This window comes from Notolepis coatsorum, assembly GCF_963971535.1.
Source record: "Notolepis coatsorum genome assembly, chromosome: 7".
NCBI lineage: Eukaryota > Metazoa > Chordata > Actinopteri > Aulopiformes > Paralepididae > Notolepis > Notolepis coatsorum.
This window is the reverse complement of record NC_140171.1, coordinates 148,119,301-148,263,479: the sequence shown is the minus strand read 5'-3', so window position 1 is coordinate 148,263,479 and position 144,179 is coordinate 148,119,301. Positions and strand designations below refer to the sequence as shown.

The 144,179-nt window shown below is 43.2% G+C and overlaps 1 protein-coding gene across 1 annotated transcript; it reads left to right on the top strand.

The window, feature by feature from the left end:
• The first annotated feature begins 43,566 nt into the window (after positions 1-43,566).
• Positions 43,567-104,648, top strand: LOC311232037 (beta-galactoside-binding lectin-like). Its single transcript, XM_084318705.1, has 4 exons — positions 43,567-43,803; positions 96,687-96,760; positions 99,467-99,638; positions 104,302-104,648. The coding sequence occupies exons 2-4, from the start codon at positions 96,711-96,713 to the stop codon at positions 104,449-104,451; spliced, it is 372 nt and encodes a 123-aa protein (XP_084174831.1). The 5' UTR covers positions 43,567-43,803; positions 96,687-96,710; the 3' UTR covers positions 104,452-104,648.
• Positions 104,649-144,179: the final 39,531 nt, after the last annotated feature.

Below are 144,179 nucleotides of genomic sequence, written 5' to 3'. Positions count from 1 at the left end.
GACACTTGATATTTTTTTTTCTTTTTTTTGCACAGTTCTGAAAACATTAAATGTTTAATATAGGCATGTAAAGTAAAAAAGGCTACTGGGACACTTTTCTTTACACAGTTCAGTGACATGTCTTGTTTATGTTGGCTATAAGATGATGTGATGTCTTTAGAAAGCTAAGAAAATCCTTGTTTCAATAGTATATGAAACTCGAAATAATAACTTTATTTGTATAGCACTTTTTCATACATGCCCTTTGTTATTAATGTTTCACATTTTGTTTATCATTTTGGAAATAAATTCTATTTGAATAAATGATATTTTTGAAAGCTAACCTCACCTTTTAATTGCCAAATAATAACATACACTCTTACCAGGGGTCAAAACAATGCCATTACTGCTTTTTATATAGAAATAAAATGTATATTATGCATAATTGAGTTTGGAATTTTGGCCCGGCCCTCCAACATATTTTCAGTTGCTCATTCGGCCCCCCGGGAAAAATAATTGCCCACCCCTGGTCAAGGGCAATGGCAGGAGTATACTGTTTACCTAGCATGTATGTCTGTATGGTGTGGGAGGAAACCGGAGTACCTGGAGGAAACCCACACAAACACGGGGAGAACATGCAAACTCCACACAGAAAGGCCCCTGCTGGGGTTTGAACCCAGGACCTTCTTGCTGTGAGGCAACAGTGCTAACCACTGAGCCACCGTGCCATGCTGATATAAATATTATTATTTCAATAATAATATTGCAGTTACTCTATTCTATCCAAAGTGTGCTCAAGGCTTAGGTGCACATTGTAAGAAAATCTAAAGTGGGGACTTTCTCTAAAAGGATGAAACAGTGCTGATGCGTCTTCTATATACAGCCTTATGTAATACAGATTCCAAAACTTTGGCCAATATCTCCTCAAGCGGAATCAGATCCATTCTGGGGGGAAAGCTGGGAACATTTCCCTTCTCAACCATGCACTGCTCTGATGTTATTGGAGGATGATGCTTTATGACAACTTGGTAATGGATCAGACCACCTGTAGTCGATGCCGATCCATCAAATAGTGATGGAGATAATGGGCATCCCCATCTGTGCATCCCTATATATTGGTTCAACGTAGGGCTGTCTTAAATGCTTCGAAGCTTCGTTCGATGGGCATGGGATTCGAATATGAAAATAACATTCGATTATTAAAAGAATAATAATAATAAATAATATGATTTTTTTTGCTAAATCAACTCTGCCTCTCTTTGTTAACGACAACAAGCAATGCTGTTTGTTATTTAAGACAAGGTCGGACTCGTTACTGACATTTGTGTTCATTGTGCTGCTTTTATAAAGCCTCAAATGACGGCTTACAATATTTCATGAAAGCAAAGTGTTTAGTTTGTCTAAGATTTAAAAAAAAAGATTTACAGCACTGACAAAGTTGAACAAAGTGCTGTACAAGTCCCACAACATAAAAAAAAATATTCTAAAAAATATATATAATAATACTTTTTATTTTAATCTCAAAGCTTCGAATTAAAATCGAATCTCGGCCCCGAAGTTTAGAATTCCAAAAAAAAAATTGAAGGTCAGCCCTAGTTCAACATGTTACATAACTGTTAAGGCCTAAAACAAATGGTTTGGTTCCGGTTGCCGAGCGACCCTGCCGATTTAGGTGCGACCCAATTTATTTTATGAGTTCATTTTTCTTTTTTTCTTTTTTCTTTTAATTTTTTTTTTACAATAAAGTTTCATAAAAATCTTAGTCAAACCTTTAATATTATGGATATTAAACATGCTGGCAGAGTACATGCATCCATGTTGTTGTGAACATTTTAATTAAATAAAGAAATTCCCTATCCATAGTCGCCGTGGGATTTTTTTTTAATAAATTCCCTACCTACCCATAGCCTTAACTGACAACCAACAGGAACCAAACAATATATTTTTTTATGCCTACAAGTGTAGTGCGAAATAGGGACCTGTCCCTTTTTGTTATTTTCAAAAGCAATGGTTTTGAATTATTTATTTTAATAAAATTATTTTATGCCCTTCTTTCTAGACTCCCTTGCATTACAGCAGTTTATCTGTGAAGAGAGGGTTCCCCCTGAGCAGCAGGAGAGGAGTCACAGTGTCGGCCAGGAGGAGCCAGAGCTCCTACAGATTAAAGAGGAACAGGAGGAACTCTGGACCAGTCAGGAGGGAGAGCAGCTTCAAGGTCTGGAGGAGGCTGATGTCATAAAGTTGACTCGTGTCTCTGTAAAGAATGAACATGATGAAGATAAACCTCAGTCCTCATGGTTTAACCAAACCCAGGACCCAGAGTCCCTACAGATTAAAGAGGAACAGGAGGAACTATTTCAAGATCTAGAGGGGGCTGATGGTTCCAAGATGACCTTACATCCTGTGAAATATGAAAATAATGGGAATACTCTGTCCTTACAGCTCAGCCAAACCCAGGACCCAGAAGTCCTACAGATTAAAGGTGAACTACACCAAGGGCTGGAAGAAGCTGATCACTCTGAGATCACAGAACACCCAGTTAAATGTGAAGATGGTCAAGATAACACTCAGCCCTTCCAGCTTCTTCAAACCCAGAGGGAGAAAAACAGAGAAGCTCATTCTTTACCCAGCACCTCAACTAAACGTATGAAAACAGAACCTGATAGAGAGGGCTGTGGAGTATCAGAACCAGCCAGTTACCTAAATCCAGCTGGTGATTTGGAACCAACTATAAATAATGAGCTTCTCTCTTCACACTGTTCTGGAACTGAGACTGATGACAGTGATGATTGGAAGGAGAGTGAAGGACCTCAGTCAGGTTTATTGACTCTGAAACCAAAGAAGATACAGAAAATAAAAGGTTTATCGAACGTCAGGCCTGGGTTCAGTAAGAAGAGAGATATGAAGAGATGCACAAATAATCATACTGGAGAGAAACCATTCATTTGTTCAATTTGTGGGAAAGGGTTCACTTGGAAATCAAATCTTAAGAAACACACTACAACTCATACTGGAGAAAAGCCATTTACTTGTTCAGTTTGTGAGAAAGTGTTCAGTTGGAAGGGAGCTCTGAACACGCACATGAGAATTCATACTGGAGAGAACCCATTTACTTGTTCAGTTTGTGGGAATGGGTTCAGGAGGAAGGATTATCTGAACATACACATGAGAACTCATACTGGAGAGAAAGCATTTACTTGTTCAGTTTGTGGGAATGGGTTCAGTAGGAAGCATTATCTGAAGAGACACACTGCAACTCATACTGGAGAGAAACCACTTAATTGTTCAATTTGTGGGAAAGGGTTCAGTTGGAAGGGAGATCTGAAGACACACATGAGAATTCATCCCGGAGAGAAACCATTTAGTTGTGCAGTTTGTGGGAAAGGGTTCAATTGGAAATCAAATCTTAAGAAACACACTACAACTCATACTGGAGAAAGGCCATTTAGTTGTTCAGTTTGTGAGAAAGTGTTCAGTTGGAAGAGAGATCTGAACACTCACATCATAACTCATACTGGAGAAAAACCATTTACTTGTTCAGTTTGTGGGAAAGGGTTCAGTAGGAAGGATTGTCTGAAGAGACACACTGCAACTCATACTGGAGAGAAACCACTTAGTTGTTCAGTTTGTGGGAATGGGTTTAGTCAGAAGGGAAGTCTGAAGGCACACATGATAACTCATACAGGAGAGAAACCATTTAGTTGTGCAGTTTGTGGGAATGGGTTCAGTAGGAAGGATTATCTGAAGAGACACACTGCAACTCATACTGGAGAGAGACCACTTAGTTGTTCAATTTGTGGGAAAGGGTTCAGTTGGAAGGATAATCTGAACATACACATGAGAACTCATACTGGAGAGAAACCATTTACTTGTTCAGTTTGTGGGAAAGGGTTCAGTAGGAAGGATTGTCTGAAGAGACACACTGCAACTCATACTGGAGAGAAACCACAACTCAGTTTGTGAGAAAGTATTCAGTTGGAAGAGAGATCTGAAGACACACATGAGAACTCATACTGGAGAGAAAACATTTGTGGGAAAGGGTTCAGTAGGAAGGATTGTCTGAAGAGACACACTGCAACTCATACTGGAGAGAAACCACAACTCAGTTTGTGAGAAAGTATTCAGTTGGAAGAGAGATCTGAAGACACACATGAGAACTCATACTGGAGAGAAACCATTTAGTTTTTCAGTTTGTGGGAATGGGTTTAGTCAGAAGGGAAGTCTGAAGGCACACATGATAACTCATACAGGAGAGAAACGATTTAGTTGTGCAGTTTGTGGGAATGGGTTCAGTAGGAAGGATTATTTAAGCATTACATAACGCGCAGGAGTAATAATAATAATAATAATACTTCGTTTTATATAGCGCCTTTCAGAGGACCCAAGGTCGCTTTACATAAGGGGGGGGGGGGGGGGGAGATAACAAGTCAACAAACATAGTGGACAGACACAACACATACATATAAAGTGAGAAAGTTAGGGGTTGAAGGCCAGGTTGAAGAGGTGGGTTTTGAGCAGTTTTTTAAATGAGTCCAGAGTTGGGGTGGTGCGGAGTTCTGCGGGTGAAAATTAGACCATGCCTAGGGGTGGTCGTTAGGCCCGAGGCGCAGCCGATGGTCGTTAGACCCCCCTAGGCATGGTCTAATTTTCACAACCCACGACTACAAGTGGTGTAATGCTTTTATACAACTGGCACATTCATCCAACCTTATTGCTATACAATAAACACACATTAATTGAAGATTTATTGAAAAAGCCATCCGCCAGAACAAGTAGTTCCCAAAAAAAAAAGAGAAGTTGCCTCCATGTGGAAGCAGCTCGGAAGTGCATCCAACTGTTCTCAGTAGGACATCCAACAAACTAACACATCCAACTGTCTCTCAACTAAGACATCCAACAAACTAACACATCCAAATGTCTCTCAACTAAGACATCCAACAAACTAACACATCCAACTGTCTCTCAACTAGGCATCCAACAAACTAACACATCCAACTTTTCTTTAGTCTTTAACCTACTTTCTATAGAACTTCATTCTTAGATGCTTCTATAGAAAGTAGGTAAAACAAATTAAAAAAAGTTTTCTTTGCCCTATAGGAAAAAAATTTTTGTAAACCTACTTTCTATAGAAGCAGCTGCAGGGAGGTGCGCTGTTTTAAGTGAGCGTGGGTTATTGAATTGATTGATTGATTGCTAATTTTATTACTGTCCGCCTTGTTTCCAACTGGTTAAGTTTAGGCCTTCTTTCGTATTTGGTTAAGGTTAGAGTTTGGAATCAGGGCTGGTGGTCTATCGCCCTGCTAAAGACAAACTCTAACCTTAACCAACTTCGAAAGAGGGCCTAAACTTAACCAGTTGGAAACAAGGCGGACAGTAATAAAATTAGCAATCAATCAATCAATTCAATAGTCCACGCTCACTTAAAACAGCGCACCTCCCAGCTGCTTCTATAGAAAGAAATCATTTTTTTTATTGCAATTAATCAATCAATCAATTCACACACTTTTAATTTTGTTCCACAATGACTCATGACCCATCAATTACATCATCCAACATTGTTTAAGCAACTAAGACATTCGCTGTGACAATCGTTTTCCATTTAGTCATTATGATGCTATCAACATATCCATTCGTAAAGATTATTGTCCGCCATCTTGTTTTTTTCTAAAGAGTCGCACGGCGGAGTGATAGTAATTCGGTTGTGGGCGGATCCTGGGACCAAGAGCGTGGGATTATGAAAAATAACTACGTGTAAATTGACTGTTTCACACAAATTGACGGCACACATAAGAACTCATACTGTAGAGAAACCATTTAGTTGTTCAGTTTGTGAGAAAAGTAAACCCTATGTTCTACTAAGCAGTATACTCCAGAGGAACTCTCATGTGCTATGCTTTATGTCGCTCTATGCCACTGTGGGTCACAGAATGATTAAGAGAGCCAGATAATTTTTGCTAGTATCTGGACTATCAAAACAAGAGAATCTGGAAGTTGGTTTTGTGTATTAAGTAGAGCTGGGCATAGATAATTTTTTTTAATCTAGATTAATCTATATGCAATCCTGGAATTAATCTAGATTAAAATATCAAAATAATGTTCAATAAGATGTACTTGTGTTTAATAAATCGTTTTATTCACACAAATAAATAATATTATCAGTACAGAACAGTACCGCATTTCAAACTTTCAAAGAGAGAGAGAGAGAGAGAGAGAGAATAGCATAGCCTCTGAGTTTGTGCAGTTCTCCCTTCATCTCTCAGACAGCAGCAACAGAGACACCAAGTGGTGACAGAAGGGAACAGCAGCAGACTGAACAGTACAACTGAGGTTAACTGAATGAAAAAAAAATATGCCGCTGAAGTGCTCTTGAGCTAGGCACTTAACCCCCAACTGCTCCAGTGGAGTTACTCAGTGTCGTTTTATTCACACAAATAAATAATATTATCAGTACAGAACAGTACCGCATTTCAAACTTTCAAAGAGAGAGAGAGAGAGAGAGAGAATAGCCTCTGAGTTTGTGCAGTTCTCCCTTCATCTCTCAGACAGCAGCAACAGAGACACCAAGTGGTGACAGAAGGGAACAGCAGCAGACTGAACAGTACAACTGAGGTTAACTGAATGAAAAAAAAATATGCCGCTGAAGTGCTCTTGAGCAAGGCACTTAACCCCCAACTGCTCCAGTGGAGTTACTCAGTGTCAGACTGTGGTTGTACTGGGCAGCTCCCAGGTGTGATTGGAACTGTGTGACTGAAGCAGGGCGTAGCTGAAAAAGAGCATCTGTGCTCAGCGAACCTACCCTGGGTAAATAAAGGTTAAACAAAAACAAAACAAATGGCTTGACTCAATCAGTCTCTATTTCTCCTTCTTCCACCAGTCACTAAGGCAGACCAGCTTGTTCACATTGTCTGGTGACAAACTAGCTCTCCTCTTCTGCACAATATGGCCCGATAAAGAGAACATAGTCTCTCGCATGGGACAGTTGAGGCAGGGCTTCCCAAGTACTTCAGGGCAATGTGGGCCAGCGTACTGTAGACGGCAGTGTGGTCTGACCACCACTTCAGTGGACACTGATCCAAGCTGGCACTTGGCTCTACCTTGTACCTCTCCACAGGATTGGGCACTGGTGAGTTGTCATCCGACTCAGAGTCTGATCCCATCAGCGCTGTTTTCTTTTTAGGTGGCTCAGGGTTCTCCTCCCTCGGCGGCTGCAGAGCAGGTTCTTCTGCCTTCACCAACTCACTCAGTGTTGCCCACACTGGCCCCCTCTCTGCTTTGGGCAGGCATTTGAGGTCCTTAAAGCGTGGATCCACAGCAGTAGCTACCTTTGATGAACAAAAATAAATAATAATTAATTGATGATGAAAAAAATAAAAATTAAAGTAACTTTGCAAATCCAACCACCATATTTCTTCATGACTCATTCATCTATCCATTGATCAATCTACTGGCTTAACAGTCTATAATGGTCAGACAATACAGTTATTTTCTAGTCAGTCTCACTAGAGCTGCCGCGATTACCGCATTACCGCGGTATCGCTGTTACATCACGGCCACCGCAGAGTAGGCTGAATACCGCGTCACAGCTGTTTTTTATAATAATAATAATAAATTACCCTCCTCTCGTTGGGCTTGCGGCTCTGCAGATATACCCTACTCCTCCATCGAGGTTCCAAGCGACCCTATTGGGTACCAGAAAAGTCACGTGAAACATTGCAGACCACTGATTGGTCAGAAGAGAGACGCGTCACACGTTTTTTACGTCCTGAATGTCAGCTCATCACAACACGGCTAATAACGTTAGCTTTAACTCTCCGCCGGAGTGGACTACCATCGCTCTTCAGGAGTACTAAACGAGACATAATGATTTTACTGTCTGCAACGAATGTTATAATAAAAGCCCTTCGTTCTATACACTTGTCTGATTGAAAACTTTATTAACAGACCGCAGAATGGGACAACTCAGCACGCTCTGAGCAAAGAAAGGAACTGAGATATGAATAGAGTATTGCTTGCCTTGATATGGTCCGGTAAATACGCTGATGTTATTGAACGTATAACTATATAATGTTAATGTCACCAAATGAATGCCTTTATTATAAAGTAGTAACTTTATAGTAATAATAATAAGAAAGGGTCGGGGGGGTTAGGGGTAACCACCCCTGCCCGCGACACCGAGTGAACTGCGCACGACCAGAGGGGAAACTTCGAATCCGTGTTTCACTTTCAATAACTAATGCGTGCTTGCCGAATCCCAAACAATATTCATGCTGCAAAGTCATCCTCTAAAGATAGACATTTAGACTAGAGGCAGGCTATATGCTATAAAGAGTAGACTACTACTAAAAAAAAAATGCATTCAAACTTTTTTTTTTTAATTTTTTGTGTGCGTGCAGTAATAACCGCGGCGGTAGGAAATATTTTGCAAATGTGTGCGGTAAGGAAAACATCAATACCGCGGCAGCTCTAAGTCTCACATACCTTCAGCCATTCCAGGTTACTTTTCTCCCTCCGCTGGTTGAGGTCCTGGGTGAAGGCATTCTTGAATCGCACAATGTAGGCAGGATCCTCATCCGAGATCTTCATTGCGTGCTCAAGGTGGCGCAGGGCAGGTAGAACCACAGAGCAGGATACATACTTGTCCCCACCAAGGAGCTCAGTGATGTACCTACACACACAAAATATGGCCAATTAATTTTACTCAGATTACACTCTTTTTTTAAAGTTCTGAAACACACACAGACACACACACACACACTTTAACTAAGATTACACTTTTATAAGTTCTGATTCTGAATCATTTATAGTATTTAAGGGCATGCATTTCTTAATTAAATACAAAGTGACTTTTAAAAGAAGTTGTATGCCAATTTAAGAACACGCTATCTTTGTAGACCATACCTGCATGGCTCCAGCAGTTTCTCCAGCTTTGCCAGCTTCTCATATTCAGCATCTGTTGGGAGGACCAGCTTGTGTTTATGCTGGGCCAGCGTTGCGTGCACTGGGACTCTGTTGCGCCTCAAACGATTGATCATCGCAAGGGTGGAATTCCAACGTGTTGGAACATCTTGCACGAGTGACTCTGGCTCTTGTTCACAGGATGCTTGCTGGACATTTAGCTCATCTGTGTTGGCCGGACTGTGTTTGAAATGTCCGACCACTTTTAGACACTTGGCCAGGACACCATCAAAACCACTATCCCGAAGGGACATTACAATGGCCCTCTGTATAAGGTGCGCAATGCAGGGCATGTGCTCGAATGGCAGTATCCTCCCTGCTGCTATCATGTTGGGAGCGCTGTCTGTCCCAATGGTGGTGATTTTGTCGGCTATCTCCCACTGATTAGCGACGTCCAGAAACTGCCTGGCACACGCCTCTGCAAAGTGGCGCTCCTCTGTTTTAATCACACCTACAGACAAAGTAGATCAGAATAAGTTTGCTAGTAAAAAATTTACACCATATACAAGAAAAACAATCCACAGTTTAAACATGGACAAATTAAATGATAATAATAATAAAGAATAAAAATAAAATAAAATATCTCACTATTCAGATCACATTTGACTTTCATACTGACAATTTTTAAAATGTATATTACATCCCTTAAGCTCGCTATGGAGAATTCCAAACCTTTACACCAATAACTGAAGGACACATCTGTTTAAGTTTATTAATTTTATTTAATACTACATGCTGCGGTGGGTTGGTTTCAGGTTGGAATGAATATTCAGCCAGTTGGATGGTTATATGCTATGGTTGGATGGCTGGGTATCCAGCCTGAATGAATGAATGAATGAATGAAAATGTTATTAACAGATTGCAGAATGGGTACAATACAGTACAGCTCAATACACACAATTGTTAAGGGGATGCAGACCAGAGAAAGACGTTTGTCTTGTTTACATCAGGGTCCCCCCTGAAACCAACTTAACCGTGGTCAATTAAATAAATTAATAACATAAACGTACCCAAGGCGAACGAGTGAAGTTCCCAGCTGGCATCGATGAAGTGTGCAGTAACGCCTAGGTAGTTATCGTTGCTGACCGATGTCCAATGGTCCCCAGTCAGTGCTACACACGACGCCGCGGCCAACTTCTTTTCCTTCACAACTTTCTCTGTGGCGTGTTGGTCATGAATTCTCCTCATGATAGTTCGCCTCGCAGGTAGCTTGTAACACGGGTCGCCTGTCGCCGCCCGGAGAAGAAGCTCGAGTCCATCATCTTCAACCACGCTGATAGGCCGGCAATTGATGGCAATCCACTGGGCTAGGAGGTTCGGTAGCTTGGCTGATAAAGCTGTGCTGATGGGCTTGCCTTGGTTGCACTCAAACAGTGTAGTTTGACGAGGAGCACTTTTCCCCGGTGCAGCTGTGCTTGGTCCGGCGGCACCTTCCTTGATAACATCAATTTGATGCTTTTTGCTCAGGTGGTATTTGAGACTCGAGGAACTCCTACAGTACGTCATTTGCGCTTTGCACAAAGTGCAAATCACCTTCGTCTTGTCGAGGTTTCCATCTGGAAGCTTTTTGAAAATAAAATACCCCTGAAGCAAACTGTGCTTAACGTTACCATAGATATCTCTATGAACATTTCTGCTCACAGCGTCCGCCATTGTCATGCAGCTCAGCTGATGTTTATATGGTAATGAGCTTCACGCATGCCCCGCTCACGTGTTCACGAACTTCACGCCCCTCCCCCTCCCCCCCCACACACACACACACAGAGTAGTTCGACCAGGTTGGTATACATCCGCTAATGTCCCAGACGAGACCCAACGTTGAGAAAAATGTTAACGGCGTCAATTATATTATCGCGCAACACTAGTCTTGCGATAACGCAGCACGTTAACGCCGTTAACGGCCCAACTCTAGTATTAAGCAATGCAAAAAAAAGGAAGAATAAGGCATCCTCTAAATCAGAGGAAGGAGAATGGAGAGGTTTGCTCTTTACATTCTGCAAATGCTGCATTTAGGTGGAGAGGTCCACCATCTAGTACATTATGTAAACAAACTGTTCACAGCATCAGAACTCATGTATAACTTGTATTTTCTGCTGTTATTATATGTATTATGCTTTTAAAGCTGCAGAAGGAAGAAAGCCGATATGCTGTATGGAAGCTAAGTGGGTAACTGTGTTTCATATCTACCACCTTGTTATTGATCAGAGTTTCAATGGCTCTGTCATGCATGAAGGATCATTGAAAACCCCTGTGTCATCTTAGACACATACTGTATAATTCTGGATCCTTGTTCATTAATATCTACCTAATGATATCTACCCGATGTCTCAGCAATAGCATCTTGCCAATAGTGAACAGCTGATATTATTGAGACTTATTTATTGTGACTGATTTTCCGTTATATTCGTTCATATAAAATACTACGTTTCTTTTTAGGATGTAATCAATAAATTATCTTTGATTATATGCTTTTCTTGACTCTTTCATTATGAGCCATTGTGGGCTGTATCTCAAAAGGTGACTAGACCACGTACCGCGATGAGGTGGAGCAACTGTCAGCCCTGTGCAAAATCAACAACCTGCAGCTGAACAAGCTAAAAACCCAGGAGATGATCACAGGAGGAAGAAGACCGACATACAGCCCCTGTACATCAAGGGGGGATGCGTGGAGAGAGTCTCAGTCATCAGATTCCTGGGCGTCCACCTGGAGGATGACCTGACCTGGAGAACCAACACCACAGTGATCGTGAAGAAGCCACAACAGAGACTCTACTTCCTGAGAATACTCAGAAACTACCACCTCAGACAAGACCTGCTTGTGTCCTTTTACCGCTGCTCCGTGGAAAGCATCCTCACGTACTGTATCAACGTGTGGTTCCTCAACTGCACAGCAGCAGAGAGAAGAGCGTTCCAGAGGGTCGTCAACTCGGCCCAGAAAATCATTGGATGCCCTCTCCCCTCCCTGGAAGAACGTTACAACTCCCGCTGTCTTAAGAAGGCAGTCAAAATACTCAAGGACCCACACCACCCTGGCAACAAACACCTCATACGGCTGCGCTCGGGCAGGCGTTTCAGTGTCATGCCCACCCGGACTAATGGACTCAAGTTCAGTTTCTACCCCAGGGCCATAAGTGCACTAAACTCGGCTATGATTTAAAGAAAAACAATCCCCTCTGAACCCCCCCCTGTACAATACAAGAAACTACGGGGCAACACACACGCACTCACAACACCAAGGGAATAGTGCCATTTCTTTTATATCCCCTCTATTTATGTCTTACTCTTCTTTTTATTATTTTAGGACTATTATTTTTAGAATTGTTGTTATTATTTAGGACTGTGTTGACTGTGAAATTTCATAAAGATCCATTCAGAAATGAGTGATTAGGAGTGATTTTGGTAAACTGTGTACAAAGAAAAACTCAGTTTTCTCATAGACTTCAATTCATTCGGCTGTTTTGCTCTTCCTGTTTTTGTGTTTTTTTGTGTTTTTTATTTAGATCCCCATGTGGGGTATCATTGGAAAGCCACACTCATTGGTTACAACGATCCACAATAATTTTCTATATCTGATCTAGATTGACGGAACTACTGCAGCCTGAGTCGGGAGTGGTATTTTGCACAATACCGGCATGTAACTCGAGAACCGCTGAACGGATTTTGCCTATCGACAGGCAACAAATAAGCCTTCAATTCGATATATATATATTGTATTACAAAATATGCACACCCGAGCCACTAGGGGTCGCCAAAGTGCCGGTTGCAAAGAATCCAAAAAACTTCCCATATGAGGGACGTTGCAGCTTTATTAAGCCTGTCCACAACTCCACAGTCCACAAACATTTCCTTTTGTAAAACAACACATAAATGAAAGGTGAACAGATTACAGCCAGCGCTGTATTGCAATGGGGGTAGATGCCGGTGTTTGTAGTGCTAAAACTATATTAAATATTATAGCTATGGATCTAATAACAACGGCGATTGTCAGTGAGTTTCTTCTGGTCAACATGCAAAAAACAATTTTTTCATCCATACATTTCCGTTTTATACTTTGGTGAATATGAGTATAGTTTTAGAGTGATTCTGTGTCATCCTGGGAAACGACGCGAAACAGCGTTTTACTGCATTTCATTATAAATCGTGCCATTTCTCGCCTGGATCAATGATCAATCTGAAATCAACGCTAGATTATCGGTATTATGTTTCATCATGCATGCACGAAAGGGGGTGGGGGGGTCGTTTTTATATGCTTCGATCGCCACCAACGGCATACATTACACATTACAGACACACGCTGCGATCGCAGGAAAAAATATATCGGATCGACGCAAGATTGATAACCTATAGTCCTTACCTTGTATATGATGTACTGCAAAAAGAATAATACAGTTATCTAATCACCATTCCAAATACTGATCACGGTTGTGTGTCCATCGTTGTCCAGCATTGCAGATGAACGGGGGGGGGGCGGGGAACCTCGTCGAGGCAACTGTGGTGACCGCTTGTCTTGCTGGAGTGTTTAGACCCTGCCTGCACGCTGCAGCTCGGCCCAGAAAACAAACCACATCGTTTCAAATGGAGTGCAATAGCGGCCGTTAGGCGGCGGTATCGGACCGTTGCGGTCTCAGACAGATTGCCACACAGTCCTACAGCATAGCAGGATGAATTATGAATGGAAATAGCGAATAAAAGAAATAACGATCCAGAAATGTGTTAACACATTAACGGCACTCAACGGTCGGGGAGTGAGGTTCCACCACTGATTTTGCCCCATTGAAGATCAAAACCAGAGCAAAACAAGTATTACAGCCAAACCGTATTGTGTAGGTTCATAATCTTCGATGGAGGTATATATTATTTAATATACAACCAATAAAGGTATACCTAAATGTTTTAACCTAATCTTTGAGAGAATGTGTTTTATATTGTAATCTTTACCCATTACCATGGTAACTGGTTTTACTGTCGATTTTTTATATGTCAAGCTCTAGCGTTTCATATTATGTAGGGATAGTTTCTAGCAGGCTTAGAAAAAAACATCACAGATCACTCAGAAAAACACATACTTCGTCAGGTACACCCATCTCTACATATTTTGCAGCTAACTGACTCTTACCTTTTGTAAAGGCTGGGAATTTAAACTCTGCACACGACATGCTGACACTTTCCTGTATGTCAACCTGTATCAGCTAAGACAAAATGTCCCCTGGCAACAAATTGTCAAGAGAACCACTGTTCTGTGTTATATGTTTGTCACTTGTATGGCCACTCCACCCTTTTGTTAGGAAACAAATAGATCCCGCATTGTGTGACTGCTTGTTGCTGGAAAACATTTGGGCGTGTGCTTTCAGATTGTCCAAAGGCCTCCACATCTGGCCATTCAATCGAACGTCTCAGGTTTGCAAAATTAACAGTTCCGTAGAGGTGTCATGCTTCCCTCCCAGAGGAGCTTAACACCTTCTGCACACCCCACGCACGTGTATGTGTCTTCTGTCTGTTGTAGCGGTGTCTACTTATAGTGCCTTTAATATTTTTCCAGTTGGGCGCCAGACAGGGCCAAAACCTGCCAATGCAAAAATTACTTTTTTAATTGGTTAATTTGGCCTATAGCTCCGGCATAAGACTGTACCACATAAAGGTAGACAAATAACTTAATTAATAGTAGACCTAGACTAATTAGCAAGCTAAATCATAGGTTAGTTTGCAAAAATGTATATCAATCAATATTACCTTTTCATAAATTCAAAATCAAAATGTCCATGTATTGGATTCAGTTCAAATCATAAGCAAACATTTCACAAAACAAACTATTCATTTTCAGTCCAGCATGTGTATTAAATTTTCATAAACCAGTCAGGTCACTCAATTCAGTTTAGTCCATGATCATGTGTATGCGTTTATCAATAGTTCAGACACTCAATAGTTTGTGATGAACGCAACGCAAATGAGCGAATGAATGATCCAAAAATAGAATGTCTCAAAAGAAAATGTGTGTGTGTGATGCGAGTGCAAGGGGGAGAGAGGGGCGTTTGGGCTTGGGGCGTTTGGGTTAGGGCTGGAGAGGACCGTGAGGGGTAGGCTATGCGCTACCACACGTAGGAAGCTTGGAGAGGGGAATTGTGTTGGAGACGCTTGCGTCACAGCCTCGGAACAGGGGCAAACAAACACAGTGCAGCGTGTAGCCTACCGCACCGAAGTTCGCGCTGGGTGAAGATGATCAGGTAGATGTCCGGACTAATACACGTTTGTCATCCCGTGCCAGGTAAGGTTTACTTGCACGTTTTCAACATTATCTAATACGGTTCACTTTCTCAATGTTCTCTATATTGGCTGCACATCTTCCTTCATTGAAACATCCAAACTCGCCGCTCTCACTTCCGCGTCACGTCTCTCTCTCCTATCCGCTATCAGAGCCCTTATGAGCGCATCAGTAATTGACAGCCATAAAGGGACAGGTGCACTTTTACCGGGCAGGTTAAAGCCGCTCTGTTACACCCCCCCCCCCCCCCCCCCCCCCCCCATTGTGAAAGACCACCTTTGGTGGTGTACATCTGTAACAGCAATTTTTCCTTTCCAATGTCCTACTTTCTCTTGCCCGTTACTTCACAGGTATGATAGGGAGTGATCTTACGCAGTATACAGCAATGATGGATGTCCAGTAGTGATTCCAGGTTTAGGGGTGTTTATTGCTGAAGTTCAATTTATTGCCAGTGTGGGTTCTGTAGGAATTATATGGTATTCTATATTTATTTTGTATTTCTTTCTGCTTCTGGTTGCTGAGCTGCTGAGCTTCTGGTACTGAGCTACTGGTAAGAACGGTGTGCTCCTCACTACCTGTGTCCCAGTTGATTACTGCACCTGTGACCCTCTAAATACCTAACCAGTGCTGTCAAATCTAAAACCCGCCACTAGGTGTCCAATAATAATATTACAACTAATAAATAATATGCCACCATCATAATGACTCCTACACACCGGCCCCTAATTGTCTCAAGTGTAATGACAATTAATACTAAAATCATATCCAAGGAGCCATATTCAAAATTTACAATTTTCATTTTTTTTTTTTTTTTTTTTTTACAATTTCTGAAGAAAATACATAAAATAAAAAATCTTCTTCAAACTTAGGTACTAAAAGCCTGTTCCTGTAGGCATGTTGTACGTGCTGAAAGCCTGTTCCTATAGGCATGTTGTGCATGTTGAAAGCCTGTGCCTGTAGGCATATTGTACATGTTGAAAGCCTGTTCCTGTAGGCGTTACTCCGCTTCTTTACACTTCAGTCTCTTGGAGCAGACATATCTTGGATATTGGTCTGGTCCTCTGATCCATCTTTTGCAGCTTAAGAAGCGGTCTGCAGTTGATGCTGAATCTGCAGGATTGTATTTGTGCTCACATATCTCCATTGTGATACGTCAGTAGCATCCCTTACAAAAGAGATCCTGTTTGCTACAAATGTTTGAAAACGTTTAGCTTCATTGTTTATGTACTTAAGCACTGTAGTGCTATCCGTCCAGAAAATGGATTTGTCCATCTTCTTTTGTACTTGTGCTTTCCTTCTTTCCTCTATCAGACCCCTCTGTGTTGATCAGATTGTCTTCTACTGGTTCATCATCCACAGAATCCCTTATCTCATACATAGCTTCCTCTTCTTCCTCCGTTTAGCTTCCTCTTCTTCCTCCATTTTGGATGCTTCCTTAGTTTCCTTGCTCTTACTTGTTGGTTTCTCCTCTTTTCCAGACATTCTATCATATGTCTTTGTGGTGGTGTTCTTCTTTCCCCTCTCAGGGTGTTCCGTGGTTGGCTGGTCATCAACACAATCTACCACCTGAGAAGAAGCTTCTTCTTCCTGTTTTTTGACACTCTCGTCATCTTTATTGGCCGTTCTGTCTTCCTTTCGAGGAATTCCTTCTCCTTTTCCTGACTCAGAATCTCTGACAGGAGTGTCACTCTTTGTTGGTAGTTTGTCATCTTTTTTAGAAGTGTTATCATCCTTCTCAAATGTTCTGTCTTTCTTTCCTCTCTCAGACTCTTCATCAGTGGTCAGATAAACATATATAGGCTTATCCTCCACAGAATCTACAATCTGATATGAATCACACACTTCTTCTAATACTTCTATTTTGGTTCAGCTCTTTCTCTTGTCCTTGTGCTTCATCCTTTCCTTCTTAATGTCTCTGTGTTTTGTGTCAGAGGAGTCCTTGTGGTTGCATTTCCACTTCTCCTCAGGCTCCTTCTCGGCTTTCTTTTTTCCGTCCGTCACTACTCCTTTCTTCTTTGTCTTCTTGGGCTTGATGTTCCCTTCATCATCCTGTTTCCTTCTCTTGACCTTCTTCTTGTGGTTTTCAGTCTTGATTTTCTTAGGTTTGAAAGGTAAGTTTAGACCGTAATGTCCAGCTTTAATTCTTGCAGAGTGGTTTACAATATCAAGGAATTTTACCTCTTCTCTTGACATTTCCTCCGTTTCTTTACTGGCTCTTTCACTGGAATCCTGATTGTACTGTTTGGCAAGTAACTTCTCTGTGTTTAGAATAGATATTCTATTGACAGCAGCAGCAGGGCAGCCATTCTCATCCCTGATGTTGTTGTCTCCTCTTAAGGGACCATAGATGACCCACCCCAATAGGGTCCTCGCAGCATATGGTCCATTTGCCTGGCTATTGACCACCTCCCAGGGTTCCAGTACCTTTGAGGCTTTTGTGCCGATGAGGAGGTCAATGCTAGAGTCTATTTCAGGTATTGTGATATGGTTCAAATATGGCCATGGTGACAAGTCCTGTTGTTTTGGAATATTGTGTTGTGAAACTGGCATGGTTTTATGAGTGAACACATCAGGCAGTTGAATGAAGTTGTTTGTGTCCATCCTAGCTATTTCCAGACCGATAATATGGTAGCTGGTCTCAGGCTTCACTTGGTTCATGGTACGGAGAAGAATATTCGTTTTTTTGTCCAGGAATGTTTAGCCTTCTCATTAAGCTTTCAGTGTAGAATGTAGATGTGCTTCCATGATCCAAGAATGCATACGTTTCCAATACTGTGTCCCCCTTGTGGCTCTTTACCTGTACTGGTACTACGGAGAAGAGGGAGGGTTCATCACCGGCCACAATATAACCACGGGTGTGAGGTGAGACGACAGCATTGTCTCCTAATGATTCCTGTGCCATTTGTTCAATGTGGAGTATATCGGGATGTTTTTGTTTACCACACGTTAAACGACTTTTGCAGTCTCTGCTTAAGTGTCCTCTTCTCAAACAGCCAAAACAGACTCTCTTTTCCCTTAAGAAGTCTATCTTCTCTCTGTGTTTTTTCTTCCTCATCTGTGGACAACGCTCCAATGTGTGATCACTTTTATTACAGAACAGACAAGAATTATGAGAACTGATGAATACATTTCTTTGCACTCTATTTGACTCCACTTCTGCTTCCATGGGTGTTACTGTTGTTGCAAAACTGCTTCTTGGGCTTGACCTTTCTCTTGGTTTAATGATGGTTGAGGTTTTGACAGTTGAATTCTGTTTAGCATCCTGGATGTTTCCAAAAAGTGGGTCAGACAGTATTTTCAACTGTCTCTCTATGTAATTGACCAGGTCTGAGAAAATAGCACAATGTCCAAGCTCCTGTAGCTCACATGCCCTGTTCCTCTATCTTTCTCTGATCTTGTATGGTAGTTTCATAAGGATGGTCCTCATTGTAACAATAGGATTGTTCTATTTAAGTGCTGTTGCACGTAGGACGCTTTTAGAGGTGACACTGAGGGTTCGCTTAGGGTGGAACCAAGCTTATGTTGTAACCATAACAACTGTGAATAAAGTACAAGTAAGCAAGTCTGCTTTAACCCTTCATTGTGTACAGTCGGGACACGGACAGAACGCATTGAAACATGGTGACAGCTGGGTACAGATCGGGAAAGTAATTCGCGCGGTAGCGGGAGAAGTAAAGAGTTGAGCTAGCGAGCTGTCAGTGGCGAGCTGTCAGTGGCGAGCTGTCAGTGGCTAACACGGACTTCGGGGAGAAAACTCTTACTAGCTATCGGCAATGGAAGGGCTAAATGCGCTGAGACCTCCTGGTCTACTACTTTTGGACTCCAGCAACTTGGCGAAGGCATGGAAAAGTTGGAAGGAGGAGTTCACATTGTATACAGACCTTACCATGCCCGACGCCGAAGAGACAACAAAAGTCAAGCTATTTAAATATCTCGTCGGAGAAAAGGGCAGAGAACTATGGACAACTCTGCCGAGTCCGTCGGCGAAGACAACAGTGACGACTATTATCAAGCAATTTGACGAGTACTGCAATCCAAAGGTAAATGAAACAGTGGAAAGATACAGATTCTTTATCAGGAACCAAGGATTGGATGAAAACGTGGACAGCTATGTAACAGACTTAAGAATGCTTGCTAGTAGTTGCAACTTTGAGGACATTAGAGATTCCTTGATCAGAGATCGAATTGTATGTGGTACAAATAGCTCAGAACTGAGAGAGAGACTGCTCAGGGAGGATAGGCTGACTCTGGAAACATGCCTAAAAATATGTAGAGCGTATGAGCTGTCAAGGTCTAATAGCAGGACACTGCAACAAGGGCAGGCAGTGGAAGAGGTACATGCGCTAAAACAGTCAGAAGAGTGGAAAAAAGACAGCGAGGTTGACTGCATGTTTTGTGGGAAAACACATGAGAGGAACAAGAAGAAATGCCCAGCTTTTGGGAAAAAGTGTAAAAAGTGTGGGAGAGAAAATCACTTTGCGGCTAAATGCAAGTCAAAACAGGAGAGCAGCAAGAAAACTAGGAAAGTGCATGCAGTAGCAGAACAGCACAGTGATAGTGATTCTTATGAGGAAGACCTCTGCTGCATAACAGAAGTAAATAGAGAGGATGAAAATGTTAATCAGGTAAAAGACGGCCACAGGCAGGGCCAACAGCTTTTTGCAGGGATGATGTTGGGGGAAACGCTAGTTAACTTCCAAATAGACTGTGGGGCCACCTGTAATGTCATCCCTATACATTTGTTAAACCCTGACACACAGCTAGAACACACTGAGAAAGTGCTGGTGATGTACAATAAGACTAGGGTGATTCCTCTGGGTACATGTAAGGTTAGGATCAGAAACCCCAGAAACAACAAGCGTTACAGGCTAGAGTTTCAGGTGGTAGACCAGAGTAGCAGAATCCCTTTACTGGGCAGGAAAGACAGTGAGGCTATGAAGTTGATAAAGGTACAGTACGAAAATATCCTAGCTATAGACAGCATAGTGAGGAAAGAGCAGAGTCCAGTGACAGGGGGAGAAAGTGACAGTCACATGACAAGGGACAGAATAAATGCTGAGTTTGGGGATGTGTTCACCGGAGATGGATGCATGGAGGGGGAGTATAAAATAGAGATAGATGACAGAGTGCCGCCAGTGAAACTGCCAAAGCGCAGAGTGCCTGTAGCGATGATCATACCGATACAGGAGGAACTCAAGGATCTGGAGAGAAGAGGGATTATCACACCAGTGGAACGCAGCACTGACTGGATCAGCAGCATGATCTCATTAAGGAAGCCGAATGGGAAACTAAGGCTGTGCATAGACCCAAAACCTCTGAATCGGGCACTAAAGAGAAGTCACTATCCACTCCCGACTATAGATGACATCCTGCCGGAGATGTCAACGGCAAAAGTATTCACAGTCTGCGACGTGAAGCACGGTTTCTGGCACGTCAAGCTAGAAGAGGAGTCAAGCTACCTGACCACATTCGCCACTCCATTTGGTCGCTACCGTTGGCTCCGGATGCCGATGGGAATAAGCCCAGCACCGGAGGTGTTCCAAAGAAAGCTCATGCAGGCCCTAGAGGGCCTACCAGGAGTCTACGTCATAGCAGATGATATGTTAATCACAGGGGAAGGAGCAACGCAGGAGGAGGCAGAAAAGGACCACGACAAGAAACTCCGAGGCTTTCTAACCAGATGCAGGGAGCGCAACATCAAGCTGAACGCGGATAAGTTCAAGCTTCGACAAAAAGAGGTGCCCTACATAGGTCATCTGCTCACGGCTAAGGGGCTGAGAATTGACCCGGAGAAAGTACGGGCGGTCAGAGAGATGCCGAAGCCAACAGATGTAAAAGGAGTACAAAGACTGGTTGGGATGGTCAACTACCTGGCGAAGTTCTTTGACCACCTGTCAGATGACTGCGAGATTCTTAGACAACTCACACGGAAGGAAAACATGTGGGAATGGGCAGATGTCCAAGAGGAAGCGTTTCAAAGGCTGAAAGACAAGATAGCCAAAGCACCAGTCCTACAGTATTACAACAGAGAAGAGGAGTTGACGCTACAATGTGATGCGTCCGACACAGGACTGGGGGCCGCCCTGACACAGAAAGGTAAGCTTGTAGCATTTAGTAGTAGGGCGCTCACGCCAACTGAAAAGGGCTATGCCCAAATAGAGAAAGAGTGTTTAGCCATAGTGTTTGGTATGGAAAAGTTCCATCAATATACATATGGTAGACCGGTGACCGTGCAAAGCGACCACAAGCCTCTAGAAAATATCCACTGCAAGCCACTGCTTAGTGCACCGAAGAGATTACAAAGGATGCTACTCAGACTGCAGCACTATGATATTAGTGTGACATATGTGCCAGGAAGGGATATGTTGCTTGCAGACACGTTGAGTAGAGCATACTTACCAGAGAGCACTAAGGGAGACAGTGAGACAGAGGTAGAGACGGTAAACATGGTTAGCTATTTACCCATCTCAGCAGAGAGGCTGAGCGCTATCAGAGCTGCAACAAAGGATGACCTAAAGTTACAGAGTGTGGCAAATAGAATACTGTCAGGGTGGCCCAAGAGGAAAAGAGACTTGCCAAGTGACATCAGGCACTACTATTCGTTCCAGGAGGAAATGAGTTTCCAGGACGGCATCGTTTTCCGAGGAGAAAGAGCCGTGATACCAGATGCACTCAGGGGTGACATCACGTACAGGATCCACTCCTCGCATCTGGGAGTAGAAGGATGTCTGAGGCGAGCGAGGGAGTGTGTATACTGGCAGGGGATGAACGAGGAGCTAAAGACCTTCATCGCTAAATGTGGTATATGCAGGTCAGTGGACCCAAGGCAACAGAGGGAGACACTACACCCACATGACATGGCCAGCAGACCCTGGGCCAAGGTAGGGACAGACCTTTTCTCGTTCCATAACAAAGACTACCTGATCACTGTAGACTACTTCTCTAACTTTTGGGAGGTTGACTATCTGTCTGACACTAAGAGCAACACAGTAATCAGAAAACTCAAGGCCCACTTTGCCAGGCAAGGGATACCTGATGTCGTTATGTCTGATAACGGGCCACAGTATGCATCACAAGAGTTTCAACACTTCAGTCAGAAGTGGGGGTTTGAACACAGGACATCTTCGCCGGGATACCCACAGAGTAACGGGAAGGCGGAGTCGGCGGTAAAGACAGCCAAGGGCCTGATGCTGAAGGCTGCAGCGGCGAGAGAGCATCCGTACCTGGCTATGTTGGACCATCGTAACACGCCGAGCCAGGGCCTCAACACAAGTCCAGCACAGAGACTCCTAAGCAGGAGGACCAGAACCCTGCTTCCTACAAAAGACACTCTGCTGGAGCCAGAGGTAACGGACAATGACCAGGGACTGAAACGCAACAGACAGAGACAGGAAAAATACTACAATCGCACAGCAAAGGACATGGACACTCTGAAAAGAGGAGACAGTGTGAGAGTACAGCCTGGTGACACACACAGGACTTGGAGAGTGGCAAAGGTGATCCAACCAGTGAGCCACAGATCATATGAGGTGGAGTTAGAGTCGGGAGGTGTTCTGAGAAGAAATCGTCGCCACCTCAGACACGATCACGCCACTATAGACACACCAAGTACAATCACACCTGCGTCACCAGTGACTGAGAAGGCCGGCCCGCCAGTCAACCCGGTAGGGAGCCAAGGTACGGTCACTACCAGGTCTGGTCGACAGGTTGTCAGGCCTCAATACCTGAAGGACTATACTTCGTGATTAGAGAATGGACTGGAGAGAGAAAAAAATAAAAATAAAAAAAGAGTGAAATGGGTTATGTGTGCACAGTCATGTTTTGAGCGGTTGAGTGGGGAGGGGTACTAATGAGCCATTTACACAGTGTTGTTGTTTGGATCTGGTGTAAGTAAGTAAGTAGAACACAGGTTAAGTAGCTGTAAGTTAAATATCGAGATTGTGTATATATCTGTACTTGGAAAAAGAAAAAGAAAGATGTAACAATAGGATTGTTCTATTTAAGTGCTGTTGCACGTAGGACGCTTTTAGAGGTGACACCGAGGGTTCGCTTAGGGTGGAACCAAGCTTATGTTGTAACCATAACAACTGTGAATAAAGTACAAGTAAGCAAGTCTGCTTTAACCCTTCATTGTGTACAGTCGGGACACGGACAGAACGCATTGAAACACTCATGTTTGACACAACATTCATCTCCTCCATATAGGCTAGATTTTCCATTGCATTCATTTGCAACAGCCTCTGAGGAAGAGAGAGAATGCCTGCAATTCTTTCACATCCTCCTGCTTGATTGCTGCCCAAGCAAAGGCCTTTTCCATGTATGCTGTTTCAATTTTGTGCTCATTCCCAAAATGCTCTTTGAGTAGATGTCTTGCCCTCTGATAGCCCTGTGATGGAGGCAGATGTTGGCAGCTGTGGACCATGTTTTTTTATGTCCTCTTGTATATTGCTCTAGGAAGTGTAAGCAGTCACTGTCATCATCAGTTCTTTTCTCCACTCCTCCCTCAAATGCACTGATAAAACCTTCATATTTTAATGGATCACCATCATACACAGGAATGTCTCTTGGTGGTAGAGTGGAATACAGATGTTGCTTAACCAGCAAAGCAGTTATGTCATTCCGTCTTTGTAGCACATTGCAAATATCACCGGCAGGGGGTGTAGTATGAATGACATGACCTTGTGGTTCCTTTTCCAAATTAACCTGTATATTTTCAGTTTGAACATGTTGGCTGGGGAGAGAATATTGCATTGGAGGAGTCATAGAATGAGCTTTGGCAGGTTTTTCACAAATAGGCTGTTTAGGCCTCACAACCTGTGGTGGGGAGGGAGGCTTTGTTTCCCTTAGCAAAGCAGTTATGTCATTCTGTCTTTGTAGCACATTGCAAATATCACCGGCAGGAGGTGTAGTATAAATGACATAACCTTGAACATCTTTTTCCAAATTAATCTGTATATTTTCAGTTTGAATATGTTGGCTGGGGAGAGAATATTGCGTAAGAGGAGTCATAGAATGAGCTTTGGCAGGTTTATCACAAATAGGCTGTTTAGGCCTCACAACCTGTGGCAGGGAGGGAGGCTTTGTTTCCCTTTGGGCAGCAGCAGCTCCTTTTGGCCAGTCTGAGCTCCTCCCACTTGACACTCTTGAACTGTTCCTTGATCCCATTGTTTCCAGTACATGGGCCTTTGCATTTGCTGCTGCCAGCTGTGTTTCCATTTCCAGTTTCTCTTTTTCTCTTCTCAGTTGTTCCTGTTGCATTCTGAGTTGTTCTTGTTGTACCTCTTTTTCTCTTCTCAGTTGCATTCTGAGTTCTTGTTGCATTCTGAGTTGTCTTGTTGTGCCTCATCTTCTCTTCTCAGTTGTTCCTGTTGCATTCTGAGTTGTTCTTGTTGTGCCTTATCTTCTCTTCTCAGTTGTTCCTGTTGCATTCTGATTTGTTCTTGTTGTGCCTCCAGTTTATGTTTTTTGTCTAAGGCAGGAACATTTTCCATTAGGGCAGCCTTTTCGGCCAGAGCTATAATATGAGCAGATGTTTTTTGATGCAATGGATTTGTTTGTGGATCTTGATTTTGAAGTATTTGATACACTGCCATGAGGTCCAATATCATCAGAATTTACATCACTCAGTCTTTCACCTTCAGTAGTGACATGTTTTTTTTTTCAACAGTGACATTTATTTGCTGTTCAACTTCTGATAGCCATAGATGTACATTCTGTATAAAACCTTGTAGAATGTCAATTTTTGGTTGAAACCATTCGTTTTGCCTTTCAATTTCCTCTTCATGTAATGGTAAAATCATCAATGATGAATGACTTTCCTTGGCTTCATCACACAGAGTGGTTCATTCATTCAAATGGCGTTTTACTGCATTTGCATTTTCATTTGACTTCATGAGCCCTTTCAATGCATCTCTTGATTTAGCAGCCCTTTTGACACACAAGCCTCTTGTCTTCTGACAGTTTTCAACCAACATTTCCAAGCCTTTGGCTGTATACTTGCAAACTCGTTTTTCCCTTTCAGGATCCTGTCCAACATTGCCATCTTGTGGCTGAGCATCACTATTGCCACCAGACATGTTCATTCACAGATTTCCAACAGCTTAATTCACAACTCACCCAGTAGAGCTGTGCAGGTGTTTCCAATCACCTCAATCAGCCGCCACGTTGGCTGTGAAACAATCTGTCCTTCTGAAGCCTTTGATGTCCTAGTTTCACTCATGGCTGTAGAGCGTCATTCTTACTTGAATGTAACGGCAATTTTTCCTTTCCAATGTCCTGCTTTCTCTTGCCCGTTACTTCAGAGGTATGATAGGGAGTGATCTTACGCAGTAGACACAGCAATGATGGATATCCAGTCGTGATTCCAGGTTTAGGGGTGTTTATTGCTTAAGTTGCAGTTGTACATTCAATTTATTGCCAGTGTGGGTTCTGTAGGAATGATATGGTATTCTATATTTATTTGGTATTTCTTTCTGCTTCTGGTTGCTGAGCTGCTGAGCTTCTGGTACTGAGCTACTGGTAAGAACGGTGTGCTCCTCACTACCTGTGTCCCAGTTGATTACTGCACCTGTGACCCTCTAAATACCTAACCAGTGCTGTCAAATCTAAAACCCGCCACCAGGTGTCCAATAATAATATTACAAATAATAAATAATATGCCACCATCATAATGGCTCCTACAACATCAGTTACTCAAATCCTAGGAACTTGTCTTCCGAGCTATCCTCATTCAGTATTTTCTTCTTTTCCTGTTCGTCCAAATCCTTGGCCGTAGGGTAGAAGGGTTTGAGGTTACAGACATGTACTGTGCTCACATCTTCACCAGTTTCCTCTCGTACAACTTGGTAGTTGACGGGACCAGTTTGGGTTACTACGCGATAGGGTCCTTTCCACTTGCTGGCCAGCTTGGCAACAAAGTTCTCGCCTACACTGGACTGTGGAAAGTTCCTTACCCACACCCTTGCTTGGGACTTGAAACTGACATCCCTCCTGTTCTTGTTGTAGTTCTGTAGCTGTCTCACACAAGCCTTCCTGCTACTTTCCTCGGCTTTGGCATGGAGAGTCTTCAGCTGATGAACCACATCATATGCTTGAGCATCAGGAGGAAGAGTCTTGCCTCTCAGGACCTTATCCATTGGACTGTTCAGTTTCCTTCCAAGCTGCAACTCCGCAGGGGTAATTCCTGTGGTTTCCTGAACTGCCGAATTCAAGGCAAATCTGAACTCCGGTAAGTACTGGTCCCACTTCCTGTGGTTGTCTTCCACGTAGGAGGAGATCATACACTTCAGAGCTGACCGGGAGAAGTGGAAATGCTCTGTGAAGGCCTTATGTGCCACTAGGCAGGAAGTGGATAGGTGACAACAACAGAGTGCAATTCACCCGTTCCGTCATGTTCGTCTGTGGGTGATAGGCTGTCGTAAGTTTGGGTGTCACTGTCCATTTCTCGCAGAGTTCCTTGAATAAAGATGACACAAACTGGGATCATCTGTCCGACAGTATAAAATCTGGCACACCCCATCTCGTAAAGATTTCTTTCTTCAGGATGCGAGCGATGGTCTGTGAGTTTGCTTGTCGCATGGGGAAGAATTCCACCCATTTTGTGAAATAGTCCACTAGGACAAGAAGATACTCATTCTGTCCTGAACTGCATGGAAGGGGTCGCATTATATCCACTCCTAGCAACTAATTTGGTCCCCTTACTGAGTGTTGCTGAATCCTTCCTGCAGGCTTCTTCTTGTCGGACTTCAGGCTCTGACACTTCACACAGCATTTAACATGTGCCTTGACATCGGTCCACATTCCTGGCCAGAATGCCACTTCCTGAAGCCTCTTGTAGGTTTTGAAGATACCCCCATGTCCACATAGCAGGTTCTCATGGTAAGCCTGGAGGACTTGCGGAATCAGGGTTGCAGGGACATAGACCCGATAATGAAACTGTCCATCTTGTCCATGAGTTTTTTGGTACACCTTATCTTCCAGGTCCTTTTCCACAGAACTTACTTCCTCTGCCAGAGCCTTAAAGATGGTCTCAATCTTGGCATCTTTGTGTTGTTCCTCCCATACCTCTGCAAGGGATATCGGAAGCGTTCCAGAATCCTTCTGGCTGGAATACAGGTTGCATCCTGGAAAGCGCATCTGGAGCAACATTCAGTTTTCCTTTTCGATATTCAATGATGAAGTCGAATCGCTGAAGTCGCAGAGCCCACCTGATCAAATGACTTGTGGTCTTCTTGGATCTCAGGACCCACTGTAAGGCAGAGTGATCAGTGATGACAGTGAAAAGTTGTGGTTCCAGATAGTGCTGCCATTTCTCCAGAGCCCAAATGATTGCAAGGCACTCTTTCTCTGTTGCAGAATAGTTGCTTTCTGCTCTGTTTAATGTCCGACTTGCATACGTCAGCACCTCTTCAGTACCACCTTCCTTCTTCTGTGTCAGTATGGCTCCAAGACCGGAATCACTTGCATCAGTATATACAAGAAAAGGATGATCTGGGTTGGGATGACCCAAGATAGGAGGAGACGACAAACATTCCTTCAGTTTGTTGAATGCATTCTGGCACTCAGGACTCCATATGAATGGTTGTCCTTTCTTTTTTAGATCATTGATTGGCTCAGCAATCTTGGAGAATCCTGGAACAAATCTTTGGTACCATCCGGCAAACCCCAGGAACCACTGAACTTCTTTGAGATTATTTGGAACTGGATAAGTTCGGATGGCCTCAACCTTGTCAGGATCTGCACAAACTCCTTTGGCACTGACGATGTGTCCAATAAACTTTATTTCCTGGAGGCAGAACTTAGACTTCTTCAGGTTGATGGTCAGATTTGCTTGTGCAAGCCTCTCTATGACTTGCTGTAGATGCTGGAAATGTTCGGTCACAGACGTAGAATAAATAATGATATCGTCGAGGTAGATGAGACAGATACGAGTACGGAGATCTCTCAAGACAGTCTCCATTAGTCTTTGGAATGTTACAGGAGCATTTTTCAGTCGGAAAGGCATTACGTTGAAGTGGTACAATCCACGAGATGTTATGAATGCAGTTTTTGACTTGCTCTCTGGATCCATGGGCACTTGCCAATAGCCGCTGTTGAGATCAATCGTAGAGAAGATCACTGATCCAGATAGTGATTCAAGGATCTCGTTGATGTTGGGTAGCGGATACTCATCAGTTTCGGTCACAGCATTGACCCGTCTGAAGTCCACATAAAAGCGGTGACCTCCATCCTTCTTTGGAGCCAGCACCACTGGGGAGGCCCACCCTGAGTATGATGGTTCGATGATCCCTGCACTTAGCATATCTTTCAGTTGTTCCTCCACAATGGCTTGCTTTCCTGGAGACATCCTGTAAGGCCTTTGTTTGATTGGCACATTGGTGGTGGGGTATATCTTGTGAAGTAGAACATCAGTTCTCCTGCCTCATTTGTGCACACTTTGGGGTTAGACTCAATAATTCCTCTTAACTGCTCCTTTTCATCATCTTGCAGTTGAGCTTGTGCGACAGCATTGTGGATATAATCCTTTGCATCCAGGTGTTCTGGTTTCAGCGTCAACACAGGAGGAGGAAGAGCACTTATAAGGCATAATTTCCTTGTGTAGTGTCGTTTCTCCTTCCTAGGACCATTAGCACTACCTGGCTGAAATGGAAATACTTCTGCAGGGTTAGACTTGAAACTCTTGGTGATGACTGACATTGTAGATAATGTGGTTGGAGCAGTGGTTGTGGTTGTTACTGGTTGGTACAGTACTTCTTGAGCTGGCCGTTGCCAGCGGAGAAACTGTACTGAATGCTGAAGGTTGTGTGAAAATAGGGCCTGTAGGCAATCCCTGATAGTTTGAGGGATGAAACAGTGATGCGGTAGGAATGTTAGTGCGTTTTAGATCGAGAGCATCTAGTTTCATTTCCATGGAGAGAAATTGCTATCTGATTGCTCCTTCATCTTTACTCTCATCTCCTCCAGTTGGGCGTTTACCCGAGTCAACTGTGCAATACAGTAGTCCACTCCTTTGGATAACCTATCCACTCCTTCCTGTGTGGATTGTTTCACCTCTTTGATTTCCCTCTGAACTTCTTCTTGGGATTGTTCCACCATGAATAACGGTTTGATTGGTGCATGTGCAGCATTAGCGCCATTAGACATTGTGAAATCAGTGGGTGGAATGTGCTTTATGTAAGGTTATAAACCAAAATCAATTATTTAGAGCAGCAATGCTTCAAACCTTCACAATATCAATTTATTTTCACTTTTCACAAAGTTGTCAACTGCACCTTTAACCAAAGTAGCGTAATGCACCTTTAAAGAAAGTAGCATAATGCACCTTTAAACAAAATAGTATAATGCACCTTTAAACAAAATAGTGTAATGCACCTTTAAACAAAATAGTTTAATGCACCTTTAAACAAAATAGCATAATGCACCTTTAAACAAAAATAGTGTAATGCACCTTTAAACAAAATAGTAAAGTACATTTCTTTTTTAACACAGTACCTTTAAACCTTGGTTCAGCTAGGCCCATAGGCGGTGGGTGAGCTGGACATTAGGGTAGGCTGTAGATGGGATGGGACTCGCGCGTAGCGCACACAATTTCTCCTTTTAATTTTTTGCTTGCACGCAAACGGGGCTGTCCAGGTTCTGATTTCATACAATACACACACCCACTAGGCTACTACAGCGAGCCCCACTCATTTCATATAGTGCAAATTAATTGTTCAAATGAAGGCATCCAATATGATTAACCATTGTCTTACCTTAATGCAACAAAATTAAAATGCGACATTTCGCGCATCAATGATCTTTTCTGCTTTAAAGGGGCTATGTACTGCTATTCCTAGCACTATTTGGGCAACTTTACACAATTCCTGTGAGTCTATGTAACACATCTGTAAGGTTTATTCCAAAAATAATCATTGTTTTATATTTCTAATCAAGTACTCAAAACCAGCATTTTTCTGCCTCAAGATTTCAAGCTGTTATTGGCTTGGCTCCACCCATACTAGCAGAATGCTTTGAGTGACAGCCACCCACCAAATAGCTCCGCCCATCTCCCCGTCCTTCCTTCCAGGTGAACACTTTATACTACTAATACAACATGGCTGTACCGTATATTTCGGATCCAGAGAGCGACCCAGACTATGTTTGGGAAGAAGAAGTTGAGTTGCAACAGCGAGGCTTGCAAATCGTTTCCGAGTGGTAAGTTTATGTTGTAATGTTAGTATAATGACTTGCCGAAAAGAGCGAGTAATGTTAGTACTTACTTCTGACCAGCTTGCTTCGATAGCTTGCTATAAGTAACGTTACCTTGTTTACCTCTGACTAGTTGTGTTTGTATTGAGCAGTTTTTAATTATGACTAGCTTGCTTCAATAGTTTGCTATAACGTTACTTTATAAAGAGCAGCATATCGTTATATGCAACAGTTCTGTACGTGCGACCAGACCTTTGGTAGTACTGCATATTTGACCTAATGTCCCCCCGCAATTATAAAGAAAAGTTATTTGGGAACATGCATCCACTGTATGTCAATTGTAATAATGAATTGAAAATGGGGGACCCTGATGTAAACAAGACGAAAGTATTTTCCTGGTCTCCATCCTAGCATCCTATAGCAGTTGTGTTGGTATTGAGCAGTACTGTATTGTAATGACTAGCTTCAGTAGCTTGCTTCAATAGTTTGCTATAACGTTACTTTATAAAGAGCAGCATACCGTTATATGCAACAGTTCTGTACGTGCGACCAGACCTTTGGTAGTACTGCACATTTGACCTAATGTCCCCCCGCAATTATAAAGAAAAGTTATTTGGGAACATGCATCCACTGTATGTCAATTGTAATAATGAATTGAAAATGGGGGACCCTGATGTAAACAAGACGAAAGTATTTTCCTGGTCTCCATCCTAGCATCCTATAGCAGTTGTGTTGGTATTGAGCAGTACTGTATTGTAGCCATTTTGATCATTGATAGATTGATTTCCTTCACCCTCAAATCAATCTACTAGGTGTAAGTGTGGAAATTGTGAAAGGATGCCAACCGAGGCGGAGAATGTGTGCTGCATGGAGGTTCCTCAGGTACAGTAGTAATGTCACACAACCTTGCATCTCGGGGACCGGCGTTAGCAACCGGGAGCTATGGCTAGCTAGTTAGCACCAGCCGGGGACCGGCGTTGGCTCTCGGGAGCGATGGCACCAGCCGGGGACCGGCGTTAGCTCTCGGGAGCGATGGCTAGCTAGTTGGCACCTAGCCATCGCTCCCGAGAGCTAACGCCGGTCCCCGGCTGGTGCTAACTAGCTAGCCATCGCTCCCGGTTGCTAACGCCGGTCCCCGGCTGGTGCTAACTAGCTAGCCATCGCTCCCGGTTGCTAACGCCGGTCCCCTTGCTGGTGGTAACACTAGCCATCGCTCCCGGTTGCTAACACCGGTCCCCGGCTGGTGCTAACTAGCTAGCCATCGCTCCCGGTTGCTAACGCCAGTCCCCGGCTGGTGGTAACGCTAGCCATCGCTCCCGGTTGCTAACACCGGTCCCCGGCTGGTGCTAACTAGCTAGCCATCGCTCCCGAGAGCTAACGCCGGTCCCCGGCTGGTGCTAACTAGCTAGCCATCGCTCCCAAGAGCTAACGCCGGAACCGCATCAGGCTTCAGCTGATAAGTTCGGCATCCACGGGAAAAGCGTGCAAAGACGCATTAGTAGCTTTACAGCCAAGAACAGAACATGTTCTGCGGGGTTTGCTCATCGTGGAAGATATGCAAGTGACTGCACTCCTGTTTCTAGGTAGTAGGTACCTCTCTATTCTAGGTAGAATGGGGGCGGGCATTAGCTCCAACCACAGAGCCAATCGCATCACTGTGCGCTACCCAGAGCCCGAATGACGTGACTCAGGCCTTCAAATCAAAATGGCCTGATTTACTGGAGGAGGAAAGGGGCTGGGCTGAATCTGAGCAATCCGCCAATATGGTATTTAGACACTAAAACACATTGATACGAACTCCTATTACTATAATACAATGCTAGAGACTGAAAAATGACATTTAAGTTTGTCTGTGAGATCACTTTCAATGTGAAGCGGACTCAGAGTTCACTGTCTCTCCTGGCGCATATTGTTGTTCTTCTTAGCCAGTTTCGGATGCACCTCATTGGGAAAGACCGTTCACAAGTTGCGGTGCCGACGGCAATGAAGGAAACGTTTTCCGTAATTTGGATCTCATCATGCTTTGAAAACAATGTACATATTAGCTCTAAAAAGTTTCCATGATTTGATTAACTCTGACTCAGTCTCATCATGCCCTCGTAGAGCAAGCCCTTGGCCTCAGGTGATCCGGTGTTATGCCCAGGCGGCATGTAACTTGGAATGGAGTTCCAGGTCTTGGCAGCTCTCACAGAGAGGGCTGATTTGCTAAATGTACTTGTCCTTAATGGAACAGCCAAGTCACCAGGTACAACAGTTCTGGTGAACCTGGAGGTGAAAAAATTGGAAAGTGGGGGTGGGGCTAGACCATGGAGGAATTTGAAGACCAGACTGGCATCGGTTAGTTTGATGATGCGGCGTGATTGGTTACTGCCTGCAGTCTGGAATGTTAAACGGCCACCACACCTACTGCCATTGACACCTTGGTTGGCCGATCCTTGCGTATTGTCACCACCGGGCTGCAGCAGCCCACACACACAATATCGTAGCCTAGGCTGCCTATAATAATGCGCAAACTGGGGCTGCCGGTTTGGGTAGGCATAGCCTAGCCTGGCCTTATATACCCGCCGCCTATGCCTAGGCCCCACGTTGGGCGCCATTTTATGTAGCGTTGTCTATAGTGCCTTTAATATTTTTCCAGTTGGCCGCCAGACAGGGCCAAAACCTGCCAATGCAAATCAAATTACTTTTTTAATTGGTTAATTAGGCCTATAGCTCTGGCATAAGACTGTACCACATAAAGGTAGACAAATAACTTGATTAATAGTAGGCCTAGACTAATTAGCAAGCTAAATCATAGGTTAGTTTGCAAAAATGTATCAATCAATATTACCTTTTCATAAATTCATAAATCACTCAAGAGTCATGCTCAATTCAAAATCAAAATGTCCATGTATTGGATTCAATTCAAATCATAAGCAAACATTTCACAAAACAAATAATAAATGTTCAGTCCAGCATGTGTATTACATTTCCCTAAACCAGTCAGGTCACTCAATTCAGTTCAGTCCGTGATCATGTGTATGCGTTTGTCAATAGTTCAGACACTCAATAGTTCCCGCACGATATGAATTGAAAATGGGGGACCCTGATGGAAACAAGACAAACGTCTTTCTCAGGTCTGCATCCCCTTAACAATTGTGTGTATTGAGCCGTACTGTATTGTACCCATTCTGCAATCTGTTAAATAAAGTTTTCATTCATTCATTCATTCATTCATTCATTCATTCATTCATTCATTCATTCATTCATTCATTCATTCATTCATTCATTCATTCATTCATTCATTCATTCATACATTCGTGATGAACGCAACGCAAATGAGCGAATGAATGACTCAAAAATAGAATGTCTCAAAAGAAAATAATGTGTGTGTGTGATGCGAGTGCAAGGGGGAGAGAGGGGCGTTTGGGCTTGGGGCGTTTGGGTTAGGGCTGGAGAGGACCGTGAGGGGTAGGCTCAAGTTTCAAGTTTCAAGTTTCTTTATTAGTTGTCATACAGAAGTACAGAATACTTTTATACAAAATGCTTCTTTCTGTTACGCTCCAGAGACTGTGCTAGACAAAAATAGATAAGTATAAAATAAAATAAGTATAGCAAGTAAAAAATAGAAGTCACGTACGTAGACACAAGTGTTCAGTATGTACAAACATATGTACAATGTTCAATGCAGAGTAGAAGTAACTGAGTTACCATACAATATACTATACAATATACTAATATACAATATACTATATAGTGCAAAGCAGAAATGGGATGAGGTACAATTTAGGTACAATTTACAGTAAGGTGTAATGAGGTATGGAAATTCTTTACCAATAAATATAAAGTGTGTTTAGGTGTTCTAAAGTGTGTAAAGTGGGTGCTGCAGTGAGTTGTTTGTTTAAAGTGAGTGTGTGCGTGTGGATGTGTGTGCTGTGAGTGCATTTGATGGTTGTTACATAGTGTTATTGTTCGTTGAGCATCCTGATGGCCTGAGGATAGAAGCTTCTTCTGAGTCTTTCTGTGCTTGCCATGAGACTCCGGTATCGCTTGCCTGACCGCAGCAGTTCAAAGAGGCAGTTGTTTGGGTGGCTGGAGTCTTTGATAATTCTTTTAGCCTTACCCATGCACCGCTTGTTGTAAATGTTCTGGAGAGTGGGAAGCCCCCCTCCAATTGTGCGTTCGGCTGAACGGGCCACTCTCTGTAGTCTGCTACGGTCTTGTGCTGTGCTATTCCCAAACCAGAAGGTGATATTGCCAGTCAGGATGCTCTCTATTGTGCATGAGTAGAAGTTCTTAAGGATCTTCTGACTGACTTGGAACTTCCTTAGGCGCCTGAGGAAGTAGAGGCGTTTCCGTGCCTTCTTCACAACACTGTCAATGTGTGTGGTCCATGTCAAGTCCTCGGATATGTGGACTCCGAGGCTATGTGCTACCACCCGTAGGAAGCTTGGAGAGGGGAATTGCGTTGGAGTCGGAGACGCTTGCGTCACAGCCTCGGAACAGGGGCAACAAACACAGTGCAGTGTGTAGCCTACCGCACCGAAGTTCGCGTTGGTTGAAGATGATCAGATAGATGTCCGGACTAATCCACGTTTGTCATCCTGTGCCAGATAAGGTTTACTTGCACGTTTTCAACATTATCTAATACGGTTCACTTTCTCACTGTTCTCTATATCGGCTGCACGTCTTTCTTCATTGAAACATCCAAACTCGCCGCTTTCACTTCCGCGTCACGTCTCTCTATCTCCTATCCGCTATCAGAGCCCATATGAGCGCATCAGTAATTGACAACCATAAAGGGACAGGCACACTTTTACCAGGCAGGTTAAAGCCGCTCTGTTACACTGTATGTGTCTTCTCTCTCCCTGTGTGTATTATTATATCCCTCCCTCTGTCTCTTCTCTCTCTGCACTTAAAACACATATTGTTTCATTTCAAATCCATTCTGGTGGTGTGTAGAGCCAAAATAATGAAAATTACGTTGATGTCCAAATATTTATGGTCCTGACTGTATGTCTCCCATGTCCGGCAGATCAGACCATTATCTTTATCTGCTATGCCCCCTGCATTTCCATAAGGGGATTCCTAAATAGCTTACCATAAAAACATCCCATTGACCGTAACTCATTATTTTACACTTACTGCGCTTCGAGTGCCCTCAGTTAAATGCTTAAAGTAATACTATATAGGTTAATTAAACCAGAGCTAGAAAGAGCTATACAAAAACGGACTAAATACTCTCACCTGCCTCAGTCCAATGTAGTCCCCCCCCCCCCACCCAACCACCTCCAATGTACAGTTTCTTCCCCCTCAAATGTATATACTCTTTTTAGACTCTTTTTGTACAATTTTTTTTGTATATTTGTAGATCTGGTATGTCATAAATGTCTAGATGTAACAGTACTGTCTGTTAAATGTATATACTCTCTTTTCTGGACTCTTTTTGTATCACAAACAGTACTGTATTTGCAAATCTCGTATGTCATAAATGTATAGATGTAGCAGTACTGTCTATCTGTATGTCGTGTATGTCATATATGTTATGATGAATTGAAAATGGGGGACCCTGATGTAAACAAGACGAAAGTCTTTCTCTGGTCTGCATCCCCTTAACAATTGTATGTATTGAGCTGTACTGTACTGTACCCATTCTGCAATCTGTTAATAAAGTTTTCAATCAATCAATCAATCAAGTCTATCATTTGAGGGGGAAGAAACTGTACATTGGAGGTGGTTGTGTAGGTGGGGAAAACTGTACATTGGAGGTGGTTGGGTGGGGGGGGGGGGCTACATTGTAGGCAGGTGAGAGTATAAGAGTCCGTTTTTTTCTAGCTCTTTCTAGCTCTGGTTTAATTAACCTATATAGTATGAATGAATGAAAACTTTATTTAACAGATTGCAGAATGGGTACAATACAGTACGGCTCAATACACACAATTGTTAAGGGGATGCAGACCAGAGAAAGACGTTGTCTTGTTTACATCAGGGTCCCCCATTTTCAATTCATAGCGACATTTATGACATACACAACATACATGACATTTATGGAAAAATGGTTGCACAACCTATTTACTCTTAAAATGAAGATAACAGTGTATACTTTTTTATATAACCCCAAGCATACCCCACATTTAGCATAAAACGCCTGACAATTGCATACCCAAAGTAATTAGCGATTTATTATACTTTATACTTATAGCACACAGTTTGTTGCATTAATGGGATTATAAAGCAACAAAAAGAAAAATTTTGACTTTTTAATTGCTGTTTTTACCTGTTATAACAAAGGAAAACCTCAAACTCTTATGAAGAGGAGACAAAACACTGTTGTCTGTAGACCGACTTTGAAATAAAACCCTGAACTATTCAGGTATATTTGAGTCCTTCCCTTATTTGTGGAACATTTATAAAATAAAAAGTAGTCTACTTTGAAAAAAGACTACCATGTGTAGACCTACTTTGAAATAAAACACAGACAAGGAGAAAAAACACTGGCATCTGTAGACCTACTTTGAAATAAAACCCTGAACTATGCAGCTCTATTAGAGTCCTTCCCTTATTTGTGGAAAATCTATAAAATAAAAATAAAGATATTTTGTTGTTCGCAAATTTCGCACCACATATCACTAAGGTAAGCCTTTTGTTGACTAAATATCTTAGTTGATGAAATATTTTTTCATTTCAGTGTCACAGTATGATATCGATCTCCAAAATAAGAGAAAAAAGAAAAAAGGGCCAGGGAGCCGCAGCTGATTGGCTAAAGAGCCGCATGCGGCCTCGAGGCCGCAGGTTGCCGACCCCTGGCATGGGGACATACATGACATACAGGTATTTAATACTGTTACATTTGTGACATATACGATATGCAAATACAGTACTGTTACCTATAGATCCTGACAGTATTCTGTACTTCTGTATGACAACTATTAAAGAAACTTGACAGAGAGTATATACATATGATGGGGAGGAGACTGTACATTAGGAGGGGGTGGGTGGGTAGGAGAGAAATATACATATGGTGGGGAGAGAATATATACATACGGTGGGGAGGAGACTGTACATTAGGAGGGGGTGGGTGGGAGAGAAATATACATACGGTGGGGAGAGAATATATGTGCGGTGGGGAGGAGACCGTCTATTAGGAGGGGGTGGGGGGGTTTGGACATTTACGGTGGCCAGTTTCGAATTGCAGCCTCCCGTAGGTGCTCTTTAAGAGCGGTTTTGAATGTGGGTAGGGATTCACATTCCTTTACAGCTTTGGGTAGGGCGTTCCACATTGATGTGGCATAATTGCAAAACGTGTTTAGTCCCTTGTTTGAGCCGAATCTGGGTTTAACATGATTTGTTGAGCTTCCTCTGGTGTTGTGGTCGTGGTATTCACTGACCTTTGGGAAGTATTTTGACATGTACATGGGTACCTTAGTCGTATAGTGTATCTTGTAGACCAGGCCCATTGCAAGTTGCTGTACTCTGTCGTCTACTCTAAGCCATCCTAGGTTTTACTTATATACTTATTACTTTAAGCATTCATTATTCTTTGTTGAAAAATAACCAAAGATGTCTTTCAGTGAAAATATACCTATTTAGCTATTTTGGACATTAGAAAATGTAAGTACCTATTTCGCTATTTTGGACATTAGGTCCTATTTTCCGTATGTTACTTTATGTTTCTAGTATAATGTTACTTTGTTTCTCGCATGCGCAGTAGTGCACCGCACAGTACAGGCCCCGGTGCATCTATTCTTATCCTAACGCATGTTTGCTTCCGCGTTCGCGTTTTGCGCTCTGATTGGCCACTGACGTACGCTAGTTGGCACAAGTGTAAATCATGGATTAGTCACTCGGTTTTAACATCTGACTTAGCTCACCTCGTTAGTCTGCTTGCTGTGGATCCTATGGTCACAAGTTCAAATCACTCTTGGTTAAATTTTTTATTTTTTTTTACGTTTAATTAATTAATCCACTCTGGTATGTATATGTATGTATTGTGCTGTATAATGACAATACATTTTAATCGAATCTCATTTTGAAATCGCTACGCTGCCTATGGACACGACAGTGGCAGACAGCTTCGGAGGTGATTGCATTGCACCATGGTGATCCACTCAACAGGTAGCGATTTCAAAATCAGATTCGATTAAAATGTATTGTCATTATACAGCACAATACATACATACATACACACCATCCAACCAGAGTGGATAAATTAATTAAATGTAAAACACTAGCATACGTCAGTGGCCAATCAGAGCGCAAAACGCGAACGCGGAAGCAAACATGTGTTAGGATAAGAATAGACACGCCCCGGTCCCGTGAACACTTTGGGCAACGCTCATGTACTTCCGCGTTTCTCTGATTGGCCAATGATCGGTCAGCCCTCTTTCCCCCTACGCCGGTAACGCGTGCATGCGCATTTTCTTTTTGACGGCACTCAAACGCCAAGCGAGGTTAATCGCGGAAATGTAATGTTATGTTCGGCTGCTTAGAATACATATTTATCAAAACAACATATTTATCAAAACAACTACCAGATTCACTCATAATCAGGGAGCGAAATTAACTTTTTGACTCACCGGCCAGTGGCGGGTAGATGGGAAGAATCTACCCGCCAAGCATATTTCTTACCCGCCAACTTTTTTTTGATAACATTTTTTTTTATTATTATTTTATATAGATTTTTTTTTAATAAAATATATATATTATATAATCATACTTGTGATTGTGTTATCTGCGAGACATCGCCACCTCGCTGTCTGCAAACAGCTCCACTGTCTGTGTGTATACTCGAGTGGCCTCCAGCTCCAGCAAGGATTCTCCGGGGGTGCAGCTGGACCCTAAACGCTACATTCAGCATGCAAAAGAATTCTCCGGCGCTGCACCTGGACCCTAGTCAGCAGCCCTCACTCATGCGATGTAAACCAGGGACTCGAATACGCATGTTGTTGTTGTAGGACATTGATGCCAAGAGCTATCTGTAGCTACTGCTGGATGGCGTTGGGACAACGCCTCAGTGAACTATTTAGTTTACTGCGACATTTCGTAGTGACTAGTTACCTAGCCAACGGAGGTATTATGCACTGGACTATTGCTGGAGGATTTGTTGATGTCGGGAGCTATCCGTAGCTTGCCGGCTGGATAACGTTACACAATGCCTTGTGTATTAAACTAAGTGAATAGTTGACTGGGTCATTTTGTAACGGTAGCTAACGTTATCTCACGAAGGTCCCACACTGACTAGACTAACGTCACGGTGAGGCAATAGCCTCTGTTTACATGCAGGCATACAGGGGTAGGAGCAGCAGTGCTAACTAAAGTCACGGTGACTCGGAGGCAATAGCCTCTGTTTACATGCAGGCATACAGAAACAGGTGGGGAGGCCTATAACTGTTCCGCAACTGTAAATTACTTCCGGGGTAGGCCTGATTGGCCCCGACAGGCACGTGACGCGCAACTTTCTCTGCCGCGGAGCGGAGCGGCAGAGCTTGCGGAATTATGTGACCGCCCTAATCCGCCATGATTTTCATTCGGCGCTTCAGCTCACCTGGCAGAGCAGCGGTCCTGCGGTCCTGCGGTCCGTTGTTGACGAGTTCGAATCCCATCAAATTTTCTTTTTTAGCGTGATTTTTTTTTTAACGTGTATTCTTTCGCCGGTTAAGGTTAGGCATGGTTAAGGTTAAGGTTAAGGTTAGGCATTGTTTCGGAGTTGGTTAAGGTTAGAACGGTTAAGTTTAGGCGCTGTTAAGGAGCTGGTTAAGGTTAGAGTTTGTCTTAGAGAATGGCAATATTCTTTCTATGGTTAAGGTTAGGCATGGTTAAGGTTATGGTTAAGGTTAGGCATTGTTTCGGAGTTGGTTAAGGTTAGAACGGTTAAGTTTAGGCGCTGTTAAGGAGCTGGTTAAGGTTAGAGTTTGTGTTAGAGAATGGCAATAGACAGCCTATTTCCGCGCGACAGCTCTCAGCAGCCTCGTTGCGCGTCCTGAGTTTGCCGCGTCACGTGCCTGTCGGGGCCAATCAGGCCTACCCCGGAAGTAACTTACAGTTGCGGAACGGGTACAGGCGGTGGGGAGGGGGTAGCAGTGCGCGGTGCGCGCTTCATGTCTGCTGAGACAGCGAGTGAGAACTCCGCTAAAGAATTGGATACCATGATTTTCGGTTTTCACATGACTATTTGATTGCCCGTCACACGGCGCTCAGACGTCTCAGTGGGAGGCGCCAAACGTAAAAACTGAGCGCAAATGGCGGGTGGCGCTCTAGTTTCGGTCCCTGCTCATAATGTTATTTCGCGTGACAACACAGCCCAGTGACAACACAGCCCAGCTATCAGAAACTGTACATTGTAACGTTATATAACGCAACATTATATAATGTTATTTTGCGTTTTATTCATAACGTTATTTCGCGTGACAACACAGCCCAGCTGTCAGAAGCTGTACATTGAGGGGGTGCGAATCACTGTTTACACTCCCCACAACTGTACATTGTAACATTATATAACGCAACGTTATATAATGTTATTTCGCGTTTTATTCATAACGTTATTTCGCGTGACAACACAGCCCAGCTGTCAGAAACTGTACATTGAGGAGGTTTGAATCACTGTACATTGAGGGGGTGCGAATCACTGTTTACACTGTCTATATGAATTGAAAATGGGGGACCCTGCTGTAAACAAGACAAACGTCTTTCTCAGGTCTGCATTCCCTTAACAATTGTGTGTATTGAGCCGTACTGTATTGTACCCATTCTGCAATCTGTTAAATAAAGTTTTTCATTCATTCATTCATTCATTCATTCATTCATTCATTCATTCACACTCCCGCCTTACTGTACCATGTTCTACATATAGAACCTCATCTCATGTACCGGTTTGAATCAAAGCCCTATCGAACGTATGCAAGCTCTACTGTCTTTAACTATAAGCGTTTACACTCCCCACTTACTGTAGAACGCAAGCTCTACTGTCTTTAACTATAAGCGTTTACACTCCCCACTTACTGTAGAACATGGTACATGAGTATATAGTATATAGGGATGTTGCACTTGAGCACCACAGGTTTCACAACGCAATTATTGTTATTATTATTTACAAGACTGGGCAGCGCATGCGAAACACTGCAGACCACTGATTGGTCAGAAGAGAGACGCGTCACTCGTTGGAGGCTCTCCACAAAAATGTTTCCGGCGTAGGGAACGAGCGTAGAGCGGCTGGTATTCACGAAGGAGAGCACTGGCCAATCAGAGAAACGCGGAAGTACATGTCCGTTGCCCAAAGTGTTCACGCGCCCCGGTCTGCGGCACTGCAGATTTACCCTACTCGCCCCAGTGGAAATGACGTCAATGCATGCGCTGTTTGTGCAGCTACAGCTTCACTTCATTCTCTATGGCTAATGGAATAATACTAATTTATAATTATCAGAACGTATCTATAATGTAGATCGTGTAAAAAACGGACTAACTGCAGCTGCAGAAGAGATATTTGAAGTATTGGATGGACTAAGGAGGAGTCTGAACTAGGAACAGATTGGTCACCACCGTAAATACTGAATGTCCAGATGCCTAAAAGTGAGATGAAGAAACACAAAGCAGGTTTGTTAAATTAAACTTAAAGGCTCCTTGGGACATGAGTCTTAAATCACTGATCAGTAGGATATTAGGCCGCCTGCTTTATCAGTGTTGTTTGGGTTAGCTAGCAGTTAGCTTTGAGCTCTCAGTGCTGCTGTTAGCTCTGTGTGCAATGTCCCGGTTAGCCTCTGAGCTAACACTAGCAACGTTAGCTTATCTGTGTGCTAATAAGCTATGACTAGCCTCTGTGCTTATTTTAGCATTGTTAGCATATCTATTTTCTGGAGAGGTCTGGTGAGTTTTGGGGTGAAATGGACATCTCTCTGGTATTGAGCAGGCCGTGTCGGTGTTGATGCACAATACACTTGGTGGGTGTTTATCTGGGGTGGAAGGTGTATAAACGATCCTTAATATTGGGGACTGGAACACGGATCTGCTACGTAAGGAAGCACCCGTTTTGATTGATTGATTGAAAACTTTATTAACAAATTGCAGAATGGGTACAATACAGTACAGCTCAATACACACAATTGTTAAGGCGATGCAGACCAGAGAAAGACTTTCGTCTTGTTTACATCAGGGTCCCCCATTTTCAATTAATCAGGACATAATGACATACATGACATACAGATAGACAGTACTGCTTACATCTATACATTTATGACATACCAGATTTGCAAATACAGTACTGTTTTGATACAAAAAGAGTCCAGAAAAGGGAGTATATACATTTGACGTAAAAACTGTACATTGGAGGAGGTTGGGAGGGGGGGGGGGGGGGGGGGTTGGGTAGGTGGGGTGGGGGGGAAACACTGTACAAACAAGCAAAACTGTACATTGGAATATTGACAACCATACTAGATAAATTACTGTACATTGAGGAGGTTTGAATCACTGTACATTGAGGGGGTGCGAATCACTGTTTACACTGTCTATATGAATTGAAAATGGGGGACCCTGCTGTAAACAAGACAAACGTCTTTCTCAGGTCTGCATTCCCTTAACAATTGTGTGTATTGAGCCGTACTGTATTGTACCCATTCTGCAATCTGTTAAATAAAGTTTTTCATTCATTCATTCATTCATTCATTCATTCATTCATTCACACTCCCGCCTTACTGTACCATGTTCTACATATAGAACCTCATCTCATGTACCGGTTTGAATCAAAGCCCTATCGAACGTATGCAAGCTCTACTGTCTTTAACTATAAGCGTTTACACTCCCCACTTACTGTAGAACGCAAGCTCTACTGTCTTTAACTATAAGCGTTTACACTCCCCACTTACTGTAGAACATGGTACATGAGTATATAGTATATAGGGATGTTGCACTTGAGCACCACAGGTTTCACAACGCAATTATTGTTATTATTATTTACAAGACTGGGCAGCGCATGCGAAACACTGCAGACCACTGATTGGTCAGAAGAGAGACGCGTCACTCGTTGGAGGCTCTCCACAAAAATGTTTCCGGCGTAGGGAACGAGCGTAGAGCGGCTGGTATTCACGAAGGAGAGCACTGGCCAATCAGAGAAACGCGGAAGTACATGTCCGTTGCCCAAAGTGTTCACGCGCCCCGGTCTGCGGCACTGCAGATTTACCCTACTCGCCCCAGTGGAAATGACGTCAATGCATGCGCTGTTTGTGCAGCTACAGCTTCACTTCATTCTCTATGGCTAATGGAATAATACTAATTTATAATTATCAGAACGTATCTATAATGTAGATCGTGTAAAAAACGGACTAACTGCAGCTGCAGAAGAGATATTTGAAGTATTGGATGGACTAAGGAGGAGTCTGAACTAGGAACAGATTGGTCACCACCGTAAATACTGAATGTCCAGATGCCTAAAAGTGAGATGAAGAAACACAAAGCAGGTTTGTTAAATTAAACTTAAAGGCTCCTTGGGACATGAGTCTTAAATCACTGATCAGTAGGATATTAGGCCGCCTGCTTTATCAGTGTTGTTTGGGTTAGCTAGCAGTTAGCTTTGAGCTCTCAGTGCTGCTGTTAGCTCTGTGTGCAATGTCCCGGTTAGCCTCTGAGCTAACACTAGCAACGTTAGCTTATCTGTGTGCTAATAAGCTATGACTAGCCTCTGTGCTTATTTTAGCATTGTTAGCATATCTATTTTCTGGAGAGGTCTGGTGAGTTTTGGGGTGAAATGGACATCTCTCTGGTATTGAGCAGGCCGTGTCGGTGTTGATGCACAATACACTTGGTGGGTGTTTATCTGGGGTGGAAGGTGTATAAACGATCCTTAATATTGGGGACTGGAACACGGATCTGCTACGTAAGGAAGCACCCGTTTTGATTGATTGATTGAAAACTTTATTAACAAATTGCAGAATGGGTACAATACAGTACAGCTCAATACACACAATTGTTAAGGCGATGCAGACCAGAGAAAGACTTTCGTCTTGTTTACATCAGGGTCCCCCATTTTCAATTAATCAGGACATAATGACATACATGACATACAGATAGACAGTACTGCTTACATCTATACATTTATGACATACCAGATTTGCAAATACAGTACTGTTTTGATACAAAAAGAGTCCAGAAAAGGGAGTATATACATTTGACGTAAAAACTGTACATTGGAGGAGGTTGGGAGGGGGGGGGGGGGGGGGGGGTTGGGTAGGTGGGGTGGGGGGGAAACACTGTACAAACAAGCAAAACTGTACATTGGAATATTGACAACCATACTAGATAAATTACTGTACATTGGAGGGGGTTGGGTTAGGACATTTACAGGGGCCAGTTTCGAATTGCAGTCTCCCGTAGGCAGGGAGCGAAATTAACTTTTTGACTCACCGGCCAGTGGCGGGTAGATGGGAAGAGTCTACCCGCCAAGCATATTTCTTACCTGCCAAATTTTTTTTGATTAAAAAAAATATATATATATTTTATATAAATTTTTTTTTTAAATAAAATATATATTATATAATCATACTTGTAGTTGTATTATCTGCGAGACATCGCCACCACGCAATAAGTCAAAATGCTTGCTATCTGCAAACAGCTCCACTGTCTGTGTGTATACTTGAGTAGTCTCCAGCTCCAGCAAGGATTCTCCGGCCCTGCAGCTAGACCCTATATTCAGCTAGACCCTACATTCAGCATGCAAGGATTCTCCGGCGATGCAGCTGGACCTATTTATAACGTTACCGTTCTTTTGTCAAATCACATTCAACATGCCCTCAGCTAGAATACGCATTCAATCAATGTTATAAGACATTGATATCAGGAGCTATCTGTAGCTACTGCTAGCCCGGTAGATAACGTTAAGACAATTTAGTTTACTGGGACATATGGATCAACGTGAGCTAGCTAAGCTAGCTAACGAGGGACCGGAGGTATTATGCACTCGAGTAGACTATTGCTGGAGCATTTGTTGATATCAGCAGCTATCAGTATCTAGCTAGCTAGATAGGTATATATGGATGAAAAGGCATGTGTCTGATAGGGATATATTATTAAAATATTGTATAATTTTGTATTTTTATATTGTATTATGAATTTGATTAGGGTTTTTATTGTTGTTTTAATTGTCTGTATGACATGTAAATGTTATGAGTGTATAAGGGTTTTTATTGTTGTTTTAATTGTCTGTATGACATGTAAATGTTGTGAGTGTAAGTATACGTCTGTAACTGTATTTTATGTGTTATGGACCCCAGGAAGAATAGCCCCAGCAGCACTGCTGTGGCTAATGGGGATCCAAATAAAAATAAAATAAAATAAAATAGCCAGCTAGATACCGTTAGACAATGCCTCGTCATGTATTAAACTAAAAGTGAATAGTTGACTGGGTCATTGTTTAAACAGTAACGTTAGCTCTTGGAGGTCCGATATAGACTAGAGCAGATGAAGTAAACAAGCCAGATAGCTTCCGATTGGTCATTTGCTTTTTTTCTCATGAAACCAGTCACGTCACTCTACTGTGATTGGACCTAGTGCGATGTGGGACTTGTAGTTTTTTAACGATCTCGCGGCGGAGAAAAAAAAGACGAGCGGCTATAATCTGTACTCGCACAAGAGTATCGTTATGGAGTTATGAACTACACGCCACACGGCGGGCAGCCCTCTAAGTGTCATGCGCCAAAGGTAAAAACAGCGGGCGGCGGGCTTTAGTTTCGGTCCCTGCCCGTAGGTGTTCTTTGAGAGTGGTTTTGAAAGTGGGTAGTGATTCACATTCCTTTACAGCTTTGGGTAGGGCGTTCCACATTGATGTGGCATAATTGCGAAACGTGTTTAGTCCCTTGTTTGAGCTGAATCTGGGTTTGACATGATTTGTGGAGCCCCCTCTGGTGTTGTGATCGTGATATTCACTGACCTTTGGGAAGTATTTTGACATGTACATGGGTACCTTGGTCGTGTAGTGTATCTTGTAGACCAGGCCCATTGCAAGTTGCTGTACTCTGTCGTCTACTCTAAGCCATCCTAGGTAGTCAAAGTGGGCAGGTGTGAGGTGGGTTCTAGGAGTAAGGTCAAGTAGTAGTCTAACCAGTTTGTTTTGTGATGTTTGTAATCTTGTTTTTAGCGCCTTTGAGGTGCTTTGGTACCATGAGGTGCAAGCATAGTCGTAGTACCCTTGAATGAGTGCTCCTGCCAGAGTCTTCAGGGTATTCTTGTTTACCAGAGAGGAGATCCGGTACAAGAATCTAGTTTGTTGGTTGACTTTTTTTGATTACCTTGGATGCCATTTTGTAACAGATTTGCCTCTAGGATGGAACCTAGGCCTAACAAAATTAATTGTTTGGTTCCTGACGGTTGTCACTTGGAAACGAGAGTGGTTTGGCCTTACCAACGATGTCTTTGCTAACATACCAAATACACCGGATGTTGTTTTTGTTGACACCAGCCACAGGGAGGTGCTGGTCATAGAAGTATGCTGTACCTTTGATCTGTACATGGACCAGGCCTTCCGGGACAAGTGAAACCAGAGCAGTTTTGTGTCCAGTGTCCCCCTGTACGTTCTTTCATGTCTCTGGAAAGTAATCCACTCGCAATCTGACATTGGTCGCACGTATTGCTCGAAGTCTACACAAACATCTCCAGCCGGTGTTGGGCTCGGGTCGCAGACGTTCAGATGTTGTTTGTAGACTCGCCCGCTGTTCAGGGCTTGTTTAAAGGCCAATCTTAGTGTGGTAACGAGTAGGGCTGGGCGATATGACGATATTATATAAATATCGGGTACAGTTCATTAACGATACACTTTTTAAACGTATCGTGGATATCGTGATGTTTTGCCCAAGAGGCTTGTGTCGCGTCAATCTGGTCCACACGTTGACACTTTTGAACAGCGCCGCCCCACACACACACTACTGCATCAAAAGTTACTACTTATGATAACAAAGGCATTCGTTTTGTGGCATTAACGTTATATAGTTACACTTTCAATAACATCAGCGTATTTACATAGCAACGACCGAGGTCGACCTAGATATAGCAAGCATTAGTCGTTCATATCTCAGCCCGTGCTGACTCAGTTGTGCCCATTCTGCGGTCTGTTAATAAAGTTTTCAATCAGACAGATGTATGGAAAGGCTTTTATTATAACATCCGTTGCAGTAAAATCATTATGCCTCCAGTCGTTTAGTCCTTCTGCGGAGCTAAAAGCTAAACGTCGGCCGCGGCGAGCTACCGCTGCCATTGTTATTGTCATTGAGCTCTCCAATGGCGGAAGTAAAAAATGAATACGCGCTTGCCGATTGGTGCTAAGAACAGCAGGGCGGGTGCAAGCGATGTGACGTAATTGGCAGACGCGACTGTCAATCAAAATGATTCTGTTTGCCGACTGAATTAATGAGAACGTTATTAACAGATTGCAGCATGGGTACAATACAGTACAGCTCAATACAACAACAGTCAACAGCGGACTGGAGGATGCAGACCAGAGAAAGACTTTCGTCTTGTTTACATCAGGGTCCCCCATTTTCAATTCATCATATTTCATATCTAAATCATATAATATCTCATTGCTAAATATATGCAATATATAATCTAATAATCCAATAATATAAATCTAATATATAATATAAAAATGCTAAATGCATGGGTATTTTATTTTGTCTTTAATGTTAGCTTGCAAACTCAAATACTGTCTTGGTAAGCCTCATAATGAATTTTGGGGAAAAAAAGAAAAACATCGTGATGCGTATCGTGTATCGCCGAAAGGTCAGAAAATATCGTGATATCATATTTAGGCCATATCGCCCAGCCCTAGTAACGAGGCACATGTTCATCAAAAGCGTCCAGTGCCTATTATGTCCCAACTGCAATAACGGTGGCAGTTACAACGGGTGTATGTGAGCTTAGTAGTGTTGTCACGATACTGGAATTTTGACTTCGATACGATACCTTGAAAAGTATCGATACTTTCGATACTTTCAATACCAAAAAAAAAAAAATTATAATAATTTTTTTTCTATTATAATTTTTTATTTTTTTTTAACAAATTTTGCTTTTGTTGCTGGTTGATTCTCCTCAGCTTCTCTCTGGTACTATACGAGAAGATAAATACACTTTTAAAACCCTTTGTTTATCTTTAGATCAGAGAGAGAGAGAGAGAGAGAGAAAGAGAGAGTGGCTGCTGGAGATTTTAGGTCTACTGAGCGCACCTTCCTAGTTATGACGAGAGAGAGAGAGAGAGAGAGAGAGAGAGAGAGAGAGATGAATATATAATAGAATGAGAGATTGAGAAAGAGCATTTATTAACGTTACGCGTGTACTGGTGTAGGATGGGCTCCGCTCGACCGAACGTTGGCAACGGGGTAGTTGTGTCGAGTTCATGCGTGTACTGGTGTAGGATGGGCTCGGCTTGACGTTACTCCGTTTCCATGAAGTAATAGGTGGCCAGCTAGCTAGCATTAAGCTAACGGAGGAACGACAGCTAACGTTAGCTAATAATAGCGTTGTTTACAAACTGAAGACAGGGCTGCCTGCCCGGCTGTGAGGGGGAGGAGGAAGAGAGAGAGAGAGAGAGAGAGATTTCTCCGGAGCTATGCTCGGAGCATTTATTAACGTTACATAGCATAGCATAGCTCCGGAGAAATCTCTCTCTCTCTTCCCCCTCCCCCTCACAGCCGGGCAGGCAGCCCTGTCTTCAGTTTGTAAACAACGCTATTATTAGCTAACGTTAGCTGTCGTTCCTCCGTTAGCTTAATGCTAGCTAGCTGGCCACCTATTACTTCATGGAAACGGAGTAACGTCAAGCCGAGCCCACTACACCAGTACACGCATGAACTCGACACAACTACCCCGTTTCCAACGAGGAGGCTGCAGCAGCTTGTGTCTGTTGCTCTGAGCGAGGAGGCGGAAGGGCAAGGCTCTGGCAGCGCGTCTGTCTGTCAACAACTTGCGGGAGCAAGCCAGCTGGTACCGATACTGCAGAAAGTATCGGTACTTCGGGAAATGAGTATTGAAGCCGTTTTAAATATTCAGTATCGATATGTATCGATACTTCGATATTTTTGACAACACTAGAGCTTAGATGTAAAAAATTACGAACACGCACACGCACACACACACAGGGAGAATGCCTGCCCCCCCCCTTCCCCAGTCCCCTCTGCTGTTCTCTCTGTCTTTGCACTCGCACGAATGCTCCCAATTATATTTTGATGTCGCACAGATACCATTTCAGTCGCATATACGACCAATTCGGTCGCAATTTCGAGCCCTGGCTTCAGAACATCCCACTTCACTGACACATGCCTTCTCTTTTTGACCGACCACATTAAACAAGAGGTGGATGCGGGCAAATACTGCGGCATGGTCATGCTGGACCTCCAGAAGGCTTTCAACACTGTCAATCACTCCATTCTGATTGACAAGCTAAAAGCAATTGGTTTTGATAGTTTATCAGTGAGCTGGATGCAATCCTACCTGGAGGGGAGAGAACAGATGGTAGAGGTAAACGGAACTCTACCCCCCCTCCCAGTGAGCTGTGGTGTTGAAGCATAATAATAATAATAATAATAATAATAATAATAATAATAATAATAATAATAATAATAATAATAATAATAATAATAATAATAATAATAATAATAATAATAATAATAATAATAATAATAATAATAAACTTTATTTGAATAGCACCTTTCATACAGAAACTGCAGCTCAAAGTGTTTCACAACAGAAAAAAGACAGGCATACAATGAGCACATAAAGTGCAGACATATAAAATCACAGTTTCTTACATTAGGATCTAACATCCCAACAGGCCACCTTGTTTATGGTTTGATTCAGTTTTAAATAGACAATAATAAAAAGAGTAAGATAAAATAGACGAGTAAAATAGTGCAATAGTGCAGTGCAATAAAATTGTAGAATAGAATATACAAAAATATATATATTTTACAGTGCAATCAAATAGTTCTGGATTACTGTTCAACAGTTCAAAGTCATCTTTACCTTCTCTGTTTGGTCTCCACAGTTTAAAACTTAACAGTCTTCCCTCCTGTTTTATACCCACTTTGACCCTTTGAACCTCCCACCCAGGGCAAACCTCCCTCTCAGGGTGCAGTTCCCTCTCTCAGGGTGCAGTTCTAGGCCTGGGTCCTACACAGTTTTAAAGCCTGACAGTCTCTTGTTTGATACCCACACAGTAGGTCAAGCAGTAGTCTGACCAGTTTGTTTTGTGATGTCTGTAATCTTGTTTTTATGCCTTTGAGGTGCTTTGGTACCATGAGGTGCAAGCATAGTCGTAGTACCCTTGAATGAGTGCTCCTGTTAGAGTCTTCAGGGTATTCTTGTTTACCAGAGAGGAGATCCGGTACAAGAATCTTGTTCGTTGGTTGACTTTTTTTTATTACATTGGTTGCCGTTTTGTCACAGGAAAGATTTGCCTCTAGGATGGATCCTAGGTATGTAATTTCATCTTTCCTTGTGCCAATATTGTCACCCACTGTAACAGAGAAGCCATGATTGGCCTTGCTGAGTTTGTTATTTGATCGAAAGAGAATGGACTCTGTTTTACCCAGGTGTAATGATAGTTTGTTATCAGCAAGCCAGGTGCAGATTCTGCCGAGTTTAGACCTGAGAGCTTTTTCAACCTGCAACTTGTTCCTGTCAGAGACCAGCAGGGCTGAGTCGTCCATCGAACAGGAACAAGTTGCAGTCACAAGCTGATGACATGTCATTTGCATAAATTAGGAACAGTAACTGTCCTAGTAGGCAGGGAGCGAAATTAACTTTTTGACTCACCGGCCAGTGGCGGGTAGATGGGAAGAGTCTACACGCCAAGCATATTTCTTACCTGCCAATTTTTTTTTTAAATAAAATATATATTATATAATCATACTTGTAGTTGTATTATCTGCGAGACATCGCCACCACGCAATAAGTCAAAATGCTTGCTATCTGCAAACAGCTCCACTGTCTGTGTGTATACTTGAGTAGCCTCCAGCTCCAGCAAGGATTCTCCGGCCCTGCAGCTAGACCCTATATTCAGCTAGACCCTACATTCAGCATGCAAGGATTCTCCGGCGATGCAGATGGACCCTATTTATAACGTTACGGTTATTTTGTCAAATCACATTCAACATGCCCTCAGCTAGAATACGCATTCAATCAATGTTATAAGACATTGATATCAGGAGCTATCTGTAGCTACTGCTAGCCCGGTAGATAACGTTAAGATAATTTAGTTTACTGGGACAGATCGATTTAACGTGAGCTAGCTAACGCGAGCTAGCTAACGAGGGAACGGAGGTATTATGCAGCTCATGGAGGTCCGATCTAGACTAGAGCAGACTGCTACCATTCTGAGAGCTTAACGTTAGCACTAGAGCTGCGGGCGGGGTGCTACCATTCTGAGAGCTTAACGTTAGCACTAGAGCTGCGGGCGAGCTGCTACCATTCTGAGAGCTTAACGTTAGCAGTGGCACTAGAGCTGCGGGCCGCTCTGTGTTGATACGAGCAGAAGCCAATAGTATCGCCCGGCTGGGCGGATATGACTCGTTGCCACGTTTTTTTTCAAAATAAGAATATCATACGAACCGAATGCTGCTAACTGCCGGAGCCATCGATATTATGACTCTAGCTGCGCTTGGGCCGGAAATGAGACCCGCACAGATTTTCAAAATAAGAGTATCGTTATGAACTACACGTCCACACGCCACACGGCGGGTAGGGCTCTCAGTGGCAAGCGTCAAAGGTAAAAACTGAGCACCCCTGGCGGGCGGCAGGCTTTAATTTCGCCCCCTGCTAGTAGGGCTGGGCGATATGGCCTCTAAATGATATCGCAATATTTTTTGGCCATATCACGATACACGATATATATCGTGATATTTTGACATTTCCTCTAAAGCACTTAAAATGCTTGATTTAACCCTTTGATGCATACAGTCACGCCAATATGATCATTATAATAAGTCCCTGCAACATATGTTTGCATTATTAAACCATGAAGATGCTTTAAAAAATAATTTAATGAAAATGTACTAAGAGTAGTCTACTGACACACTATTAAAAATAGGGATGCCCCGATCGATCGGCCACCGATCGTTATCGGCCGATACTCAGTATAAATATGCAATCTGTGAATTCCGATAATGAGTCATATTCGCCGATAGCGGAAACCGATCAAGCGAAGCTCTCACTCGCTGTCTGTCTCAGACACACACGACCTGCAAACTGCCGCTGCTCCTCCTCCCTAGCCCCGCCCGCCCCCGTGTAGAGTTTGTAAACAAAGAGGACTGAGAGGCGGCTCCTCTGCTCGAGTCTGTAGTGCATTCGACCTGCGCTAACGTTAGCTACCTAGCTATCGTTACTGTTTAAACAAAATTACCCAGTCAACTATTCACGTTTAGTAGGCATTGTCTAACGGTATTTAGCCGGCTAGCTACCGATAGCTCCTGATATCAACAAATGATCCAGAAAGTCTAGTAGTCCATGTTCATACCTCCGTTAGCTTGCATTAGCTTGCGTTAGCTGACGTTAGTTTACTGTTCAAAACGAAATGTCCCATTGAACTAAAGTTCTGTCTTAACGTCATCTAGCCGGCTAGCAGTAGCTACAGATAGCTCTTGATATCAATGTCTTATAACATTGATTTAATGCGTATTCGAGCTGAGGGCTTGCTGAATGTGAAATGACCAAAGCACTTAACGTTACCAATAGGGTCCCGCTGCAGCGCCGGAGAATCCTTTTTGGAGCTGGAGGCTACTAGAGTACACACAGACAGTGGAGCTGTTTGCAGATAGCGAGCATTTTGACTTAAACGTGGTGGCGATGTCTCGCAGATAATACAAGTACAAGTCTAATTATATAATATATATATTTTATAATAAAAAAAAAAACGTTTTATATAAAATAATTTTTTATTTCTTTTTAATCAAACAATCGGTATCGGATCGGTATCGGCCGATATGGCTCACGACGATCGGTGATCGGTATCGGTGGCAAAAAACGTGATCGGGGCATCCCTAATTAAAAAGATTTATTTACATCTAAGACTATTTATATAAAAACTCTTGGGTGCCTAAGACTTTTGCACAGTACTGTGTTTTCTATCCACTTTAGCCAAACACACACATATATATATATATATATATATATTAGTGCTGTCAAACGATTAAAATATTTAACTCGATTAATCGCATGATTGTCCATAGTTAACCCGCGATTAATCGCAAATTAATCGCATTTTTTTTTTTTACCTTAAACAGATCTTTTTCAAGTTCCAAGTTTTAATACTCTTATCAACATGCGAGTCAACAAATGCTTGCTTTATGCAGCCATTTAACACAAAAGGATGACCCTCATGCATTGCAAATTTGCATCAAATTCAAAACAGAGTGATGCACAAAATAACTTAAAAGAAAATAATAATTTAAAACAATGAATAAAGTGTGCATGAAATAATAGGGGAAAGAAAACGTTAGGAACTTGTTACATTCACACACACAAGGGCTGATTAATCACACACCCCCCTCTCTCCCTCACACACACACACTCTCCCAACTCTCTTTCTCTCTTGCCCCTTCCTCATCTCTCTCACCCCCCTCTCTCTCTATATCTCACACACACACACACACACACACACACACACACACACACACACACACACACACACACACACACACACACACACACACACACACACACACACACACACACACACTTCAGAAACAAACATAGTATCAATGAGAGCATCAATAATACACCTGAGTGAAGTCTAGTAAAACATTTTTTTTTTAGTTAAAAAAATTTGTGACATTAATAGAATCGGGAGTTAACGCGTTAATATCGCGTTAACTTTGACAGCCTTAAATCCCTTAATATATATATATATATATATATATATACACACTGTGAGAAAATAACAATCACACACAAAGGGATAATGGCTTATAGCAGACTTAATGATTTTAGAATATTTCAGATAATGAAATTAAATGTTTATATCAACAACTATCCAGTTAGTATTTATACTGTAACGTTTGGCTACTTTAAATCATTGAATGTAGAGAGAGAGCGAGAACGTGCGAGAGAGCCAGCCCCCCCCCCCCCCCCCCCCCCCCCCTGGGTTTTGTACGTTTGCGTTTTGAGCATCTAAGCTGCCGTAGGTGATGGGGCTGTCTTAAATACTTCGAAGCTTCGAAGCTTCGTTCGATGGCACAAGCTTCGAACATAAAAAAATCGAAGTTTAAAAAATATATATAAATAAATATTAATAAAAAAAAAAAAATGTGCCTCCCAAATCTTGCGCCTCCATTCCAATGAAAAGAAAGTAAGCTGCGCCTTCCCGCCTCCATTCCAATGAAACGAAAGTAAGCGGCACCTCGACTCCACCTCTCTACAACAAGCACTTGGAGATTATCTGTGTTGAAAACAACAAGGACATGTGCAGCAGACATGTCGACGAAGAAGCGAAGCAATGCCGTTTGTTATTTAAGACTATGTCGGACAGATTTGTGTTCATTGTGCTGCTTTTTTAAAGTGTCCCGACCCATATACAAATATGTCTTAATAAAACGTGTTTAATTAAGTCGAATTCTGCCTTTGTCTCTATTAACTTACATTAAATTACAGCGGCACGGTGGTGTAGTGGTTAACACTGTCGCCTCACAGCAAGAAGGTCCAGGGTTCGATTCCCGCTTGGGGACCAGGTTTCCATGATGCCAGGTACCCAGGTGGGATATCTCCCAGGCCTTTCTGTGTGGAGTTTGCATGTTCTCCCCGTGCTCGCAAGGGTTCCCCCTCCGATAAGATAAACCCAATGGAAAAACATGCACAACAACAGATCGCTAACGCTGTGGCGTCCTTGACGAAGACGGACAGGAGCACTTGGATTGGTCCCCTGGCGCGGCTCACGTTGACGCCTGTCTGCTCCCGGCTGCCCTTGAGGGGGAAGGAGGACGGGATGGGTTAATCGCAGAGATGAATCGCATCGGCGATCCTACAGAGACAATGCATGCGTGTGTGTTCCGGTGTGTGTGTGTGTGTGTTGAGGATAATTGCATGCCAATTAAAGACCTCTGAGCAGGTCCTGCATTATTATTATTATATTATTATTATTATTATTATTATTATTATTATTATTATTATTATTATTATTATTATTATTATTATTATTATTATATATTATTATAACTACATATAAATATTTATATAATTGTTTGCTTGATAGACGAAGGTTGCAACATAATTATGTAATGTCATGTCGCCCCACTGCACCCAGGCAGCGCAGCCGAGTGAAACCTTGTTGGCTGCGTCAGTCACGAAAGGGGCTACTTAATTAATTAATCCAATCCACTTTATTTATAGAGCACATTTAAAAACAACAACGTTTACCAAAGTGCTGTACAAGTCCCACAACATAAGATTAAAAAAAACGTATATATACTTTCTTTAATGAATATAACTCATCAGTTTTGTCAACAAGAACCTTGGTGTTGTCCTCGACGACCAGTTGAACTTCTCTGCTCACATCGCAGCGACAACCAGAACCTGCAGATTCCTCCTGAGCAACGTCACAAGGATCCGCCCCTTCCTGACAAAAGAAGCCACCCAACTCCTCGTCAAATCAACAGTCATCTCCCGCCTCAACTACTGCAATGCACTGCTAGCTGGCCTCCCGGCCACTGCCACCAAGCCTCTTCAACTCATTCAAAACGCAGCGGCCCGCCTGATCTCAAACCTACAGAAGCCGGCCCATGTCACCCCACTTCTTAGGGACCTGCACTGGCTCCCCATTGCTGCACGAATCCGCTTCAAGGCCCTCAACCTAGCATACCGTGCGGCAAAGGGAACTGCTCCCGCCTACCTCCGGTCAATGGTCTCCAACTACACACCCTCAAGACCCCTACGCTCTGCATCTTCTGGCCGCCTCAGACCTACTCCTATCCGAGCTCCGGGAGGGTCATCAAGGAAGCTGCCTATTCTCAGTCCTTGCCCCTCAATGGTGGAATGAACTACCTACCCCAGTTAGAACAGCCGAAACCCGTCCAATCTTTCGCCGTCGACTAAAGACGCACTTCTTCAACCATTATCTGAAATAAAAAATAAAATAAAAAATATATCTAACCCTAACTAACCTTACTGTCATGCACTTGTCCTAATAAAGTAACCTACACTGTAGCACTCAACACTTTGATGAACATTGTTACTCAGCTGATAAGAGTTGTGCCCTTCCTGATGACTTGTCGTACAGAACTTGTAAGTCGTTTTGGATAAAAGCGTCAGCTAAATGACTAAATGTAAATGTAAATGTAAATGTAAATAATCCAATAAGGGCACGGTTGGTACGAAAGTGATGGTGACGTCTTATAGTATAATATTATATTAGTGTAGCCTAAACTTTACCTGCAACTGTGAAGAAAAACCCCATTGGTTAAACAGATTGAATAGACATATATACAATACATTTTTTATTTTAAATCTTTTTTATCAAATGTTGATTTAGAATTCGAATGTCAACATTATGATCGAAGCTTCGAAGCATTCGGTACAGCCCTACTTGTGGAACACCACAGCTCACTGGGAGGGGGGGGGGTAGTGTACCGTTTACCTCCACCATCTGTTCTCTCCCCTCCAGGTAGGATTGCATCCAGCTCACTGATGAACACTATCAAAGCCAATTGCTTTTAGCTTGTCAATCAGAATGGAGTGATTCACAGTGTCAAAAGCCTTTTAGAGGTACAGCATGACCATGCCGATGTATTTGGCCGCGTCCACCTCTTGTTTGATGTGATCGTTTAAATAGAGAAGGCATGTGTCAATGGAGTGGGATGTTCTGAAGCCAGATTGGAAATCGTAGATCATTTTCTTTTCCACAAGGTACTTTTTGACCTGTTCGTAGACTATTTTTTCCATAACTTTCGAGATGGAGGTAAGAATAGAAACAGGGCGGTAGTTGCTTGGCTCTAATTTGCTGCCTTTTTTGTGCAGGGGGGTCACTCTCGCAATTTTGAAGTCTTCGGGGACATGTCCCTGTTTTATGGAGAGGTTTATTATGTGCGTGATGACTGCGGTGATGGTGGCTGCTGAGCCTCTGAGGAATTTGGACGGGATATTGTCATGGCCAGTGGCCTTGTTAGGTTGGCGGGCGCTCATTTTTTTGAGTACCTCATCTGTTGTTACCATTTCAAGTTTGAAGTCGTCTTTGCGGACCCCTAGGTTTTTGTAGAAGGCTATGATGTGTTCTACCCCCAAATGCCCTGAGTGGGAGGGCAGTTTATTAACCAGTGTTGTGGCTATGTTTGTAAAGAAAATTTTGATAATTGGCCACCTCCAGCTTGTCTGTGTTTTCTGTCTTTATGTTGATGTTTGAAAATCTGTTTTTTTGTTTTTTATTGCAGAGTTGGTTGTTGAGTAATTTTCAAAGTTCACAGGGTTTGTTTTTGTTTTCCTCAGTTTTGTCATTGATGACATTTTCTTTGCGGTTTTGATCATGGTGTTTACATTGTTTCTTAGTCTGTTTCTTTGATTTTTTTGTTCAACCACGTGGGTTTGGAGATCACTGTTTGAGCTTTTGGCAAACTTTGACTGAAGTTCCGGCATTATTTGTCTCTTGTTTTCATAGCGGTCAGTATTTCTGAGTGAATGAATGAATGAATGAAAACTTTATTTAAGAGATTGCAGAATGGGTACAATACAGTACGGCTCAATACATACAATTGTTAAGGGGATGCAGACCTGAGAAAGACGTTTGTCTTGTTTCCATCAGGGTCCCCCATTTTCAATTCATATAGAGTGCATCCATGGCTCAGCGCGATTTTTAACTCTGGTGGTTCTTAGGGGGGCTATGTTGTTTAGTATTGTTGAGAATTTGTTTTTGATACCAAGCCATGTTTCTTAAACTAGTGTACCACTGAGCTCATCTGACCATGCTGGAAGAGTGTCTGTTTCGCTTACTCTGCCTATTCTCCTGGACCTTAATTCATGGTTCGGTGCGCTGCCAGGGCTTGACATTAACTTTGACAATTTCTTTGACGGACAAGTGGCTTAGATATTTTACTTGTCCGAAAGCTAAACTTACTTGTCCGAAATGTAGCCTACGTGTGAAAATAAAGGCCCGCTCCCCATCAGCACCAGCTCATCTTCCTCATCTCCCCTCTCTCTTGACGACCAGGGGTTAAACCCTGGTCTACGCCTATAGTTGTTATTACGGTATAGTTGTTATTGCCATAAAAAACACCATTCAAATTATTAGGAAATAAATAATTGTATTTTATTTGAAATAATAATTAATTTTAACAATAGGCACATTAGATCAACAACAAGCTTTAGAACCTTAGAAATCATTTAAGTTTAATAAGAGCTTCCCGGAGGTAGGGCTGGGCGGTATGGTCTAAAATGTATATCACGGTATAATTTGAAGCATAGACGGTAACGGTATATAGCACGGTATATTCATTTATCTTAAAATGTCTATATAAATGCTTCTGAAGGGGTAAAACACTGGTATGGCAGCTATTACTGTACTCTTGTATTACTAGGACATATTTCACATAGTAGAGAGGTATTTTAAGAACATTTATTGTGCAAAACTGCAATAGAAAAATGCAAAACCTTTTCTCAAGTTACCTTTTCTCAAGTGTCTGCAGGCAGATAAGGTAATTAATATGTTGGCGCTGTTGAAACTTAATAATAAAATGATTCTGTTACAGCTGCTGAGATATACTATAGCTAATGTCCATCAATATCTTCCTTTTGAATGAAATAGGTTCAAGAATCGAATCAGGATTGTTAGCAGAGGGAGAGAGGGAGAGAGGGAGGGAGACGGGGACGGATGGACGGACTGACTCAGCCCCCCCTTCCCTCACTATTGGATGCCTCTGAGCGTTCCCAGGGATAGGTTTAGTTAGCGTTAGCAGCTAACATTATTTAAGGTTTTAGCACGACGTGGGCATTCCAGAATGGCGACGATGCAAAGCATGTCAGTTAGACCATTGGACCCGTCGCAGAGTTTACATTACACATAGAAACTGCGTGACTCGCGAGAGAAGTTGTCACAGCTGTCAAACGCAGGACTGAAGAGCTAGTTTGCTTCTAGAATTGAAGCTCTGCTCTGTGTCTCTTATGAAATGACAATTGCGCATTGACACGCCCACTACGCAAAGCCATTACTCGCACAGTCTGCTCCTAAATGATTTTTGATCTATTGATGATCTATTTTTAGGGGCAAATGCTTGCACTGTAGAGCCCTGGTGTGGTTACGTCATTGCTACTTTAGAGCTGCTCTACCGGTCACAAGGTATTGTCAAAATCCATACCGTAGCGCAAATTCATACCGGCGTACTTTCTATACCGTTTATACCGTCCACCCCTACCCCGAGGGTAATAAAGGAAAGTTGTAAGTTCTCAATGGCCATTTTATACAGAGTCAGCAATACAATACACAACAGTATCGTATGCATACAGATGGGCTTGACAACCATACAGTGAAGACACAATATCATTCATATAAATAGTGAAGAGGACAGGACCTAGAATTGAACCTTGTGGCACACCTTTAGTTATTGATAACAATTTTGATTGGGCATAACTCGACTTTACATACTGAAAGTGTCTCCCTGATAGATACTCTTGGAACCAATCACATGCATTTCTATCCAAACCAATAGTAGCTCATCCTTTTAAGAGTAAATGGTGATCGACTGCACCATGCACTGCTCCCCCCATGTTAGTTTTGATAATAGAACAATACCTTTGTAGTTATGTTACCTTTGACCTGGAAATAATGTCTCGGGCGAGCAAGAAACATGATTTACGCATACCGCAGAAAAAGCTTGATAACTTGCGTTCTAGGAAAACTGGATTTGAGTGAAATGGAATGGAACGAATGAAGGTATGTAGAAACAAACTCTTTTTTACATGTTGGACTACAAATAGTGTCTGTCAAATGAGCCATACTATTGTCTCCATAGCTATAATATAGAATATACAATAGCTCCGCAAAGATCGTGAAATATTGTGGAAAAAAAGCTGGCGCCAGGCAGTGCAGATGGGGAAAGAGGGTTGCAGTCAATGAGTTAAGGGGAATTCACTTACATTTACATTTAGTCATTTAGCTGACGCTTTTATCCAAAGCGACTTACAAGTTTTGTTCAATAAGTCAGCAGGAAGGGTACAACTCAGCTGATTAACAATGTTCAAAGTGTTCAAACTTGAGTGCTGCAGTGTTGAGTGTATAGTAGTAGAGACATGTTAGTATAATAGGAAGAGTGCATGACAGTAGAGGACAGTAAGAAGGTTATTATAATTATTTTGTTCATTATAATTATTTTTCTTCATTTCAGATATTGATTGAAGAAGTGTCTTTAGTCAACGGCGAAAGATTGGTCGGGTTTTGGCTGTCCTAATTGGTCGGCAGTTTGTTCCACCATTGTGGAGCAAGGCCTAAAAAACATTGTTTGGTTCCTGTTGGTTGTCAGTTAAGGCCATGCCCATGGGTAGGTAGGGTAGGGCATTTTAATTTTTTTTTCACGTCAACTATGTATAGGGAATTTCTTTATTTAATTAAAATGTTCACGATAACATGGATGCATGTTTAATATCCATAATACTAAAGGTTTGACTAAGATTTTTATGAAACTGTATTGGAAAAAAAACAGAACATTCTTTTAGGTTGCACCTAAATCGGCAGCGTTGGTCGGCAACCGGAACCAAACCATAAATTTTTTTAGGCCCAAGGACCGAGAATAGGCGGCTTCCCTTTTCTGTGCGATATGCCAGGTTGAGGACCTTGAAGCGTATTTGTGCAGCGATGGGGAGCCAGTGCAGGTCCCTAAGAAGTGCGGTGAGATGGACTGACTTTGGTAGGTTGGAGATCAGGCAGGCGGTGGTCGGTAGATCAGCAAGCAGTGCATTGCAGTAGTCAAGGCGAGAGATGACTGTTGATTGAACCAGGAGATGGGTGGCTTCTTTTGTCAGGAACAGGCGTATCCTTCTGACGTTGCTCAGGAGGGATCTGCAGGTTCTGGTTGTTGCGGTGATGTGAGCGGAGAAGTTCAGCCGGTCGTCAAGGACAACACCAAGGTTCTTGGCGGTCGGTGATGCGGCCACAACTACATTATCTGCTGCGATGGAATGGTCGATCAGCTGTGAGGATTTGGCCGGCAGGTGAATCAATTCTGTTTTGCTTAGGTTCAGTTTGAGGTGGTTGGTCGAATCAGGACAGAGGAGAGGCCCTTCGCTTTTGCTAAGTGAAGAGCTTCTGTGACGGCTATAAGTGACCAGTCCTGAAGCCTGACTGATTAGGGTCTAGGAGGTCATTCTGTATGAGATAATCAGTAAGTTGGTTTGCTATAGAATGTTCAAGTGATTTAGAAAGGAAGGAGAGAAGAGAGACAGGACGATAGTTGTCTATGACGGTGAGGTTCAAGGTTGTTGTTTTTTGTGGTGTGACTCTGATTGGTTTTAGGGAGGTGGGGACCACCCCCGAGTTGAGGGAGGAGTTGATGGTTGCAGTTAGGAATGGGAGGATGTCTGGTGCTATGGTCTGGAGCCTGAGGAGAGGGTAACAGGTCCAGCTGGCCCATGTAGTTGGACCGTTCGACGTTACCAGTGTCAAGGCCTCTGCGTCTGTAATGGGAGAGAAAGATGACAGAGTAAAGGATGAGGTGAGGATGAGGTTGAATTCACAGAGCAGTCGAGGGATAACATTGTTTATGTCCATTACCTTTGTACCAGGGTAGCAGCAGGTCTCGGCATTAGGGACAGTGACATACCTGACCATAGAGGACCCTACCACAAGCACAGAGGGGGGGGTTGGCACACAAGGTCTGGTGTTGAGGCCTCTCCCTGAGAAGCATAAGGTGGGGCAGTCACAGGAGTAGCAGGCGGGGCAGCCGTAGAAGCAGCAGGTGGGGCAGTTGAGGAAGCAGTAGGCAGGGAACAGGGGAGGAAACTAACTTTTTGGCTTACCAGCCAACTGGCGAGTATCTGATTTTTTTTACCAGCCAAACAGATTTTTTACCAGACAAAAAAAATCGCTAATTGTGATAATTACTTCTTTGTATGTCAAGCCGCGTCAATGTTGTGTATGCATCTGGGTAGGCACACTGTGCCTTTAAGACAGCACGGTGGTCTTACGACAGTGCTGTGAAGTACCGTCAAGTGTTGTGGTAACGTCAGTTGGGTTGGTGTGCTGTTGACCATAGATATCTATGCTGTTGACGTGGTTGTGCACAGTGCACTGGTTGAGCTAGCCCCTTTCGTGACTGCGATGTGCAAGCCAGGGGCTTTTGAGCATGAAATAAAATGTCTAACCTTACGTCGTAGTCCGGTGCTTTTTCGGAAACATTATAGTCATAACAGATACACCTAGCTGGCTGCTTTGAGCACACGAGGCTAACGTTAGCTAGCAAGCAGCTATATAACGCTAACTAGAAGCTAACCACTGTATACAGTTCCAGTAGACAACATTACACCTCTGTGATTTAAATGTGTCCTTAGTAACTTCTACTCGATGGTTGTACTAGGGTTGGATGCAGTTCCCCGTTGGTCAGTCTGTCTGTTTTCCATATTCTGCTGTGTTTAACGTTATCTGTTTGCGAGTGCTCCTGATGGCTAGCCTAGTAGTACCGCGGGACTTTTATTATTATATGTCCGCGGGTTGGCCAGTACTGCGCAAACGTTTATTAAACATTATATGTCCGCGGGTGGTCTTGTGCAGTGCTCTCGTGGCACTGTCAACTAAAGCGAACACTCAGAAGACGCGCACCGTTTGCCAGTGCAGTGATTGCAGAATGTTTTATTTTTTTGTATACTCGCCAGACTGGCGAGTGGTCTTCATGAATCACTCGCCAAACGTAAAAAATACTCGCATTTGGCGAGTAAAGTGGCCTAATTTCCTCCCCTGGCAGGGAACCTGCAGTGGGAGCAGACAAGACAGATCTGGGAAGAGGGGTGTTCACTAACCGGCTCCTGCCCCAAGGTGCTAAACATGTTGGAGAGCTGTAGGACCTTCTTCGAGGGTGGTGGGGCACGGCAGGAACCCCTCTACCTTCTTACAGCAGACCAGCCCTCTATCTGCAGATTCAAGTGCCGCCAGCCCATGGTAGATTGTCTGTATCCTCATCAGTAGAGTCATGGGAGGTGGCGATGATGGATGGTGCAGGCTGATGAATTGAGCTGACCAGATTGTCCAAGAGCTCTTCAACCTCTTTGATCTGGTAGAGCAGGGGTCAGCAACCTTTTTGACATGGAGTGCCTGTTTGAAATATAGTTGTAACTAGTGTGCCTCAACAATATTCCATGCATCGTAATTTTTTTTTCTCATAATCAGGTATTTTTAATGATAATTTTTACATTATTACGTCATTATTGTTATTGTTATTATTAACAATATTATTATGATTGTTGTATCAACCCTAAATCTGAGTTGGGGGGGGGGGGGGATGCAATGCAGACAAACAGCTGCATACAGTGCGACCATTTCACTCACATTTGCCCATTCATTTTTAGACACATCACACACCATCGGTTTGTGTACTGTACGTGTGCTGTCATAGCTCCACCTACAGGCCTAATGGAGAACACCAGGAGAACACCAGGATGTGAATGGAGGGTGAATGTGAGGTATATCGTGTAAATAAGTTTTGATTGATCGCAAGACTACACTGTAAAAAAAATTATAATAATAAGTTACCAGAACTTAAAAATATTGAGTTCAGTTTTCAATCCATAATAAGTTAACAGAAAAATAAGTACACAACCACATTAATAAACCACCTAATAAAACTATGTTTATTGACACAAGTTGACTTGGTAATACTCACATTTTGAGAAAATTGCTTTTAACATGTGCAATGTTCAATGAAATAGAAAAATAAATAATAAAATTTGTTGATTAATCCCACTGGTCACAATGGTGACCGTAATAATGTTTTTGTTATAAGGCTCTGCAAATGTTACTGAATGATGTAGCAATGTATTTCCAGCTAAATTGAAATAATAAACAAATAAAGGGTCTCAATTAAATGTGTGGTAGTAAAAAGAACCTGTGGGAGGATTTCAACGAGATAAATGCGACAACAGTGCAAAATATTTCACTATAATATTTCAAAGCATTTTTTTTTTTTTTTTTTTTTTTTTTTTTTTTTTACTGCTGCCCCCTGTGCCTATGCAAATGCAGGCACGTGTGCCTAGGGTTGCCTACCCCTGTGGTAGAGAGTTGAGATTCTTCCCTCCAGCTCTACAATCCTCTGGCTCAGGTGTAGACTGCCAGAGCAGTTGGGCTGGTTGGATACCGGGGGCATTAGCCCACTGTGGCAGTGCCGTCTGGGAGAAATGCGAGGCCCTGTGTGAGATTTAAACGCGAGCCCCCCCCCCCCCCCCCCCCCTTATTAATACATTTTTTCTTTTCTTTTTTTCCCGCATACAGTCAACGTATTCTTAAATAATAGCACTGCCTGAGGCTGGGCATACAGTCAACATATTCTTAAATAATAGCGCTGCCCGAGGCTGGGCATATGATACAGTCAACGTATTCTTAAATAATAGCGCTGCCCGAGGCTTAGTGGCAATGCACCTGTACAGTCGTACACCTGGCAGTAACAGGGAAAATGCATAAAACACCCCTGGAAACTGATAAACAAGCTTAAAGCCAGGTACATTTTTCAAGCACGACATGCAGATTTGCAGTTTTGCCTTATTTGAATCAAACTCTATAAGCTTAGTACACACGTCACAAACTGCACGAGTACAGTGTGAGCAGACCCTGTTGCATGATGAGAGAGAGAGACCGAGAGAGACCGAGCGAGCGCAAGAGAGAGAGAGAGAGAGAGAGAGAGAGCGCGAGAGAGAGAGAGAGAGCGCGAGAGAGTGCGCGAGAGAGAGAGCGAGAGAGAATAAAAAACTCACCAAACGTCCAAGAGGAAGGAGACAACCGTGGAGATGACAAAGTTCACCAGTCCATATTGTCCCCCCCGTTGGGATGAACTTGGGAGTCTGTTCCTAGTTTATCTGCCACATGTTAGCACTCGATAACGTAGTTAACGCTAGTTAGCTGTCCCTGCCTTTAGCTAAGCCGACATGGCTAGCCTGACTGAACATTCTAACACGCAACAACTTTCATCTTCAGTCCATCTGCCGAACGTCCTCTTTGTCTTGGCATAACCTAATCACTATACTTGGTATTGATAAGCTTACGGCACGCAGCGTTATTTCTTCTGCTCCGATGCTGCACATTTGGTTTTCAAAAGTAGGATGCTCTTGGCCAAGACATCCACTCGCTCCCGTGGATAGCGCCGAATAGACCCCGTACTTGTACCCCCTCCCCTCGTGGATAATACCGGTCTTCTTCACATCTCTCTACCGACTACCAGACCGATGCCAACCAGCTCCCCCTAGTGTTAGTCCTCCCACGATGCTTTGCAAAAAGGTAAACGGGTCATTGAATCAAATCAAATCAAATTTATTTGTAAGGCCCGACAACACACGTTAATGTCCCCATGGGCCGTACACGTCTTCTTTAAACAAGTCAAGAAGAAACATAACAATAAGTCAAGATCAGAACAAGAACACCATAAGGTCCAACAAATTTAAAATAAATGCAAATAAATGAAAGAATGCAAGCACTCCCAGACATACCCCACGCGAAGGTAAGGAAAAACTCACTAAAACCTAACAATAGGGAAAATGAAACCAATAGTATATCTGCAGAGCTGCAGAGCCCGGAACACTATTCTACAAACGTGTCTAATGTGAAATATATAAGCATGTAAGCAAAACTAGATTTTAGGTCTGTGATGGAAAGTGATTGTTAACATTCTATTTATAAAAAAAATTATAAACAAATTTAAAAAAAATTTAAAAGAAAATGTACTTAAAATTTATTTTTTATTTTTTGTGAGGCCCCCCGCGAGGCCCTGTGCGACCGCACTGCTTGTATGCCCCTTGAGACGGCCCTGCACTGTGGTTGTCCACACGTTGGTTGACATTGTTAATTCTCCAGATTGACCCTCCTCTGGCCTTGCGACTAGGCAAACCTAGCCGCGAGCCATTTAGCCATGAAGCTAACACAGGCTAGGTTAGTTAGCTAGCCTAGCCACAGTAGAAAGAGCAGTCTGGGCGGGGCTCAAACCAATACAATCGACAATACCAAGCAACCAATCCGATATCCAAATACTCAAAACCAAAGTAAAAATATAGTAAAATACTATAAAATACCAGACACCAAGCACAAGGACACAAACAACAACCAGACCGGATATGTCCTTAATTGTCAATGTTGGGCAGTAACATGCTACAATAATATTACTTTCCCCAGTACAGAGTAGTATAATGCATTACCACCTCAATTTAAAAGCCAACTTGCAGGTTGTATTTTTGTTCAATAAACAATGTGACTAGGCCAACGCTGACTTTCATAAAGAGGGACATTCTTTTTATCGAAATTGACCCAGTTTTAGCGTTTTTATCAAACATTTTGTCGACCAAACCACAACCTCACACACATCCATATTTTAATCCATGGTTCATAGCGTGAGTGTGTCATCTTAATGATGACGTCACACAAGGCGCAGGGCAGCAGGGGCTCTGAGACTCACAGCAGGTAGTGGCAGGAAGCAGAGAGCCTTGCTACTACTAGCCGAGGAGCTAGTCTCTGTTTCACCTAACACTATTGCTCCGTGATCATAGCCATTCATCTCTAAAGCAAACCACTATTTGTAAAAGCCACAACCACGTTACCATATTTGTAATAATGTAAATCATTGTGTCGTTGTACATATTGTGTATATAACGTTAGTAACTAAGTTAGCTAACGTAGCTTAGCTTGGTAGCCAGCATTCTCAAAACTCCTAACAATGCCAGATTTAAAATGGTTCTCTCCTCTTTGTATACCTTTGTCCTCACAAGTATTCTGCCAGGGAACTTATGGACATGACAATAGTAGTAGTTATAAGGTGTTTGAGCTTGTAACGTTAACGTTAGTTAGCTAATAGCTATCGTGGTAGCCCGTTTCGTGACTGATGCACCGAGTGGGGCTAAAGGGGCTACTATCGTATCAACATGCCGTGACGTGTAGCTTGCTAGCCGGCATGAATGCCCGATTTAAAATGGTTCTCTCCTCTTTGTATACCTTTGTCCTCACAAGTATTCTGCCAGGGAACGTATGGACACGACAATAGTAGTAGTTATAAGGTGTTTGAGCTTGTAATGTTAACGTTAGTTAGCTAATAGCTATCGTGGTAGTGGTAGCGGTAGCCCGTTTTGTGACTGTGATGCACCGAGTGGGCTACTATTGTGCTATCAACATGTCGCGACGTGTAGCTTGTTAGCCGGCATGATGCGTGCAGTGCTTTGCCCCACAGGTCTGAGAAGAGGACCTGCAAATTTTTCTCGTTCCCCAAACTCCCCGATCTAAAATGGTTCACGACAGTAGACATAATGCTAACGTTAGCGGGGTAACATTAGCCAGAGCGATATAGCCAGTAGTACTATGACCCGGACGGGCATAAGGCATAAGTTGCCTCGAGTGACGTCACGGCCCTGCTAGCGTCTGATAAGCTTTTTCATTTGCTCCGTGCATGTTATTCGTGCGTGGACCTTTTTAACCCTTTCTGAGTGGCATTTCTGGTGTCAAATGGAAAAAAATAAATAATGAAATTGAATGATGTAAACTACCCATAATTGAAGAGTAGGGTTTAACCTGCAAGTTGGCCTTTAAGCCTCTAATAATCCTCTTGGGGAAATCATTCCCTGCATTTTGACCCATCCTAACTATTTAGGAGCAGTAGGCAGCCATACAGTGTGGCGCCCGGGGACCAACTCCGGTTGTAAAGCCAGTACCTTGGTCAAGGGCAATGGCAGGAGTATACTGTTTACCTAGCATGTATGTCTGTATGGTGTGGGAGGAAACCGGAGTACCTGGAGGAAACCCACACAAACACGGGGAGAACATGCAAACTCCACACAGAAAGGCCCCTGCTGGGGTTTGAACCCAGGACCTTTTTGCTGTGAGGCAACAGTGCTAACCACTGCGCCACCGTGCCATGCTGATATAAATATTATTATTTCAATAATAATATTGCAGTTACTCTATTCTATCAAAAGTGCGCTCAGGGCACATTGTAAGAAAATCTAGAGTGGGGACTTTCTCTAAAAGGATGAAACAGTGCTGATGCGTCTTCTATATACAGCCTTATGTAATACAGATTCAAAAACGTTGGCCAATATCTCCTCAAGCGCTATCAGATCCATTCTGGGGGGAACGCTGGGAACATTTCCCTTCTCAACCATGCACTGCTCTGATGTTATTGGAGGATGATGCTTTATGACAACTTGGTAATGGATCAGACCACCTGTAGTCGATACCAATCCATCAAATAGTGATGGCGATAATGGGCATCCCCATCTGTGCATCCCTATATATTGGTGTTACATAACTGGAAAAAGTGTAGTGTGAAATAGTGACCTGTCCCTTTGTTATTTTCAAAAGCAATGGTTTTGAATTATTTATTTTAATTACATTATTTTATGCCCTTCTTTCTAGACTCCCTTGCTTCACAGCAGTTTATCTGTGAAGAGGGGGTTCCCCCTGAGCAGCAGGAGAGGAGTCACAGTGTCGGCCAGGAGGAGCCAGAGCTCCTACAGATTAAAGAGGAACAGGAGGAACTCTGGACCAGTCAGCAGGGAGAGCAGCTTCAAGGTCTGGAGGAGGCTGATATCATAAAGTCTACTTTTGTCTCTGTGAAGAATGAACATGATGAAGATAAACCTCAGTCCTCATGGTTTAACCAAACCCAGGACCCAGAGCTCCTACAGATTAAAGGTGAACTACACCAAGGGCTGGAAGAAGCTGATCACTCTGAGATCACAGAACACCCAGTTAAATGTGAAGATGGTCAAGATAACACTCAGCCCTTACAGTCTCTTCAAACCCAGAGGGAGAAAAACAGAGAAGCTCATGCTTTACCCAGCACCTCAACTAAACGTATGAAAACAGAACCTGATAGAGAGGACTGTGGAGTATCAGAACCAGCCAGTAACTTAAATCCAGCTGGTGATTTGGAACAAACTATAAATAATGAGCTTCTCTCTTCACACTGTTCTGGAACTGAGACTGATGACAGTGATGATTGGAAGGAGAGTGAAGGACCTCAGTCAGGTTTATTTACTCTGAAACCAAAGAAGATACAGAAAATAAAAGGTTTATCGAACATCAGGCCTGGGTTCAGTAAGAAGAGAGATCTGAAGAGATGCACAAATAATCATACTGGAGAGAAACCATTAATTTGTTCAATTTGTGGGAAAGGGTTCAGTAGGAAGGAGCATTTTAAGAAACACATGAGAACTCATACTGGAGAGAAACCATTTAGTTGTTCAATTTGTGGGAAAGGGTTCAATAGGAAGAGAGATCTGAAGAGATGCACAAATAATCATACTGGAGAGAAACCATTAATTTGTTCAATTTGTGGGAAAGGGTTCAGTATGAAGGGAGATCTGAAGACACACATGAGAACTCATACAGGAGAGAAACCATTCATCTGTTCAGTTTGTGGGAAAGGGTTCAGTAGGAAGGGAGATCTGAACACACACATGATAACTCATACTGGAGAGAAACCATTTAGTTGTGCAGTTTGTGGGAATGGGTTCTCTAGGAAGGAACATTTTAAGAAACACATGAGAACTCATACTGGAGAGAAACCATTTAGTTGTTCAGTTTGTGGGAATTGGTTCTCTTTGAAGGAAAATTTTAAGAAACACATGAGAACTCATACTGGAGAGAAACCATTTAGTTGTTCAGTTTGTGGGAATGGGTTTAGTCAGAAGGGAAGTCTGAAGGCACACATGAGAACTCATACTGGAGAGAAACCATTTAGTTGTGCAGTTTGTGGGAAAGGGTTCAGTAGTCAAGGAAGTCTGAAGAGACACATGAGAACTCATACTGGAGAGAAACCATTAGTTGTTCAGTTTGTGGGAAATGGTTCAGTATGAAGGGAGATCTGAAGACACACATGAGAACTCATACTGGAGAGAAACCATTTATTTGTGCAGTTTGTGGGAATGGGTTCTCTAGGAAGGAACATTTTAAGAAACACATGAGAACTCATACTGGAGAGAAACTATTTCGTTGTTCAGTTTGTGGCAGAGGGTTAAGTTGTACAAGACATCTGAAGAGACCCACAATGACACACAATAACTCATACTGTGGACAAACCATTTAGTTGTTCAGTTTGTGGGAAAGGGTTCAGTATGAATGTAGAAATGAAGAAACGCATGAGAACTCCTACTGGAGAGAAATCATTTAGTTGTTCAGTTTGTGGGAAAGGGTTCAGTCAGAAAGGAAGTCTGAGGAGACACAGGAAAACCCTATGTTCTACTAAGCAGTATACTCAATAGGAACTCTCATGTGTTGTGGTTTATGTCGCTCCATGCCACTGTGGGGCACAGAATGATTACGAGGTAGTTATCACCAGAGCCAGAGCCTTTTTCCTAGTATCTGGAGCATCAAAACAAGAGCATCTGGAAGTTGCTTTTGTGTATTCTTCTTCTTCTTTTGTTTTGGCTTTTCCCGTCAGGGGTCGCCACAGCGGATCATCCGTTTCCATCTGTCCCTGTCCTCTGCGTCGTCCTCCGTCACGCCCGCTGCCCGCATGTCCTCCTTCACTGTGTCCAAACACCTCCTCTTGGGCCTTCCCCTCCTCCTCTTTCCTGGCAGCTCCATCTCCAGCATCCTCCTCCCGATGTACCCCACCTCCCTTCTCCTCACATGTCTAAACCATCTCAGTCTTGCCTCTCTCACTTTCTGCCCGAACTGCTCAACATGGGCCGTTCCTCTGATGTAGAAATGTTTAATTTTGTTCAAACTTGTTACTCCCAGAGATAACCTTAGCATCTTCATCTCTGCCACCTCCAGCTCCGCCACCTGCTTGTTGGTCAGTGCCACCGGCCGATAAGCTCAAATGTGCCGATGGCAGTAGCCGATAAATATCCATCAATTTGTGTTGCGTCAATCTGTCCCACACGTTCAAACTTTGAAAAAAGTTTCAGTCAAGCGACCTGCACAACACCGCCCCCACACACACGCTACTGCATCAAAGTTACTACTTATGACTAACAAAGGCATTCGTTTTGTGGCATTAACGTTATATAGTTACACGTTCAATAGCATCAGCGTATTTACCGGACCATAGCAACGTCCGAGGACGACCTAGATAGATAGCAAGCATTGCTCATTCATATCTCAGCCCGTGCTGAGTTGTGCCCATTCTGCGGTCTGTTAATAAAGTTTTCAATCAGACAGATGTATGGAAAGGCTTTTATTATAACATTCGTTGCAGTAAAATCATTATGCCTCGTTTAGTCATCCTGGTAATCTACTCGTCGGCCGCCGGGAGCTAAGTAGCTAGTAGCTTTGTTGTGAGCTCTCGTCAAAATCAATGGCGGACATCGCGGAAGTAAAAAACGAATACGCGCTTGCCGATTGGTGGTAAGAACAGCAGGTGGCGGGTGCAAGCGGTGTGACGTAATTGGCAGAATCGACTGTCAATCAAAATTGTTCTGTTGCATTGCTTTGGTTGAGAGCAGAGTCATAGAGAGAGATAGTGCACCATGGTCTTTTTCCACCTCCATTTTTCCTCCGATTTTTCTCCCATCCCAATGTTAGTCGTATGCCAATTCCCAGTCCCTTCCTGGTCGCTGCGCACTTACCCCCCACAGTCAGATCATCTGGGAGAGTGGAGGCTACCACGTGCTTCCTCCGACACACGTCCAGCCAATCACCGATTCTTTTCACCTGGCAGCGCGGATTCTCATCGAGAGGGCGTAGCGTGTGGGAGGATCACACTATCCCCCTCAAGTCCTATCCGCGCTTAGCAGGCGCCCCGACCGAACTGTAGGAGTCGCTGTTTACAACGACCCGGACCCACCCCGCCAGCTTCTCCCACCCTCTAATACAGCCAATTGTATTAGTGCAGACGGCCAGCCAAGCTGGTGACAACCCCGGAGCTGTGATCTGGATTCGAACAGGCGAATCCAGCTCACAGCTCCGGGGTTGGTGACGAACGCAATCTCCGCTCGGCCACCTAACCGCCCCCAGTGAGCACAATTTGTAACACAAAAAGAGAGACGTGTAGCCTATTTATTTATTTAATATTTTATTTATTTATTCATTTTATTATTATTATTTTATTTGTTGCCATGGCTAAAATAATAGTCAAGCATAGGGCTAAAAAAATTTCATAAACAATAATAAATGTTTTTGTTATATGGTTATGGTGGGAGCTTTTCTATGCATTTGTCTGATTGATTGATTGAGAACTTTATTGGCAGATTGCAGAATGGGTACAATATAGTACAGCTCAGTGGGCTGGAGGATGAAGACCAGAAAAAGACTTTCGGCTTTTTTACATAAGTGTCCTCCATTTTCAATTCATCAAAACATTTAGAGACATACAAATATACAGTAGTTTCATAAAAAAAAGAAAATATATATATATTATAATTTTTATTTATTTTTTATCTCACAAGAAGAAATAAAGACTTACGCATTCCTTTCTGTAGGACCTCTGTTGCCAAATTCTCATTTGTTTATCAAGGTGCAGTGATGTGGAATGATATACAAAATCTAACAAACATGTTATACTTTAAATATATTTAAAAGTAAGCTTAAGCGGGCGGCTAGGTGGTGTAGTGGGCAAGGCGCTCGCCACCAATGCGGAAGACGCTGGGTTCGAGCCCAGCTCTCCACATTGCTATCAGCTTGGCTGGTTGTTCATACTAACACAATTGGCAGTGTTAGGGGTGGGAAAGCTGATGGGTGGGTCCTGGTCGTTGTAAACAGCAACTCCTACAGTTCGGTCGGGGCGCCTGCTCAGCGAAGATAGGATCTAAGGGGGGTAGTGTGATCCTTCCACACGTTACACCCTCTCAGTGAGAGTACGCGCTGCCAGGTGAAAAGAAGCGGTTGATTGGCTAGACGTGTGTCGGAGGAAGCACGTGATAGCCTCCACTCTCCCAGACCGACTGTGGGGGGTAGGTGCGCAGCGACCAGGAAGGGTATTGGGAATTGGCATAACGACTAACATTGGGATGGGAGAAAAACGGAGGAAAAAGGAGGGGGAAAAAGATCCAAAAGAAAAAAAGGAAGCTTTTTTACCATTATAATTGTTGTATAATGCTGTATTGTATGTATCTGTGTGTATGAGAGAGGGATATGCGCATGTGTGTTTGTGCATAATGTGGGGGGGGGGGGGGTTTGTGTGTGTAGTTATCCTATATAGGTCTAAGAGGGGAGGTCGCGTATAAGCCCTTGGGTTTTTTGACCTTTCCTGCACATTTGAACTGTTCTTCTTTTACTTATTTTATTCCAGAATGTATGTTTGTAAGTGCAAAAAAATATACTGTTGCTTTTAGCTGATTTTAAAATCCCTGTTGTCATTTATGCTTTTTAGATATTTTCTTAATAATGTTTTGTTATTTTTGTGGTTTTAAACTTCTGCTTTTCTTTTCTTTTTTTGCTTTATTGTCAAATGTTGTGTTTTTTGCTCTGTTACGCACTTTGAGCTGCATTCTATGTATGAAAGGTGCTATATCAATAAAGATTATTATTATTGAAAACCCCTGTGTCATCTTGGACACATACTGTATAATTCTGGATCCTTCATTAATATCTACATAATTATATCTACCCGATGTCTCAGCAATAGCATCTTGCCAATAGTGAACAGTTGATATTATTGAGAATTATTTTGAGTCTTGTGACTGATTTCCTGTTATTTTCGTTCATATCAAATACTAAGTTTCTTTTTTTGATATAATCAATCAATTATCTTTGATTATATGCTTTTCTTGACTCTTTCATGTTGAGTGTTATCTTTTGAAATGTTGTGTAGCCATTATGGCTGCCCCCTCAGTTCATTATTTGGTTTGTTTTGTCTTAATCCAATGATTACGTGTGGAAACCTCAGATTCTTTGTGGATGTGACTTATTTTCTAAGGTTTATTGCTGATTTTATTAATCACTGGTGGAAGAAGTACAGTATTGATCTTAAGTAAAAAGTAGAAATACTCTATAAGTACACCGCCCATAATAATCTGGTGGGTGTACTTTGGTAGAAAATAGTTCCTAAATTAAACTTTACAAAAAAAACATTAATGTAAAGTTTTTCAATGTTTCTTTTTCAAATATTTATTTTGCTTTGAGCCACAAACTGAGTGCCATTCAACTCCATTGTATTGGTGACGGCATTTCTCAGCAGATATTTCCAAATCTAGGCAAATCACACCAAAACTATCATGCATAGTTTAATAAATAGAACTCCACGTATTAACAAATATGTTTTCCTTGTTTCATTTTGGGTGAACTGGCCCTTTAACAAATGGACTACGCACTACGTGTTTTTCTGGTGTGGCGTCGTGCACTAGTAGGCTTTGCTCATCTGTTCAATGTAGCAGAAGGCTAGTTTCAGACCGACTCCAGCCAAGTCTAGCGACGCGGCTGCCTTCAATTCATTTCTAATGTAGAGGAGCGTATGCAGGACCTCATGTGTACCTCGTGGCTGCAGACGCTCCTCTACATCGTGTACCTCGTGGCTGCAGACGCTCCTCTACATCGTGTACCTCGTGGCTGCAGACGCTCCTCTACATCGTGTACCTCGTGGCTGCAGACGCTCCTCTACATCGTGTACCTCGTGGCTGCAGACGCTCTTCTACAAAGGAAATGTATTTAAAGCAGCCGCACTGCTAGACTTGGCCGGTGTCGGTCAACACGAGCCATGAGGTGTGACAGCAGCAGGACCGTGTGTATTAAGCCTGTTCCACCCACAGAAGAGCATATACTGTATATAATATAATTCAGCAACTCTTTGGTTTAGTACACACACACTTATTGGCAGGACAAATGTTGTGTTGCCAAACAGAAAGGAAATAAAAACCCTAAGCAACAAATAATGAAACGGAATATCAAACCAAATAATATAACAACAATATATATATATTATAAATCATATGATTCCATCTGTTTCTCTCTGTTAAAATTGTCTTTTTGGGCCTTGCATAGTATAGCTTATCTTCATATTTCTGCCATCCCTAAAAACTTAGTTTAACTTAGTTTACAGCCATTTATTTCCGACTCATAATTGTGAAACACTTCCATATGGTACCATATAGCCAAGGCCTTAACCTGTTAACCTGCAATGAGTCTCCTGGCCATTTTCGTTTTCGTTTTTGAGGACTGCATACTTTTTTTGCAAACCAAAACAACATACTTTATACTTATAGCACATGCATGAGCCTGGTCTCTTTTGAAAAATGACTTTTAGTGCTAACGTAATAGAGTAACATAGGTCTGAACTTGAGTTGTAAAGAAACTTGTTACTCAAGTTTTTCTGTAGTAGTTAGTAGTCCATAGGTAGTATTTCCCCAGAAGGTGGTATGGCTTACAAATCCAGACGGAGCCATAGCCTGAAGCCTTATGTAGTAGCCTACATATCCAAATTGCATAAAGATCCATTCAGAAATGAGTGATTTTGGTAAACTGTGTACAAAGAAAAACTCAGTTTTCTCATAGACTTCAATTCATTCGGCTGTTTTGCTCTTCCTGTTTTCGTGTTCTTTCGTGTAGGGATGCCCCGATCGATCGGCCGATAATCAGTATAAATATGCGATCGGGGAATTCCGATAATGAGTCATATTCGCCGATCGCGGAAACTGATCAAGTGGATATCTCACTCGCTTGTCTCAGACGCACAGGACCTGCAAACTGCTCCTCCTCCCTAGCCCCGCCTGTACCCGTGTAGAGTTTGTAAACACAGAGGAGGCGGACCTCCTCTGCTGAGTCTAGATAGTGCATTCGACCTGAGCTAACGTTAGCTACCTAGCTATCGTTACTGTTTAAACAAAATTACCCAGTCAACTATTCACTTTTAGTAGGCATTGTCTAACGGTATTTAGCCGGCTAGCTACTGATAGCTCCGGATATCAACAAATGCCCCAGGAAGTCTAGTAGTCCATGTTGATATCTCCGTTAGCTTGCGTTAGCTTGCGTTAGCTGACGTTAGTTCACAGTTCAAAACGAAATGTCCGATTGAACTAAATAGTTGTCTTAACGTCATCTAGCTGGCTAGCAGTAGCTACAGATAGCTCCTGATATCAATGTCTTATAACATTGATTGAATGCGTATTCGAGCTGAGGGCTTGCTGAATGTGACAGTAGTAACGTTATACCATACCAATAGGGCCCAGCTGCAGCGCCGGAGAATCCTTTTTGGAGCTGGAGGCTACTAGAGTACACAGACAGTGGCGCGGTTTGCAGATAGCGAGCATTTTGACTTGTTGCGTGGTGGCGATGTCTCGCAGATAATACAAGTACAAGTCTAATTATATAATATATATATTTTATATAAAAAAAAAATTATATAAAATAATTTTTAATTTCTTTTTAATCAAAAACGATCGGGATCGGTATCGGCCGATATGGCTCACGACGATCGGTGATCGGTATCGGTGGCAAAAAACGTGATCGGGGCATCCCTACTTTCGTGTTTTTTGTTTTTTTTATTTAGATCCCCATGTGGGGTATCATTGGAAAGCCACACTCATTGGCTACAACGATCCACAATCATTTTCGAGATCGGGTCTAGATTGACGGAACTACTGCAGCCTGAGTCGGGAGTGGTATTTTGCGCAATACAGTGTACTTTGCACAAGCCTTAAATACCGGCATGTAACTCGAGAACCGCTGAGTGGATTTTGTCGGATTTTGTCATTATCGACAGGCAACAAATAAGCCTTCGATTCAATATATATATTGTATTACAAAATATGCACACCCGAGCCACTACGGGTCGCCAAAGTGCCGGATGCAAAAAATCCAAAAAAATTCCCATATGAGGGACGTTGCAGCTTAAATTAATGATTTAAAATGAAATCATAATGAAAATCATTTGGTTTATTAGACTTGGGGAGGAAGGTTCCGACATCGATTTTGCCCCATTGAAGATCAAAACCAGAGCAAAACAAGTATTACAGCCAAACCGTATTGTGTAGGTTCATAATATTATTTTTTTCTTTTTTACTTTTTCTCCTGTTTTTCTGTATTTTCTCCCATCACAATTTAGTCATTATGCCAATTCCCCCCTCCCCTTCCTGGTCGTTGCGCGCATGTGCCCCCCACTGGTCGGTCTAGGGAGCCCTGAAGTCTATCAGATGCTTCCTCCGATACATAGGAGACAGCCAGCAGCCTCTTTTCACCTGACAGCGCGGACTCTTATTGGTGAAGTGTAACACGTGGGAGGTCACACTACCTTCACCATTTCCCTCCCTCGCTGTGCAGGCGCCCTGACCGACCTGTAGGAGTCGCTGTTTATTATTAACCACCCACCGGCTTCCCTCCCGCTGACCCTGCCAATTGAGCCAGTATGACGGCCGGCTAAGCCGGAGGCACCGCTGACAGCCGGAATCGATACCAGCATATCTTGCGGTGGTGACGAGCGCTTAGTCCGCTGCGCCACCGAACCGCCCAAGGTTCACACTCTTTGATGGAGGTATATATTATTTAATTATTGTACTTACAACCAATAAAGGTAGGCCTACATGTTTTAACCTAATCTTTGAGAGAATGTGTTTTATATTGAAATCTTTACCGTTTCCATGGTAACTGGTTTTACTGTTGATTTTTTATATGTCAAGTTCTAGTGTTTCACATCATGTAGTTATAGTTTCTAGCAGGCTTAGAAAAGAAAACATCACAGATCACAAAACGCATACCTCGTCAGGTACACCCATCTCTACATATTTTGCAGCTAACTGACTGTTACCTTTTGTAAAGGCTGGGAATTTAAACTCTGCACACAACATGCTGTCACTTTCCTGTATGTCAACCTGCATCAGCTAAGACAAAATGTCCCCTGGCAACAAATTGTCAAGAGAACCACTGTTCTGTGTTATATGATAGATCTCTGACTGTGCTTTTTGCTGGAAAACATTTGGGCGTGTGCTTTCAGATTGGATGGTTTCTCTGTGAAAATCTCAATTAATGAATGAAAACTTTATTTAACAGATTGCAGAATGGGTACAATACAGTACGGCTCAATACACACAATTGTTAAGGGGATGCAGACCTGAGAAAGACGTTTGTCTTGTTTCCATCAGGGTCCCCCATTTTCAATTCATATAGACATTTATGACATACACAACATACATGACATTTATGGCATAGGGACATATAGGTATTTAGTACTGATACATTTGTGACATAAACGGTATTCAAATATACAGTACTGTTACCCCTAGATCCTGACAGAGTATATACATATGATGGGGAGGGGACTGTACATTAGGAGGGGGTGGGTGGGTGGGAGAGAGATATACATACGGCGGGGAGGATGCGGTGGGGAGGAGACTGTCTATTAGGAGGTGGTGGGGGTTTTGGGCATTTACGGTGGCCAGTTTCGAATTGCAGCCTCCCGTAGGTGCTCTTTAAGAGCGGTTTTGAATGTGGGTAGGGATTCACATTCCTTTACAGCTTTGGGTAGGGCGTTCCACATTGATGTGGCATAATTGCGAAACGTATTTAGTCCCTTGTTTGAGCCGAATCTGGGTTTAACATGATTTGTTGAGCTTCCTCTGGTGTTGTGGTCGTGGTATTCACTGACCTTTGGGAAGTATTTTGACATGTACATGGGTACCTTAGTCGTATAGTGTATCTTGTAGACCAGGCCCATTGCAAGTTGCTGTACTCTGTCGTCTACTCTAAGCCATCCTAGGTTGTCAAAGTGGGTAGGGGTGAGGTGGGTTCTGGGGGTAAGGTCAAGTAGTAGTCTGACCAGTTTGTTTTGTGATGTTTGTAATTTTGTTTTAAGCGCCTTTGAGGTGCTTTGGTACCATGAGGTGCACGCATAGTCGTAGTACCCTTGAATGAGTGCTCCTGCCAGAGTCTTCAGGGTATTCTTGTTTACCAGAGAGGAGATCCGGTACAAGAATCTAGTTCGTTGGTTGACTTTTTTTATTACATTGGATGCCATTTTGTCACAGGTCCAAAGGCCTCCACATCTGGCCATTCAATCGAAAGTCTCAGGTTTGCATATAGAAATTACACAATTACATTGAATGTTCTGCACACATGTGGTCTGGACTAAAAACAATCACAGACTACAAAGGGAAACTTAACAGTTCTGTAGAGGTGTCTGCTTCCCTCCCAGAGGAGCTTAACACCTTCTGCACACCCCACACAAGTGTATGTGTCTTCTCTCTCCCTGTGTATTATTATATCTCTCCCTCTGTCTCTTCTCTCTCTGCACTTAAAACACATATTGATTGTTTCATTTCGAATCCATTCTGGTGGTGTGTAGAGCCAAAATAATGAAAGACTATGTCCTCCCTGTCCGGCAGATCAGACCATTATCTTTATCTGCTATGACCCCTGAATTTCTTTAAGGAGATTCATAAATAGCTTACCTTAAAAACATCCCATTGACCATAACTCATTATTTTACACTTACTGCACTTTGAGTGCCCTCTGTTGGCAAATTCAAGAGTTGTTCATCTTTCCCATATGTAGAAGGGTGGATTATCCCTACTTTATGAGAGTAGATGTGCACTGTCACCAGGTAGTGGGAGGCTGGGAGCACAGCCGATCTGGGTCCGGCTGAGTCCCCGACTGCAGTGTAGGTGTATTAGGCCTGCCGTGTTTTATGAATGAAGTAGATTTTCATTTAATCGCCTTTGGGGACATGAGGTTATTATAGGATGATGCACGTCTGGTCTATTCTCCTGGTCACAATTCACTGAATTGAAAATGGGGGACCCTGATGTAAACAAGACAAAAGTCTTCTGGTCTGCATCCCCTTAACAATTGTGTGTATTTAGCCGTACTGTATTGTACCCATTCTGCAATCTGTTAAATAAAGTTTTCATTCATTCATTCTCCTCCCGATGTGTTTGTTCAACTCATGTCTCTGCGACCAGCCGCTCTATTGGAGATAGGATCACATTGTGTCATGTTTTGCTAGAGGGTGTATATGTTTATTATTCCGAATAGATCTACACAGGCTTATAGCCTATAATACGTGACATTTGAAGCAGGCACCACTGCTGTTGTAATTGTCTGGTAATAGCTGTTTCGAGTGTTTATTATTTGGTTGTTGTCGCAGACTCACTGCATATTCAATTTGCGGCTCGTATGGTACTTCCTTCCTATACCCAGTTAAATCTGTCTTCATATCTCATGCCCCAAAGGCTATTAAATTAAAATCGACTTCATTCATAAAACACGGCAGGCCTGTGTGTGACTATAGTACTTGTTGTCAGCGATGGGATTGTCTTCTTTATAGATAAATAAGCCATTGTTGTTGTAGAGCCGCCCGTGTTGTTGTGATGATGCATCCTAGAGCAAGACTCGCTATAAATGTTTCAAAGTGTAACTCAACTGAATAAGACCGTATAGCCTGCTGTCTAACTAACAACAAGGCTATATTGCTCCATTCAGTGTTTATTATAATAACCTATTTGAGCTCATCATCACCGACCAGGGAACCCACACTGTGGCCGGATAATAATAAACAATAGCGCGCAGACACAGCCGCTGCTCATAGCGAGGGGGGCGTACGGCCGTACGCGCGTAGGTCAGTGGCCAATCAGAGCGCAAAACGGGAAGCCGGAAACACAAATGCGTTGGTAAAAGCATACACGCGTCCCCGCCGCGTTATTTCTAAACCTAGCCGCATTTCTGGCAAGACGCTCTCTGATTGGCCGACGCCTGTTTCTACACTGGTTAAGCTTAGGCACTCTTTCGAAGTTGGTTAAGGTTAGAGTTTGTCTTAGAGCATGGCGATAAAACGCCAGGTAGTTTGCAGGCTGTTCGACGTGGAAATGGGCAAAGACACAGCTTGCGAGAGTAACACCCCTGCACAAAAAGGGCAGTAAATTAGACCCAGGCAACTACCGCCCTGTTTCTATCCTTACCTCCATCTCGAAAGTCATGGAAGAATTTGTATACGAACAGGTCGAAAAGTACCTCGCGAAAAAAAATCTAATCTACGAATTCCAATCTGGCTTCAGAACATCCCACTCCACTGACTCATGCCTTCTCTATTTAAACGACCACATCAAACAAGAGGTGGACGCGGGCAAATACTGCGGCATGGTCATGCTGGACCTACAAAAGGCCTTCGACACTGTCAATCACACCATTCTGTTTGACAAGCTAAAAGCAATTGGTTTTGATAGTCTATCAGTGAGCTGGATGCAATCCTACCTGGAGGGGAGAGAACAGATGGTGGAGGTAAACGGTACCCTATCCCCCCCCTCACAGTGAGCTGTGGTGTTCCACAAGGAAGCATACTAGGACCGCTACTGTTCCTATTTTATGCAAATGACATGTCGTCAGCTTGTGACTGCAACTTGTTCCTGTTTGCGGACGACTCAGCCCTGCTGGTCTCTGACAAGAACAAGTTACAGGTTGAAAAAACCCTCAGCTCGGAACTAGGCAAAATCTGCATATGGCTCGCCGATAACAAACTATCATTACACATGGGCAAAACAGAGTCCATTCTCTTTGGTTCAAATAACAAACTCAGCCAGACCGACGGCTTCTCAGTTACAGTGGGTGACAATATTGTCACAAGGAAAGAAGAAATTACCTACCTAGAGGCAAATCTTTCCTGTGACAAAATGGCATCCAATGTAATAAAAAAAGTCAACCAACGAACTCGATTCTTGTACCGGATCTCCTCACTGGTAAACAAGAATACCCTGAAGACTCTGACAGTCAAACAGTTACAATAAAACATACCAACACATTTGTTATGTATAGAAAAAAAGTGTTATTCCCATAGCAGGAGTCGAACCCGCGTCTCCCTGATGAAAGCAGGGCATCATTACCGCTAGACCATATGGGATTTGCATATGGTATACTGTACAGAACCTGTATACACTCTGACAGGGCTCCGGGGGTCAGATATTTATCTTTCTGTACAAGTTTTTTAAGTGAAATATATTAGTAGGACTCTTTTTACAGCATTCTATATAAGACTTGTAGATATATAAGAACATGTTATAGAACATAAGACATGTTTTGATATTATAAAATATTATAAAAACAAAATATAATCGCTCCACTATACCCCTGGATTCACTATACACTGAAATAAGAATAAAAAATAAGACATGTCGACAATGTAGCTATCAACCAGGCCATCACTGAAACAATATGAATTGTTTTTGCTAGTCTATGCATATTGCAGGGAACTTTCGCAGAGTACATTTCGCAGAGTACATTTCACAGAGTAAATTTTACTCAGAGTACATTTGGATAATTGAATGTGAATAATACATTCCTATCTCTAACTTCACAAGTCTGTTCAGAGTACATTTGGATAATTGAATGTGAATGATACATTCCTATCTGTGAACACTAAAATCACGGTAAAACCTAACATTGCATTATTTTCATGGTTATAATGAATAAAATACATCTTTAAGATATTTCATGCTAAATGGTTCTTAAAAATGAATTTCCTTCAATCATCGGGACAAAAATCAAACAACCTCGCCGGTAATTATTTTGAATTGAATTATGAATTATAATATTGTATCAACAACTTTCATACATGTTAGCCATACTATACACTAACTATGTTGACTGAATTACATTTTATTTACCTTAGAACCATCATCTTTGAGTTGATTGAATATTTCCTATCGTGTGTGATTTAATGCATATCCATAATATTGAGAGCATAAAACTCTGGGGGGCTAAAAAACTAGACGTTGCAAAGTAATTCATACATGAGTTGTATAATGTAGCTTAGATCAGGTTAAAGAAAATACATTTGGGGCTTGATATTACTAAACTTCTAAAAAATACATTTGTATTGAAGCATTTTGTTTTTATACCTTATCATTATGCAAACAGGTAAAAAAAACTATGTTGACATGTCTGTTTTAAGTGCATCAGTCAGTTTCATGGTTTTAGATGTTTTATAATTTATGTTTATTCAACCAATAAACATCAAATTCAGAATTCACTAGGATTGTGTTCTCATGTTTTTTTACATTTAGCTAAAATATAAATACACACTGTAGTAGATACACTGTTTTAGAACAATGTTGTTTGCAAATAGTCTGTTTTACTTATGTAACACGTTAGAGTTGAAATTCATGCATGACAATTGGTAAACCTTAGTCATTTGAGATCATAAATCCCCTCTTTTAGCTAGACCTGATCAAAATGACAGATAAAAACATAACCAAACACCTAAAAAATACACCAAAAGCAGATTGATAAAAATGTATACAGGCAAGCGAGCCTAATCACTGAAATTACAACATCAAACTGTTTGTCTTACAAAATAGGGATGTGTCATGGGGGTGATATATCTCAACCCTTGACTAAAATAGCATTATCCTTCTGACTATTGATTAAATCTACTAAAAATCGACCTGTTTCATGATTTTAGATGTCTATAATTTATGTTTATCCTAGGACCATGCTACAAATCTTCAACACAGTTGGCTGAAAGGTGACTGAAAAGGTGACTGAAAACTGGATTGATGCAAGTTACATGAACATGTCTGTTTGAGGAAACAAAATAATGTATTAAACTATTACACTATTACACACTATTACACTATTGCATTATTACACATTTGCACAATATTACACTATATAACACTATTACATACTAGGACTACCCTATGACAATATTACACTATTACACACTATGTCCCTATACACTATTAAACACTAGCACACTTAGATAAGATAAACCTTATCCCTGTGGGACATTTCTATTAATTTTTTCAAATAATTATTATTCCTCTATTTAAATCTGGGGACAAACACAGTTTTACCAACTACAGACCAGTGTCTTTGCTTTCACAATTTTTCAAGATTCTTGATTCATGATTCTTAGATTCTTAGATTCTGAGTGAGAGTCAGTATGGATTCAGGGCAAATCGATCAACAGCCTTAGCCTTAATGAATATATATGAAGAAATAACCACAACCGTAGATGAAAGGAATTACACAATAGGAATAGGAAATACACTTAAAAAAGCATTTGATACGATTGATCATCACATTTTAATTTCTAAATTACAAACATGCAGTGTGAGAGGGGTGGCGATTAACTGGTTAAGTGGCTATCTTGAAAATAGACAACAATATGTTTTCAGGTGACAATTATATAATTGCCTATTGTCTACATTAGCTACAAATACACTGTATTTGTAATACACTGTTTAGAACAATACTATTTGGAAATATTATGGCTGTATTACTAGTGTGTAACATATTAGAAGTGCATTCTTGCCTGACAATTGGTAGACCTTTTTTACCATGTATTCATTTGCGATCATTGACCCCTCTTTTAGCTAGATGGTCAAAATGACAGCAACAGCAAAGACCTAAAAATACACATTTTCTGAACATTACATTTGAGGTGGAGCCAACTATATTGAATGTGTTGTCCCTCAAGGTTCGGTCCTGGGGCCCATACTTTTTATTTTATATATATTAATGATATATGTGAAGTGTCAAACATATTGCAATTTGTTTTATTTGCTGTCGATACAAATGTCTGTATTCCAAATTACAAATGAAATGTGTAAACTTAAGATATGGTTTAATAACAATAAGCTATCCCTAAATTTGGAAAAACGAAATGTATGATATTTACTAATCGAAAGAAGGACAATGTGGCATTATGTATTGACAAAGGAATCCAAGGATTATGTTGGATGAGAAAATGACATGGAAGCCACATATAATGTACATAAAAAAATAAGGTAGCCAAGAGTGTTTTGTTTTGAACAAGGCAAAGAATGTGTTTGATTATAATTCTATGCGAATATTATATTGTTCACTCATCCTACCATATTTGAGTTACTGTGTGGAAGTGTGGGGTAACACGTATGAAAGCAACATAAAGCCCTTATTTATATTACAGAAGAGAGCAGTAAGAATAGTTCACAATGTAGATTCAAGAGAACATACCAATGAATTATGTATTAAATCCAAACTATTGAAACTTAAAGAGTTAGCTGTAATACAGACTTTATTAGTTTTGTTTAGAGTAAATGCAGAGTATTACAAGCAAATATACAGAGGTTGTTTGGTCCCTAATCTTTCACACCTCCTTGCAGCACCCAGATCCTTTCACACCCAGATCCTCAAAAAGATAGATATTTACAGCACTTTATATTTTCGCCCCAACTCTAATCTATCATGTCTTTAACTTTTATACCTAATCATATATTGATTGATTGATTGAAAAGTTTATTAACAGATTGGAGAATGGGTACAGTTTCAAAGTTTTTTTATTTTGAATAAGGCCTTTTCCCCACACTCTGTGCTATTTCAGGTTACTGTGACATTAAAAGAGGGGTTAGATGTGCATGTTGGTAAGGGAAGTTGACCTGAAAATGCAGGCTTAGCATTGCTACAGTGTATGGACATTCAGGCCTTGAAGTGATCTATATCCAAAATAAGTCTTAATTAAAGATGGTTGAAACAGTTAAAACAGCTTGGACAGATATTTTCAGGACTGTTTTCACAAACAGTGTTGTATTTGTAAATCTGCTATGTCCTAAATGTCTGGATGTATTGAAAAAAGGGGGACTCTGATGTAAACAAGACATAAGTTTTTCTATGATCTGTAGCCTTTTAATTTTAGTTTTATGAAATAAGAAAATAAGAATTACCACCCAAACTGTCAATTAGTTGGTATTACTTTTACATTTAGTCAATTAGTTGACGTTTTTATCCAAATTATAATTATATTTTATAAAAATATATTCATCAAAGTGTAGGTTAGTTTATAGGACATATGCCTGTTTATGGGGAAATCTTTTAAAATATGTGTGAAAACATTGTGTGAACTAAAAAATATCCTATGAGTATAATGTTGTACATTACTTGTACATGTTACAAAGATATAAACCATTTGTATGATGACTGTAAATGTGTGTTGAGTTTACATTTTTTACTCCAAGTATGCATGTGCCCTAATCTTCACGCCTCATGCTGTGTTTTAGCACCTAAGAGAGCCCTGTTCACACCCCCGATCAGAGACACACACCTCACAGACACACATAGATCTTTTCTGTACTTTATATTTTCAGCCCAACTCTTTTAATAATAACTCTAAAATAATTAATGTGTATAATATAAAACACCTGTATTAACGAAATATTCAAACCCTAGACCCTTGCATGCTAATGTAATGGTGCACTTTTAATTTTTTACATTTGTAATTTTCTTTTTGCTTAAACACAAGTGTATAAAGATTATGTCTTTATCCATGAAACTAATATACATACATACGTTTGTAATTTGGAATACAAAAAAATGTATTTTACATTTATTTAGACTTTTGCTTAAACACATTAGACACATTACATTTGTAATTTGGAATACACTTATCTAAAGATTGTGACATTTGGCATCTGGCATTAAGAAAACACACACAGACACCTTGGGGGCCGTTTTTCTACAGAAACGGGAAGTCGCAGAGTCATAAATCTGCTTTTGGCAGATGGTTTTGAGTCATCTCATTGGCCGTAGTCTTTCACCAGCCTCGTATGACATCTACGGGGTTTGTCACCATCAGAATTTTCAGAGAAGCTGCAGTTAGACAGAGGGAGAAATATTCAGTCTACTGAGAGACATTTGAGAGAACACACAGCCTACAGAGTGGAGACACACACCAACAGCAAACAGACAGAGAGAGGGTATTTCTTAAGATACAAACATCATTTGGAAGAAAATGCACTTTCTGAAGATACACTCACCATTTGAAATAAATGCACTTTCTGAAGATACACTCACCATTTGAAATAAATGCACTTTCTGAAGATACACTCACCATTTGAAATAAATGCACTTTCTGAAGATACACAAATTCTTAAGACTTTGGAATACACATAATGTATTCAACCTTGTAAAACTTAATTGTGATGATATATTCTGAAAACGTTTGGAAATACAGAAATACATATTCTGTAAAAACATGGAATACACTCTTTTTGAAAAAAAATAAAATAAAAAAAAAACTCCTCCCCTTCCGAAAACCGGATGACCCGCCCTCAAAACCGGATGTCCCGCCTCCTTACATCCTAGACCAATCAGAGAAGCCCTAGGGGGGTCATAAATCATCTCAAAAAGGGGGCGTGGCTACAATCCATCAAACTTTGATATATGCCCTTATAAGGTATGACATACACATAAGTCCCGCCCCCTTAAACCTCTCGGCCAATCAGAACGCTCCAAATGAAATGTGTAAACTTAAGATATGGTTTAATAACAATAAGCTATCCCTAAATTTGGAAAAACGAAATGTATGATATTTACTAATCGAAAGAAGGACAATGTGGCATTATGTATTGACAAAGGAATCCAAGGATTATGTTGGATGAGAAAATGACATGGAAGCCACATATAATGTACATAAAAAAATAAGGTAGCCAAGAGTGTTTTGTTTTGAACAAGGCAAAGAATGTGTTTGATTATAATTCTATGCGAATATTATATTGTTCACTCATCCTACCATATTTGAGTTACTGTGTGGAAGTGTGGGGTAACACGTATGAAAGCAACATAAAGCCCTTATTTATATTACAGAAGAGAGCAGTAAGAATAGTTCACAATGTAGATTCAAGAGAACATACCAATGAATTATGTATTAAATCCAAACTATTGAAACTTAAAGAGTTAGCTGTAATACAGACTTTATTAGTTTTGTTTAGAGTAAATGCAGAGTATTACAAGCAAATATACAGAGGTTGTTTGGTCCCTAATCTTTCACACCTCCTTGCAGCACCCAGATCCTTTCACACCCAGATCCTCAAAAAGATAGATATTTACAGCACTTTATATTTTCGCCCCAACTCTAATCTATCATGTCTTTAACTTTTATACCTAATCATATATTGATTGATTGATTGAAAAGTTTATTAACAGATTGGAGAATGGGTACAGTTTCAAAGTTTTTTTATTTTGAATAAGGCCTTTTCCCCACACTCTGTGCTATTTCAGGTTACTGTGACATTAAAAGAGGGGTTAGATGTGCATGTTGGTAAGGGAAGTTGACCTGAAAATGCAGGCTTAGCATTGCTACAGTGTATGGACATTCAGGCCTTGAAGTGATCTATATCCAAAATAAGTCTTAATTAAAGATGGTTGAAACAGTTAAAACAGCTTGGACAGATATTTTCAGGACTGTTTTCACAAACAGTGTTGTATTTGTAAATCTGCTATGTCCTAAATGTCTGGATGTATTGGAAAAAAGGGGGACTCTGATGTAAACAAGACATAAGTTTTTCTATGATCTGTAGCCTTTTAATTTTAGTTTTACGAAATAAGAAAATAAGAATTACCACCCAAACTGTCAATTAGTTGGTATTACTTTTACATTTAGTCAATTAGTTGACGTTTTTATCCAAATTATAATTATATTTTATAAAAATATATTCATCAAAGTGTAGGTTCGTTTATAGGACATATGCCTGTTTATGGGGAAATCTTTTAAAATATGTGTGAAAACATTGTGTGAACTAAAAAATATCCTATGAGTATAATGTTGTACATTACTTGTACATGTTACAAAGATATAAACCATTTGTATGATGACTGTAAATGTGTGTTGAGTTTACATTTTTTACTCCAAGTATGCATGTGCCCTAATCTTCACGCCTCATGCTGTGTTTTAGCACCTAAGAGAGCCCTGTTCACACCCCCGATCAGAGACACACACCTCACAGACACACATAGATCTTTTCTGTACTTTATATTTTCAGCCCAACTCTTTTAATAATAACTCTAAAATAATTAATGTGTATAATATAAAACACCTGTATTAACGAAATATTCAAACCCTAGACCCTTGCATGCTAATGTAATGGTGCACTTTTAATTTTTTACATTTGTAATTTTCTTTTTGCTTAAACACAAGTGTATAAAGATTATGTCTTTATCCATGAAACTAATATACATACATACATTTGTAATTTGGAATACAAAAAAATGTATTTTACATTTATTTAGACTTTTGCTTAAACACATTAGACACATTACATTTGTAATTTGGAATACACTTATCTAAAGATTGTGACATTTGGCATCTGGCATTAAGAAAACACACACAGACACCTTGGGGGCCCCCTTAAACCTCTCGGCCAATCAGAACGCTCCAAATGAAATGTGTAAACTTAAGATATGGTTTAATAACAATAAGCTATCCCTAAATTTGGAAAAACGAAATGTATGATATTTACTAATCGAAAGAAGGACAATGTGGCATTATGTATTGACAAAGGAATCCAAGGATTATGTTGGATGAGAAAATGACATGGAAGCCACATATAATGTACATAAAAAAATAAGGTAGCCAAGAGTGTTTTGTTTTGAACAAGGCAAAGAATGTGTTTGATTATAATTCTATGCGAATATTATATTGTTCACTCATCCTACCATATTTGAGTTACTGTGTGGAAGTGTGGGGTAACACGTATGAAAGCAACATAAAGCCCTTATTTATATTACAGAAGAGAGCAGTAAGAATAGTTCACAATGTAGATTCAAGAGAACATACCAATGAATTATGTATTAAATCCAAACTATTGAAACTTAAAGAGTTAGCTGTAATACAGACTTTATTAGTTTTGTTTAGAGTAAATGCAGAGTATTACAAGCAAATATACAGAGGTTGTTTGGTCCCTAATCTTTCACACCTCCTTGCAGCACCCAGATCCTTTCACACCCAGATCCTCAAAAAGATAGATATTTACAGCACTTTATATTTTCGCCCCAACTCTAATCTATCATGTCTTTAACTTTTATACCTAATCATATATTGATTGATTGATTGAAAAGTTTATTAACAGATTGGAGAATGGGTACAGTTTCAAAGTTTTTTTATTTTGAATAAGGCCTTTTCCCCACACTCTGTGCTATTTCAGGTTACTGTGACATTAAAAGAGGGGTTAGATGTGCATGTTGGTAAGGGAAGTTGACCTGAAAATGCAGGCTTAGCATTGCTACAGTGTATGGACATTCAGGCCTTGAAGTGATCTATATCCAAAATAAGTCTTAATTAAAGATGGTTGAAACAGTTAAAACAGCTTGGACAGATATTTTCAGGACTGTTTTCACAAACAGTGTTGTATTTGTAAATCTGCTATGTCCTAAATGTCTGGATGTATTGAAAAAAGGGGGACTCTGATGTAAACAAGACATAAGTTTTTCTATGATCTGTAGCCTTTTAATTTTAGTTTTACGAAATAAGAAAATAAGAATTACCACCCAAACTGTCAATTAGTTGGTATTACTTTTACATTTAGTCAATTAGTTGACGTTTTTATCCAAATTATAATTATATTTTATAAAAATATATTCATCAAAGTGTAGGTTAGTTTATAGGACATATGCCTGTTTATGGGGAAATCTTTTAAAATATGTGTGAAAACATTGTGTGAACTAAAAAATATCCTATGAGTATAATGTTGTACATTACTTGTACATGTTACAAAGATATAAACCATTTGTATGATGACTGTAAATGTGTGTTGAGTTTACATTTTTTACTCCAAGTATGCATGTGCCCTAATCTTCACGCCTCATGCTGTGTTTTAGCACCTAAGAGAGCCCTGTTCACACCCCCGATCAGAGACACACACCTCACAGACACACATAGATCTTTTCTGTACTTTATATTTTCAGCCCAACTCTTTTAATAATAACTCTAAAATAATTAATGTGTATAATATAAAACACCTGTATTAACGAAATATTCAAACCCTAGACCCTTGCATGCTAATGTAATGGTGCACTTTTAATTTTTTACATTTGTAATTTTCTTTTTGCTTAAACACAAGTGTATAAAGATTATGTCTTTATCCATGAAACTAATATACATACATACATTTGTAATTTGGAATACAAAAAAATGTATTTTACATTTATTTAGACTTTTGCTTAAACACATTAGACACATTACATTTGTAATTTGGAATACACTTATCTAAAGATTGTGACATTTGGCATCTGGCATTAAGAAAACACACACAGACACCTTGGGGGCCGTTTTTCTACAGAAACGGGAAGTCGCAGAGTCATAAATCTGCTTTTGGCAGATGGTTTTGAGTCATCTCATTGGCCGTAGTCTTTCACCAGCCTCGTATGACATCTACGGGGTTTGTCACCATCAGAATTTTCAGAGAAGCTGCAGTTAGACAGAGGGAGAAATATTCAGTCTACTGAGAGACATTTGAGAGAACACACAGCCTACAGAGTGGAGACACACACCAACAGCAAACAGACAGAGAGAGGGTATTTCTTAAGATACAAACATCATTTGGAAGAAAATGCACTTTCTGAAGATACACTCACCATTTGAAATAAATGCACTTTCTGAAGATACACTCACCATTTGAAATAAATGCACTTTCTGAAGATACACTCACCATTTGAAATAAATGCACTTTCTGAAGATACACAAATTCTTAAGACTTTGGAATACACATAATGTATTCAACCTTGTAAAACTTAATTGTGATGATATATTCTGAAAACGTTTGGAAATACAGAAATACATATTCTGTAAAAACATGGAATACACTCTTTTTGAAAAAAAATAAAATAAAAAAAAAACTCCTCCCCTTCCGAAAACCGGATGACCCGCCCTCAAAACCGGATGTCCCGCCTCCTTACATCCTAGACCAATCAGAGAAGCCCTAGGGGGGGTCATAAATCATCTCAAAAAGGGGGCGTGGCTACAATCCATCAAACTTTGATATATGCCCTTATAAGGTATGACATACACATAAGTCCCGCCCCCTTAAACCTCTCGGCCAATCAGAACGCTCCAAATTCCACATCCTACTTCTCTCTCTGCTGCTACCTTTTATTTCACAACCCGTTTCCGATTGGTTGCCTCCTGGCCACAGTGTCACGGCCGCTCACAGTATATAAGCTACACAAGCAGCTGCACTGCTCTCTCCCACTGAGCCGTCTCCCACTGAAGAAAGCCAAGATGGTAAGTGGAATAGATTCAAGATTTCAAGAGATGTATTCGCCACACACATACAGACACGGGACATGTAGTGAAATGAAGGTGGCCATGCCCCGCCTTGATTTGTGCAAAAAATACAAATAATAAAATTGAATAATAAAATTGAATAGATAATAAAATAGACATGATAAAAAGGCATAAGAATAAAATACAATACAATGCTAAGCTTAAGAAATAAAGGTAATATATACAAATATCCAGTTATGTTTTTTAAAGTGACCTTTTTTGTAGTGTGTGGGGTGTGTGAGAGAGTGCAAGTGAGGACGTGTGGTGTGTGCGTGTGTGCGTGCGTACGTGCGTGTGTGTGTGTGTGTGTGTGTGTGTGTGTGTGTGTGTGTGTGTGTGTGTGTGTGTGTGTGTGTGTGTGTGTGTGTGTGTGTGTGTGTGTGTGTGTGTGTGTGTGTGTGTGTGTGTGTGTGTGTGTGTGTGTGTGTGTGTGTGTGTGTGTGTGTGTGTGTGTGTGTGTGTGTGTGTGTGTGTGTGTGTGTGTGTGTGTGTGTGTGTGCGTGTGTGTTCATGTGTGTGTTCATGTGTGCTTGTGTGTGTGGAGAGATCAGTGTTCACTGTTCAGTGTTTTGAATACACTTCATTCACAGAAGGTCATGGGTTCTCGATGCTGAAAGAGGTTCAACTGCATGTCTGTTTTAGAGCGGGAATAACAGCATGTGTGTGTTGCACAGGAATCCAACACAAATCGAACGAGCTAATTCACACTTGTGACGGAACACATGATGCATACATCTATGATGTTTCTACCCTCTTCAAACAATAATCTTCATACACATTTTATATTTACAGATTAGTGTACTAGTATTGATTGATTGATTGAAAATTGTATTAACAGATTGCAGAATGGGTACAGTACAGTACAGCTCAATACAGGGGATGCAGACCAGAGAAAGACTTTCGTCTTGTTTACATCAGGGTCCCCCATTTTCAATTCATCATAACATATGACACACACGACATACAGATAGACAGTACTGCTACATCTATACATTTATGACATACCAGATTTACAAATACAGTACTGGTTGTGATACGAGAAGAGTCTAAAAAAAGAGAGTATATACATTTGACGAAGAAACTGTACATTGGAGGAGGTTGGTAGGTATGGAGGAGGTTGATAGGGCATACTTAAATGATGTGGCAGCTCTGTCTAACAGAATATCACACACTTTGTTGAAACCCCAAATGAATGTCACATTATTCGTTGCGTGAGGCTCTGCCTGCCTGGTCAATAATAAACCAATATTGATCTGACATGATATTGTAACAGGAAGTGGACTCGGGTAGGGGTTTCCATGGGTGTGGTACAGGGTATAGGACTAGCGGTACTGTTATTATCACGGGGTGTCTGGAACATTGACCCCCATCATAACGAGGACATTTACTTTATGAATTGATAAAATTATTGCAACCGTTTGAGAGTAAGCACACACACACACGCACACATGCACAAACACACAACACATACAAAGAGGATGATAAAGATCCTGAAAGTCAAGTGGGCGTCTATTTATGGTTTTACAGTGTCCCCATTGCAAACACGAATCAAAGGTCAAATGTAGCTCTTTCCTGTTTCAGAGCTTTTACAACCTCTGATTCTCTGCCCTACCCTGGTAGATGATCTACTTAGCTAAGATGACTTTTCCGATGTATGTAGCCTACATTGTCAGCATGGTGCACATTGCCTGATATGATGCTTAAATCAGTCTGACTGTAAGTCACTTTGTTTCACATGAAGATGAATGTAGTATGCTAATCCCAGGGGTGTAAACGCTGGGTTTAATGTAACCGTGATTGTATGTGCGCAGTTGCACTGTTCGGCCACACACAACCGGGGATTTGCTACACTGCAACCGCGGTCTTTTGAAACCGGTGGCCAGGGTGGAGTTGTGCGGTTTTGCAGTTGCGTGTGGGCATAGCAACCGAGGTTATTCCCAGTGTTTACAGCAGAGCTGTCGCAATTATTCCCCATGTTCACGGCAGACCGCGGGGTAGAGATTAGAGCAGAGCCAACTACACCAGTGTTTACAGCAGAGCTGTCCCAAGTAGCGTTATATGAAAATGATTGTAACAAACTTTTGTTCAAAACGTATCGTCTGTGTTGAAGAGTGTTGTGATCGACTGATGTCTGTTGACGCTCAGAGTAAACATGTAGCTGCAGCTAAACTAAACTCATGTGTTGTCAAGTTATTGTTATAAGGAACCCAGTCCAGACTGCATCCTCATAACAATTGTTTGTATTGAGCCGTATTGTATTGTACCCATTCTGCAATGTGTTAAATAACGTTTGCATCCATTCATTATACTAGCGTTAACGTTACATTATTACGTTAGCATTTAAGCTATATACTATACATAGAGAATGCCATTGACATTAGCATGTGTAGCTAACAACACCGGAGATCTTTTTTGTGAGACTAAACTATCCGCTCTTGGTGGTAAATTGTGTTGCTGATGGTTTTGTTTCATCAACAAAATGAGAGGCAGAACACAGTGAATGTATCCGTTTGTTTATTGCAGTTTCTTTCTTTGCTGAAAATATATGTTCCGTTGGCAAAATGATCAATAGGGTCCAGCTGTGCTTCTAAACGGGAAGTTTACTTCTTCTTCTTCAGTAAATTAATGGCAGATCGCGACCCAACGGGAAGTTTAGTGAGCGTTCAGTCTTTTCTGATTGGTTGAAATGGCCTTCATGTCTGAACAACATCGCCGCCTACTGCTTTGGCATTGTATTACATTGTACTGAATGTATCGGTTGCTGGGTTCCAGCTCTGCCTGTGAGTACGCAGTTATACACGGTTGTCCACCTGTGTTCACCGTGTGGACGGAGTTTTATTTTTTCAAACTTCGGTCATATTAAATTCAAACTCTCGTGTGGACAGGGCCCCCGGTACTTTGTTACAATACTTAAGTACTGTTTTCTGGGATTTGTACTTTACCCGAGTATTATTAGGTTTGTATACTTGTACTTTTACTCAATTACATTTCAGAGAGAAAAAAACATACTTTTTACTCCTTACATTTAAAATGCAGACCTGCAAAGTACAAAGTACAAATCTCGCAGGACCAACCATTTAAATTAATATATTTGTTTCTCTGGCCGAACTAACGTTATCGTTATTAATCCTGCAACCGCACTTTATTTAAAAACAGCCAATCAAATCCCCATCAATGGAAAATGAATCTGCCCATACCCATCATGCCATGCTGATTGGTCCTTGTGCAAGACTAGAAAGCGGGAATCTTTGATTAAACACCTGCTATCAGAAGAATATAGACAGTCAGAAAAAACATTTTTACTTGTACTTTTTAGTACATTTAAAAGTAGAAACTTTTAGACTTTTACTCAAGTGTGTTTTTAGTTTTTTAACTATCACAAATACAGAAACACGTGTGCCACTGATGCTCGACTTCTCTGTTGACCATCTTTATTAACATCCCTCTTATCTGTGTACATTACAGTACATTACAGGTCTGTCCCGGGATCTCTAAAACCTCTTTGTCCCCACAGTTGGCAAACATGTATGTTGTTGGATGCCTGGCAACTGACAGCTCTGGCCTGACCAACATTTGAGTAGCTCTTCTAAAACTGTCCTTCAATTTCAGTGTCAGGAAAAGCGAAAATCTAATGAGGGTTTATCAGTTTATGAAATAGTCGTGAATTGAGATGGATTATCCATCCATCCACCTACCCATCCATCTACCCGTCCGTCTGTCCGTCTAGCCATTCATTGATCTGTCTTTCTGTTCATCTAGCCATTCATCGATCTGTCTGTCTGTCCATCTAGCCATTCATCGATCTGTCTGTCTGTCCATCTAGCCATTCATCAACCTGTCTGTCCATCTAGCCATTCATCTATCTGTCTGTCTGTCCATCTAGCCAATTATTGATCTGTCTGTCTGTCCATCTAGCCATTCATCGATTTGTCTCTGTCCATCTAGCCATTCATTGATCTGTCTTTCTGTCCATCTAGCCATTCATCGATCTGTCTGTCTGTCCATCAAGCCATTCATCGACCTGTCTGTCCATCTAGCCATTCATCGATCTGTCTGTCTGTCCATCTAGCCATTCATTGATCTGTCTGTCCATCTAGCCATTCATCGATTTGTCTCTGTCCATCTAGCCATTCATCAATCTGTCTGTCTGTCCATATAGCCATTCATTGATCTGTCTGTCCATCTAGCCATTCATCGATTTGTCTCTGTCCATCTAGCCATTCATCAATCTGTCTGTCCCAATTCACATAGAATCTGCTGTTGTCTCCCACTTACAGAAGGTGACCAACTTGTCTTTAAAGATGGGCCAGAAGTTCAAGATCTGGGTCAAGCCCAGTGATGACAGCTCTACGTAAGTCCTCTTGTGTTTTGGACCTATTGGCGGAGAAGTCTAAGAAGTTAGTTAGTCTTCCACTCAGATGGATGGTGCTGTTCACCACACAGGCAGAAAGAGTGCTGCCTCAAGCGCCCTGAGCTAGCAGTGATCAATCTTACTCACCAGCACTTCCAGATGCTGTAATAATAATAATAATAATAATAATAATAATAATAATAATAATAATAATAATAATAATAATAATAATAATAATAATAATAATAATAATAATAATAATAAACTTTATTTGTATAGCACCTTTCATACAGAAACTGCAGCTCAAAGTGCTTCACAACAGAAAAAGACAGGCATAAAATGAGCACATAAAGTGCAGACATATGAAATCACAGTTTTTCACATTAGGATCTATCTAACATCCCACCAGGCCACCTTGTTTATGGTTTGATTCAGTTTTAAATAGACAATAATAAAAAGAATAAGATAGAATAGACAGAGTAAAATAGTGCAATAGTGCAGTGCAATAAGTAGTAGAATAGAATAGACATGAAATGAGCACATAAAGTGCAGACATATAGACGTTTTTTTCAGTAATTTTTTTTTACAGTGCAATAAAATAGTTCTGGATTACTGTTTAACAGTATCCACAGTTTAAAACCTGACAGTCTTCTCTCCTGTTTGATACCCACCCTTGACCCTTCGAAAGACAATGTGCAATGACTTGGAATTTAAAATATCACATAGGCCTATATAAATAATAATACAAATAAATAAATAAATAAATATAAAATATAAATAAATAAATATAAAAAAAATAACATCTTTTCATTCCATTTGGGCTGTGGGGGGTGCTTAATGTCTGAAGGAGTCGACTGAAGGCTCCTTGTCCTCTGCTAAAGCATGCAATTGGTCCACTGATGGATACATCTTGATATTTCTCTACTCTAGTGTGTTCATTAGATGGGTGAAATCCTCTTTCAGTGCCTTCAGTGTTTTCTTAGGCAGTTAGCCTCGCTGGTATGCGCGCCATTAGTGTTAGCCACGCTTCTAGGCTTATTTGCTTTTGGAAAGAATGATATAAAAAATGTTTAAATTTTTTTTTTTATATATTTTCTTTGTTTTGTAATTTTTTATGCATTCGACTAAGAGGTTGGCAGTCGACTACGGCTCCTTTCGATCGATTAGTCGGGGTCAGCCCTAATAGTAACAGCACTCTCCTACCACCACAGAGACTGGTAGCAGTACTTGTGTGTGTGTCTTGGATGGGGATCTAGTAGGGATTGATGTGTGGGGTGTTTTGGGGGACTGACTGTTCCGGGGGGGTTCACATGCCTTCGAGCGGTATATACTTATTTTATGCCATTATTAAGTCTGCACGTTTACATTGCACTACTTTTAATGTCTTTTATACCTATTCTTATGTCTGCAATCTATGCATTGTTTTTTATTCTGTCAATCTGTGTGCTGATTTTATGCCTATGTTCATTTTATACTATATAGATAGTTATTAATATTTATTATTGTTATATTGTAGAAATGTGTGCATTGAAATGTCTGTAAAGTCTCAACGACATTGAAAATGAGGGTGACCTCAATTGTCTTTTCGAGAATAAATAAAGGTTGATGATGATGACTTATGACTTGGTCAGACATTCCAACGAACACAATGGCGGGCTTTTATAAAGCTGCCATGAAGTCAAATTTTTGGTTTATTTTCTCCAAGAGTACACAATGTTGCACAAAGCATTACCTTATAACCGTTACCATTCTAACCAACTCGTTAGCGCAGCTGAGCTAGTATAACATCCTGAGATACGTCAAGGATATTATAAAGTGACCTGATTCAGTGTGATCCAAGATGGTGGAATAAAGCATGGGTTCTCAAACTTTTTTATACCACGACCCTATTTCATTTAGGTTTTCTTTTGGCGACCCCACACTTAGCGGAATTTGAACATGGAATTAAGGAATATCAAAATAAAAGCACACGTTGAACTTGATCATGCATATTTATTAGAGACATTGTATTACAGCACTATGTTATCAATACACATTTATAAAACTAGGCATATTTAGCCAAAATATAATAAAAATACATAAAAGAAATATATATATATATACTGTATATATATAGATCTTTATTAAAAAAAATTACTTGCCAATGCAAGAGAGAGAGAGAGAGAGAGAGAGAGAGACAGAGACTATCATTACACATGACGCAAGAGAGAGAAGAGAGAGAGAGAGAGAGAGAGAGAGAGAGAGAGACTTCACTACGACTCTAAAACGGGTTACACTGCCGAATTCTACCCGCATTTGGCGGGTGTTAATGTCAAGCCCTGGTTGCAAGGGTTCAATTAGACTCGCCCTCATCTGAGAGTGTGTAGTTGTGAGTTTTAGATATCAGAACCAGTACTGTATTTAATCATTAAGGAGATGTTGGTGTATCATCAATCAATCATTATCTCAAAAAAAAAAAAAAAAAGGTCTAACCCTAACTAACCTTACTGCCATGCACTTGTCCTCCTAATAAACTAACCTACACTCAACACTTTGATGAACATTGTTACTCAGCTGATAGAGTTGTGCCCTTCCTGATGACTTGTCGTACAAAACTTGTAAGTCGCTTTGGATAAAAGCGTCAGCTAAAAAATTACTAAAAATGTAAATGTATCATCTTTATCCACTCTTTTCTCCCCTCGCTCTCTTCCTCTGACTCCACCGTAGCTTTGCCATCAACGTCGGGCATGACTCGGACAACATCGCGTTGCACTTCAACCCCCGCTTTGACCACGGCGGCGACTCCAACATCATCGTCTGTAACCACTTCTCCGGAGGGCACTGGGGCGACGAGCAGCGGGACTCAAGCTTCCCTTTCTCTCGGGGCGATGAAAGCAAGGTGTGTGTGTGTGAGTGAGTGAGTGAGTGAGTGAGTGAGTGAATGAATGAATGAATGAAAACTTTATTTTTTTGTATCCACTTTTTCTCCTCTTTTTCTATTTTCTTCTCCCATCCCAATTCCACTGTGCCAATTCTTCCCTCCCCCTGTCTTGAACGTTGCTCGCATATGCCCCCCACTGGCCGGTTGTAGGGAGGATATAAGCCTTGCATCACGTGTCCCCTCCGCGTCTATTTTTTTACCAACGGATTTCCATTTCCGCGTTCACGTTCTGCGATCTGATTGGCCACTGACGTTTCTGGTCATGTGACATGTGTGCCCAATCGTGTGACACCTGTGTCTTTGCCCATTTCCGCCTCGAACGGTATGCAAACGACCTAACGCCTAGTTTATCACTGGTTAAGCTTAGGCGACTCTTTCGAAGTTGGTTAAGGTTAGAGTTTGGAATCAGGGCTGGTGTTCTATCGCCCTGCTCTAAGACAAACTCTAACCTTAACCAACTTCGAAAGAGTGCCTAAGCTTAACCAGTGAAAGAAACAGGCGTCACACGATTGGCCGCACATGTCACACGACCAGAAACGTCAGTGGCCAATCAGTTCGCAGAACGCGCACGCGGAACTGGAAATCCGTTGGTAAAAGTATTGACCCGTCCCCTCCGATACACGAGGAGGCAGCCTGTCACATCTTTTCACCTGCCAGCGCGGACTCTCATTGGCGAGGTGTAACGTGTGGGAGGCTCACACTGCCCCCGCCATTTCCTGTCTCTGCTGTGCAGGCGTCCCCCAACCGACCTGTAGGAGTCGCTGTCCACAACGTCCAGATTACCACCCCATCGACTTCCACCTGCTAACTCTGCCAATTGAGTTAGTATGACGGCTGGCCCAAGCCGGAGGCAACGCCGACAGCCGGAGTCGAACCCGGTGTCTCTTGCGTTGGTGACGAGCGCAATGTCCGCTGCGCCACTCAGCCGCCCGGAATGAAAACTTTATTGAACAGATTGCAGAATGGGTACAATACAGTACGGCTCAATACACACAATTGTTAACACATTAACTGCCACTCAGTTTGCCCCTCTCATGCCCATCTCTGTCACCACTGTAAGCCTATGGAGATGTTCACCTTCTTTGCAGGGCTATAACTCTTTAAATTGTATTGCTAAATTGACATTACTATGGCCCATTCAACATCGATTATCTATCGTTCAGGATGTAGGAACGTTATACTTTTTCATTCAAACATTCATACGAAAATACCTTCTAGAATATAAGTATGTTCTTATCGTTTTCTGCAGTAATTCCTAGAACGCTAGTTATAGGCCTAAACGCATATCGATTGCCGTTTATTGCCGATACACGCTATATTAAAAAATTCAACTAAATACGATCCTAAACGTTATGACTCATCATGCGCGGATGAACGGGGGGGGGGGGTCGTTTATAATTCCGTGATCGTCAGTAAATGCTTTATGTAGTATGGGTTGATTTATTGATCAGATGGTTTGTAAATAAAGAAATGTACAATCGCCTTGAAAATAACGTTACTGTCCTCTTACCGTTCGCCGATGAGACTGGAGGAAAAAAGATCCCACTTATTTGACGTCGATCGACTAGATCCATTTCCGGTTTGTATGGCGCAATAAACGCCCCAAATCATATCGATTATTGAGTTATGGCAGCGATCCATATACACGGATGTGTGTCTAGAGTCCCGCAACGATATGTGACTGCCGGACGGATTTCCCAGATGCACCGAGATCACCAGATCCATTTCCGGTTGTAACTCGCCCGATCATCCACCAGGCGGCGGTATTGAAGCGTTGCACTGTTGTGCAGGCTCCCACTGTATCAGCAGAGGCTGGGTGGCGGAATTATGAATACCATGGCGAAAAAATGAAATATGATCTCAATAACGTTGTACAGCGTGGTTTGCCAGAATTAGCATGGACATCAAACACGTCGTACGCCGTTTATGGCGGTGGATGTGTTAAGGGGATGCAGACCAGAGAAAGACGTTTGTCTTGTTTACATCAGGGTCCCCCATTTTCAATTCATAGTGACATTTATGACATACACAACATACATGACATCATGACATTTATGGCATAGGGACATACATGACATTCAGGTAAGTAGCACTGTTACATTTGTGACATATACGATATGCAAATATACATTACTGTTACCCATAGATCCTAACAGAGAATACGGTGGGGAGGAGACTGTCTGTTAGGAGGGGGTGGGGGGGTGTGAGGGTCATGTGTCTACATAGATGTGGACATGGTGTTGATTATCTGAAATGTTTTGTACTCTGCTTGTCTATGATAATTACACTGTAAAAAACTGAGCGTCATCTGGTCAATTTTTAAACTATCAGCTAATTTTATTCAACCAAAACTGTAAAATGCAATTCATAAATGGTTCAAATTCATTTAATTCGGCTCAATTCGATTTCAAAAAAGCACATCGTCTTTTTTATTATGTATATAGGTTACTAATAATAATTTAATAAATATGAATTAACCCCAATCCCAGTTTTTACACTGTATAGTGAGACAATTTAGTTGCTAAGATACACGTTTCGTGATGCAGGGAGGTGGGTTACTGCGCAGGACTGAATACTCTGTTGATCTCTGTCTTCTTTTTTATTTACTCATTTATTTATTTAGATACAATAGTATCGGAAAGATAATTTGTTACAACAATATGCCACATGGGTTTTTACTTTCATTTCAGGAATAAAAGATGTATTCCTGTATTTGTTTGGTGTATTTGTTTATACAATATTAGTTGCAGTCTGCACTGTCTTATACTGCAGTGTATTTGGTGATCCCCCCCCCCCCCCCCCCTCTTTTCATTATTTTGGCATCCCACGATTTATTAGTATATCACAACCCCTTGTGATGTTGCCACTCCCTGGTTTCCTGGTTGCTGAAAGAGTTTACTTTTGAGATGGACACAGTCTTAAAGGGGCACTTCACTAAAAGACAATGAATGCTGGTTTATTTTGCACATAATCTCACACACATCCAAAAACGAAACAGTTTTGCACACATTCATTTCGTTTGACAGTTATTGGGATTAAATGAGTTTGGATATGGCCACCAGTGATGTCATCCTGGGATATTGAATCCTTGTGTTGTGCTAATTACAGCTCAATTAAATGATAAGGTAGCAGCCCCTATAATACAAGGTATTGCTATTTTTTCATCATCATTTCATTAATTCATTCAAGATTCATTAAATCAATGTCCCCGATGACATCACTGGTAGCCACATTCAAGCTCATTTTAAGTGCTGTAATTAATTAAATTGAATGTCCCTGGCCATATTCAAGCTACTTTTTTAGAGTTTTTGGATGCGTGTGAGATTATGTGCAAAATAAATCTGCATTGTGTTTTGGTGAAGTGCCCCTTAACTCAATGGACGCCAAGGGGGCGCTGTTTACCTTCTGGTTAGAACGCCAGCACTGTAATGCAATGGGGAGAATGCCGTGTTTTGCGAGTGCTAAAACTATATGAAATATTATAGCTATGGATCTAATAAACATGTCGATTGTCAGTGAGTTTCTTCCAGTCAACATGCAAAAAACAGATTTTTCATACATACATTTCCGTTTTATACCGTGATGAATATGAGTATAGTTCCAGAGCGTTTCTGTCTATCTCAAGAAACTCGAGCAAACCGCGCTTCAATGCATTTCCTTAGAAATCGTGCCATTTGTTGCTTGATTTATGAATCGTTCTGAAAATAACGCTAGATTATCGGTATTATATGTGTCCTCATGCACGAACAGAAGCGGGGTCTGAAAAGTCGCTTCTCCGTGCCTTGGTCGCAGCCAACCGCACGCACGCACGCACAAACACACAAACACACACACACACACACACACACACACACACACACACACACACACACACACACACACACACACACACACACATGCGTGATCGTTACGAAAGAAACATCGGATTAACCCAAGATTGGTAACATAGAGTCCTTACCTCACATCTGATGTACTGCAAAAAGATTAATCCAATTCCTGATCGCAATTCCAAATATTGATCGCGTTTATTGATCCAACGTTATATGTCCAAAACGCATAATCCACGCTGCTCCCCAGTCCATGTGTTATAACGATACTGCATGCCTGAGAAGGAAAACCTGGACCAGACTTCTTAGATCAGTGTACAGCCCAAGGGGGAGGGATTCCAATGATGTGTAATACCGGCTGGAAGGCGTTAGGCGACGGTATTGGCCTTTTGCGAGCTCAGACCCATTCCCAATGATAAAATCAGGCTGGATGGATGAAAAATGAATGGATATAGCGAATAAAAGAAATAACGATTAAAACCTGACTTTTTTCGTGATTGGCTGTCAATGCATGGCGAGTCAACCCGACTTTTCTCGTGAATGACGCTGAATGAGTTAATAGTAAGGAATAAATGTATTTCAAGCCAGTTTTGCTGCTCCTATGTTTTAACTTTTTATTATTATTTACATTATTATTTATTACAATTTGTATTTATTATTACTGATTCTCAAACATACTTAAAAACAATGCACTTTTTTCCACTGGGTGTTTTTCAACTCACCCTTGAGTATGACTAAACAAATTCTATTTCCCTTTCTTTGTTTGTTTGTTTGTTTCTCACGTGTTCCTGCAGTTCTACATCAACTTCACAAATGAGTATTTTTACATCGAACTCCCTGACGGCAACACAATGTCTTTCCCCAACCGACTTGGAGACGTCAAGTACGATCACTTTGATATCACCGGCGACGCCAAGCTCTGCGGCTTCAAGATCAGCGACTGACCGACTATACCGTGACCCTCCCGACGCTCTGGTGTTTGGGCTGACATGATCCGTCTTCACCGACGTCATCAGCGTCAGCGGCCTGTGAGAACGCCTTTGTCATAGAGTCGCTATTATTGTGCAGTGAGAGGAAATGGTCTGAAGGGGGCAGCATAGTAAGGATTGTCTGAATGTTGCTTACATCTATGGTATTGAAGCCTGCGGTCGTCAATAAAATCACTGTGAAGCAAAAACGCAAGGGTTTGTCATTATTACTGTACTACTCAGTGTTGCAGTGATGCAATAAATTGTTATTTGACCTACAGTAATGCTAATAAAATATATAAAACAGAAAAGAAAAGATACAAAATACATTGTATTTTCAGAATACGTTTGTTATATTTCCTCAAAACATACCCTATTTTCATGTAACTCGCAATCTGATACTATTAACTACTATATATCAATAGCAATAGCTATGAATTTCAATCACGATGATGCGGGTCTGTTTAACCCTTTCACTGCCACACTACAAATGGTTAACCTTCTGTAGTGTGGTTGTGAAAGGGTTAACCATTTGGTAGTGTGGTAGTGAAAGGGTTAACCCTTTGGTAGTGTGGTAGTGAACGGGTTAACCTTCTGTATTGTCTCAGTGAAAGGGTTAACCCTTTGGTAGTGTGGTAGTGAAAGGGTTAACCTTCTGTATTGTCACAGTGAAATGCTTAACCCTTTGGTAGTGTGGTAGTGAAAGGGTTAACCTTCGGTATTGTCGCAGTGAAATGGTTAACCCTTTGGTAGTGTGGTAGTGAAAGGGTTAACCTTCTGTATTGTCACAGTTAAAAGGTTAACCCTTTGGTAGTGTGGCAGTGAAAGGGTTAAAAAGGTGGATAAACTAGATGGGTTTACACTCCAATAGATTACACACACACACACACACACACACACACACACACACACACACACACACACACACACACACACACACACACACACACAGTATCTAGTCCTCGTGCTACACACACACACACACATACACACACAGTATCTAGTCATCATGCTACACACACACACACACACACACACACACACACACACACACACTATCTAGTCCTCACGCTACACCCACCGTAGTGCTGTTTCATAACATCATTCACATGCAGCACATGGCTGTTTATTGCACTGGAACGTCCATGTTAATCACTCTCTCACTACGGTGAGAATCCACCATTTTGAGGCGCCTGTGGCGTCTGTAAACCCAGTGACCCACCGTAGACTGGTCTTTAACCCTTTCACTGTCGCACTACCAAACGGTTAACCCTTTCACTGTGACAATATACATAAGGTTAACCCGTTCACTGCCACACAACAGCAGGTTCACCCTTTCACTGCCACACTACACAGAAGGTTAACCCTTTCACTACCACACTACAGACGGTTAACCTTTCACTACCACACTACAGACGGTTAACCTTTCACTACCACACTACAGAAGGTTAACCCTTTCACTACAGTACCACACTACAGAAGGTTAACCTTTCACTACCACACTACAGAAGGTTAACCCTTTCACTACACTACCACACTACAGAAGGTTAACCTTTCACTACCACACTACAGAAGGTTAACCTTTCACTACCACACTACCCGCCTACTTCTGCAGGCTCATTTAGAAAATCCCTGAACTTGAACTTACATCGGTTTGTGATAGATTATTAGTTACTGGGTATTTCAAAGTACCTTGGTACCATTTTGAAGCTAACAACTAGGGCTTTCCAATGATATAAAATATCTGTATGATTATCATCATTATTATTGTTATTATTCTTCATATGTACAGCAAATATTTTGAGTTGAACTTGAACTTGGTTGGTGGTTGGTTCTGGGCTGTTCTGTGCTAGCTACGAGCTAGCTCTGCTAAGCTCTGCTGGCCGCCTGGAAGCTTCATCTCTGGGTAATGCGATTTCTAACTTTCTGAGGGGTATTCATGGTTGAGACTTTTAATTTGTAACTATATATTCAAATCTGGGTGAAGCTAATTCAGATATTTGTTTCCATTCCAATCAGATTATACATGTTAGAAAATACTTGCTGAAAATGTGTGAAAAGACTGAACTATGTACAGTCAAGAATCAAGAATCAAGAGGTTTATTTGTCACATACATACCAGGGCATACAGTGAAATGCGGGTGGTCATGCCCGCATTGATTGTGCAAAATACAATAATAAAAATAGGCATAGAAAAAATAAAACAGGTAAGCCACAAGATATGCATGGTAAAAAAAAAAGACGGGGTCCTGAGAAACTGGTTCCTATATACACTACTGTACAATATACAATTTACAATTGTAACTCTTAATGTATATAAACTATACTATACAGTACCTCCTTCCTTTAAAGTGACTTTCTATTTTTTAAAGTGACATTCTGTTTAAAGTGATTGTTTTAGCGGTTGCCACATGAGTGTGTGTGTGTGTGTGTGTGTGTGTGTGTGTGTGTGTGTGTGTGTGTGTGTCTGTGTGTGTGTGTGTGTGTGTGTGTGTGTGTGTCTCTGTGTGTGTGTCTCTGTGTGTGACTGTGTGTCTGTGTGTGTGTGTGTGTGTGTGTGTGTGTGTGTGTGTGTGTGTGTGTGTGTGCTCATGTGTACTTGTGAGTGGTGAACAGTGTTCAGTGTTCAGTGTTCTGATGGCCTGGGGAAAGAAGCTGAGCCGGAGTCTCTCTGTTCTCTCAGTGGTGTAGTGGTTAACACTGTCGCCTCACAGCTAGAAGGTCCAGGGTTTGTTGCCAGTTACCCAAGTGGGGTGTCTCCCGGGCCTTTCTGTGTGGAGTTTGCATGTTCTCCCCGTGCTCGCAAGGGTTTCCCCTCCCGATAAGTAAACCTAATGGAAAAACATGCACAACATATCGCTTCGTCGCGTTCCTGACGAAGACGGACAGGAGCACTTGGATTGGTCCCCGGGGGCGCGGCCCCACGCCACAGCCCCTATCTGCTCCCGGCTGCCCTGAGGCGGAAGGATGACGGTCGGGATGGGTCAAACGCAGAGAGGAAGATTTCATCAGCGACCCAAAAAGAAAATTGCATGTGTGTATCTGTGTGTGTGCCGCCCATCGCATGTGTGTGTCACAGCATGATGACATTGTCAATGTGTGCAGTGAATAAAAGACTTCTTCAAAAAGTCCAATTTAATCTTAATCTTAGACGTTTTTAGTGATTGAATGGAAAAATAGAATGGCACTTGAGCTGAGAGGGAGCTGTCAATCAAGTGTGATCTGACCGCCCCCCCTCATAATACTACAGTTGTTTAATCATTAAAATGTGGCTGGGTGGCTAATAACACATTTTTCTGTGGTGTGACAAAAACATAATTTTCACTTTACCCCCACTTTAAGTATATGTGGACTGAAATGATAATCATTGTCATAATAATAATATACTTTTGAAATACTGTATAATAATTTGATATCATGGAAAAGGGGGCCCTGTCACATATTCAGATTAAGGGGAGACACTGCAGGTGAATAGGGTAAATTTTTTTACTAATAGATATCACAATGAAACTTCCCCAGTTGATTACTTATATTAAGACAAGACTTTTTTGTATTACAAGTTTTCTGAAATTGTATGTTTAAATATGCAAATGAGGCATTATCTACTTAAATATTCACTAATTTGCATATAATTCCAGGACAGAAATCTGAACATTGGATAAAGCCATTTTCTAAATTATAGTTTCATTTTGTTGACATATTAGAGCCAAAGGTTATTACAGAGGGGATTTTGGATATCTCTTTTTATCACTCCATAAATCAGAAAATACTCCATTCAGTCCATTTTTATGGTAAAATTCCATATTTCGCCATGTTTTTAGGAATAAAATGTGATATAAATCAGGGTATGAATGCGATATCAACAAACCCTTCTGTAAATACCTTCAGAACATAGATATGAATAGAACTGGAAGGTTTGGTGTATGTGAGTGCTACTGAAGTGGAGATTTCTGGCTCAGAGTATGAGGAAAAACTCTTAAAACTCATTTTTGGGAAAACGCCTTCAAAGTTTTGTATTGTAAAATGCCATACTTTTTTTTTTAAACAGATATTTACAAACACAATACCTAATCAAACCATTAGTAATAGACAACCTAAACACATGCCTGATAACTGAATAATAATAATAATAATGATGTTATTGAACTGAACAGAACTACACACAGGCTACAAACAGTGTAGTACAGTGTAGTACCCCCTAATAGGCAAAACATATTTGAATAGATATCACTATGAAACTTTCCCAATTTGTTATGTACATATAAACTAAGAAAAAATATATTGCAAGTTTTCTGAAATTTATGTTTATATATGCAAATGAGGCACTTCCCCATTAAATATGTGCACATTTATGGATGCAATAAGGCAAAATGATGTAAAATAAACAACTAAATGTGTGTTATTGACGTTTTATTGTCACTAGTTTCATAGAAGACATGTTTAGGAAGCAAAATATAACAAAATCTCAAAATCAACAAAAAAAGTATATTTGACTTGCCTTAAAGATTCTACGACAAAGACATCTGCCTATATATTTATATTTACTGCATATGTATATATATATATATATACTGTATATATATACATACTAACCACCTATATATATATGTATATACTGTATATATATACAACTAACCGCCTCTGCCAGTCCTTCATACCAGCAGCCATCAGGCTCCACAACAGTGGGCAGGAACCTAGTAGCTGACTCCCATCTAAAAGGACAATATACTTACCTTATGCATATGTTACAAGTCCCAAGGCTATCGGGTACCTTCACAAATCATGATGCGGCCGATGTCATCATTCACTCCCTGAAACAATAGAGTGATGGTCAAGAGGAATGAAGACATTGTGAGGATTCGGTGGTGGTGGTGTGGGCCCAATAGCAAACACAGGACGAGGGTAGAGAGACAGGCAAGACACAACGGGATGTAGTTCAACAAAAGGCTTTACTTGTATTTACACAAGGCTTACACTACAAAACAAGAACTAAGACATCAGCAAATGCTGGCAGAGAATATAATACGAAAACCCGATACTACAGGGTACAGGAAACGTGGAGAGCACAGAAGGGTGCTGCATGGAATCACAAACATTGATATGATAACGAACCGACAGGGCAGGGAAGAACAGAATATATAGGGAGACTAATTACAACGAGAAACACCTGGACAGACAACACATGCTGACAAACAATGACACCAAATACATGACAGGAATGAATAACACAAGACAGGGACACTAGACTAAACAGGCAGGAATATTTACAGAAACCAAATCATACGCAGTAATAAGGCAGAGAACAGACAAATAGAACCACACAAGGACTGAGGCTACAGTAGACAGGAGTTCATTCCCCGATAAACCACAAGGTGGTGCCAGAGGATTGTCCAGAAAGTTCAGATCATGACAGTACCCCCCCCCCCGAAGGGGAGGCTCCCAGACGACCCACAAGATCGACCCGGAACAGGCAGGGCGAAGGGCCGAGACCCCGGAAAAAACTGGGGACGAGGACACGGAAAACAGGAGCCGGGTGGTGGAGAAAATAACCCAGGAGGGGCACAGCAGCAGGGGGGCCGGGGAACAGGACCAGAGGGGAGCCCGGAGAAGGGCGCACAGGGCACGGGACCAGGGGCACCGGAGAGGGGGACAGAGACAGAGGCCCGGAGAGGCGGGCTAGAGACAGGGACAGAAGCCCGGAAAGGGGGGCTGGAGACGGGGACAGAGGACCGATGAGGGGGGCCGGAACAAAGGAGCGAGGGCGACAACTCCAGAGCAGGACCCTGGACGGGGGCCCCTCCAGGTGCAGACCCTGGGACCGAACCAGGGGGCCCGGAGATGAAGGGCGGAGGTGACGACCCCAGAGCAGGACCCCGGACGGGGGCCACTCCAGGTGCAGACCTCGGGACCGAACCAGGGGGCCCGGAGAAGAGGGACGGAGGCGACGACCCCAGAGCAGGACCCCGGACGGGGGCCACTCCAGGTGCAGACCTCGGGACCGAACCAGGGGGCCAGGAGAAGAGGGGCGGAGGCGACGACCCCGGAGCAGGACCCTGAACGGGGGACACTCCAGGTGCAGATCTTGGGACCGGGCGCAGGACCCCGGACGAGGGTCCCTCCTGGTGTAGACCTTGGTGCAGACCTCGGCGTTGACCACAGCGTCGACCACGGCGTAGACAACGGCGCAGGGCTGGGCCAGACGACTCCCCAGGTGCAGATCTCAGGACCGGGTGCAGGACCCTGGATGGGGGTCCCTCCTGGCGTAAGACCTCGGTGCAGACCTCGGCGTTGACCACAGCGTCGACCACGGCGTAGACCATGGCGCAGACCACGGCGCAGGGCTGGGCCAGACGACTCCCCAGGTGCAGATCTCAGGACCGGGTGCAGGACCCTGGATGGGGGTCCCTCCTGGCGTAAGACCTCGGTGCAGACCTCGGCGTTGACCACAGCGTCGACCACGGCGTAGACCACGCGCAGGGCTGGGCCAGACGACTCTCAAGGTGCAGATCTCGGGACCGGGTGCAGGACCCCGGACGGGGGTCCTTCCTGGCGTAGACCTCGGTGCAGACCTCGGCGTTGACCACGGCGTAGACCACTGCATAGACCACGGCCCAGGGCTGGACCAGACGAGGAGCCGGGACCAGACGAGGAGCCGGGACCAGACGACGAGCCGGTACCAGACGACGAGCCGGAGGCAGGAGAGTCCCCGGGGACAGGAGCAGGAACACGACCCGGACTAGACGTCAGGGTATCCCCGGGAGCCGGAGGAGGAACAGGGGCAGCTAGAGCTGCTCTAGCAGGGTCTAAGCTGACAGTAGAGACTGGGTTAGCTACCTGGGTAATGCTAGCTGCAGGGCCTGTGCTAGCTGCTAGGGCTACACCAGCCGGCGGGGCTAAGGCGCTAGCAGTAGGGACTCTAGCGTGTACTAGCAGTACTAGCTGCAGAGAGTCTGCTAGCAGTGGGGGGTGTGCTAGCTGTAGAGGGTATACTAGCAGGAAGAGCTAAGGCACCAGCTACAGAGGCTACATAGGTGATCTGGAGTAAGCTAGCAGGGGCTAAGCTAGGTGCAGAGGCCTTGCTATCTGCTAAGGGCCTGACAGGGTTAGCAGCTTGGCAGTCGGCTGGGGAGTTGGGGTCCTGGAAGATCACCCTAAACATGTTCCCGGCTGGTAACCGGAGTTCGCATGCTCTCCCAGGACTCCACTTCATCATGGAGATCACCAGGCGATAAGCGTTCTTTCGCTCCTCCCGACTGCAGGCCAGAGAATAATTACCCAAGAACGTTAGCTGGCTCCAGCAGCTTGTCGATGTGCTGGTAGCCTCGGCAAGCTAACGTTAGCTGGCTCCAGCAGCTTGTCGATGTGCTGGTACCCTCGGCAAGCTAACGTTAGCTGGCTCCAGCAGCTTGTCGATGTGCTAATAGCCTCAGCAAGCTAACGTTAGCTGGCTGCAGCAGCTTGTCGATGTGCTAATAGCCTCAGCAAGCTAACGTTAACTGGCTCCAGCAGCTTGTCGATGTGCTAATAGCCTCAGCAAGCTAACGTTAGCTGGCTCCAGCAGCTTGTCGATGTGCTAATAGCCTCAGCCAGCTAACGTTAGCTGGCTCCAGCAGCTTGTCGATGTGCTAATAGCCTGGAGCCAGCTAACGTTAGCTTGCTGAGGCTATAAGCACATCGACAAGCTGCTGGAGCCAGCTAACGTTAGCTTGCCGAGGCTACCAGCACATCGACAAGCTGCTGGAGCTCCCGACGCTGGTTGAAGTGGAGCTAGGTAGCCAGCAGGCTAAATGCTCCCGACGCTGAACTGCCTGCGCCGGTCTGTCTGTCGAAGACCGAGGGAACCGCATCGGGCTTCAGCTGATTAGTGGTCTTCTGGACAAACCTCCCACCCCCAACAACATAATCCAAGGCAATGAAGTGTTCGCTGGAGATCTTCATTCCCTGTCCAACAGGCTGATTGCGCCACCTGAGTGCAGCCAGCCAACGTGCCAATAACACTGTTTTTTTCACTGGTAGTTTGTGGAAATGAACCAACTTTCCTCTCTCTTTCACATGTTGGTTTGAACAGCCAGGAGCAATACAAAAAGAACCACTGCGGTCCCGTTGTTTGGTAGGCAACATTTTATTTACTGACTGACCCGACAATCCATGTTTACTATAGGCAGCTAACCAGCAGTGTATACACCAAACCAACACCGTGACGTCAGCAACAAAATGGCGGCGCACATGTTCATAAATGCTACATAAATGGACATAACAAATCGTTTTTTCTTAGAAACGCCTTATTTTTATAGCGTGATTTTTTCTGTGGTTTATCTAAATACTAATTTGATGCTATGACTATGTTTATATCGCTATGCTTCATCTCCCCTTTAATGTTACCTATGTTTATCAATAGCAATAGTAATGTGTCATTAGACTAGAATCATGAAATAAAGTAAACTTACTGTTGTCAGAAAGGTAAGAACAGCAGATGCGGGTGCAAGCAGTGTGACAAGCATGAAAGATGATGAACCTGCCCATGTTCTCTGTTGCAGGTGCAAGGAGGATGGGTGCACGGGGGGCACAGTGTCTGAATCTCACCTCAGACAGAGAGTCGTCTGTTCGAATCCCGCCTGTCACGTTAAGGAAAGGAATCCACGTTACATACACTGATGGAGGTGTGTTATACATGCGTACAATCAATCAAATTGCATGCATGTTGAGAAAACGGTTACAAATCGCAAATTTGTACCTGTGGACTCGGTCCTGCGCACACAGTCCTCACACAGAGAGTCAGCACAAGGGAGGTGCAATGTTAAACCTCTCCTGCTATAGGTGCAGCTTAATGTGTAATATTTATTTACTCCATTTACCATAAACCAGTTTACTGGGCATAGATTCTCTAGCGGACAGAGAGCATGTCTCTCCAACCAACTCTCTCAAACCAATACCCTCCTCCATTGGACAATGTGCAATTTTATAATAAAAAAAAAAAATTTACTTAACACTGTGCAATAGTGCTCACTATTTATTTATTTATTCATTGGAACTTTTTAACTTCAGAGCTGACTTTCATTGTTTGTTTGTTGTATTGGTTGTCCTTTTTATCGTTTTATCGTCAACTGCACTGAGCTATGGCTATGGGATACCTGCATTTTAATAAAGTATCTATCTAATGGCTCTTCCCTACAGAAGCAATCCAAATGAAAAAAGTTTTGATGATCAGGCTTTCTCACGAAAGTTCCAGAGTCAGCACCCCGACTCTGGAACACCCTCCCTCAAACAATCAGATACTCTCCGTCACTCTCCACCTCCCGACTCAAAACCTACCTGTTGTCCCAAGCAATCAAACCCTCCCCTACCCATAACCACCCTCCTCCAACCCACCACCTGCTTTCCCCCTGCCCTACCTTCTCTCCTCTCCTCTCCTGCTCTTGCTTTTGCCTATTTTCAACGACTTTGGGTCCTCGAAAAGCGCTATACGAAATAAATGAATTATTATTATTATTATTATTATTATTAATTTGTTCCGCTATGTCCGGGCAGCACGGCCCGTTCCCGGGAGGGGTGTTATATAGCTAGCAGCCGCAAGTGTTCTTTGTGTTCGCTCAGGCAACACGCATAATAAAATTGGATCGATACAGAGAAGATTAGCATGGCTCTCCGCGCAGGAATGACACGCATAATCGTGAAGCGTCCACATTTTGTTCATTCATGTGTATTAATAAAGTGAGCTACATACAACTAAATAATAACAAATTTACTACATTTTGGTTTGAAGCCTCATCACACTGCAGGAGACTGTATGGTTGTTTTTTCATCTCACAATCATCATTCAAAACCACATTAAACTGTGGCACACCATTTGCCTTATAGAAGCAGGGGTGTAAAGTAATTGAGTAATTGTACTTTGTTACAATACTGTTTTTGGACATTTGTACTTTACTCGAGTATTATTAGGTTTGTATACTTGTACTTTTACTCAATTACATTTCAGAGAAAAAAACATACTTTTTACGACTTACATTTAAAATGCAGACCTACAAATGACAAAGTACAAATCTCGCAGATCCAACCATTTTAATGAGTATATTTGTTTCTCTGGCCGAACTAACGTTATTAATCCTGCGGCAGAACTTTATTTAAAAACAGCTGCCAATCAAATCCCCATCATGGAAAATTAACCCGCCCATACCCATGCTGATTGGTCCTTGTGCAAGACTAGAAAGCAGGGATATTTGATTAAACACCTGCTATCAGAAGAATAGAAGGTCAGAAAGAAAGTTTTTACTTTTACTTTTTAGTACTTAAGTACATTTAAAAGTAGAAACCTTTTGACTTTTACTCAAGTGTGTTTTTAGCCAGATACTCTGACTTTTACTTGAGTACGATTTTGAGACGGTACCCATACTTTCACTTAAGTATAATTTCTGGCTACTTTTTACACCCCTGTATAGAAGGAATACTGTATCACTTGCTTGGTCAAAGTTCAAATTTCAAATGAACTCTGACCTGTGAAGTCACCCGACGCACCTACGCTCAACCAATGCGGAGAAGATGATAATAATAATAATAATAATAATAATAATAATAATAATAATAATAATAATAATAATAATAATAATAATAATAATAATAATAATAATAATAATAACTGTACTTGTGCTGTATGATGACAATACATTTGAATCTAATCTAAGACTAGACTAAGTACCACAACAAGTTTGTTGTTCAGTTGTTGGTGAATGATTGTTATGGTTTGACACCGACCCCAAACGCTAACGACACAAGAGAGTAGGATTCAGAGTTGCCAAATACGAGGGCTTGTTTATTTGATATATGAATAAGTGAAACAGGGAAAGCAGGTCAAAAAGAACAGGTACAATGAACAAGGGGCAAAGTTCTGCTGCTCTGCAGCTTCTCCCGGAAGGGTAGTCTTGGGAAGCAGGAGCAGACCTCTGTACCGCTCTGCAGACTCTCACGGCGGACCTCTCAGATGTTGTGCAAGACCGAGAGAGGGAGAGAGGGAACGGGTCAGTGACAGAGCAGACTTGAAACGAGCTGGAGGACAGGGTGTTATATTCTTCGTGTTAAACAACACAGTGATGTGCAATATTCCAAAAACAGCCCAAGTGAAATATCTTCATGTAATCACACAGTGAGCAAAATCCAAACACCGTCCAAATGTGAAATACTATCTTCGTGTAAACACACAGTGAGCAAAAATCCAAACACAGTCCAAATGTGAAACAATATCTTCGTGTAAATACACAGTGAGCAAAAATCCAAACACAGTCCAAAAGTGAAATAATATCTTCGTGTAAATACACAGTGGGAGGTGGAAGATCCCAAAATATTATTCCATAAAGGAAAGGGCAAAAACGATAAAGGCTGGGTGAGTGACTGTCTGACAAAAAGGTGGTAGACTTCAGTGTAAAGGTTACACACGAAAATCGGAAATAGGTCAAGACAGTCAATCTAGAAAAACTCACCCAGACGAGCTGCGTAAAAGGAACAGGAACAAACAGTGGAGGCGAGCGCGCGCCACGGAGCAGGTATCCAAGCGAAGGCTTCTAGGAATTTCCTGGAGATTAGCACAGTGAAACAGAAGCAACGGGGAAAAACATCCAGCGACAAATCAAGACGAACCAACAACTAAGGGTGGGGAAAACGGGGTATAAATAATGAGGGATCGATTGATTGAAAGGCAGTGACAGCTGGGGAATGTGATTGAAAAGCGTGGGGAAGTGAGGGAACCAATCAGCGACGTCTCAGATGACGTCAGCGGGGAGAAACGTGTGAACGAGGGAATTGAAATACTTGACAGAAAAAATGAATGAAAACAAAGCGAGGGTGGTTAAAGGAACAGAACGAGTGAGAAGGCAAGGACAGAAACCTCACAGTACCCCCCCCTCAACGGGAGCCGCCCGGCGACCAGGCCGACCCGGCTCGTCAGGATGGGCCCGATGGAAGTCGGTGATCAAGCCGGGATCCACGATGAGCTGCCGGGAGACCCAGCTACGCTCCTCAGGGCCGTAACCCTCCCAGTCCACCAGGTATTGGAATCCCCGGCCCCGCCGACGAACGCCCATCAACCGGCGGACCTGCCACTGGGGGTGACCATCCACTAGCACAGGAGGCGGTGGATCAGGAGCCGGAGGCATAAGGGGACTGAGGGAGACGGGCTTAACCCGGGAGACATGGAACACGGGGTGGATGTGCATGGATGCAGGAAGCTTCAGGCGCAGGGCCGCCGGACTGAGTACCTTCAGGACCTCGAAAGGTCCGACGAAAACGGGGTTTGAGCCTCCTGGCCGAGGACCGTAGCGGGAGGTCCCTTGCGGAGAGCCACACCCTCTGCCCAGGGCGGTAAGTCGGCGCAGGAACCCGGCGCCGGTCGGCACCACGACAGGCGCGCTCAGACGTCTGGAGCAGCGGACCAATCATCACAGTACTTCAAGAAGCCCGTGGTGGGGAAAGAGCCAAACCTTACAGCACCCGGCGACCCACACGGCCCCGGCCTGCCCGGACGGGACCCAAGGAAGCCGGCGATCAGGGGCACTGGAGAGGGGGACAAAGACAGAGGCCCGGAGAGGGGGACCGGAGACGTGGACAGAGGACCGGCGAGGGAAGCCGGAGACGGGGACTGGGACCCGACAGCGGAGGCCGGGCACAGGGACAGAGAACCGGCGAGGGAGGCCGGAGACGAGGACTGGGACCCGGTGAGGGGGCTGGACGGCACCCGAAGACACCGGGCACGACAGGAGGGGCTCCACCCCTTGATGGCACCGGAGGACCAGGCGATGTGGGGCTCGTGCAGCGCGAGCCAGGGCCTGCCCAGGACCACAGGGACAAGAGGAGAGCTGGTGACGAAAAACTGGAGCCTCTCAACGTGGTCACCAGCAACGGTGAGAAGGACTGGACAGGTGCGTTGAGTGACGTCAGCCAGGCGGCGATGATCCATTGCGAAGACCTCCAAGGGCCTCTCGAGGTCCTCTAGCGGAATGCCGGCCCGGGTGGCAAACCCAACGTCCATGAAACTCCCCTCAGCACCAGAGTCCATGAGTGCACCCACCGTCGCCCGCTGGTCCGCCCAGGCTAGGGTGACGTCCGCCAGACGGTTGGGTGGTGCACGGGTGGGTATGGACGAGAGGTCCGGAGGCGACTCACCAGCGGGCCTCCGGGGCGGAGGACAGGAAAGACGGCTCACCAGGATCTCCCGGGGTCTTGGCGAGCCTGGTCCCCTTGGCCGGGCACGGCAATTGGAGACACGGTGTCCATCCCGGCCACAGTAGAGGCAACGGCCGGAGAAGAGCCTGGACTCCCGCTCGGCCGGGCTAAGGCGGTTGCGTCCCAGCTGCATGGGTTCCTCCTTGGTCACGGCTCGGGAGGGAACAAACCCATCAGTCACGGAGGGGGCAGGACGGACAGCACTGTAGAGGCGGCCGCTGGGAAAGGGAGCCCCTGAGCGGCGGTCGACGGCACAGTCGTAAGGCCGGCGAGGCGGAAAGACCTGAGCCCTGGACTCCCTGAACACCCCCTCGGGGTCGTAGTACTCGGGGGGTACGTCTGGGGTAAAGAAAACCTCCTCGAGGTCGTGGTCCTCGGGGGGTACGTCTGGGGTACCGAAATCCTCCTCGAGGTCGTGGTCCTCGGGGGGTGCGTCTGGGGGTCCCCGTCGGGTTCTCTCACGTCTTCTCTCCTGGAGGCGTCCGTCGACGCGGATGGCGAGGCTGAACAGGTCCTCGAGGGAACCAGGTTCCTCCTGGGTCGCGAGCTGGTCCCTGACTGCGTCACAGAGCCCCCTCATGAAGGTTAGGCGAAGAGCAGGTTCGTTCCATCCACTCTCCACCGCCGCCAGTCGAAACTCCATGACATAGTCCGTCACCCTGCCGCTCCCCTGTCGGAAGGTCCCCAACCGGGCTCCAGGGTCCAGACCTCGGGCTGGATGGTGGAACACTCTGCGGAGCTCCGCCACGAAGTCTGGGTAGGAGAACAAAAAATCTGCCTCCATTGCCCAGGAGGAAGTGACCCACTGGGCAGCATGGCCTGAAAGTAGGTTGGTTATATAAGCCACTTGGGACCCACGAGCAGAAAAACGGCTTGGTTGATGACGGAAAACCAACTCACATTGCATGATGAATGTGGCACACTCCTCGGGATTACCGTCGAACAGCCGTGGGACGGAGAGAAGGGGTTCCCGAGATGCGAGATCTGCTGGGGCTGCGGGGAATGTTCCTGAAGGGTGTGAGAGGTGAAAGGCATTAACGGTGTCGCCCAGCGAGTGAAGCTGAGCGAGAATGTCGGACTGTTGTCCCGCCAAAGCGGCCATTGAACCTTGAACAAGCAGGACCTGCTCTCGGAGTCCCTGTACAGCAGCTGCAGCCGCATCCAGCTGTAGGGCGTGTTCCTTGGCTGACTCTAACTGGACTGCCGCTGCTGTGCTGACTCTCTTGCGGGCGCAGACTGCGCAGGCCAGTACGAACCCCTTGACGTCGTTCCTCATGGTGGGCCACCAGAATCGACGAGCCAGGAGGGAGAACGTGCGATGAACGCCCGGGTGGCAGGCGAACCGGCTGGTATGGCCCCACTGGAGGACCCGGGACCGGACTGAGTTGGGGACAAAGAGACGGTTAACAGGTACATTGCCTGGAGCGCGATGGAAGCGTAGGGCACGCCTTACCACCCCCTCGATGCCCAAGGTGACTACTCTCTCTGTGTCGGCTGGGGTCGTCATTGGTTGGTTCGTAATGTTATGGTTTGACACCGACCCCAAACGCTAACGACACAAGAGAGTAGGATTCAGAGTTGCCAAATACGAGGGCTTGTTTATTTGATATATGAATAAGTGAAACAGGGAAAGCAGGTCAAAAAGAACAGGTACAATGAACAAGGGGCAAAGTTCTGCTGCTCTGCAGCTTCTCCCGGAAGGGTAGTCTTGGGAAGCAGGAGCAGACCTCTGTACCGCTCTGCAGACTCTCACGGCGGACCTCTCAGATGTTGTGCAAGACCGAGAGAGGGAGAGAGGGAACGGGTCAGTGACAGAGCAGACTTGAAACGAGCTGGAGGACAGGGTGTTATATTCTTCGTGTTAAACAACACAGTGATGTGCAATATTCCAAAAACAGCCCAAGTGAAATATCTTCATGTAATCACACAGTGAGCAAAATCCAAACACCGTCCAAATGTGAAATACTATCTTCGTGTAAACACACAGTGAGCAAAAATCCAAACACAGTCCAAATGTGAAACAATATCTTCGTGTAAATACACAGTGAGCAAAAATCCAAACACAGTCCAAAAGTGAAATAATATCTTCGTGTAAATACACAGTGGGAGGTGGAAGATCCCAAAATATTATTCCATAAAGGAAAGGGCAAAAACGATAAAGGCTGGGTGAGTGACTGTCTGACAAAAAGGTGGTAGACTTCAGTGTAAAGGTTACACACGAAAATCGGAAATAGGTCAAGACAGTCAATCTAGAAAAACTCACCCAGACGAGCTGCGTAAAAGGAACAGGAACAAACAGTGGAGGCGAGCGCGCGCCACGGAGCAGGTATCCAAGCGAAGGCTTCTAGGAATTTCCTGGAGATTAGCACAGTGAAACAGAAGCAACGGGGAAAAACATCCAGCGACAAATCAAGACGAACCAACAACTAAGGGTGGGGAAAACGGGGTATAAATAATGAGGGATCGATTGATTGAAAGGCAGTGACAGCTGGGGAATGTGATTGAAAAGCGTGGGGAAGTGAGGGAACCAATCAGCGACGTCTCAGATGACGTCAGCGGGGAGAAACGTGTGAACGAGGGAATTGAAATACTTGACAGAAAAAATGAATGAAAACAAAGCGAGGGTGGTTAAAGGAACAGAACGAGTGAGAAGGCAAGGACAGAAACCTCACAGTACCCCCCCCTCAACGGGAGCCGCCCGGCGACCAGGCCGACCCGGCTCGTCAGGATGGGCCCGATGGAAGTCGGTGATCAAGCCGGGATCCACGATGAGCTGCCGGGAGACCCAGCTACGCTCCTCAGGGCCGTAACCCTCCCAGTCCACCAGGTATTGGAATCCCCGGCCCCGCCGACGAACGCCCATCAACCGGCGGACCTGCCACTGGGGGTGACCATCCACTAGCACAGGAGGCGGTGGATCAGGAGCCGGAGGCATAAGGGGACTGAGGGAGACGGGCTTAACCCGGGAGACATGGAACACGGGGTGGATGTGCATGGATGCAGGAAGCTTCAGGCGCAGGGCCGCCGGACTGAGTACCTTCAGGACCTCGAAAGGTCCGACGAAAACGGGGTTTGAGCCTCCTGGCCGAGGACCGTAGCGGGAGGTCCCTTGCGGAGAGCCACACCCTCTGCCCAGGGCGGTAAGTCGGCGCAGGAACCCGGCGCCGGTCGGCACCACGACAGGCGCGCTCAGACGTCTGGAGCAGCGGACCAATCATCACAGTACTTCAAGAAGCCCGTGGTGGGGAAAGAGCCAAACCTTACAGCACCCGGCGACCCACACGGCCCCGGCCTGCCCGGACGGGACCCAAGGAAGCCGGCGATCAGGGGCACTGGAGAGGGGGACAAAGACAGAGGCCCGGAGAGGGGGACCGGAGACGTGGACAGAGGACCGGCGAGGGAAGCCGGAGACGGGGACTGGGACCCGACAGCGGAGGCCGGGCACAGGGACAGAGAACCGGCGAGGGAGGCCGGAGACGAGGACTGGGACCCGGTGAGGGGGCTGGACGGCACCCGAAGACACCGGGCACGACAGGAGGGGCTCCACCCCTTGATGGCACCGGAGGACCAGGCGATGTGGGGCTCGTGCAGCGCGAGCCAGGGCCTGCCCAGGACCACAGGGACAAGAGGAGAGCTGGTGACGAAAAACTGGAGCCTCTCAACGTGGTCACCAGCAACGGTGAGAAGGACTGGACAGGTGCGTTGAGTGACGTCAGCCAGGCGGCGATGATCCATTGCGAAGACCTCCAAGGGCCTCTCGAGGTCCTCTAGCGGAATGCCGGCCCGGGTGGCAAACCCAACGTCCATGAAACTCCCCTCAGCACCAGAGTCCATGAGTGCACCCACCGTCGCCCGCTGGTCCGCCCAGGCTAGGGTGACGTCCGCCAGACGGTTGGGTGGTGCACGGGTGGGTATGGACGAGAGGTCCGGAGGCGACTCACCAGCGGGCCTCCGGGGCGGAGGACAGGAAAGACGGCTCACCAGGATCTCCCGGGGTCTTGGCGAGCCTGGTCCCCTTGGCCGGGCACGGCAATTGGAGACACGGTGTCCATCCCGGCCACAGTAGAGGCAACGGCCGGAGAAGAGCCTGGACTCCCGCTCGGCCGGGCTAAGGCGGTTGCGTCCCAGCTGCATGGGTTCCTCCTTGGTCACGGCTCGGGAGGGAACAAACCCATCAGTCACGGAGGGGGCAGGACGGACAGCACTGTAGAGGCGGCCGCTGGGAAAGGGAGCCCCTGAGCGGCGGTCGACGGCACAGTCGTAAGGCCGGCGAGGCGGAAAGACCTGAGCCCTGGACTCCCTGAACACCCCCTCGGGGTCGTAGTACTCGGGGGGTACGTCTGGGGTAAAGAAAACCTCCTCGAGGTCGTGGTCCTCGGGGGGTACGTCTGGGGTACCGAAATCCTCCTCGAGGTCGTGGTCCTCGGGGGGTGCGTCTGGGGGTCCCCGTCGGGTTCTCTCACGTCTTCTCTCCTGGAGGCGTCCGTCGACGCGGATGGCGAGGCTGAACAGGTCCTCGAGGGAACCAGGTTCCTCCTGGGTCGCGAGCTGGTCCCTGACTGCGTCACAGAGCCCCCTCATGAAGGTTAGGCGAAGAGCAGGTTCGTTCCATCCACTCTCCACCGCCGCCAGTCGAAACTCCATGACATAGTCCGTCACCCTGCCGCTCCCCTGTCGGAAGGTCCCCAACCGGGCTCCAGGGTCCAGACCTCGGGCTGGATGGTGGAACACTCTGCGGAGCTCCGCCACGAAGTCTGGGTAGGAGAACAAAAAATCTGCCTCCATTGCCCAGGAGGAAGTGACCCACTGGGCAGCATGGCCTGAAAGTAGGTTGGTTATATAAGCCACTTGGGACCCACGAGCAGAAAAACGGCTTGGTTGATGACGGAAAACCAACTCACATTGCATGATGAATGTGGCACACTCCTCGGGATTACCGTCGAACAGCCGTGGGACGGAGAGAAGGGGTTCCCGAGATGCGAGATCTGCTGGGGCTGCGGGGAATGTTCCTGAAGGGTGTGAGAGGTGAAAGGCATTAACGGTGTCGCCCAGCGAGTGAAGCTGAGCGAGAATGTCGGACTGTTGTCCCGCCAAAGCGGCCATTGAACCTTGAACAAGCAGGACCTGCTCTCGGAGTCCCTGTACAGCAGCTGCAGCCGCATCCAGCTGTAGGGCGTGTTCCTTGGCTGACTCTAACTGGACTGCCGCTGCTGTGCTGACTCTCTTGCGGGCGCAGACTGCGCAGGCCAGTACGAACCCCTTGACGTCGTTCCTCATGGTGGGCCACCAGAATCGACGAGCCAGGAGGGAGAACGTGCGATGAACGCCCGGGTGGCAGGCGAACCGGCTGGTATGGCCCCACTGGAGGACCCGGGACCGGACTGAGTTGGGGACAAAGAGACGGTTAACAGGTACATTGCCTGGAGCGCGATGGAAGCGTAGGGCACGCCTTACCACCCCCTCGATGCCCAAGGTGACTACTCTCTCTGTGTCGGCTGGGGTCGTCATTGGTTGGTTCGTAATGTTATGGTTTGACACCGACCCCAAACGCTAACGACACAAGAGAGTAGGATTCAGAGTTGCCAAATACGAGGGCTTGTTTATTTGATATATGAATAAGTGAAACAGGGAAAGCAGGTCAAAAAGAACAGGTACAATGAACAAGGGGCAAAGTTCTGCTGCTCTGCAGCTTCTCCCGGAAGGGTAGTCTTGGGAAGCAGGAGCAGACCTCTGTACCGCTCTGCAGACTCTCACGGCGGACCTCTCAGATGTTGTGCAAGACCGAGAGAGGGAGAGAGGGAACGGGTCAGTGACAGAGCAGACTTGAAACGAGCTGGAGGACAGGGTGTTATATTCTTCGTGTTAAACAACACAGTGATGTGCAATATTCCAAAAACAGCCCAAGTGAAATATCTTCATGTAATCACACAGTGAGCAAAATCCAAACACCGTCCAAATGTGAAATACTATCTTCGTGTAAACACACAGTGAGCAAAAATCCAAACACAGTCCAAATGTGAAACAATATCTTCGTGTAAATACACAGTGAGCAAAAATCCAAACACAGTCCAAAAGTAAAATAATATCTTCGTGTAAATACACAGTGGGAGGTGGAAGATCCCAAAATATTATTCCATAAAGGAAAGGGCAAAAACGATAAAGGCTGGGTGAGTGACTGTCTGACAAAAAGGTGGTAGACTTCAGTGTAAAGGTTACACACGAAAATCGGAAATAGGTCAAGACAGTCAATCTAGAAAAACTCACCCAGACGAGCTGCGTAAAAGGAACAGGAACAAACAGTGGAGGCGAGCGCGCGCCACGGAGCAGGTATCCAAGCGAAGGCTTCTAGGAATTTCCTGGAGATTAGCACAGTGAAACAGAAGCAACGGGGAAAAACATCCAGCGACAAATCAAGACGAACCAACAACTAAGGGTGGGGAAAACGGGGTATAAATAATGAGGGATCGATTGATTGAAAGGCAGTGACAGCTGGGGAATGTGATTGAAAAGCGTGGGGAAGTGAGGGAACCAATCAGCGACGTCTCAGATGACGTCAGCGGGGAGAAACGTGTGAACGAGGGAATTGAAATACTTGACAGAAAAAATGAATGAAAACAAAGCGAGGGTGGTTAAAGGAACAGAACGAGTGAGAAGGCAAGGACAGAAACCTCACAATGATATTATATTCCACAGTAAGTCCCTCCTTAGAACAGAATAGAAGTGATGTGGTTCTTGTATAGTATAGCTTAGAAATGGCAAGTATAGCATAAGGATATAGAGTAAAGACTGTATATTGTATAGTAGTGTACATAGGACCCAGTGCCTTAATTCGTATAGCTAACATTGTATTGCATTATCTAAGGACTTTAGCATGTCTATTTTATCATGCCTATTTTATGTCTATTTTATTACCTGTTTATTTAAGATTATGCACATATTCTTGAGAGTACCACACATACCGCACCTTATGTGAATACTGTATGCTTCATCAGAGCATATATTTAGCATTTAGTATTTTAGCATTCAGCATTTTTAGATTATATATTAGATTCGATTTAGATTATTAGATTATATATTGTAACTATATTTATTGTAGGGCAAAATAACTGAGAGGGCATACATACCCTCATCTCGCACCTTGTTGCCCATATGCGCATGTCCAGAGTTAATTATATTGTATATTGTTTACACTGCCTTTTTATTCTATTAAAATGTTTACTTCTCCACTGTACTATAATCCTGTGACCTGTACCTGTATGTCTTCTACTACCTGTACCTCCCCTCCCCCCTCCCCCATGCTGCTATGATACCGAATTTCCCCAAGGGGATCAATAAAGGAATATCTTATCTTATCTTTTCTCATCTGTCTGAATATACCTATTCTATATAGCTACTTATACACCTGCATATAACCCATATAACTCTGTATGATAACATGTACAATAATGATGTATAATACCATATATCTTACCGTATATATATCTATCGACTTCACTCTGTCTGTACATACCTGCATATAATTATTTTTACATATCTGTAGATACTATATCTATATCTGTACATATCCCTTACCTACTCTTACTAGTTATGCTGCTACCATACTATCTTTATACCTGTGTCACTCTGCATATTAATACTACAACTCTGTCCATACATCTGATTAGCACTACACGCAATAGTACTCATTTATATATTATATACCCAGTTGAATCCCCTGTACATTGTATATTGCTGTTGCACTTGTTTACATTTGCACTCTGGTTGGATGTCAATCTTATTTTTGTTGCGCTGTACTTGTGCTGTATAATGGCAATACATTTTAATCTAATCTAATCGATGCCTGTCTATTGTTAGTAATCATGTACCATGTCTTATACTACCTAGGCTGTACCCCCTCCCCCATGCTGCTATGATGCCTGCATTTCCCCAAGGGGATCAATAAAGGAATATCTTATCTTATAACCCAAATAAAGTTATGATTTAACAAAGGCATTCGTTTTGTGGCATTAATGTTAACTAGGTTTATCAATAGCAATAGTAATATATATATATGTGTCATTAGACTAGAATCATGAAATAAAGTAAACGTACTGTTGTCAGAAAGGTAAGAACAGCAGATGCGGGTGCAAGCAGTGTGACAAGCATGAAAGATGATGAACCTGCCCATGTTCTCTGTTGCAGGTGCAAGGAGGATGGGTGCACGGGGGCACAGTGTCTGAATCTCACCTCAGACAGAGAGTCGTCTGTTCGAATCCCGCCTCCGACGTGTCATGTTAAGGAAAGGAATCCCCGTTACATACACTGATCGAGTTGTGGAATACGTGGGTACAATCAATCAAATTGCATGTGTAGCAGGGTGGATTATGGATCCCTGCTTTATGGGAGTGGTTGTACACGGCCACCTGGTAGCGAGAATGCAGCAGAGCTGAGTCCAGCTGGATCCCCGACTGTAGGCCAGGAATGTTGAAGTGGAGGTCGAGCAGCAGGAGTGGATGGGGCCTAGGATTCATTGACCTAGGGATGGTACTCTGGTCCTTCTGGCCCTCCAGGGCGATCAGCAGTAGCTCCCCACACACTCACACTTCCCCCAATACTTCCTGAGCCTTCCCACACCTGATGGCAGCAAGATGGATGAATATTCGCTCCCCAAAGCAGTACTCTTCCTTAATGATGAGTGAAGACCTTTCACAATAAACTATAGGCAGGGGGTGGGGAAAGGGTTAAACAATAATGAGCATTACCCGGAGAGGAAAAGGGTTAGACAAAATGCACATTAAAGACTCACACACAGTGTTCCCATTTACGTCTCCTTTATATAAAGTCTGGTTCAATGTACAATTGTATTACTCAATTAGAAAAGCTATTCCCACACTGGGCACCTAGTGCTCTCGCTCTACAATACACATGGAGGAAAGTTATTCCCACACTGGGCACCTAGTGCTCTCACTCTATATTACAGACACAGTAAGAACCTCTTCCCTTTAAGGGTTATCTACTGCTCCGCTTCGCGGTAGGTGAGCACAAGGTAAATAGTAAAGGAGTTCAATGGGAATTTTATAAAGAACCACACGTTATTATTACACTCAAAAGAAATTAACAGTGGGCCCACAATAGCAAATAAAAGTCCTATCTAAAGCCGGCTTTTTCCCCAAAACAATAAATGGTTGGGGCGCCCCTATACACTGCTGCCAGCGTTCGTTCAAAGCACTGTTTATCTTCGCCCTTAGAGAGCCTGCGCCACACAGTGAATTGTCTACCGATAACGTTTCAGCACTCGGAGCGTTGCTGTACTTATCGACGATGGCAGGCCTACTCTCACCACCACTAGTCCGGGGGTTAAGATGGCCGTTGGAGATCCCGCGATAACAGACAGGCAGTGTAGTGGCGTCTTCTGCTGGGCTGAAGAGGTGGGCCGACACGCGGACTAAACTGTGGTGCTAGCCTAAACAAAGCTAAGCTGTGGGTCGTGGTGAACCCCCCTGCTATGACGCCTATACACAGCTAACGCAAGGTGGACAATATCTACCACCTGGTCTTCGGCGATGCTCGCCTGTTGGTTCATTCACAGTGTCTCTGGCACATTAACCAAACGTTAAGCTACCGGATACTTCTAGGATAACCCGTTGTGTAACTGAGTTTATCTGGCGCATTAACCAAACGCTAAACTACTGCATACTTCTAGGATAACCCGTTTTGTAACTGAGTTTATTGCTCGCGTGCTGAATCTCTGGAGCTCTCGTTCCAGACGTCCTTCTTCCTCCGTGGAAAACGCTGAAGAGGAAGCCCCTCCCTCGATACTGTGCTCTGAACCCATTCTTCTTCACCTGTGGCTCCCTGCCCACCGTGCCCACCAGCGCCCCTGGCGGCACATGTATCTTGTCCCACTATGAAGCGTCAGTGTTTAGGATAGGGAGAATCAAAGAGAGCAGCAAGTTAAGAGTCAATGTCGGGGTAGGGAGAATCAAAGAGAGCCGCACGTTAGGTGTCCATGTCAGGGTAGGGATGATCAAGAGCGGGGGACCCTGATGGAAACAAGACAAACGTCTTTCTCAGGTCTGCATCCCCTTAACAATTGTATGTATTGAGCCGTACTGTATTGTACCCATTCTGCAATCTGTTAAATAAAGTTTTTATTCATTCATTCAAACCGGTTACAAGGTCCTCGTGAACACAGGGAATGCAAAAGATTAGCGTTAGACACCCTTAATAATAGTCAGACATATTCAGGTGGCTACACATGCATGTTGAGAAAACGGTTACGAATCGCAAATTTGTACCTGTGGACTCGGTCCTGCGCACACAGTCCTCACACAGAGAGTCAGCACATGGGAGGTGCAATGCTAAACCTCTCCTGCTATAGGTGCAGCTTATCATCCCTTGATTCCTTGTGCAATATTCCATGTAATATTTATTTACTCCATTTACCATAAACCAGTTTACTGGGCATAGATTCTCTAGCGGACAGAGAGCATGTCTCTCCAACCAACTCTCTCAAAACAATACCCTCCTCCATTGGACAATGTGCAATTTTTATTTTTTTACTTAACACTGTGCAATAGTGCTCACTATTTATTTATTTATTCATTGGAACTTTTTAACTTCAGAGCTGACTTTCATTGTTTGTTTGTTGTATTGGTTGTCCTTTTTATCGTTTTATCGTCAACTGCACTGAGCTATGGCTATGGGGATACCTGCATTTTAATAAAGTATCTATCTAATGGCTCTTCCCTACAGAAGCAATCCAAATTAAAAGGTTTTGATGATCAGGCTTTCTCATGTAAGTTCCAGAGTCAGCACCCCGACTCTGGAACACCCTCCCCCTCAAACAATCAGAGACTCTCCGTCTGAGTTTCGTAAAAGTCAGTCAAAGCTTACTAAAAGCACGAGCAGTGAACTCCAAGCCCACGTGACTGAACTCAAACTAGAAAGAAACAGACTAAGAAACGACGTAAACTCCATGATCAAAACTGCAAAAAAGAATTTCATCAATGACAAAACTGAGGAAAACAAAAACAAACCACGTGAACTTTGGAAATTACTCAATAATCAACTAGGATGCAGTAAAAAACTTAAAACCAGATTCTCAAACATAAACATAAAAACGGACAACACGCTCATCACAGACAAGCTGGATGTAGCCAATTACTTAAACATTTTCTTCACAAACATAGCCACAACACTGGTAAACAAACTACCCTCCCACTCAGGGCTTTATGGGGTAGAACACATAGTAGCTTACTACAAAAACCTAGGGGTCCGCAAGGACGACTTCAAGCTGGAAATGGTAACAACAGATGAGGTACTCAATAAACTGAGCGCCCTCCAACCTAACAAGGCCACTGGCCACGACAACATCCCTTCCAAATTCCTCAGAGACTCAGCAGCCGCCATCACCCCAATCATCACACACATAATAAACCTCTCCATAAAACAGGGACACGTCCCCAAGGACTTCAAAATTGCTAGGGTGACCCCTCTGCACAAAAAGGGCAGCAAATTAGACCCAGGCAACTACCGCCCTGTTTCTATTCTCACCTCCATCTCGAAAGTCATGGAAAAAATAGTCTACGAACAGGTCGAAAAGTACCTAGCGGAAAAAAATCTAATCTACGAATTCCAATCTGGCTTCAGAACATCCCACTCCACTGACACATGCCTTCTCTATTTGAATGACCACATCAAACAAGAGGTGGACGCAGGCAAATACTGCGGCATGGTCATGCTGGACCTACAAAAGGCCTTTGACACGGTCAATCACTCCATTCTGATTGACAAGCTAAAAGCAATTGGTTTTGATAGTCTATCAGTGAGCTGGATGCAATCCTACCTTGAGGGGAGGGAACAGATGGTGGAGGTAAACGGTACCCTATCCCCCCCCCTCACAGTGAGCTGTGGTGTTCCACAAGGAAGCATACTAGGACCGCTACTGTTCCTAATTTATGCAAATGACATGTCGTCAGCTTGTGACTGCAACTTGTTCCTGTTTGCGGACGACTCAGCCCTGCTGGTCTCTGACAAGAACAAGTTACAGGTTGAAAAAACCCTCAGCTCGGAACTAGGCAGAATCTGCATATGGCTCGCTGATAACAAACTATCATTACACATGGGCAAAACAGAGTCCATTCTCTTCGGTTCAAATAACAAACTCAGCAAGACCGACGGCTTCTCAGTTACAGTGGGTGACAATATTGTCACAAGAAAAGATGAAATTACCTACCTGGGTTCCATCCTAGAGGCTAATCTCTCCTGTGACAAAATGGCATCCAATGTAATAAAAAAAGTCAACCAACGAACTAGATTCTTGTACCGGATCTCCTCTCTGGTAAACAAGAATACCCTGAAGACTCTGGCAGGAGCACTCATTCAGGGGTACTACGACTATGCTTGCACCTCATGGTACCAAAGCACCTCAAAGGCGCTAAAAACAAAATTACAAACATCTCAAAACAAACTGGTCAGACTACTGCTTGACCTTACTCCTAGAACCCACCTCACCCCTGCCCACTTTGACAACCTAGGATGGCTTAGAGTAGACGACAGAGTACAGCAACTTGCAATGGGCCTGGTCTACAAGATACACTACACGACCAAGGTACCCATGTACATGTCAAAATACTTCCCAAAGGTCAGTGAATACCACGATCACAACACCAGAGGGAGCACCACAAATCATGTAAAACCCAGATTCGGCTCAAACAAGGGACTAAACACGCTTTGCAATTATGCCACATCAATGTGGAACGCCCTACCCAAAGCTGTAAAGGAATGTGAATCACTACCCACTTGCAAAAACACTCTCAAAGAACACCTACGGAAGACTGCAATTCGAAACTGGCCCCTGTAAATGTCCTAACCCAACCCAATGTACAGTAAATGACCAAGTATGGTTTTGTCAATATTCCAATGTACAGTTTTGCTTGTACAGTTGTAATAATACAGTAATAATACAGTTTTCAATCAATCAATCGTCACGCGATTGGGCAAACGCAAACATGTCAGTGGCCAATCAGAGAGCGTCTGCCAGAAATGCGGCTAGGTTTAGAAATAACGCGTCTCCGCCACAGCGGAAATGACGTCATTGCCTGCGCTGTTAGTGCAGCAAGCAACAGCTTCACTTCATTGTCTATGGCTAATGGAATAATACTAATCTATAATACTAATCTATAATGATCTATATAATGGAATAATACTAATCTATAATTCTCAGAACGTATCTAGAATGTAGATGTGTAAAGAACGGACTAACTGCAGCTGCAGAAGAGATATTTGAAGTATTGGATGGACTAAGGAGGAGTCTGAACTAGGAACAGATTGGTCACCACCGTGAATGAATGAATGAAAAACTTTATTTAACAGATTGCAGAATGGGTACAATACAGTACGGCTCAATACATACAATTGTTAAGGGGATGCAGACCTGAGAAAGACGTTTGTCTTGTTTCCATCAGGGTCCCCCATTTTCAATTCATCGTAACATATTATGACATACATGACATACAGATAGACAGTACTGCTACATCTATACATTTATGACATACCAGATTTGCAAATACAGTACTGTTTGTGATACGAAAAGAGTCCAGAAAAAAGAGTATATACATTTGACGTAGAAACTGTACATTGGAGGAGGTTGGGTAGGTGGGGGGGACTGTACATTGGAGGTGGGTGGGTGGGGGGGAGTGGGGGGAGGTTGGGTAGGAGGGGTGGGTGGGAGTGGGGGGAGGTTGGGTAGGAGGGGTGGGTGGGGGACACTGTACAACTGTACAAGCAAAACTGTACATAGGAATATTGACAAGACCATACTTGGTAATTTACTGTACATTGGAGGGGGTTGTGTTAGGACAGGGGCCAGGGGCCAGTTTCAAATTGCAGTCTCCCGTAGGTGTTTTTTGAGAGTGTTTTTGAAAGTGGGTAGTGATTCACATTCCTTTACAGCTTTGGGTAGGGCGTTCCACATTGATGTGGCATAATTGCGAAACGTGTTTAGTCCCTTGTTTGAGCCGAATCTGGGTTTAACATGATTTGTGGAGCTCCCTCTGGTGTTGTGATAGTGGTATTCACTGACCTTTGGGAAATATTTTGACATGTACATGGGTACCTTGGTCGTGTAGTGTATCTTGTAGACCAGGCCCATTGCAAGTTGCTGTACTCTGTTGTCTACTCTAAGCCATCCTAGGTTGTCAAAGTGGGCAGGGGTGAGGTGGGTAAGGAGTAAGGTCAAGCAGTAGTCTGACCAGTTAGTTTTGAGATGTTTGTAATTTTGTTTTTAGCGCCTTTGAGGTGCTTTGGTGCCATGAGGTGCTAGCATAGTCGTAGTACCCTTGAATGAGTGCTCCTGCCAGAGTCGTCAGGGTATTCTTGTTTACCAGTGAGGAGATCCGGTACAAGAATCGAGTTCGTTGGTTGACTTTTTTTATTACATTGGATGCCATTTTGTCACAGGAAATATTTGCCTCTAGGATGGAACCCATGTAGGTAATATCTTCTTTCCTTGTGACAATATTGTCACCCACTGTAACTGAGAAGCCGTCGGTCTTGTGAGTTTGTTATTTGAACCGAAGAGAATGGACTCTGTTTTGCCCATGTGTAATGATAGTTTGTTATCATCGAGCCATATGCAGATTTTGCCTAGTTCTGAGCTGAGGGTTTTTTCAACCTGTAACTTGTTCTTGTCAGAGACCAGCAGGGCTGAGTCGTCCGCAAACAGGAACAAGTTGCAGTCACAAGCTGACGACATGTCATTTGCATAAATTAGGAACAGTAGCGGACCTAGTATGCTTCCTTGTGGAACACCACAGCTTACTGTGAGGGGGGGGGGGGGGGGGGGGGGTAGGGTACCGTTTACCTCCACCATCTGCTCTCTCCCCTCCAGGTAGGATTGCATCCAGCTCACTGATAGACTATCAAAACCAATTGCTTTTAGCTTGTCAATCAGAATGGTGTGATTGACAGTGTCGAAGGCCTTTTGTAGGTCCAGCATGACCATGCCGCAGTATTTGCCCGCGTCCACCTCTTGTTTGATGTGGTCGTTTAAATAGAGAAGTAGTGATGCACCGATGTGAAAATTGTGGCCGATAACCGATATTAATATTGCTGTTCTGGCCGATACCGATATTTACCGATGTCGATATCTCTGTATAGAAAACACTTTTTTATGATAATCAAATAAAGAGCTATTTTCCAAAACGCATACTTTTTTTTACTTTTGTAACTTATTTTCATAAATTACTGATATTTTGAAGCTATTTAAGGCCAAAACATGTAAAAAGAAGAAAAAAAAGATTAAAAAAAAGTTTATTTTTATTTTTTAATTTTTTTTTAATATCGGCCCTATCTTGATATCGGACCGATACCGATGTGTAAAAAAACTGCCATATCGGCCGATATTATATCGGCGGCCGATATATCGTGCATCACTATAGAGAAGGCATGTGTCAGTGGAGTGGGATGTTCGAAGCCAGATTGGAATTCGTAGATTAGATTTTTTTCCGCAAGGTATTTTTCTACCTGTTCGTATACAATTTTTTCCATGACTTTCGAGATGGAGGTAAGGATAGAAACAGGGCGGTAGTTGCTTGGGTCTAATTTACTGCCTTTTTGTGCAGGGGTGTTACTCTCGCAATTTTGAAGTCCTTGGGGACGTGTCCCTGTTTTATGGAGAGGTTTATTATGTGTGTGATGACTGGGGTGATGGCGGCTGCTGAGTCTCTGAGGAATTTGGAGGGGATGTTGTCATGGCCAGTGGCCTTGTTAGGTTGTAGGGCGCTCAGTTTTTTGAGTACCTCATCTGTTGTTACCATTTTCAGTTTGAAGTCGTCTTTGTGGACCCCTAGGTTCTTGTAGTATGCTACTATGTGTTCTACCCCATAATGCCCTGAGTGGGAGGGTAGTTTGTTTACCAGTGTTGTGGCTATGTTTGTGAAGAAACTGTTTAAGTAATTGGCTACATCCAGCTTGTCTGTGATGAGCGTGTTGTCCGTCTTTATGTTTATGTTTGAGAATCTGGTTTTAAGTTTTTTACTGCAGCCTAGTTGGTTATTGAGTAATTTCCAAAGTTCACATGGTTTGTTTTCCTCGGTTTTGTCCTTGATGATTTTTTTTTGCTGTTTTGATCATGGAGTTTACGCCATTTCTTAGTCTGTTTCTTTCCAGTTTGAGTTCAGTCACGTGGGCTTGGAGTTCACTGCTCGTGCTTATGGTAAGCTTTGACTGACTTTTACACAAAACTCAGAGCATTTTTTGTCTCTGGTTTTCAAGAGGGTCTGTTTCTGAGTGGAGAGGGGGAGAGAGATGCTGGAAGAGTGTCTGTTTCTGAGTGGAGAGGGAGAGAGATGCTGGAAGAGTGTCTGTTTCTGAGTGGAGAGGGGGAGAGAGATGCTGGAAGAGGGTCTGTTTCTGAGTGGAGAGGGGGAGAGAGATGCTGGAAGAGGGTCTGTTTCTGAGTGGAGAGGGGGAGAGAGATGCTGGAAGAGTGTCTGTTTCTGAGTGGAGAGGGGGAGAGAGATGCTGGAACAGTGTGTTTCTGAGTGGAGAGGGGGAGAGAGATGCTGGAACAGTGTGTTTCTGAGTGGAGGGGGGAGAGAGATGCTGGAACAGTGTGTTTCTGAGTGGAGAGGGGGAGAGAGATGCTGGAAGAGGGTCTGTTTCACTTACTCTGCCTATTCTCCTGGACCTTAATCCATGGTTCAGTGCGCTGTCAGGGCTTGGCATTAACTTGGACAATTTTGTGACTTTGGACAAGTGGCTCAGATATTTTACTTGTCCGAAAGCTAAACGTACTTGTCCGAAATGTAACCTACTTGTGAAAATAAAGGCCTATAAATAATTGCACAATTATTATGATTTAATAACTTAAACACAGTGTGTGTGGGGTATATAATGTATGATCAGTCCTCCAGCTCATCTTCACTCCCCATCAGCACCAGCTCATCTTCCTCATCTCCTCTCTCTCTTGACAACCAGGGGTTAAACCCTGGTCTACGCCTATAGCTGTATAGTTGTTATTACGGTATAGTTGTTATTACGGTATAGTTGTTATTGCCATAAAAACACCATTCAAATGATTAGGAAATAATTAATAATTGTATTTCTATTTGAAATAATAATTTATTTGAACAATAGGCACATTAGATCAACAGGTAACAACAAAACAATAACAATATTGAAACACCTTTCTTATATTATTGTCAGAGTAATACTGTGTGTGTGTGAGAGAGATGAATGAGAGAGACAGAGAGAGAGAGCGAGCATCAAATCTCAGTCTCAGTTGCCTCCGTCTTTGTTTCTGTAGAGAAAGAGAAAATAAATGTATTTAGTCAAAAGGCTCCCAGGTGGAAAGATTTCACAATCATTATGATATAAAAAAAAATATATTCATCATCATCATCTTCGTTACGTCCTTTTTTCCGCACTACAGTGAGGTTGGACGGGGCGATGACTCCACACCACTGGGCACGGGTTTGTGCCATGTCTTCATGTATCTCCAGATCCCTCATATCATTTTCCACACATCCCCTCCACGTCTGCTTCGGTCTCCCTCTCGGCCTCCGCCCATCCACAATCATCTCCTCCACCCCTCTCAACATCCCCCCCTCCTCCGATCTTCTCACATGTCCAAACCACCTCAGACGTCCATATCTCACCTTGAAATCAATTTTCCCTGACACCACAGATCTCATCCACCTCAGCACTGGTCCTCCCGTCCTGCCACCTGACTCCCACCACATACCTCAACATCTTCCGATCGCAGCTCCTTAACACCACCATCACCCTTTTTGTCATTGCCCACATTTCTGAACCATACAGGAGAAATGATCTCACGCATGCTTCATATATCCCTCCTCTGATCTTTACCTCTATGTTTCGATTCACCAATAGCCTATTAATTTCCCGCCACTTCCTCCACGCCGCCGCCACTCTCGCCCTCATCGTCCTCTCCACTCCCGCCTCACAGTCCATCACATCTCCCAGATAGCGAAACTGCTTAACCTCCTCCAGCACCTCCTCTCTCCTACCACTAGACCACCATCTCCAACCACCTCCTCCTCTTCCCTCTCACACGTGGGGCATCTAAAATCCCTCACTCCCCTCAGATTTTCCAAACCTGAACATCTTTGGTGACACCATTTGTCACATTCTCTACACTGCACAGAGTTTACTCCCACTCCTCTTCCACAGACTCCACATGGGTATCTTCCTGACTGAAATCTCTCTCCTTCACTCCCTGTTATCATCACCTTTGTCTTGTCGATATTTATCTTCATTCCCCTCTTCTTCATTCCATCCCTCCACTCAACAAACATTCTCCTCACTTCCTCCTCAGAATCTGCTGTCACTAGATCATCAGCATAAAGCAGCTCCCACGGTCCTTCTCCTCGTGAATCTCTTGTTGCTTCCTCCATTATAGTAATGAAGAGCAGTGGGCTAAGGGCCGAACCCTGGTGCACACCTACTCCAATGACAAAGTCCTCCGATGTTCCAGCTACTGTCTTGACTCTCGAAGTGGCTCCCACATACAGGGACATACATTACAGCTCTCACAAGTCTCTCTGGTATCTTCTGCCAACTAAGCGCCCATTCTATAGCACTCCTTGGTATTTTGTCAAATGCCTTTTCCAGGTCTACAAAAACATGATATAATACATTTTTCTTCTCTCTATACTTTTCCTGCATCTGCCTCGTGACTCATTATCGAGTTATATGAAAATAATTTAATAATTTTATCGCGATAACGTTTTTGGCCATATCGCCCAGCCCTACTTCATCATGTTGCTTGTTACTCCTGTTGGACCTGACGCTCTTCCGTTCTTCATCCCTTTTAATGCTTTCTCCACTTCCGCCACTGTGATGTTTTCAATTGGTCCCTCCACTTTTTCTACCATTTCTATATCATGATAATTTTATTATTATTTAATTTATTAATAGTTTTTCAAAATATGTTCTCCACCTTTCCATTATTTCTTCTTCCTGCACCTTGATCACTCCTCTTTCATCTTTTACATACTTTGCTCCATTTATGTCATTTCCTTCTTTCTTCATTTGCTTTGCGATCTTCAACATTTCCTTTTGCTTCTCACTACTGCTTAGATCTCTACTCCAGTTCTCCCACTTCATCCTCTTTGATGTTTTTATTTCTCTCCTTACTTTTTTTTTTTTTTTTTTTTTTTTTTTTTTACCTGCAACAGGGCAGTTTTAAAACCAGAGACAGTGGACAGACTTGTCTTTCTTGCCTGCAACTTAAAGTAATGGCTTTGCTTGTCCAAATGACAATACTGACCAAATTCAGATTTATTTTTCTCTTGTCCATTTATTTTGTTTGCTTTCTAATTTAAAATACATTTTGAAACCGTCTGTACACAGTAGGCTATGTGTGCTAGCAGAACTAGACTCCAGTCACGAGTCACAGTGCACATGTGCGGTGGTTTGTCTACCAAAAAAGCGCCAAAAGATCGAAAATAAACTAGCAGAGCCAGAACTGTTCAACTCCTCTGGAGCCACAGCCAGCAGAGAAGCCGGTTTACTTTAGCTTTTAAACCAGCTGCAGCCTGAGAACTGGAGTGTGAGGGGATGTAACACTAAAGATGGCGGCAATGACAAAGAATTGCTGCAAAATAAACATACATCTGTTGTTAAAAAAAAAAAAATTTAAAATTTAAAAAAAAAAATTATACTTATAACAATTCGATAACTATCGATATCGAGAAATAAAATAAAATTATCATATCGTTATCGCGATATGATTTTTTTCCATATCGCCCAGCCCTACCAGAGACAGTGGACAGACTTGTCTTTCTTGCCTGCAACTTAAAGTAATGGCTTTGCTTGTCCAAATGACAATACTGACCAAATTGAGATTTATTTTTCTCTTTATTTTGTTTGCTTTCTAATTTAAAATACAGTTTGAAACGTCTGTACACAGTAGGCTATGTGTGCTAGCAGAGCTAGTCTCCAGTCACGAGTCACGGTGCACATGTGCGGTGGTTTGTCCACCAAAAAAGCGCCAAAAGATCGAAAATAAACTAGCAGAGCCAGAACTGTTCAACTCCCCTGGAGCCACAGCCAGCAGAGAAGCCAGTTTACTTTCGCTTTTAAACCAGCTGCAGCCTGAGAACTGGAGTGTGAGGGGATGTAACACTAAAGATGGCGGCAATGACAAAGAATTGCTGCAAAATAATATACATCTGTTGTTAAAAAAAAATTAAAAATCCATATCGCCCAGCCCTAGTCTGGAGATACTGTGTATGTCGTCATCTTGCCTTATTTCTCCGGTCTCTTCAGGCGGCTAGGCTAAACTGAAGCTAAGCTAGCACTTAGCTGTTGATGGTGGGCCTTGTTGTCTTTCGCTAGTCACTTCACAACCGGGGTCTAGGGTAGTCTCTTTATGAAATAATCCTTGCCTTCAGCAGTGCAATCCTCTCTCCAGGTGCCGACACAGTCATTTGTGTTTAGTGACGAGACAGAGACTCCCTTCGTCTCCCTTCTTCTCGCTAGTCCTCCCACGGAGAGATCCTGCTACCCTAGTCCTTTCGACGATGCACTACGGTCATAAATCTGAGTAATATATAGATAACTTACTGAGTATTTAGAATTGAAGGGTTATAATTCATCATTAATTATAACGTTATGGTAGCGATAGGGCAGAGCAACAGAAAAAAGCAGCCGGCAGCAGGAAAGCAGGAAGTAGGTATATGAAATGTGGTCTTATCTTGACAATTAGGCTACCATTTGTTTTAACAGTGGTCTGCTTTGTTTACACCAAGGTATCACAACCAATCTGACAATGATATATTTTGTTGAAAATTGTCCTTGTAATATGTAGCAGTACCCAGTAGAGGACAGTAAGAAGGTTATTATAATCTTTTTGTTCATTATAATGAATTTTCTTCATTTCAGATATTGATTGAAGAAGTGTGTCTTTAGTTGACCGCGAATGATTGGTTGGGTTTTGTCCTAATTGGTCGGAAGTTCGTTCCACCATTGTGGAGCAAGGACCGAGAATAGGCGGCTTCCCTTCGCAGCTTGATATGCCAAGTCGAGCACCTTGAAGCGCATTTGTGCAGCGATGGGGAGCCAGTGCAGGTCCCTAAGAAGTGCGGTGAGATGGACTGACTTTGGTAGGTTGGAGATCAGGCAGGCGGCTGCGTTCTGAATGAGTTGAAGTGGCTTGGTGGCGGTGGTCGATAGATCAGCAAGCAGTGCATTGCAGTAGTCGAGGCGAGAGATGACTGTTGATTGGACCAGGAGTTGGGTGGCTTCTTTTGTCAGGAAGGGGCAGATCCTTCTGACGTTGCTCAGGAGGAATCTGCAGGTTCTGGTTGTTGCGGCGATGTGAGCGGAGAAGTTCAGCCGGTCGTCAAGGACAACACCAAGGTTCTTGGCGGTCGGGGACGCGGCCACAGCTACATTATCCGCTGTGATGGAATGGTCGATCAGCGGTGAGGATTTGGCCGGCAGGTGAATCAATTCTGTTTTGCCTCGGTTCAGTTTGACGTGGTTGGTCATCATCCAGGCGGAGACAGGCCGAGATCCGCTCAGAGACATGGATATCTGAGGGAGGAAAGGAGAGGAAGAGTTGAGTATCATTGGCATAGCAATGATACGAGAAGCCATGAGACGTGATAATGTTACCCAGAGATTTGGTGTAGAGGGAGAAGAGGAGGGGTCCAAGCGGGCCAATCCTTGGGGCACACCCGTCCGAAGGGGGCGGGAAGCCGACAGGGTCCCTCTCCATGATACTTGGTAGGAGCGGTCTTCGAGGTAGGATGTCAGCCATGCCAGCGCAGAGCCGGCTACTCCCATTCCTGTGAGGGAATGGAGGATCTGATTGTTGACTGGCTGCTGTTGCTGTGACTTATTTTCTTTTTATATACACTTTTTCTCCCATTTTCTATTTTTCTCCCATCCCAATTTTCATATCGTCCAATTCAACCCTCCCCTGTCTTTGAACGCTGTTTCTTGCCTCCCACAAGCTGGCTGCAATGTGGACTAAGTCATACATAGCACGAGTCCCCTCCGATACTCGAGGTAACAGCAGTCGCATCTTTCCACCTGCGCGGCTCGATCTTTCAGCGTCGGGGGGTCTGGGCTTTGGCTCCTGATTCTACTGCGCAGGCGCACCAACCGACCTGTAGGAGTCCACAACGCCCGATCCCCACCCTTCAGTTTCCCTCCCCCTAATACGGCCAATGTGTATTACTGTGGACGACCAGCTAAACTGAAAGCAATGTGGAGAGCTGGGCTCGAACAGGGAGGCATTCCTGTTCGAGCCGAGTCTCCAGTATTTGTGGTGAGCGCCTTGCCCACTGCGCCACGTAGCCGCCCACTGCTGTGACTTCTGACAGGTCCAGGAGAATCAAGATAGAGGAGAGGCCCTTTGCTTTGTCTAAGTGAAGAGCCTCTGTGGCGGCTATGAGGGCCATCTGTGGAGTGACCAGTCCTGAAGCCTGACTGATTAGGGTCTAGGAGGTAATTCTATAAGAGATAATCAGTAAGTTGGTTTGATATAGCATGTTCAAGTGATTTAGAAAGGAAGGAGAGAAGAGAGACAGGACGATAGTTGTCTATGACGGTGAAGTTCAAGGTTGTTGTTTTTTGTGGTGTGACTCTGGCTGGTTTTAGGGAGGTGGGGACCACCCCCGAGTTGAGGGAGGAGTTGATGGTTGCAGTTAGGAATGGGAGGATGTCTGGTGCTATGGTCTGGAGGAGAGGGTAACTGTTCCAGCTGGACCATTTAGGGGGACGGTTCAACGTTACCAGTGTCAAGGCCCCGGCGTCTGTAATAGGAGAGAAAGATGACAGAGTAAAGGATGAGGTGAGGATGATGTTGAATTCACAGAGCAGTGGAGGGATAACATTGTTTATGTCCATTACCTTTGTACCAGGGTAGCGGCAGGTCTCTGCATTAGGGACAGTGACATACCTGACCATAGAGGACCCTACCACAAGCAGCGGTTGGCACACATTCTCTTCAGATCAAATAACAAACTCGGCAAGACAAACGACTTCTCTGTTACAGTGGGTGACAATATTGTCACAGGGAAAGATGAAATTACATACCTGGGGTCCATCCTAGAGGCAAATCTTTCCTGTGACAAAATGACAAACAATGTAATAAAAAAAGTCAACCAACGAACAAGATTCTTGTACCGGATCTCCTCTTTGGTAAACAAGAATACCCTGAAGACTCTAGCAGGAGCACTCATTCAAGGGTACTACGACTATGCTTGCACCTCATGGTACCAAAGCACCTCGAAGGCACTAAAAACAAGATTACAAACATCACAAAACAAACTGGTCAGACTACTGCTTGACCTTACTCCTAGAACCCAACTCACCCCTGCCCACTTTGACAACCTAGGATGGCTTAGAGTAGACGACAGAGTACAACAACTTGCAATGGGCCTGGTCTACAAGATACACTACACCACTAAGGTACCCATGTACATGTTGAGGTACTTCCCAAAGGTCAGTGAATACGACCACAACACCAGAGGGAGTTCCACAAATCATGTGCAACCCAGATTCGGCTCAAACAAGGGACTAAACACGTTTCGCAATTATGCCACATCAATGTCGAACGCCCTACCCACAGCCGTAAAAAAGAATTTAATCCCTACCCACCTTCAAAACTGCTCTCAAGGAGCACCTACGGGAGGCTGCAATTCGAAACTGGCCCCCGTAAATGTCCGAACACCCTATCACCCACCCACCCCCTCCTAATGTACATTTCCCTCCCCCTCGTATGTATATATTTACTGTTCGGATCTCTGTTTAACAGTACTGTATATTTGCATATCTTGTATGTCACAAATGTAATAGTACTGTATGTCATTAGATTAGATTAGATGATTAGATTAGATTTTTATATCTGTATGTTGTGAATGTCATTATGAATTGAAAATGGGGGACCCTGATGTAAAAAAGAAGAAAGTCTTTCTCTGGTCTGCATCCCCTTAACAATTGTGTGTATTGAGCTGTACTGTACCCATTCTGCAATCTGTTAATTAAAATGTTCAATCAATCAATCAAGGTCTGGTGTTGAGGCCTCTCCCTGAGAAGCATCAGGTGGGGCAGTCACAGGAGTAGCAGGCGGGGCAGCCGTAGAAGCAGCAGGTGGGGCAGTTGAGGAAGCAGTAGGCAGGGAACCTGCAGGGGGAGCAGACAAGACAGAGATCTGGGAAGAGGGGTGTTCACTAACCGGCTCCAGCACCAAGGTGCTAAACATGTTGGAGAGCTGTAGGACCTTCTTCGAGGGTGGTGGGGCACGGCAGGAACCCCTCTACCTTCTTACAGCAGACCAGCCCTCTATCTGCAGAGTCTAGTGCTGCCACCCCTTGGTAGATTGTCTTTATCTTCATCAGTAGAGTCATGGGAGGTGGCGATGATGGATGGTGCAGGCTGATGAATTGAGCTGACCAGATTGTCCCTCTTTATCCTCTTTGATCTGGTAGAGAGTTGAGATTCTTCCCTCCAGCTCTGCAATCCTCTGGCTCAGGTGTAGACGGCCAGATCAGTTGGGCTGGTTGGATACCGGGGGCATTAGCCCACTGTGGTTGTTCACACGTTGGTTGACGTTGTTAATTCTCCAGATTGAACCTCCTCTGGCCTTGCGACTAGGCGAACCTAGCCGCGAGCCATTTAGCCACGAAGCTAACACAGGCTAGGTTAGTTAGCTAACCTAGCCACAGTACAAAGAGCAGTCTGGACGGGGGTCAAACCAATACAATCGACAATACCAAGCAACCAATCCGATATCCAAATACGCAAAACCAAAGTAAAAATATAGTAAACCAAGCACAAGGACACAAACAACAACCGGACCGGATATGTCCTTAATTGTCAATGTTGGGCAGTAACATACTACAATAATATTACCTTTCCCCAGTACAGAGTAGTATAATGCATTGCCACCTCAATTTAAGCCTCTAATAATCCTCTTGGGGAAATCCATTCTCTGCATTTTGACCCATCCTAACTATTTAGGAGCAGTAGGCAGCCATACAGTGTGGCGCCCGGGGACCAACTCCGGTTGTAAAGCCAGTACCTTGGTCAAGGGCAATGGCAGGAGTATACTGTTTACCTAGCATGTATGTCTGTATGGTGTGGGAGGAAACCGGAGTACCTGGAAGAAACCCACACAAACACGGGGAGAACATGCAAACTCCACACAGAAAGGCCCCTGCTGGGGTTTGAACCCAGGACCGTTTTGCTGTCAGGCAACAGCGCTAACCACTGAGCCACCGTGCCATGCTGATATAAATATTATTATTTCAATAATAATATTGCTGTTACTCTATTCTATCCAAAGTGTGCTCAAGGCTTAGGTGAACATTGTAAGAAAATCTAAAGTGGGGACTTCCTCTAAAAGGATGAAACAGTGCTGATGCGTCTTCTATATACAGCCTTATGTAATACAGATTCCAAAACTTTGGCCAATATCTCCTCAAGTGTAATCAGATCCATTCTGGGGGGAAAGCTGGGAACATTTCCCTTCTCAACCATGCACTGCTCTGATGTTATTGGAGGCTGATGCTTTATGACAACTTGGTAATGGAGCAGACCACCTGTAGTCGATGCCGATCCATCAAATAGTGATGGAGATAATGGGCATCCCCATCTGTGCATCCCTATATATTGGTTCACCGTGTTACATTCCTGGTAAAAGTGTAGTGTGAAATAGTGACCTGTCGGCTGGGCGATATGGCCAAAAACGTTATCGCGATAAAATTATAAAATTATTTTCATATCACTCGATATCGATAATTATCGTCGATATAATTTCTGTCAAGTTTAATTAACTTCTTATGCCCGGCGCCACTAAACACCAGTGCATAGATTATTATATTCAGGGGGCAACCTACCGCCACTGGATCATATGCATTATAAGAATGGAACTAACAGTTAGCCAGAGCAAGCGGTGTATCCCACGACAATGTACTAACTATCACCCTAAAATACTCCGTTCCGCCCCAATACATTGCAACGACGTCCACCGCGGTGCAGCATACCCCACACTACTCTAACCGTTACCCTCAGAATTCACGCCACACACCCACTCCGCACGTAAACTATAAAATAGCGGCGTGCAAGCTAATGATCCTAGCCAGCCTTGTTTACTACCCAGAGGTGCACCACGGGTCTCCTTCGCTGTCGCCATCTCCTTCACTGATTGGTTGTTAGTGCGTGTGCGCTGATATCCAAGCTTGGAAAATCGATATATCGAAACTTTGCGACCACGTTTCATGTTTATTTCGTGGAAATAATTTATCGCGATAGTTATCGTTATCGTTTTATCGCCCAGCCCATCCTGTCCCTTTGTTATTTTCAAAAGCCATGGTTTTGAATTATTTATTTTAATTACATTATTGTATGCCCTTCTTTCTAGGCTCCCTTGCTTCACAGCAGTTTATCTGTGAAGAGGGGGTTCCCCCTGAGCAGCAGGAGAGGAGCCACAGTGTCGGCCAGGAGGAGCCAGAGCTCCTACAGATTAACGA

Excerpts from the sequence above, each read along its gene's own strand:
- LOC311232037 (XM_084318705.1), top strand. The coding sequence starts at position 96,711 with ATGGGCCAGAAGTTCAAGATCTGGGTCAAGCCCAGTGATGACAGCTCT. Across the intron at positions 96,761-99,466 it reads CCCAGTGATGACAGCTCTAC|CTTTGCCATCAACGTCGGGC; the intron begins GTAAGTCCTCTT and ends ACTCCACCGTAG. Across the intron at positions 99,639-104,301 it reads CTCGGGGCGATGAAAGCAAG|TTCTACATCAACTTCACAAA; the intron begins GTGTGTGTGTGT and ends GTGTTCCTGCAG.